General features: G+C 38.8%; 3 protein-coding genes and 1 pseudogene across 8 annotated transcripts in view; 1 reads left to right on the top strand and 3 right to left on the bottom strand.

The window, feature by feature from the left end:
* The window catches only part of ADGRG7 (adhesion G protein-coupled receptor G7), a gene marked incomplete at both ends in the record, with an annotated part of 70664 nt that extends 45283 nt beyond the window's left edge, over positions 1 to 25381 (bottom strand). Inside the window, 4 exons of the mRNA XM_080828869.1 lie at positions 1179 to 1291; positions 3507 to 3611; positions 5436 to 5549; positions 25267 to 25381. Of these exons, the coding sequence (XP_080684995.1) occupies positions 1179 to 1291; positions 3507 to 3611; positions 5436 to 5549; positions 25267 to 25381 (447 nt within the window). The remainder of the gene's footprint in view (positions 1 to 1178; positions 1292 to 3506; positions 3612 to 5435; positions 5550 to 25266) is intronic.
* Positions 25382 to 25549: 168 nt separating this feature from the next.
* On the top strand, positions 25550 to 36526 carry LOC308339472 (tubulin epsilon chain-like; annotated as a pseudogene). Its single transcript has 2 exons — positions 25550 to 25575; positions 35301 to 36526. The product of its transcript is annotated as a tubulin epsilon chain-like (transcript).
* Positions 36527 to 42187: 5661 nt separating this feature from the next.
* Positions 42188 to 113460, bottom strand: TMEM45A (transmembrane protein 45A). Of its 5 annotated transcripts, none has more exons than XM_080821859.1 (6): positions 67725 to 67898; positions 59276 to 59467; positions 57822 to 58034; positions 55667 to 55851; positions 48090 to 48235; positions 42188 to 43309 (listed from the first exon to the last, which is right to left on the bottom strand). In XM_080821859.1, exons 2-6 carry the CDS (start codon positions 59463 to 59465, stop codon positions 43216 to 43218), a joined length of 828 nt encoding a protein of 275 aa, XP_080677985.1. In that variant the 5' UTR covers positions 59466 to 59467; positions 67725 to 67898; the 3' UTR covers positions 42188 to 43215. The 5 variants fall into 5 exon arrangements, with proteins under 5 accessions (XP_080677985.1, XP_080677984.1, XP_080677988.1 ...); XM_080821858.1 differs by lacking the exon at positions 67725 to 67898 and adding an exon at positions 113130 to 113460 and having other exon boundaries at positions 42790 to 43309; XM_080821862.1 differs by lacking the exon at positions 67725 to 67898 and adding an exon at positions 112046 to 112185 and having other exon boundaries at positions 42790 to 43309.
* A 27032-nt stretch (positions 113461 to 140492) lies between these two features.
* The window catches only part of LNP1 (leukemia NUP98 fusion partner 1), a gene marked incomplete at its 3' end in the record, with an annotated part of 12171 nt that continues 8484 nt past the window's right edge, over positions 140493 to 144179 (bottom strand). Inside the window, exon 3 of the mRNA XM_080798041.1 lies at positions 140493 to 140642. Within this exon, the coding sequence (XP_080654167.1) occupies positions 140493 to 140642 (150 nt within the window). The remainder of the gene's footprint in view (positions 140643 to 144179) is intronic.

The raw sequence follows: 144179 nt of genomic DNA, 5'->3' as shown, positions 1-144179 counted from the left end.
ACAAAAGCTCTCCTTCAATAGCTAGGTCCCTGCTCTGTGCTAGGCACTTTGCTGGATGTTTTACGAGAGCTCTCCCATTTAATACAAAACAATACTGTGAGTGGGGCATCCTCATCCTTCTTTAAAGGTTTGGAGAAGTAAAGGAGTTCACACAGCTTAGAAGCATCAGAGCTGACAGCAAAAAACTGGCTAGTCAGACTCCAGAACAGGACGTCTTTCCCCCAGTCTGTAGAGCTGGCACAAACTAGGCAGTTGGCAGCCATCTCCACACTCCACTCCCAACCCCCGCTCTACTGCTAACCCTGCCCACCTACAACTGGGAAGCCAGAGTGATACAGTGCGGACTTTAAAATAAAAAGTAACTCCATCACTCTTTGGCTGTGGTTCACTGCATGTCTCAGAGATAGTTTCCTCATCTATATAATAGGTACATTAATATCTATCTATATAGTTATAAGAATTAAATATAATGTAGGTAAAATGTTAGCACAGTATTTGGCACACAGTATGTGGCTCAATAATTAGCATAATCACTCTAATTATCTATGAGAATAACTGAGGTTCTATAAGGACTAAATGAGGTAATATATTTAACATGCCCTGCACTTAAAAGGACTACTTTAAGATTCCTTTTCTCCCCCTTCTTGGCCTCAGATATTAGTAATTCCATGCATTTGCATTTAGGTATACACTGGGTCAAAATAATTTAATCTGCATGAAAAAATATCTAGTCATATATATTTCCCACTTCACTGGCTCATGGATACATCCCTGAGACCAGCATTAGGTTTTAGGTTTCCTTGTCTCAAAAGGTCTTCGACTGTGGTTGTTTTTTTTCTCTTTATTGTGATTCAGTTAACCAACAAAATACCTTCCTTATGGTCTCAAATATCAGTGATCTATTTTCAGTCAGGACTTCACTGCTCTAAAAAAGATGAGGCCATTTAAAATGTGTTATAGACTATCATTTGCTAAAATGTACTGAACCAAGAGGTCCAAAGGTCCTTTTTCACAAACAGATGTCAACTTCCCAAAAAAATGAAATAAATAAAATACTTGTTATTTCTAATTTGAGAGTTTTAAAAGCATTGATTTGACCATTAGGTATCCAAAGAACAGAGACTTCACACAAAATCAGAACTTCTCCAGCTGCCTAGTGCATGGGCCATATGGCATACCTGCTTTTCCAGGGTTCCCAGAGTTTGATTGCAATTTCCTATTGTCACATTTTCTAATTTTATCTCTCCATACATAGTAATATTGCACAGCCGGGTTGCTCTCGGATTGCCCTCTTTAGTAAAAAAGAAGAAAAAAGAAGATAGCATTTGCAAAGACGGCTACTAGCTCCCGTACACATCCCCTTCTCGGTGGGATTGTGCTGCTCCTCCCACCAAGAAGTGGAGTCTGTTCCTCCATTTTCTGGATCTGGGCTGGACATAAACTTGCACTGACCAACAGAATGTTCTGTGAGAGTTCCAGAATGTGGGCCTCAAGAAGACTTGAAGTTTCAGCCTTTGCCCTCTTGGAACACTGTCTTGAGACCATTGTACCAGGAGGCAGCTCTGATCTACGGGAGGATGAGAGGCTATGTGGAAGAGAACAGAGTCGGCACCAAAGTGCCAAGTGGGTGAGGATGTCTTGGACATTCCGGCAGTCCATCAACCCACTGAACTATGAAAAATCTAAATAATTATTCATTGAAGCCACAAAATTTGGGATGGTTTAATATATAGCAATGGGAAAGTGAATCAAGCAGTCATTACAGGAAAGTTTCAGGCAGATGTCCCTTGTCTTGATTTTTAATCTGAAATTCAAAAGACCATTCAACTGTTTCCGACCTTTGAAGTCTGCAAGGAAGATGTGCCTTCCAATAACTAGAGGCATAAGTCTTTGAATTAGATGTGATGAGGGCTGAAAGATCAGAAATAATATGAAAAATTGCTACTAGATATTAAATTATATGTTGATCCTTCTTTATCCAAATCTGAATAACACCTGAAAGGCAAAGAGTTCTATTTTATTGTAGCACTTATCTGATATCTGGTTGACTCTCAATAAAAACTTTTTGAATCATTGAGTTTATATCCTGTAATTATCACTGAGCCAACCTACCTCAATATCCTTCTGTGACTAATGCTTAAGAGCCAAAAACATAATATGTATCAAACAAGTGTGATGCCCCTTAATGAATATATTACTGATTTTTTTTAAACTATTCCTGATTTGGTAGCACACAGTTATTTTTGTAGCTATATCTCTTATAAATTATAATGAAATAGTTAAGATATAGAAAACATGAAAAATTAAGATGACAGGTATCCATAGACATACCATACAGTATAAGAAGTAAGTATCAATAATATGAAGCCCTGTTGCCTTTTACCTTCTGAGCTTTTAATCAAGAGGCTAGAAGGACCTATGTGAAGAACAGGATCCTGAATATTGGAGTAGGCCTGTTATTATATATGGGCCAAGGAAATTTGAATTCTACAAATGAGATACTAGTCTACATAATCTCTTAGAATAAATAAGATAAAGAAACACAATTGGAAAGACCAATACCTGTAAGTAAGTGTTTCAAAGAGCGCTTGACATACACAAAAATAAATCTCTAAATAAAAAGTGAAATTCTCCCCTGGGTTATTACTGACAGAAGGTCTATCAAACGTTCTCACGAATGATCTAGAAATAGCAGTATTATTGAGATATCCTGTTCTGCAGGAAATCATGGTATCCTGCAGGGAGATGTGAGAAATATGAGGACTGGTCAAATGAAGGTCAATGCAAACAAAGTTCAGATAAAACATTAAGGGAAAAATCATACAGCACAATGGGCTCTAAGCTGTCAGGAAAGGAATCTGTGCATTTTTAAGGACTACTCTCAGAAAGTATTACCCAGTACAGCATTGAAATAAGTCATCAAAATCCTGTATATCATCAGGGAGCATATTTGAAGTTTAAAAATGTTACTTGCTTCTTTATTCTTAGAATGTCTCTATTCAAGCAAGGTTGTCATGCCTCAAGGAAGGTATGATGAACCTGGAGAATGTTTCAAGATGGATAACTAAAATGACTAAGGAGATGAAGAATGACCAAGTGTGGACAGACTTAACTGAGCATCTCTACCTAGAAAGTTGAAGTCTGAAAGTAGATATGGTACGAATCTATAGTTAATGTTTAAAATTCAGACAAATTTTATGACTCAATGATCAAATATTAATATGCTCAAATTCTAGGACATAAATGAAACTGGGAAAATAAACCAGTGGAAGAAGAATTAAAGGGAATTTGTAACTGATCCATATTACAGTTTTTAGGGGAATTGGAATTATATGATGTTGCATCCTAAACTTTGAACATGGGCATAATGAAAGGGAGCCAAACCGTTCCACAAAACCTTCTTTGATGCCTCTTCCAGGGACTTAATACTAGTTGGAGGGATGATAGGTATGACCTTGCATAGTGATTCATATGCTTAAATAGGAGATGTTTGGAAAAACACATACCGTTTAAAGTGTCCTTATCACATCTTTGTTGGGAAGATCCATATTTTCCCGCTGGAATTCTTTCAAAAGTAAAAATCCCATAGGTACTGTTTTCACAGAAATTAGCTATCATGAAAAGAAAATAAATTTTTCATCATAAATTATACTTTTCTTTTTAAAATTTCAAACTAGATAAAAATCAAAGTTCAAAACCTATTCAGTATAATTTGAAGGCTAATAAAAGACTTTAGGACTCACTGACCCACCTGGAACTTTATACTTTTTTATCTGGTTGAGTTGATACCATTAGAAAAACTAGTGTGTTAGATAACGGGTTCTAGTATATATAACCTAGTAGAGGTGGGATGTCACCACTAACACATCAGAAAGGATAATGAAATCAGATTAGTTGAAATCTTGACAGCTAAAGGTAAAGAACCCATAGTACCAAAAGGCATCATGAGGAGGTGGGTCAAAGCAAAAGACCAAAGTCATGGAGCATTTGAGATATAGAAGCATAGGAAGTTTATAGAAGTATAGGAAATTATAGGAGGGCATTTCTAAGCATTTGAGATATAGAAGTATAGGAAGTTTATAGAAGTATAGGAAATTATAGGAGGGCATTTCTAAGGCTCTGGATCCTAAGCATCCAGCATAAAGTGTACAGAGTATTGGGAAGTATACTGCAGATTGCAGATGAAGATGCAGCTTTGAAACATTATTTACAATATCCAAGACATGAAAGCAACCTAAATGTCCATTATATATATATATAGGTATATATATATATAGAGAGAGAGGGTATTATGGGTATTAGAGGGTATTATGCTAAGTGAAATAAGTCAGACAGAAAAAAAAATACCATATTATTTCACTTATATGTGGAATCTAAAAAACAAAACAAATGAATAAACAAAAAATAGAAACATTTTCATAAATGCAGAGAACAGATAGGTGGTTGCCAGAGGGAAGAGGGTGGGGGGAATTGGTGAAATGAGTGAAGGGGTGTGGGAGATACATGCTTCCACTTATGGAATGAATATGTCATGGGAATGAAAGGTACAGCACACAGAATGGAGTCAGTGGTACTGTAACAGTGTTGTATGGTGACAGATGGTAATTACACTTGTGGTGAGCAGTTGTTGAATGACTATGTTGTACACCTGAAACTAATGGAATATTGTGTGTCAACTATACTTCAATTAAAAAAAGAAATGGCTTTGAACATTGATTCTGAGAGAGGATAGCCTGAAATCAAACCACTAATTTAATAACATCTCATCCAGAAAAAGGATGAAAAAACAAAAACTTCATCTAAATGTATACTTGGATAGGAAGATGTACCTTGATTTCAGAAAAGTTAAATATGATAGAATTGTGATATTTGAAATGGGATAATATAATGTATCACCAACTGAAAAGAGTGGAGGAGGGGCGCCTGGGTGGCTCAGAGGGTTAAGCCTCTGCCTTCGGCTCAGGTCATGATCTCAGGGTCCCGGGATCGAGCCCCACATCAGGCTCTCTGCTCAGCAGGGAGCCTGCTTCCTCCCCTCTCTCTGTCTGCCTCTCTGCCTACTTGTGATCTCTCTCTGTGTCAAATAAAAAAATTAAAAAAAAAAAAAAAAAGAAAAGAGTGGAGGAAACCATACCACCCATTGCCCTGAAGTAGACACTAGAACCAGAAGGAAAAACATCTTTCAGTTTACAGAGAAACTTGATAGCTGGGAAACATACTAGGGGTATTGAACATATAAGTAAGTAGCCCAAAAAGAACACTCCGCTTTTACTATTAAACTAACAATCACATCTTAAAGCCACCATCATTAAATCCATTGTTACTAAATCATTAACAGAAACTTCAAGAAGCTTTCCTGCTGTCCTTATTAACACAAGTCACCTAAACCTCATAGTACCAGTACCTAGTACCTAGTACCATCTCAGATAACTTACCGATTGTACATCTCCATCCTTTCCATAAGTCTGGACAAATGCACCTGCCATTTTCCCAGGTTCCACCATTCCTGCAGAACTCCATAGGGATGCTGGGTGAGGAGGTTGATAGTTCTAAAAAAACAACAAAAATAGAGTAGTACTTGAACTGGCTAATTAGTTTCTCTTCTGGGTCTGTGGCCTTTAATTTCTATATGTAAAACAATTACTTCGAGTACCACTGGAGAAATATTTTTTGTAAGATTATCATCAACAAAAATATACATTGAGAATCTACGTAGGATATATAATGCTTACGAGAAGCTATGAAGACCAAAAAACTATATTTGAAAGACACAATACTTTGATCAAGGAGATTAGGATCTACTGGGGAAAACAGATTATACAGATGACATAGATGGATGGATGGATGGATGGATGGATGGATGGATGAATAGATAGATAGACTGGCCAACTAAGTCAGCATGCAGATTTGTAAATGCTGTAAGAACACAGAAGAGAAATGTTGAGGACAGAGGTAATTTATCCAGGGAAGTCTTTCCAGAAGAGGTAGTATCTGAATCAGATTTGAAAACTAAATCTAGAAAAGCCAGATTAAAAGGGATAGCCCCAAATAGGCAGGATACAAAGTACAAAACCATAAAAATACATAAAGTTATGATATGTCCGAGGAACATGGCAAAGTTGAACAAATCAGGAACACTGGTTCTCGGTGGAGCAGCAGGACACAAACTGGTTGTGAGTGGGTTTATAGACTAAGCTAAGGAGATTTAGTCCTGTAAGAGTCTAGAGAGAGATTAAAACAAGGTAGTAACATAATAAGGTATGTGTTTTAAAATAGACCTCAAGGAAGATGGGAAGTGACTGAGGGTAGAAGGCAAGGAAGGCCACTTAAATGGGGAGCAGATCTGGAGCAATGACTCTAAGGAAGTTAGATGTCAAAGGATTCAGGAAGCATGCCTGGAACAGGATTGTAAGGATCTCGTGACCAAGTTATTTTAAGCTGGGCACACTGGGACTTTTTGTTTCTTAAAAAAAAAGAAAAGAAAAGAAAGGTGGAAAAAAGAGAGCCAAACCAGGAACAGACTTAACTATAGAGAACAAACTGATCTTCTCCTAATGATTTTCTCAACATTTTTTTTTTTTGTCTAGCTTACTTTATGGTAAGAATACAATATATAATACATATACCACATAAAATATCTGTTCACCTTTACGTTTGTTATTAGTATGTGTTCTGGCCTGCAGTAGGCTGTTAGTAGTTAAGTTTTGGGGGAGTCAAAAGTTTCACACATATTTTTTTTAAACTTTTCTCTTTTTTAAATTTTTTCTTTTTTTAAGAGAGAGAGAGCATGTGCTAAGCAGTGCAATGGGCTGGCACCTCCCACCTTCATGTGGTTCAAGGCTTAACTGTAGATACAACATATCTAGTCACCTGATTTAAAAAAAAAAAAAACAACTCTGAAGCAGGGGCGCTTGGGTGGCTCAGTCATTAAGCATCTGCCTTCAGCTCAGGTCATAATCCCAAGGGTCCTAGGACCAAGCCCTGCATTGGGTTCCCTGCTCAGTGGGGTAACTGCTTCTCCCTCTCCCTCTGCCTGCTGCTCCCCCTGCTTGTGCTCTCTCCTTCTCTCTCTCTCCTCCTCTTTTAAATAAATAAATAAGTAAAAGCTTTAAAAAAATCAAACAAAAAAACAAACAAACAAATGCCAAGGCAATTCAATTGGAAAGAAAACTAAAGATACACCTACCTGTGACACAGAAATTCTACTTCTAGATAAATATGCACAATAAATGGAAATACATGTCCACAAAAGGATTTATATGAGAATGCAGGTTCTAGAAACATTGCTATTGTGTGCCACTTGGATCCTTCCCTTCATATTTGAAGTATTCATTCCTCCAGCTTTTGTGAATTTTGGCAACTGAGAACACTTATCTGAGTCCTTTTCTAGAATTGCTCTCAACTAAAGAGAATCATTTCATCCAAGATCCTCATGATATGTGCCATGGCCGGTCAAAGCCAGAGAATAAAGCTTCATCCCCCTGACTCAAGGCCTCAAAGAGTATATTTTCCAAAGACATCTACACTACACATCTTATCTCTCATACTCTCTTATAATATGATGATGACTCTTCTCCACTGAAAGATGGAGTTTGTGTTCCCTATCCTTGACTTGAGCGGACTTTTATATCTGCCCTGACTAACAGAGTGGCAGTAATGATGTGACTTACCGGCTAGATCACAAAAGATGATTTGTCTTCTACCTAACTCTTTCTCACTCAGGATCTACCTTGGGAGATCTGAACCTGCAGGTATCACGTAAGAAATCCAGCTACTCTGAAGCCTCTAGGCTAGAGACATCAAGAGGATAAACTACAGAGAGAGAGAGAAGACGAAGGAGTTTCAGCTGTTCCAAGTTTTTGAGTCTCCCTTGTCTGGGCACCACACATGACTGGAGAAAGCTCAAGATGACCCCAGCTCCAGCAGCCTTGTGAGGGCCACTTTATGGAAGATCCTAATCCAGAACCACCCAGGCGTGCTGCTTCCAAATTCTGGGTCCAGAAAAACTATGAAAGATATTAAAATGACAATTTTCATTTTAAGTCACCAAGTTTGGGGGTAATTTGTTCTGCAGCAATAGATAACTAATATAGACATCAACACTGGAGGGCTTTCTCAACTTCAGCTGTCTTGTAGTCTCCTTCTACCCAATTCTGACTCCATAACCACTCACCCCACCCTACAAGTATTGATCCCATCAGCACTTGTTGAAACTTTGATGCAGATAAATCTTCAATTCAGAATTTGTCTTCCAGGGAATCCAATCCTGGCAGTTTTATTCATGTTAGCAACTGAGTGGCTTAGTTGGTTAAGTGTCCAACTCTTGATTTTTGGCTCGGGGTATGATCTCAGAGTCCTGGGATTGAGCCCAGTATAGGGCTCTGCACTCAGCAGGGAATCTGCTTCTCTCCCTCCCTCTCTCTCTGTCTTTGACACTCTCCCCCAAACACTCTCTCTCCCTAAAAATAAATAAATAAATAAATCTTTTTTAAAAAGTCTATCAACTGAATAAACAAATTATGTGTATTCATATAGTGGAATATGATTATTTAGCAATAAAAAGCAATAAACACAACAACATAAATGAATCTGGAAAACATTACATTAAAAAAAGTATTCAGACATACAAGAGTAAATACTATTTAATTTTGTAAATATAAGGTTCAAAAATAGCAAAACTAATCTATCGTGATAAAATCAGAACAGTGTTTGCCCAAGGGGGAGGGCCTAGGGGTGGGGTGACTGACTGGCAAAAAACACCTGCAGCTATAGCACACAGTGAACACCGCCTAAATTTTAGCCAGATAAACATAAAACTTCACAGTAAAGGCCTGTGCCTCAATTCCTTTTACAGAATACACCATGTCTGACTTTTAACCAAAAAAGTACAAAGCATGTTAAAAGGCAAAAACACAGCCTGAATAGACATACCAAGCATGAGGACAGACTTGTATGTGGCAGATATTTTGGAATTATCAGACCAGAGATTTGAAATAATGATGGTTAATATGCTGGGAGCTCCAATGAAAAGAGTAGACAACACACAAGAACAAGTGAGTAATTTATGAGATGGAAGCTCTAAGAAAGAACCAAAAGAAATGCTAGAAACCAAAAACACTGTAACAGAAGTGAAGAATGTCTTTGACAGGTTCATCAGTAGACTGGACAAGTCCAAGGAAAGAATCACTGAGCTCAAAAAAATGTCATTAGAAACTTTCTAAACTAAAAACAAAGACAAAATCAGAGAGGGAGACAAACCATAAGACACTCTTAATCACAGGAAACAAACCAAGTGTTGCTGGCGGGGAGGAGATTAGGGGGATGTGATAATTGGGTGATGGACATTAAAGAGGGCATATGATGTAATGAACACTAGGTGTTATGTAGGACTGATGAAGCATTGAACTCTACAACTGAAACTAACAATACATTATATGTTAATTAATTATATTTAAATTTCAAAATAAATAAAATTTTAAAAAGTAAAAACAAGGAGAAAACAAGAATGAAAATTATAATGGAATATCTGAGAACTATGGGACAAAGGGTGTAACATACATCTAATGGGAATATCAGAAGGACAGAAAAGGGAAGAAGGAATAGAAGAAATATTTGAAGTTTGTTTGTTTTTTTATTTGTGTATATAAGATTTTGTTTATTTATTCAAGAGAGAGTGTGTGTGCACATGACCACAAGTAGGGGGAGCAGCAGAGGGAGAGGGAGAAGCAGACTCCCTACTGAGCAGGGAACCCGATGTGGGGCTCAATATCAGGACCTTGAGATCATGACCTGAGCCAAAGGCAGCCACTTACCCAACTGAGCCACCCAGGTGCCCCAAAATATTTGAAGTTTTATCGTCTGAAAATATTCCAAAATAAATGATAGACACCAAATCACAGATGTAGGAATCTCAGAGAACACCAACAAGGATAAATGTCAAAACCAAACCAAACCAAACAAACTACACTTAAGCACATTCTATTCAAACTGCAGAAAATCAAAGACAAAGAGAAAATTTAAAAAGAAGGATTTGGGGATAGAAAACTTATCTGCAGAGAAACAAGTATAAGAATTAATTACATTGGAATTCTCCTCAGAAACCATGCAGGAAATAAAAGAGTATAGTGAAATATTCCATGTTGAAAGAAAAAAAACACCGATAAAGAATTCTATATCCAAGGAATTATCCTTTAAAAGCAAATGAGAAATAAAGACCCTCAGACAAACAAAAATTGAAGGAGTTTGCAAGAAATTTTAAAAATTCTTCAAAGAGAAGGAAATGATATAGGCCAGAAACTTAAATCCATGTAAGAAAAGAAGAACATTAGAGAAGGAATAAATGAAAGTAAATAAAATCTTTTTCATTCTTAATGATAAGTTTATTCAAAATAATAATAGCAATGATAGATGAGGTGATTATAGCTTATGGAAAAATGAAATAAATGGCAAAAAGATGTTATAAGGAAGAGAAGGAGGAATTGGGAACACCATATAATGAGGGCCTGGTACTATTCATTAGACCATATATTGTTACTAGAAAGTGGACTTAGATTAGTTGGGTTTTTTTTTTTTTTAAGATTTATTTATTTATTTATTTATTTATAGAGAGAGAACACGAAAGTGAGGGGAGAAACAGAGGGAGAGAAAGAATCTCAAGCAGACTCTATGCTGAGTGCAGGGCCAGTGCAGGGCTCTATCTCACAACCCTGAGATCATGACCTGAACTGAAATCAAGAGTTGGGTGCTTAAGCAACTGAGCCATCCAGGCACCCTAGGCTTAGATTAGTTGTAAATGTATATTACAAACTCTAGATTAACCACCCAAAATTTTTTTAAATATAAAGGATATGCTAAGAGAGGAGAGAAAGCAGAATTATATAAAATGCTCAATTAAAATCAGATAAGGCAGAAAAAGACAATAGCAATGGAACAAACAAAGAAAAGAACATTAAAAACACTTACAAATATTATAAGACTAATACTATAGAGTGAATAAAGAACAAGACACAACTATATGTTGTCTATAACAAACCCACTTTAAATTAAAGGACACAGATAGTTTAAAAGAAAAGTGATAGAGAAAGATATACCATGACAATACTAATTAAGAGAAAGTTAGAGAAGCTATATTAACTTCACACAAAGCAGATTTCAGAGCAAGGAAAGTCATTAAGAGATAAAGGACATTTCTTTCTTAATGATAAATGGGCTAACTCTCCAAGAACTAACAATCTTTGATATGTGTGTACCAAACAATATAGTGTCAAAATAAGTGAACCAAATCTGACAGAAAGAAAAATAGATAAGTTTGCCATGATAGTCAGAGACTTAAACATCCATTCTTAGTAATGGACAGATCCAGCAAACAGAAAATCAGTAAAGATAAAGTTGAACTGAAAGCACCATCAACTAACTAGATCTATTTGACAAAGCACCATCAACTAACTAGATCTATTTGACAATAAATTATAGTATACTTCATCCAACGATGTCAGAATACACATTCTTCTCAAGCACCCATGGAGTAGTCACTGAGATAAACTACATTCATGTACCATAAACATCTAAACAAATTTCAAGGAATAGAAATCATTCCAAATATGTTTTCAAACCAAGATGGAATTAAACTAGAAATCAATAATAGAAAGATAGCTAGAAAATACCCCAAATATTTGGAGATTAAACAACATACTTCTAAATGGTAAATGGATTAAACAAGTCTCAAGAAAGCTTTTTAAAGTATTTTTCACTAAATGAAAATGAAAGTGAGATGCAGCAAAAGCAATGCTTAGAGGGAAATTTACAGCATTGAACGTATGTATTAAAAAAAAAAGAAGAAAGATCTAGAATTATCATCTAAGTTTCTACCTTGGGAAACTAAAAAGAAGAGTCAAATAAGTTTAAAGGAAGAAAAAGAAAACAAATAATAAAAAATCAGAGCAAAAATCAATGCAGTTGAAAACCGGAAGTTAATAGAGAAAATCAATGAAACCAAAAGATGGTTACTTGGAAAGATCATTAAAATTGATAAATCTCTAGCCAGTCTAACCATTAAAAAAGAGAAGGCACGAATTACTAATATCAGATATGAAAAAGGGTCATCACTACTGGTCTCATGAACATTAAAAGAATAACAAAGGAATATTATGAATAGTTCTATGCCCACAGATTTGATAACTTAGATGAAACTGAACAATTCCTTGAAGGACAGACTCTACTTAACTCACAAAAGGAGAAATAGATCTCTGGAATAGGCCTATATTGATAAAGAAATTGAATCAATAACCTTCCAAAACAAGGCACCATGCCCCAGATGGGTTTACTGGTGAATCCTACCAAACATGTAAGGAAAAACCAATATCAATGTTTAACACTCTCTTCTAGGGAAAAAAAAAAAAAGGCAGAAAAAACACTTCCTAACTCATTCTATGAGGCCAGTGTGACTCTAATACCAAAATCAGACAAAAGCATTAAAAGAAAGAAAAATTACATATCAATATCTCACATGAATATAAAGGCAAAATTCCTCAACAAAATATTAGCAAACCAAACCCAACAATATATAGAAAGAATTAGATACCATGATAAACTGGGATTTATTCCAGGTATGCAAAGCTAGTTCAACATTCAAGAATCAATTAATGTAACAATAAGAGACTCTTAATGATAGAGAACAAACTGAGGGTTGCTGAAGGGAGATGGGTGGGGGATGGCTTGATTGGTGATATGTATTAGAGGGTCTTGTGATGAGCACTGGGTGTGGTACATAAATGATGAATCACTGAATTCTACTCCTGAAACCAATATTACACTGCATATTAACTAACTAGAACTTAAATCCATTTTTAAGTCAATTAATGTAATTTATCATAACAGGCTGAAAAGGAAAAATCACATGATCACAACAATAGATACAGAAAAGTCATTCAACAGAATCCAATTTCCATTCATGTTAAAAATTCTTAGCAAATGGGAAACACAGGGGAACTACATCAACTTGACAAAGAACATCTACAAAAAAACATAAACCCAATCTCATGCTTAATGGTGAGAAATTAGATGCTTTCCTTTAAGATGAGAACATGGCAAGGATTTCCCTTCCCACCACTCTTATTCAACGATACGCTGGAAGTCATAACTAATATAGTAAGACAAGAAAAGGAAATAAAAGGTATTTCAGATTGGGAGAAAGAAATAAAAAGTCTTTATTCAGAGATAACATAATTACCTATGTAAGAAATCTCAAAGATTCACCAAAAAAAACTTCTGGAACTGATAAACAATTACAGCAAATTTTGAGATACAAGGTTAACATGCAAAAGTAAATTAGACTTGGATTTTAAAGCACAATACTATTTAGATTAACACCAAACTTGGATTTTAAAGCACAATACTATTTAGATTAACACCAAAAAAGGAAATACATGAATATAAATCTAACCAAATATGTATAAAATCTATATGAGGAAAACTATAAACTTCTAATAAAAGAAATCAAAGAGGGCGCCTGGGTGGCTCAGTGGGTTGAGCTGCTGCCTTTGGCTCAGGTCATGATCTCAGAGTCCTGGGATCGAGTCCCGCGTCGGGCTCTCTGCTCAGCAGGGAGCCTGCTTCCCTCTCTCCCTCTCTCTCTGCCTGCCTCTCTGTTTTCTGTGATCTCTCTCTCTCTCTCTCTCTCTGTCAAATAAATAAATAAATAAATCTTAAAAAAAAAAAAGAAGAAAGAAATCAAAGAAATTCTAAATAAGTAGAGAGATATTCCATGCTCATGGATAGGAAAACTTATTACTGTTAAGATTTTCAATTTTTCACAGCTTGATTTATAGGTTTAAAACAATTCCAATCAAAATTTGAGCAAATTATTTTGTGGATATAAAAAAACTAAAGTTTATATGAAAATGTCAAAGTCCTAGAATAGCCAACACGATTAAAGAAGAACAAAGCTGAAACACAGAATATGTAACTTCAAGACATTCTGAAACCTACAATAATCAAGACACTCTTGTATTATCAAAAAAGAGACAAATAGATCATTAGAACATAACAGAGTGCCCAAAACAGACCGAGGCAGATAAAGTCAACTGATCTTTGACAAAGGAGTAAGGGCAACTCAACGGAGAAAGGAAAGTCCTTTTAATAAATGTTTCTGGGAAAATTAGATAGACACATGCGAAAAAATAAATCCAGACTCAGACTTACAGCTTTCTCAAAAAATATAACTGAAAATAAGTCATAAATCTAAATGTAAAATGCAAAACTATAAAACTTTGAGAAGAAAATACAGGAGAAAATCCAAATGACGTTCAGTTTGATGACAACTTTTTAGATATAACACGAAGAGTACAATCCATGAAGGAAAAAAGGATAAATACAATAGATAAGTGGAACTTCCTTAAAATGAAAAACTTCTGGTCTACAAGACACATTGTTAAGAGAAAGAAAGAACAAGACACAGAATGGGAAAAAATATTTCTAAATCATGTATCTGATAAAGGACTGGTATCCAAAATATGCAAAGAACTCTTGGAGCACCCGGGTGGCTCAGTGGGTTAAAGCCTCTGCCCTCAGCTCAGGTCATGATCTCAGGGTCCTGGGATCGAGCCCCACATCCAGCTCTCTGCTCAGCGGGGAGCCTGCTTCCCCCTCTATCTCTGCCTACCTCTCTGCCTACTTGTGATCTCTGTCTGTCAAATAAATAAATAAAATCTTAAAAAAAAATACACAAAGAACTCTTAAAATTCAACAGTAAGAAAGCAAACAAAAGTGGGGGAAAGATCTGAACAGACAGCTCACCAAAGAAGATATACCGACGGCAAATAAACTTATGAAAATATGCTCAACATCACATGTCATCAGGGAAGTGCAAATTAAAACAACAACAAGGTAACACTACACACCTATTGGAACGTCTAAAATCCAAAACACTGTAAACATCGAATGCCAGCCGGGTTGTGGAGCAACCAGGGCTTTCATCACTGCTGGTGGGAATGCAAAGTGGTACAGCCAGTTTGGAAGACAGGTTAGTAGTTTCTTATATAGCTACACATGGTTCTACCACACAACCCATCAACCACACTTCTAGGTATTTACTCAAATAAGCAGACACTTATGTCCACACAAAAAGCTACACATAAATGTTTACAGCACCTGAATACATAATCACCAAAATCCAGAAGCAAACAAGATGTCCTTCAATAGGTAAATGGATTAAAAAAAAGGCCGGGGGGGGGGGGGTTGGTCTATCCAAACAATGGAATATTATTTAGCCATAAAAAGAAATGAGCTACGAAACCCCTAAAGATATGGAGGAATCTTAAATACATTTAACTAAGTGAAAGAAGCTTTCAGAAGGCTGAAAAGGCTACATGCTGTATCCTTCCAAATATGACACTCTGGAAAAGGCAAAACTATAGAGACAGTAAAAAGATCAGGGGTTTGGGAGAGGGAGGAAGGAATGAATAGGTGAAGCACAGGGGATTTTCAGGGCAGTGAACTCTTCTGTAGGATACTGTAACAGTGGATACATGCCATCATGTATTGGTCAAAATCCACAAAACTCTACAACACAAGGAATGAACCTTAATGTAAAATGCATTTTAATTAATGATGTATTGATATTGGCTTACTAATTATAACAAAAGCAACCCACTAGTGTAAGATATTAAGAATAAAGAAAGATATGGAGGGGAAGGGTTGATGAGAGGGAAGAAATGGGAACTCTATACTTTCTGGTTAATTTTACTGTAGCCTGAAACTTCTCGAAAAATAAAGTCTCGGGGCGCCTGGGTGGCTCAGTGGGTTAAGCCTCTGCCTTCGGCTCGGGTCATGGTTCCAGGGTCCTGGGATCGAGCCCCGCATCGGGCTCTCCGCTCAGCGGGAAGCCTGCTTCCTCCTCTCTCTCTGCCTGCTTCTCTGCGTACTTGTGATTTCCGTCTGTCAAATAAATAAATAAATCTTTAAAAAAAAAAATAAATAAATAAAGTCTCTTAGTATTTAAAAAAAAAAAAGATATAGATCCAGACCTCAAAGAGCTTAAGTTCTACCAAGAGAGATTTAGTTGTAATTGTTATGTGACAAACTTCTCTGTGTAACCACGGGGAATACCTGAATCTTTTTAAATTGTAGAATGCTTCAAATACACAACATACAGAGTATAAAACATACCCCACTACCCAAAGCCAGTTTTAAAAGATAGTAACTTTCTCTCAGATTTGCTTCAGATTAAAAAATATATATATGTAATAAAACTTTACAGAAAGAACTGAAAATCTCTGTACTCCTTTCTGTCAACATTATTTTTCCTCCATACCCAGAGGTAATCCTATAGTGAAATCCTCATTTATCTTTTGCAACATATTTCATACTGTTATTATGTGTAACATAATCTATATACAGCATTTGCAAGCAGTTTTGTTTTGTTTTTTTACTCTTAATTCAATTACTTTAATTGTTACTATTCTACATAGGTTTTTTTCCCTTATTTTGGGAGTAAATTTGGTCTTTTATATATGTGTGTGCGTGTGTGTGTGTGTGTGTGTGTATATGTTTGGTTTTTTGGGGTTTTTTTGTTTTTCAGAAAATTTCCACCTGGCCAAAATTTTTATATTAGCTAGGGTAAGGTTTGCCATGGTACTTGCTTATTATTTTATTAGGTTTTTTTTTTTTAAAGATTTTATTTATTTATTTATTTTGACAGAGAGAAAGAGATCACAAGTAGGCAGAGAGGTGGTACGGAGGGGGAGCAGGCTCCTACCGAGCAGAGAGCCCAATGTGGGGCTTGATCCCAGGACTCTGAGATCATGACCTGGGTTGAAGGCAGAGGCTAAACCCACTAAGCCACACAGGCACCCCTTATTAGGTTTTCTTAATCACTGATTTATTATATATTATAATAGGTAATACATTCACAGAGTTGGAAAATAAACATAACATACAAAGGTATATAATCTTGCTCTCATCCCTAAATATACACAACTATTCATTTTTTCCCAATCTTTCTTTTTTCAGTACTAGCAATATGAATCTATAGTCTTATTTTCTTCCTCTCTTTTCTGTAGCTTGCTCTTGCAATTAACAATGAATGTTGAAAATCTTCCCGCAAGTTCGTAGAGAACTTCCACGTCTCCTTTTACAATTATATTATAGGCCATTGTATGGAAATACCCTAACTGATCTATTTAACTGACCCCTTATTGACGGACACTTGTGTTGTTCTCAATTGTTGTTCCAAAACTGCCCTGTACATATTCTACCTTGCAATTGTACAAATTAATCTAGAGAATACATTCCCAGAATTGGAATTCTGAGCCAAAGACTACACTTTTGTCATTCTGACAGTTATTTCCAGCTTACCCCTTAAGGGTTATACTAATCTGAATTTTCACTAGCAAGGCAACTATATGCAGAGTCTGGGACAAACACAATGAAGATCTATATACCATTATATAAAAATAAATGTAAAACTTATAAATTAAGCTAGGCTGCCAAATAAAGTCTACGTGCTTGATTCTAATGCCATGATAAACTTACCTTCATAAGGACCTGGAAGGCCAGTTTGAATTGAGGAACTGTGGATTCCTTGGAGTTCTAAGTCAGAATGTGGCAAGGAGCCCCAGCTGCATCTGCCCCCTTTCTCCCCAAGCCTGTCTCAGTCCCACTCCCAGGATGCTTTGTGCTCACACCTGCAGACACCCCAGATCACACCACCAAGCCATGAATGCCCACCCCTCAGGGAATGTGCCACTGTCCCCTGAGAGGCCAACCTTGGGGTGAGGGGGAAGCACCCACAATCCCTGGAAGCCCAGCAGAGGACCCAGATGCAAGCCGCAAAGCCTGGAAGGGGAGACGCAGGCCCCGGGTGGGGATTCCCACCTGACTTTTGCTTAAATCTTTGTCATCGTACCTGGGTTGTGACCCCCTTTATTTTTGTACATATTGCTTAATTATGCCTTTTTGTCTCGACAAATCTCACCAGATATTTACCTACTTAAATTTATCTTTTCAAAAAACTAGCTTTTGGTTTCTTTTCTTTTCTTTACTTTTTTAAAGATTTTATTTATTTGTCAGAGAGAGAGTGAGAGTGTACAAGCAGGAGGAACAGCAGGCAGAGGGAGAAGCAGGCTCCCCGCTGAGCAGGGAGCCTGATGCCGAATGCGGGGCTTGATTCCAGGACCCTGGGATCCTGACCTGAGCTGAAGGCGAATAATTAACTGACTGAGTCACCCAGGCACCCCTAGCTTTTGGTTTTGTTGATTTCTGCTCCTGTTTTGTTTTGTTTTTAATTTCCGTTCCATTACGTTGTTCTTTCATTACCGCCAAACAGCCTTCCTTAGAATTGACTTTCTTTTATATTATTTTTTTTATTTCTTTTATCTTCAGGTCTAGTTCGATGACAGATGCATAGATGGTACTCAACAAATGTTTGCTGACTGGCCTCTTTGGCATTTGCATTTTGGTTGAGGGTATCAAGCCCAGGCTGAGCTACCATTCCTCTGTCATAATCACAATTTTAACACATTTTGCTCCACAGTTCAAGACCCTAGCCACTGAAATACCTGAATTACCCACAAAATATAATAAAGGTAGTACTGGTATTTTTAAACCTCCATATTTTAAGTAAAGAAAAAATCAGACCCAGAAAGAATAAGCTTTGTTTCTTTCATTTAACTAGTTTTTAAACCTATGGACTCATAAAAATGACATTAGCTATTCATTAGCCCAACATCCCCATTTTACATAAAGCCTATCTTCTATATAAAGACTAACTTGTTCCAGACTAGTAACTAATTGATAGCTGAGTGGATTAACTCAGATCCCTTCAGCACTAACCAAGTGCTCCCACCCTCTCCTAATAGTACTGCCTTTACCACAGGGAAACACAGAGGGTAAGCATCAGCTTCAAGTTACTTGAGGATCAACACACTGAAATATGTTTAATAGTAGTATTTTTCTTTTATAACACCAGTATAATATTAATATTTCCCTACATTTTCTCAAATTATAATAAGTAATATTTCCAGAAATATTAGCCCTATTTTCAATATCTTTACCACACAACATGGACAGTTAAATGCAGAACATAATGTAAAACACTTCATGCTGCCTGAGAAAGTAGCATAAAATACTAAAACTTCCAAATGGAAAACATGAATTTCATTTCCTCTCCTAAACTAGACAAATTAGAATCTGTTGTGAAAAGTCTAGTTTAATTAAGTGCAAGATTAAAAAATATCTTTCCTTAGTCAAAGAAATTCCATCGGAAGCCTCGAGTGTCTGGCTCCAATTCTTAGGGTTTTAACATCTTGGCATCTGTCATTTGTCCCAGACCAGGAATTTGAAACATTTGGATGAGGAAGAAGATTCCTTTTAAATGAGAAGACAATATTTAGGGAAGTTATTCCATTGTGAAAAGGAACACTAAAAGTTTTAAACAAATAAAATACGTAAGATTTCGTTTTTTCCTTAAGGTAAAAGTTATTCAAAAAGAACTACATGGTTACATATTTCAATAAACTGGTTACGTATTTTTATAAAATTTTCCCCTGATGATGTAGCATAGTATAAATATTTTTTTTAAATGCAGGATGATATAGCAGTTCATAGAACTGTTTGTTTTAAACTGATCAGTTGAGGGGCACCTGAGTGGTTCACTCGGTGGAGCGGCATCTGACTCGTGGTTTCTTCTCTGGTCAGCTCAGGTCACAATCTCAAGGTGGAGAGATCCAGCCCCGCCTCAGACTCAACACCGCCTGTGCTGAAAGGGAAGTCTGTATCCCTCTCCCATTCGCTCTCCCTTTCCCCCATGTGCACGAGTTTTCCCTCTCTCTCTCTCTCAAATAAAAATAAATAAATCTTTAAAAATATTTTTTAAATAAATCAATCAGTTGAACCTTCAGTTTGAAAAGCTGAGTTTCAATCCAAAGGTCCAATCTAAGTCAACGCCATCTATTCAAGGTATAATCAGGGAATGGAGAAAACTGTGCACTAAAAAAATTTTAAAAAATTAAAAAAAAAAGTATGCACTAAATAATCTAAAAATTCATAAATTAAAAAAAGAATTTAACATTTGTTGAGTGCTTATAGTGTCCAAAAGTCATCTTAAAACTGTAATTAACTCATTAAATCATTTAATGACAGCTCTGTAAGTTAGGTATATTATTGCTCCCATAATGGGAAATCTGAAGTGCAGAAATGTTGAATAAGATTTATTCTGTTGGTAAGTGGTGACATTTCTGTTTCAACAAGGCAGTCAGGATCTAGAACTTTTTCTTTCTTTCTATTTCTGTATTTCCCCCCCACCCCGAGTCTCAATGTGCACACTCCTAACCACCATATTTTCTACCAAATGTTCTTCAAGAAATATATTATCAAAAGATCTATGGGTGGTGATTATATTCAGAATTTTAAGGAAAACTAATACCTGTAAATCAAGGAAAAATCCACTAAGGCAAGGTCCTAGCCTCTTAATTTAAGAAAGTGACTTTGAAAACAGTATCAGCAATTTAAATGTCAGTGATGTTAAAATAATTCATGTCCCTCAGCCAATTACATAACAAAATTTATTCCTTCCAAAACAACTTCCTTCCCTTTCATAGTAATTGATTTATTTGTTTTGGTTTGTTTTGGTTTGGTTTGGTTTGGTTTGGTTTAATTTAGAGAGCGGTTACATGAGGAAGTGAGAAGGGAGGCTGGTAAAGGAGCAGAATAGAGATTAAGACTAAATAACACTATAGCTGTCTAAAACCCAACTTTTTCCACCTGGACCTTTTTTTTTTTTTTAACCCCAAAATGCAAACTGTACTCCAGGAGCAGTTCCATGAGTTTGATTTATTATCAGGTTTGCCTCTTGAGGAAGTACTGTAATTGAGTAAAACAAAAGTCAAGCATCTGTGTACAAATTATTTTCTGAGAATCAATAAACTCTCCTTGACATTTCCGCACAATCCGCATTTCCTACTGTGCAAGAATTTCAATGCTATGAAGTTTGACCTTCGGGTTTGGGAATATTACAACCTACTAAAGTCTCTTGTTGGCCTGAAGCATAAGTGAATCCTGTGATAGGAAATGAAGGTCAGAGCATCTGGAGAGAGGTTGGAAAGGCACTCAGGATGGCAGAGAGGAATTTTATAATCTAGAAGAGAAACAAGATATGGTTCAATAAGGCATTGTCATCAATGCTAATATATTATGAAAAGCTATTCTCCCTAAGAGTTGAGGAAAACATCCCCTACTGTTATGATTATGGACATCTGTCTATGTTTACATCAGGCCTAGTTCAAGTTGGAAAATGTCAAGAGAAAGATGTACAATGAAACTTAGTTATACTTCATTTTACTTTCATAAAGTATGATTGGACCAAAAAGCCATGCTGCTTCTTGAATTACAAGGTTACATTGTTACTGGAAACACAAATGCAACAGAGATAGAACACCTTATTGTTGTCCTTTCTGAAAACACATTACTCAGGGTGCATATTATTTGATAAAATGCTTAATGTGAAAAGATTAGAGTTCTGGCAAAACTTTGATTTGCTCCAACATGAAAGCATCCTACAAGATTGCTGATCACACAGCCAAACAAAAGAGGCCATACACGACTGGAGAGATCTTAATGAAGCCCAAGTTCTGGAAATGGTTAGAGAGTTGCGTGGCTTGGAACAGAGGAAGAAAACTAAAATGGTGGTTGCTTAACTGCTGAAAACAAATCCATAATAACATTTATCTTAATATTTTGACACAAATTACAGGGAATTGGTAGCAATATTCTTTCACTTCTGAAGGCAACTATTTGGCAATGTTTAGTCCAGTTTCTTGTTTTCATGTGATTCTTTCATTTGCTCATCAGCTATGTATTGGCAACTATATTCCAAGTACTCTGCTTGGTGCAGGGAATGCAGATTAATAAATCAGTTCACTGCTTTCTTGGGGCTTTTATTCTAGGAATGGGGAGACATTGAGCAAACAAGTAGAATTAAGTGAGAGATTATCAGATGATAAAAGCCATGAACAAAGTACACATGAAAGGGAGCAAATAGAATGACAACCTTAGACTGAGTGGATAGAAAAGGTCTCTCTGAGGAGGTGACATTTTACCTGAGACCTATATCATCAAAGAGACAGCCATGCGAAACTCTGGATGAAGAGTGTTCCAGTAAACTGACATCATCATACAAGAACTCCAAGTCTAGAGCTCCTTTTGGAAATTGCAAGAGTCATCAATAGTTTTGAAAAATTTCTTTACCAAACAAAACTTCAGAAGCCTAGAAAGCCTAGATGGAGAAAGTGTTATACCTGACAATGTATCTCATTGTGATGCTTTGGTGGAAAAAAAAAAAAAGATCATTATTATTTAATGTTTTCATCAGTGGTATAAAAATGCCAAATATTATTCTGGCAATTCTGAAAGAAGTCCTGTCTGCTTCCATGAAATGCTATCAACTTCATCTGGACTAGGGCTTTAAACCATGACCTTTCACCAGAGGCCTTATTAAGCAGGAGGAGGAGAATAAAAATCTTTTCTATACTACACAAAAGATCACTGGCATTCTAGAGGTTATGTCTTGAAGCACTTGTTTGATATTTAAATGAATGATTCATTTTAAAAAATGAATAATTATACTTAGGATAATTAAAGATAAGCTCATTCATGGCTTGTTTGATGGCCAGTAGATATTGGGGCTTATGTGAATGTGAGAAATCTTTCCATTAAAGGCAGTCACCAGGAGGAAAGCTGTTAGAACATGAGCAGTTTTCCAGGCAATGCAGTCTGAATGTAGTCTCTTTTCGCTGTTCTAGACTAGAAGTTCAACAGCAGATAATCATATAATTTTGCGAAGCTGAGGGAAGTATTTTGGCAAGACCTAGAAGAATGTGGCAAATTTATAGCAGTTACTCCAAAAGTCTATAAACACCATTTAAAGACTCAGAAAACCTGTAAAGTGAACATATTAATCTACATTTTATAAACAGCATTAATAATGTAGATTTTATTGACTTGAAGACAAACAACGTGACTTACCAAAGTGCCTAACCTTGCCTAGCAAAACATTCTACTGGTTATTGCTTATCTTTATGAATTAGGGTTTTGGGGCAAAGTTGCCTCAAAAAAAAAAAAAAAAAGGAGAGAGAGACAAATTCATTGATTGAGTTACCCTTGTCATCCCTCTAGGAAGACAGAATATGCGGGAGTGAAAAGGAAGGAACTAAAGTCAGAATAATCCAGATTTAAATCCAGACCCAACATTCTCTAGCTAAGTAAGTTTGACAACATTTTCTGAGCCTTTTCCCCATCAATTTCGTGGATATAATAATAACTGCCTCAAAGGTAGTTGTTAGGATTAAATGAGATAAGCATAAATCATAAACTTGTCAAATCATTTGTACACCTGAAGCTAATGTAATAATGTAACATTGTATGTCAACTGCAATCAAATAAAACATTTTTTAAGAAAAATTCAAAGCAAGAACACATTTATCTCTTTTTTGAGGAGCTGATATGATTTTACTGTTAAACAAAAGGGTTAAACAAGGGGTTTTTTGTTGCTTATTATGCTTCATTTGAAGTCTTAGCCCTCAGGAAGTTCAGGGATATGTCTCAGGGATTGTGTTTTGTACTTGTTTTTAGCAACTCCCTCTGTTTTCTTCCTTATAATGTCTTATATGTTGGTCCTTATTTTAATGGTTCTATTGTACCTGTGTCCTTTATTACTCACCACAAATTTCCCTTTTAAAGTAGATGTCATATAATGGAAAGGTAGGAGAGAGGAAGGAAAGAAAGATTCCTTGAAAGTATACTCTTTAAATAAAGTCTTACAAATTTAGCAGCCTTAATAGGGTGAAACCTCTAGTTCATAATTTTTTTTAACTGTAAACAAAACTTAAACCAACAAAGAAATAAGCAAAACAAAAACACATTTTTTCAAGTTTAAAATTTTGGGGGGGGGGGATTAAAATAACAGAAGTTTATTCATTCATGGTTCTGGAGGCTACAAGTCTTTTTTTTTTTTTAATTTTTTATTTCTTTTCAGCATAACAGTATTCATTGTTTTTGCACCACACCCAGTGCTCCCTGCAATCCATGCCCTCCCTAATACCCACCACCTGGTTCCCCCAACCTCACCCCCACCCCTTCAAAACCCTCAGGTTGTTTCTCAAGTTTAAATTTTATTGTTTTTGTTCTGGCAAATTTTCTCATGCTAATTATCCAAATCCTGTTAGTACAATATTTTGTAAATGATGTTCTGAGGGGTGGGGAGAGAGAAGGACAATCAGATCCCTTCTCAGCTACCACTCCATCAACAACTAATATAAATGCCTTCTTTTGTCCCCAAGAGTGGATCTTTGCAGCTATCCGTTGGACTTCTGCCTGCTCTCCCAACCTTCCGTCCTCCTCAGTTACCTTCTCAGAGGGCAGATCACCCCTCTTTCTGCTCTGTGGATGGGTTTTATTTACCCATATTTATTCAGTTTTATTAGAGCCTGTCTCTGTTTGTTTCAGAAGGGAATGCTCAGCACACCCAGCTTTGAATCCCTTTATGGAGAACCTGTGCAGCCCAAGGGAACCAGCTCCCGGGTCATAAAAAGTCTTTGTTGTGAGTTTCTGGGGGGGTTTCCGCTAACATCATTGTTTTACACACCACTGCTCCCCCTCCCACCTTCCAGGGTCAGCTTTAGCACATAGCCGTTTACTAACAAATATTTGCTGAACAACCAGAAAAAATCATTTTCTAAGTAATCTTCATTTTCGAGTCATTTTTCACACTTGGAAAGTGAGAACTTTGTGCACAAACCATAGGATTTTATTTACAATCCTAGTGAGAACATTCCTAAACTTTCTTCTTGAGATGAAATTCCATTCTGCACATGTTTGACTGACTATGTGCGTCCTTCTGTGTGTGTCCATAATTATTTATCTTTCTTGGATTTAGCTAAACAAACCCAAACATGTGTTCTTAATGATTTTAATTAAGCTGGTATCCAGTCAGGAGTTAAAAGAGCAAGAAGAGGCTAATTAAAGTAGGTAATTCCTCACCCTGCCCACTCACACACACATATTCATAGTCATGTGTGCGCCACTATGTACTAGCCAACCATGGACCCTTGCCTGGTATAGTTCACACCTTGGTGGGCAGCCTCAGCCCAGACATGGCTATTTGTAGTACTGGTGCGTTAGGTGTCAGGGACAGAGGCTCAGTACCTTCTCTTGACTTGAGTTCAACATAACAAGTTAAAGATAAACATAACATAGTTAACCATAAACAATTATTACCTTTCTGGATTCTAATCACAGTCGTCCAGATGCCCAGTCCCAAAACAATGGTCGTCAGCAGTCCACACACAATGGCCACGAGCACCTTGAGGTCACAAGCCCGGCAGGAAGCCATGGAAGCCACAAATCTACCCCTGGTAAAAAAAACAACTAGTGTCTTTCTTCTTGAGCCAAGAAGGTGAATCAGAAATGATTCTAAAACATAAAAAAAATAATTCCTCCTTTCAGTGATCTATCAGGCAGAATTCCTCATTTCCTAGGACTTTTTGGTTAATCAGGCAGGATGCAGTTTGAATCATCTAATGAAAGGTAAGTGCTCTCGCTGCTATTTCCTCATCCTTCACTGAATGAGAATGTGAAAAAAGAGATTGGAATCATGGGAAGAGAAGATAACTGAGCGTCATAAACAAGAAGGGGAGGGTATAGTTAACAGGGTCAAAGTATAAATGTTCAGATAAGCAAGAAGGCAGGGAAGGGAGCAAAAAAATAAAAAAAGAAACCAAGTCACCTTCTTACACTTTGGTTTTAGGGGGATCTAGCAGAAGTAGACTAACAAGTGCTTAAGGCCACACAGAACCCTCTTCTCAACAAGGGGTTTAAGCAGGGCCACACACACACACACATTTGTAGTCCTTGCACCTTTTTAAAGGAGCCCACATTTTGAAAGCTGCAGTTGGTGACTGGGCTTTACTAGCTCAGGTGAGTTTTGAAAAGCACGAAATCCCAGTACTGCAATCCACCTGTTAAGGGCTGAATTGCAGCTCCCTAAAAATTCCTATATTGAAGTTCTAATCCCTGTAACTCAGGATGTGACCTTATTTGGAGATAGAGTCATCACAGACGTGAGCAAGTTTAAATGAGGGCATGAGAGCAGGCTCTACACCAGTGAAACTGGAGTCCTAAGAAGAGGAAATTTGCACAGAGATATGCAGAGGAAAGAATTTAGGAAGACACACAGGGAGAAGATGGCTGTCAACAAGCCAAGGAAAGAGGCCTGGGACAGAGCCTTCCCTCCAAACCCTCAGAAGGAACCAACACTGCTGGCACCTTGATTTTGGACTTCTAGCCTCCACAACTGTGAGACAATAAATTTTTGTTGCTTAAGCCACTCAGTTGGGTTTGTTGCAACTGCCCTAGCAGCCTAGTTCACCATCTAGATCAATGTAAGCGGGTATCTTGGCAGCTGCCACTCTGACCCTCTCCTGCCCAGGCTCTCATGTTCTCTCCCCCAACCCCTACTCCAGCATTAACTGAAAGAACGGAAGAATGAATATTCGCTTCAATCAGAGCCCTATTCCTGGTGGATTAAGAAATATTTTACAAAAGAGGACACATTTAAGCTGACTTTTTCAACCCCCAAAACAACTATATATTTCCCCTATTCTCTCTAATACTTCCTTTATCAAAATACAGCTTTAGGGGACATGAACGTAGGTTCTAATCTTTGCCCGACCCAAGGAGTTTAGAAAAACACATCGATTTACCCCAACATGGAAGAACTTAGAGGTACTGCTGCAGCTGCACAACATAAATGAATTCAAATCGTTTCACTTGCTCTGAAGGGATTTTTAGAAATCTGTTTCTGGGATGTCTGCATGTATATGCACTGAAAACATTGGGAAGGGTACATTAAAAATAATTCCTCTTGGCGGTCTGAGAGGAGTCTGAAACTCATTTTTCATTTTATACCCTTTATGACTCAAAGTTTTTAATTTTTGCATTTACTATTTTTTCAATTATAATAACAAATATATCTATTATTCTTTCAACAATAAAATGGATCATTTTAAATAAATAATGTCTAAGAAAAGGAAGTAGCACTTACAAAGTACCTAGAATATACCAAACACTGTGCTATGCACTTTTTGTATCTTTATCTCATTTATCCTGTAACAGGTATTTTTGCCCATTGTATGAATGAGGAAATGAAACTTGGGCGGGTATTACTCTAAGCAGGAGCTCTCCGGTTATGGAAATTTGAATAACATTGGGTTACATAAAGGTTATAGTTTTCTTCAACTCTAGAATTTCCTAGAGCCTTTATTTATTTTTTTTTAAGATTTTGTTTATTTATTTCAGAGAGAGAGAGAGAGAATGAACACAAGCATGAGCAGGGGGTGGGTAGGGAGAAGCAAACTCCTCACTGAGCCGGGAGCCCGACACAGGACTCGATTCCAGGACCCTAGAACTATGACCTGAGCTGAAGGCAGACTCCCAACTGACTGAGCCATCCAGGAGCCCTTGTGAGAGCCTGTAATATGCTCACATACATTGTGAATTGTTGAGATCCCAGTGTTGACCACAGAATCCCCTTCTCAAGAATTTTGCAGAGATAGCGATTTTTCAGAATGTGCTTTGGAGACCCTGCCATGCATGATTATCGGCAGAAAGGTCTTACTTAGTTGAGCAGAGTGACTAAAGGAACTGATCATGGTGCCCATGTCTGCCATATGGTGATGGTATTTTTCACTTGTTGTATTTCAAATATTTTGAAGGGCCTGTAGTCTGGTGACTGAAAAACTGACTCTGGTGGTTCTCAGACATTTTCTCTTCCATACTCGATGGAAGTGCTGGAATCCTGAGGTGTTATAATGGCTGTAGCTTCTTAGTGCTTTTATATTTTCATTTATATGCCAACTATCCAGCTAGGAACTCGAGAAATTTATGGAATAGAAGAAATTCCTAGGAACTGATATTTAGATGTTGACATTCATATAAGGGCATGAATTTCTATTGCTTATAAACAAATATATAGACATCAATTTTATACCCACACACATATATCAAGATCACAAAAAGGAACAGGAAAAGGAAAAGATCTAAACAGGGAATAATTCATTTGTCATTTGTTCTACTCCATGCAGACACTGTGCTAGGTGCTGAGGATGACAGAGTGAACAGGAGAGGCAAGTCCTGGCCCTCACACAGCTTATGCTCAGGAATAGCTGAATTTGTACTGACGATGTCTCATTTGCTCAGTGACCCTGGACAAGCCACATAAGCATCTGAACTTCCATTTCTTCATATTTTAAACAACCTAGCTAAGGCCTTCCCTTCCTGAAAATTTCAGCCTAAAGTCATTAGTTGAAGAGGAACAAGGCAGTGTCTATAGTCGGGGTAGAGATGAGCAATAGACCAGAGCAGATGTCACAGCCCAATAGGGGAGGGCAAAGGGTCTTAGAGAGCCTGGCATGAGATGTCAGATTCCAAGAAGAGTGAATGAGGCATCTATGTGATGGGGAGGGACAGCCTCACAACCAAGGGGTGAGGAAGACCTTCCAGCAAGAGAGAGCCAATTGTGGGAAATCAAAGCCAGAGCAGGGAGAGGAGGGTATTCCTTTAGAGACCAAGAAGGGTCCCAGGGCATCTGCATGCATGGGCTGGTTGGTGTGGGAATTCAGAGCCACAGTTAAGTGAGGAGGGTATCCACATGGAGTTGCAACCTATAATAAGAAGTAGACCCCAAGCAAAGAAAGAAGAGTGTCCACATATAGGTAGGGTGGGGCTGAAGATCAGAGATTAGTTACATACAGGATGATAAATCAAATAGGTAAACATATAAGAATAATGAGAGCCAAGTTTCTTACTCTAAGAGAAGGGAGTTACTAATCTGGAAAGAAACAAAACTTGAATTCCATAAGAATTTCAAAACAGGGGGCACCTGGGTGGCTCAGTCATTAAGTGTCTGCCTTCGGCTCAGGTCATGATCCCAGGGTCCTGGGATTGAGACATACATCGGGCTCCCTTCTCGGGGGAAGCCTGCTTCTCCTTCTCCCACTCCCCCTGCTTGTGTTTCTTCTCTCATGGTCTCTCTCTCTGTCAATTAAATAAATAAAATCTTTTAAAAAAAAGAATTTCAAAACAGGTCATCAGAAACATGGAGAAAGAAAAGCTACAGAGAGCTAATTCTGAAGGAAGCAATATCTTTTAAGGGAAATGGCTATCAGATAAATGCATGAATATATATAGTCATGAACTTCTTATCTAAAAGAGGAAAACTGATGACAGCAACAAAGTCATTGTTTCAAGGGAAAGAAGGGGTGTGATATTACTTCTTATTTCTGATTTTGAGGTGAATAACTTCATTGTGACTTAAAAAAATAGAAACTTACAGTGTTGGCTTGGAAATGGATATATGTATCAATACAAACTCTTGGTTTTCTATATATATATTAATAATAGTATCTATTTCAATATATATTTAATAAATACATTTTACATAAAAATAAATAGATGCAAAACTGTGTATATACACAAATGTATATGTGTGCCTGTTTGATATATATCATACATTAACATACATATATTCTCTAGTTCTGGCTTTCATAGGCCCTGAAACAGTGACATCCCATTAATCTTACGCACACATATTGTACACCTGAAAAAAATATGATATTGTGTGTTAACCATAGTAGAATTAAAATTTTTGAAAACAGGGAACAAAAGAAGCTAGAATTCTTCCTTTAGAAAGAGAACAAAAGCTGCTGGTTTGGTCTGGTTTTCCTTCCTTTCCCATCAGTGGATAGAAGCAGCAGTGAGTGTTTCAGATGTATATAGCTGATACATGCTCACGGCTAGTGCTCAAGTGTTTGGAACAGGGCGGTTGTGCAGTAGTCTTTGGATCTAGGCCAGCTCCTGGGGCATATTACACATGTGTGAGCAGTCTGCTCTTTGGAATGAAGGTATCTCAGTCAGCCAGGGGAGGGAGGCATGTTAGCCAACCATTACAGCACTTACTCCAGCAAGCCAAGCACCAAGCCCTCAGTGGCAGAACTGCAGTCTTTCCCTTGGTATATCAGAACCTGTTGGTTCTAGGTTAACACATCATGAGAGCTCCCCACCTCTACTTGGGTACTCTCTGTGTGAGTGATAGCCCCATCTCCCCTTTCTGGGACTCTGGAAATAATTAGAAATACAGCAAGGGGATGGGAATGCCAACACTGAAGGCCTAAGTTTTTCATTCCATGTGAGAATTGGATAAAACTGAATATCAAGGAAACAGTCAACAAAACTAAAAGGCAACTTATGAAATTGGAGAAGATATTTGCAAATGACACTACAGATAAAGGGCTAGTATCAAAGGTCTATAAAGAAATTCTCAAATTCAACACCCAAAAAACAAATAATCCAGTCAAGAAATGGGCAGAAGACATGAACAGACATTTCTCTGAAGAGTTCATACAAATGGCCAATAGACGCATGAAAAAAATGCTCCACATCACTTGCCATCAGGGAAATACAAATCAAAACAACAATGAGATACCACCTCACACCAGTTCGAATGGCTAAAATTAACAAAACAGGGAACAACAAATATTGATGAGGATGTGGAGAAAGGGGAACCCTCTTACACTGTTGGTGGGAGCACAAGCTGGTGCAGCCACTCTGGAAAACAGTATAAAGATTCCTCAAGATGTTAAGAATAGAGCTACCCTATGCCCCTGAAATTGAACTACTATACCAAAGATACAGATGTAGTAAAAAGGAGGGGCACATGCACCCCAATGCTCATAGCAGCAATGTCCACAAGAGCCAAATGTGGAAGAAGCCGAGATGCCCTTCAACAGATGAATGGATAAGGAAGATGTGGTTCAGGTATACAATGGAATATCGCTCAGCCATCAGAAAGGATGAATACTTAACGATTTACATCAACATGGATGGAACTGGAGCATATTATACTGAGTGAAATAAGTAAGTCAATCAGAGAAAGACAATTATCATATGGTTTCACTTATACGCGGAATATAAGGAATAGTGCAGAGGATCATATGGGAAGGGAGGGAAAACTGAATGAGGAGAAATCAGAGGCGGAGACAAACCGTGAGAGACTCTTGACTCTGGGAAACAAACTGAGGGTTGCGGAAAGGGAGGTGGTTGAGGGGAAGGGGTAACCAGGTGATGGGCATTAAGAAGGGCACACGATGTGATGGGCACTGGGTGTTACACACAACTAATGAATCACTGAACACTACATCAAAAACTAATGATGTATCACTATATGTCAGGTAAACTGAATTCAAATTTTTAAAAAAACACACACACTAGAATCAAGTGTCTAGGTCCATTTTCTCTTGCCCCCAAAGTGAGGCAGCTTTCTTCCAATACCTCTGGCAATTTGAACATCAAAATAATGTTCTAAGATTATAACCTACTAAATAAGATAGGAAATTACTGAATCTGAAAGTCTGGGAGTGGGGCTAGCAAACTGCTTTAATTAGTCCTCCAACTCGATGCGCTTAACTTTATAATCACTGCTCAGTGGTAATTTTCCCAAAGAAAGAGAATCAAGTTTGCAGTAAACCAGCAAATGACTGGAGATTAAATGGCCTGTTTGTGTCCTAGAACATTCCTTTGTTAATGTTTATGGAAATCTTGCCAGATTTTCAGATAAGCTTGCCCAAATTCACAAGGAGCCTATTATTTCTGTCATCTGAAATTCTTCATTTTATGAAAATGAAATTCTTCATTTTATCTCATTTATTTAACAAATTCTTAATGACTTTATACGCAGAAGCACCAAGAAATTCTGAAATCTCTTTTCTTTCCCTACCGTCTGGACTATGACCCCAACAGAGAGTTAATTACACAGAAACCTGCTTACCTTACCTCCCGTGACACTAATGACAAAGGCCAATCTCAACTTCCCCACCTTCCTTAGAGAGGAGCCTGAGTTTCTCCACTGGAAAACCTCCCAATGACATTTGTCACCCCTTCATCAGTGAAAACTCTGAGCCACCGCTAACAGAGAAACCCTTGAGCTCACCTGTTTGTTTATCTATATACCACCTTACCCACCTCTGTTTCTACGTGGTGGGTCAATGGAGGGCGGGAGAAAGTTATCGAAAAAGCTTTCCTGGGCCAAGGGGAAGTCACCAGCTCACCGACCTTTCTTTGTGCCTTTCCACTCTCCTCTAGATGCCTTTGTTCTTCAGGTGCCTCCTATGCTCTCCAGACCCAGGTGTTCTAGATCTTGAGGCTCTACAAGGTCTTGAGGGCTGATTGCTCCATAGAGGAAAAATCAGCAATCATTTTGTGGAAGTAATTCACTTAACACTAGCTGAAGTTTGGTGCCTTTGAAACTAAAATATGTATCCATAGAAGATTCTGGACTCCAATTAATGTAACTCTGAATTAACCTTTCTGTGCTCCAGAAGATGAAAGAAAAGGAACCCTCAAATTCTTTTTTAATTTGAAGTATACTTCTGCATCTTTCTCCAAAGAATTTCAATTCCCCTCTTTATCTCTTCTTTTTTTTTTAGATTTATTTTTTTTAATTTTTAATTTTTTATTTTTTGACAGAGAGAGACACAGCGAGAGAGGGAATACAAGCAGGGGGAGTGGGAGAGGAGAAGCAGGCTTCCCGCCAAGTGAGCGGAGAGCCTGATATGGGGCTCGATCCTAGGACGCTGGGATCATGACCTGAGCAGAGGGCAGAGGCTTAACCCACTGAGCCACCCAGGTGCCCCCTCTTCATCTCTTCTGACTAGTTTCCTTGTCCTTCTTCTCCCATTTTCTCCTCTTTTATTCCTTACCTTCCATATCCCCCAAATCTGAGCTGATAGTCACAGGTGTGTGTTTAAGATTGAAAGTGGAGAGAATCGGACAATTATGGGTCGGTTGAGAGGCATAGTGTAGGAAATAGTTTAATTTTCTTCTTTCCTTTCCAAAAAGCCTCATTCAGATGAAAGGCAGACCCAAAATTTACAGTAAATAAAAAAGAGCCTCGGCCAAAAAACACTAGTCCCATGTGAACAGTGGTCCTTCTGTAAATAGTAATATGAGATCATAAGATTATCTGAGGTAAGATGACTTGGTATTTTCGATGTCCTGCATTAAAATCCCACTATTTTTTTTCAAGATTTTATTTACTTATTTGAGAGTGAGAGGGAGAGGCAGAAGGGAGGGGGCAGAGGGAGAAAGTGAAGTGGACTCCCTGCTGAGCAAGGAGGCGGAGACATGGGACTCAATCCCAGGACCTTGGGATCATGACCTAAGCCAAAGGCAAACACTTAACTGACAGAGACCCTCAGGTCCCCACATCCCACTATTTTTATCTTGACAAGAGAGTATTCTGGATCCTAAAGCTCTCCATTTAGTATAATTATTTTTATTATTAATATTTAATTAACGATTATTAATTATTAAATTATATGGCCTATATATCCTTTTTTTTCTGGAGAAACAGGACCACGCATTTTCCAGATAAGAGCGATAATCCCCAGAAAGCTTAATAATAGTATTTGATACTCAAGGAGTTTGTGATCTAGTTAAAGAACAGGCATAAAATATGTTAAAGCACATCAAAGATAATAATGCAGAAGTCACTACTTCATAAATGATTTACTCCACGAGTGTTTACTCTACATTCCACCTGAGGAATATTAGAATGAATGACAAAAAGACCAGTTAAGGAAACTTGCCAAACTGTGTGGGGCCATAAAACAGCATAAAGGTATTAACCAAGCCAAGTTATCAGCAGGTTTCTCAATAAGGTGACTATATTTTATAGCTCGTGATACAACTTGGGAGAGATAATATTTTCATCCCTGGCATTTGCCGTGTTATGTTCAGCATACATTTTCCAGTTCAAATATATGCCTTATTTTGAAGTCTAAAACATTACACTTAAAACTGATGTTAAGCTTAAGCACAAGTTAAGGGCATAGTTTTTTTAATTTTAAAGTTTTGAAAAATTAAGATTTTAGGGGCACCTGGGTGGCTCAGTGGGTTAAAGCCTCTGCCTTCAGCTCAGGTCATGATCCCAGAGTCCTGGGATCAAGCCCCGCATCGGGCTCTCTGCTCCGCAGGGAGCCTGCTTCCTCCTCTCTCTATGCCCGCATGTCTACTTGTGATCTCTGTCAAATAAATAAAAAAAAAATATTTAAAAAAAGTTACCCAAACTCTACCTCTAACAATGTTTGTGGTCTGACTTGTTCTTTTAGGATGTGAACCCGGTACTTCGTCTTATGCATTGTGTTGCCATGCTCTGCCACTAGAGGGTAGCATCCTTGTTAGTGTCTTCTGCTGTTTATTTTACAGTATATTCCGTATTTAGCTGTTCATCCAGTCTAATCCCCAGTGTGATTCTCTTTGGAAGTGAGACCTTTGGAAGGTAATCAGATAATCAGAGAGGGGGCCTCATGCTGGTATTAATTCCCTTTTAAAGAAGGTACCAGAGGGAGACAATCTCTCTCTCCACATGAGAAAACGAGACAGTCTGCAAACCAGGAAGGCCTTTACCAATTTTCAGAAGGACTAGTGTTCACATGGGACTCATGTTTTTTTGACTAAGGCTCTTTTTTACTTACTGTAAATTTTGGGTCTGCATTTCACTTGAGTGAGGCTTTTTGGAAAGGAAAGAAGACAAACTATTTCCTACACTATCCCTCTCAACCGACCCATAATTGACCAGTTCTCTCCTCTTTCGATCTTAACCACATACCTGTTGGTACCTTGATCTTGGACTTCCCACCCTCTAGAACTGTAAGAAATAAATGTTTGTTGTTCACACCACACAGTCTATGGTGCCCTGTGACAGCAGCCTACACTGACTAAGACGATGTCTGACCAGATATTTGAACAGAAGCAGTGTGGGGAGCAGAGATGGGGGAAGATGGTCTTTAAAATGAAGCGGGTCCTTCCAAGAAGGAACCGAGTTATTCACTATGCAGTAGTATCCCCTTTAAAGTGGAAAGATCTCCAATTTTTGGTGTCAGAAGACTTATATTCCATCATGGGCTCAGCAACGAATCGACTGCACGATCTTGGACAAATCACTAACTCTCTGGTCTCTGATTCTTCACATATAGGCAAACTTTTAAGACATATTTTCTCTAAATAATATCTTCCTTTGATTTTTCTCTCTTTATTTTGTTCCTATAGCTCACTTTCCAAAGCTACAAGTTAAACAGGATTCCTTAGGAGTTACAGTAGAGACAAAAGAAATATGGTTGCTGCTGGTGGGCGGGGCCAGGCTGGGAGTAGGAGAGCAGGCACGGGCTCCCAGGTGCCCTGATCCCACCGCGCCACAGCGCGACCCAGTCAGTGGTGGTCATACTGGTTGCCCAGTGTGGATACCAGATGGGCTGCTGCTTCTGGGGTCTGGCACTAAGGGAGGATGCCAAGGTCAACCAGAAAGGAATTTATAATGAGGCAATAACCAACTTCTTTAGAAATGTGGATGCAGAGTGGCTGGTAATGGTGACAGTGTTTCCAAGGGGAAACTTTGTTCTTTGAAAGCGCCAGCTGTCTTGATTGACGTGGAGGAAGGAGTAGTAAATGAAATTCTGCAGGGCCCATTGAGAGATGTGTTTGACAGCAAGCAGCTCAAGATATTTCTGGCTCACGGAATAACAAGGCTGTGGGTCACAAAGTTTTTGGCAGTCTTTATGAAGAACGGATTTTAGAGAAACTCAAAAGTTGGTGGAATTCTGTGATTGTTTGCAGTGTGTTTTACTAGACAGTCCATGGGAGGAAGAACAGCATCTGGATTTGGTACATTTCTCTTAAAGGTGCTTGAGGGTGAATTCCCAGAACTACAGTTTCATGACTTCAGTTTATCCTTCTGGAGAGGATGATGTCATAACCTTCCCTTATAATGGGATCTTGGCAATGAAGGGACCTAATGAGCATGCAGCCTATGTGTTGCCCACTGACAACTAATGTTTATTTGACATCATTAGCAAGATTGACCTCATGGTGAATTCTGGAAAGCTGGGTGCAATAAAGCCAAAGAGTCTGGTTACTTCAAGTGCCAGGACTTTTTGAAAAGTGGAACCAGAAGTGCTTAGATGCAATGAACACCACTGTGGCAAATTTGCTGCTGAACTTAAGTTCTGCAAGGTTTGAAGGGTCCCTTAATATGGACCTTAAAGAAATCAGCAGGAACTTAGTACCTTTTCCTTAAGTGCCTTATCTTGTGTCAAGCCTAACCTCTATATACACTGGCAGATATTAACATTCCCACCAGAAGGCTCAATCAGATCTTTTCAGATACCTTTAGTAAAGATCACCAACTCATCAGTCTAACTCCATAGTCTCTGTCTTGCCCGTGCCTTTATGGTGAGAGGAAATGGACCGGCTTCAGATCTTCACAGACATGTGGACCATTAAAACCTTCTGTATGGTTTGTCTCCTGGAATCAAGAAGGCTGGAAAGCCAGACTGTGTTTGGGACCTTCTGTGAGCCATTCCCATTATTAGCTCCAGCAAATAACCCATGCATGAAGCTTACCTTTGTGGAACTGAGAAATTCATGAGGTTCCACAAGAGCGAGGCTCATCCCCACCCAATGGAAAGGATGGAGGAAAGCTGTTTTGTGGAAGCTGTTCATCTTTATCAGGGCTCACACAGGACTAGAACCAACTGTATGCCACAAAACGCATGCCTGTGGAAGGCTTACCTAGACTAAGCATAGCTGTGTGAAAAAGAATCCCCAGAAATACAACTTTCACTTTTCTTAATTTCACATTGGGATTTTTTTTTGGCCACCTTACCTTTCTGTTTCAGAACTCTTGTGATTCAGAAAGCCCAATTTGTACTTTTCCTGTTAGAAAGCATTTTTGTCTTAAAAAGAGTAGTAGTTTCCATTTCATCACAATCTGTTGATGATACCAGTGTGTGAAATTAGTGAAGTCCTTGTGCTTGAACTTCAAACATTTGTCTTCAGAAAATTCCCCTTTTCTCAAATTGAGAAAACCAAGTCCTTCAACGTGTTACTTTATTTATAGTCTCCCAGTCAGGCATTTATGCAATGGTAATCATGTCTTCAATAAAAACCTTAGACAGGTATATTTTTTATATTTATTTATAATCGCTTTTTTCTTTTTTCTCTTTTAAGAGTCTATTTATTTGACAGAGAGAGACAAGCAAGAGAGGGAACACAAGTAGGGGGAGTGGGAGAGGGACAAGCAAGCTTCCCATCGAGCGGGGAGCCCAATGCAGGGCTTGATCCCAGGACCCTGAGATCATGACCTGAGCCGAAGGCAGACACTTAACGACTGAGCCACCCAGGGACCCCATTGATTTTTTTCATAATCTGTTTAAATTCTGATTCTTTAAAAGCAAGCATGAGCAGTAGAACACAATATAAATACTTCTGTGTAATACCTTCTAACTTTTCAGGGATAGGTTTTATTACAACTATTAAGGAGATCTTGTTTCTCCTTTGGGTAACCACTTGTTTGCTCTCAAAAGAATCACAATTTATATTTATTTTAACAGGCAGGCATATTAAATTATCTTTAAATATAATGCTTTTTTATTAAACCAGTTGATTTTATAATAATAAATGTCCATGTTTTTAAACACGCACAAAAAAGAAGTATGATTGTCTTCAGAGATTGTAAAATACTAGGAAGGAAGAATTTATGTATAAAGATAACTACAGCTGGGGCACCTGAGTGGTTTGGTCAGCTAAGTGTCTGCCTTCAGCTCAGGTCATGATCCCAGGAACCTGAGATGGAGTCCCACATCAGGAATGCTGCCAGCGGAGAGCCGACTTCTCCAGACTCTGCTGCTCCCCCTGTTTGTGAGCTCGCTCGCTCTCTTGCTCTCTCTCTATCAAATAAATAAATAAAATCTTTTTTTAAAAAGGTAACTACAGGACTGGATGGAATATGATCTGAAGTCACTCTGGACTTAGTACTGTGGGAGTTCACAGGCAGAGAAGAGTAGGATGAAGCAGTCGAAAAGAAAAGTTTTGAACTGAGCCTTAAAGAATCTCCAGAAGTCAGCTGCAAGGAGCCAGGAAGGTAGGGTAGTTAATAAAACATAGATACGGAAATTAAACATATTTGGGGGAACAGAAAACAAGTCAGCCTGACGGGTACAAGGGTTTTGTTGGATAGTATGAGAGCATAACTGCATAGTGAATTAAGCTCAAGAGAAATGATTTTATTTGAACATGATGCTAATTAACTTGGACCTGATCTGAGAGGCAAAGGAACCCGGGGAAGTTTCTCATCAGAGGAGAGAGCTCCATTTTAAATTGCTAAGCAACTTGTGTACTCGGGCGAGCTTATGTCTATATGTTTTGGAAACTGTATGTATTTTAGCTTAAGACAGAAATCCTCAAGTAGGGACTATTTGCATTCCATCCCAAGCTTCTTACTTAAACTTCTTAAATCCTCCCCTAGGACATCTGAAAACAGGCAGAACAGCCCGTGTTCATAAGGGTAACCAGGAAAAAGGTGTTTTCTCAACTATTTAACATTTCATGTTAGTCATAGTAATTCCTCCCACAACACATACACACACTGCTCTAAAGCAGTGAAGGTTAAGATCCACTGACATCTAATCTCAGAGCTGTTCGTTGGAATTGCCCTTAAAAGAAAGTGGCCTAGGGGCGCCTGGGTGGCTCAGTGGGTTAAAGCCTCTGCCTTTGGCTCAGGTCATGATCTCAGGGTCCTGGGATCGAGCCCCACATCAGGCTTTCTGCTTGGCAGGGAGCCTGCTTCCTCCTCTCTCTCTCTGCTTGCCTCTCTGCCTACTTGTGATCTGTCTGTCAAATAAATAAATAAAATCTTTAAAAAAAAAAAAAGAAAGTGGCCTAGAATTCATTAGACTATCACCTTAATATGTGTAAAAATTGGGGAGTCATATCCAGCAGGAAATAAATATTTTTTTAAAGTGCAGGATAACATCAAGTTCAGAAAGTCTTTATACTTAGAAGGAAATATATTTAAATATCTTTAGAGCTAAAGAATAATGAAATTCCATCAAGTGGCATGACAGCCTGGGCGAGGGTGGCAGATTTTCATGAGTAGGTGGAAAAGATGGATAATTTTAAGTATGACTCCAGCTCAGGATGGCGCCTTCCCTGTGCTTTAAAAGGCCGGGAGACAGCTTGTGTGGAGAGTCTGGTAGAATGACCACAAATAACATGATTCAGCATGTGCTGTTTGGGCCACTGTCAAGAATCCTATTCCATTCAGTATCCAGGTTCAAGAGCTCAAGGAGTGGACTAGGTATTTCCCAACATTGCCTATCATAAATACATCAATTCCTTGGGGCACCTGGTGGCTCAGTGGGTTAAAGCCTCTGCCTTCAGCTCAGGTCATGATCCAAGGTCCTCCTCTCTTTCTGCCTGCCTCTCTGCCTACTTGTGATCTGTCAAATAAATAAATAAAATCTTAAAAAAAAAATACATCACTTCCTTAACAGTAAGCTTATCTTATCATGGAAAGTCTTAGCATTAAAGTACAATAATTTAAGAGAATCAAACTCATAAAGATATTTGTGTTAAGAAATTGTACATGTGTAGCATTTTAGGTATTTATAATTTTGAAAATAGTTTTATCTACGCTAATTAGTCTTGCAGGTCTAATTTATAAATGTTTAATTAACAGATTTAGGCTTGTGATTTTCACTAAGTTTACACACTGTAGCAGAACATTTAAGAGAACTTGTGTTTTGGGGCACCTGAGTGGCTCAGCCAGTTGGGCATTCAAGTCTTGATTTCAACTGAGGTCATGATCTCAGGGTCCTGAGACTGAACCCTGAATCAGGCTCCGCACTGGGTGTGGGATCTGCTTAAGATTCTCTCTCCCTCTCCCTTTGCCTCTCCCCTCCCCCCCCCAATTTTTTTTTAAAAGACACTTATGTTTTACCACATTTATAAGCTTAACACATTAGATTTGCAAGAATAACTTAACAATTTGGGAAGATTTGTCAGTTAGTTGAAATTTCCTCCTTAAGAATAATATAAAAAATATTTAATTCATAGATACAATTTAAGATGCTTAAAGGGAAATCTAATTATCTAAATGTAAAATTGTGCCCTAACATCAAAATCTCCTTAAAATCAATTGTTTAAATTTACAAGGCTCAAAAATAGAATAATATTTATAAATTGAACTCAATTGAGTTGAACTCAATAAACTGAACTCATATAAAAAGAATTAAGTTTTCCCACTTTCACTGGGTTAGTCCAGAAACCCAGTCACTCTTATCACTGCACATCTCTTGAAGTACCTCCTTAAGCTTAAAACAAAAATCTCTCCTCATTGTCATTTACATGGGGAAAATTCTTTTATTCTATGCTTGTCCTCAATTCTCTCAATCTTCTCTAGACTTCATTCACATTCAACAGAATATAGAATTTCTGGATCTGTTCTCCATGTGTACAAACTTTTCTTTCATGGCTTTTTTAATCTATTGACTCCTTGAATTTTAGGAGAATTCATCACTTCTCAGCTTTTATTTCCATTATCCCTTAGTCCCCAAGTGACTCCTGCACCACCTTATGAATCCACATCCCAAATACAAACAATATAGCCTCAGTTAATGAGCCCCTAGTGACAAAATGATGAGGAGTATACCGCAATGGTCATGACCCAACCTCCCCTTTCAACAATGAACTGGAAGGTAATGCAATCAGAATTTGCACTGCACATTCCCCAAGCAAAGGAGCCTGGAAGTTATGGAAATCACTGAGGAGATGGTGTCACATCAACAGCCAATGTTGATATTGGACTGGATTATGTAAGAGTTTCTTTACTTTGTTTATGGCAAACGAAGCATGAGATACCCATAAAGGAAGTTTGACAAAGGCTTAGGAATTGAGATTCCAGGGTTTTAGAGGAGTTAAGATAAAATACAAACAGAAATAAGGAAGGGCACCCTCTCCCATTCCTTCCTTGGTGAAGGCTTCCTTAAAGTTACAACAATGGTGTTCAAATGTATTGTTCATATCAAGGACCAGAGGCAGATAGCCTCAGGCTGTGGCCTTGCACTGGAACCAAATGTTCCTCCACAGAGAACTCACCGAGTTGCATCTCACTTGCATTCTTTCCGTCCAGAGACTGGAGGAACGGATATTTCTGCTCTCTCATAAAGACTGCTAGAATATTTGCTCTTATATCAGTTTTCAAAATTGTAGCCTTAATATGGTTTTGGCTCATTATTCTTAGAGTCCCTTACTCAGACCTATACCCCAGCAATGCCATTTTCATGAACTGCAGCTGACAGCTCACTCTTTTGAAACACAAACTTGCCAAAGTTCTAAAAGCTTGCTGGACTAGAGAAGATAGAGGATGACATGGGGCAGAATGCCATAATCACATGCTGCCATCACATTCTTATGGGCAATTCATATGCCAGAATCGGCTTTATCGTAGGATTCAAAATAAGTCTTCGGGAACCCACATCAGTTCTTTCCAACCCTTATGTATAAAAACAATGAATGTGTCCAGTTCTTTGGCCTGAAGAATCTACTCACCTCTCTCTCCAGTATCACTGTGATAATACCAGACAGGAACAGGCTTCTGGATTTGTCAGTGTTCCTAGAATGCCACGGAACTGCAGGATTTATTGCCCACATTTCTCCTCCAGCTTCCCATGAGGCTGCTTCCTTTCTTCTATATTCAATCAGCCCTCAAGGATTCCTGAAACCCTCCTTACCTTTGCTGTTATGGCAGAGACTGGCCTTTCTGACTAACATGGTACTAAATCAGCTGTCGGCTTCACTTTGCCTCACAGATTCTAGATCCATAAAATGTGATAGCCAGGAAGTGCCTCATCCAGCTCAATTCCCTTACTTTTAGAGAGGACATGGTGATTGCTAAAGTCCTAGAGGCTGGTTAATTGTAGAGCCAGAATTAGAAATAAGATTTCTTAACTCTCCACTAAGGGCTACTTAGTGCAGGATGAGGTAAGAGCTCTGACTTTTTACCCAGGTAATCTGTAAAATATCTTTCCTTATTTTAACCCTCCATTATTTCAGCAGAGTGGATAGTATGGTGGCCACGCTATGCTGTGGTGATGACTTTTAGTTCTATAGATAACATCATAACTCCCCTTTCCAATCTCTCATAGCTTTGCATCCATGCTAGGGATCACTTCTCTCATCTTCTCTAAAAGACTTTTCTCAGGGCACAAGTCAGGCGCTACAAAAGGAGATGTCTCACAAAAAGGAATTTGTCACACTGCTCCTTATTCATGATGCAAGGGTGAGGTACAGTTGAATTTAAGAAACACATGAGTGAAATAATATGATAATTATCTTTCTCTGATTGACTTGTTTCACTTAGCATAATACCCTCCATTTCCATCCATGTCAACATAAATGGTAAGTATTCATCCTTTCTGATGGCTGAGTAATATTCCACTGTAGATATATACCGTATTTTCTTTATCCACTCATCTGTTGATGGACACCTCAGCTCCTTCCACAGTTTGGCTGTTGTGGGCTGCTGCTTAAAAAAGTGCAGAAGATCATAGGAAAGGGGAGCAGGAAAACTGAATGGGAAGTAACCAGAGAGGAAGACAAACTATGAGAGATTCTTAACTATAGGAAGCAAACTGAGGGTTCCTGGAGGGGAGTTAGTTGGGGGGATGGGGTAACTGGGTGATGGGCATTAAGGAGGACACCTGATGTGATGAGCAGTGGGTGTTATATGCAACTGATGAATTATTGAACTCTACATCTGAAACTAATGATGTGCTATATATTGGCTAATTGAATTTAAATAAAAAAGAAAGAAAGAAATGAGAATGTACAAAAAAAAAAAAAAAAAGACTTGAGATGTCTCTACCAAGCTTCCTGCATTCATTTATTTCTCATTGTAGCAACAAGATAGACAGGTGTAATTCCATGTTTAATGAGTTACAAATGGTAGTAAGCCAGGAACCTTGAGCATATCTATAATGCAAATAAAACATTTTTCTTAGCGTGGATTTTAACTTTAGATGATCCGAGAATAGCCACTCCAGGCCCCAAATACCATGACTGATGTGCAAAATGCATTTTTATCACCCAAAGTACTTACAAACCTAAAAATAAAATATTTGAATTCATATACTTTAACCAAATTGGAAATACAAACAATATACCAAGAATCACCTTCAGCTGTCTGTTCTCCAAGCAAAAGGTCAAAAAACAAAACCATGAACAAAATTAATCTAGGAAAGAGAAGTTCATCCAGAAAAACTAAAACGCCCATCAAAATCACATCTCTTCTTCTGATTCTTGTTCTCGTTCAGCATTTTTCAGGAGTCCAACTTCTGAGGGGCAGAACCTCTGAAGTCGAGATTTAAACAACCTGAGGAGAATGAAAGGTATCTCATGTTATGCTGTTTAAGAAAAACCCAGAACAACATCTATCCATAATACAACAAACTCCAAATTATCTGTGCAAATGGGAGAGGCAATCAAAAAAGAAAATCACTTTTATTTGGCTTTGGAGCTACCTGAAAACTTTTTGTGGATTGAAGCAGGGTATTAGTAAATAGGTACAATCAGTTTTTAAATGTACAACATGATTGTTCAGGTTTCAGAAAATGCCTAATCATTCATAGCTTTGATCATTTCTAAAACAAACAAGAGAATCTCTGGGCGGCAGCAAGCCAAGATGAAACCAAGTTCAGCCAAGAGCTTTTCCATCAAGTCTGTAGCTAGGGATGTATTGCAAAAAGGAGCCCTCTCTTGGAAAGTGTATAGAGGCATATCCTTCCCCGTGTCAAGCCTCATGTCCAGTCCCTCCCAACGTGTGCCTTCAGAGGAGTGATTCAGTGCAGGCCACGGACTGCTCAACTGCATGTGGTCGATGGTCCATGTGTGATCCATGGTGAAGTAGGAAATTGGAAGAAGTGCCCTCCCCCTATGTGATTGTTTTCATAGACTAAGAGATCTCTAGGTCTGGGGGAAATCAGATTATCATTTTTGACGCTGGAAGATACGAAGTTTCTTATTCCCAGAAACTCAGCAGACTCTCCACTTCTCCGATGTAATAAAATCTAAGCAAAGCTTTCCTGTGCATAATTATTCATAAAGACACTGTTCTACGACCATATTGATAGAACACATTAAATTCCAGAAGTACATAGGAATGCACAAACAAATTTGATACACCAAGTCATCACAATCATTCTCATTTTGTGGAAAATTTCACCAGCCTATCTGCATCCCTTATCTTCTGCCTCCCTTTTTCCAGTGAAGGTCTGGCCTTCCCCCATAAATATGCAGTGACTTTATTGTGCTCTGGATCCTACGGGAATATAAGCTTTATAAGAGCAAAGACTATCTTATTTAGTGCCCTACCGCTAGCCAGAGCCTAGACCAACTGGGGCATAACAGTGGCTCAACACACATCTGACGAATCAATGGCCTTCGGAGCAATCTGCCAGGAGTCCACATCACTCACTTATCCATAGAGGTTAATTCTTCAGTCACTTTCAACTCAGCATTAACTCCTCCAATATACAACAACTGAGTAGTACCAATAACGACTATTGACTCATCAAGATCAAGAAAACCAATTGAAATAATTTGCCTTGATTATTAATTGACTACTGATATTGCTTCCGATGTCCTCAGCTCTTCAAGGCACTGTTCTCATGAAAGACTAATAGACTTAAACAATTTAAAGGCAGTAACAGTGTTTGTGTCATATCTCAGATCCACATGGTTATCTCTACATTGCACAACCTCAATACATGCTCAATGAAATGGATTAACTGCTAATTCAGTAATTAGATACATTCCTGATGGCTCATGTGGAAATTAAAACAAACATATGGCTACTTATTACAAATTAATTGTTAACACAGGCCCTTCCTGTTTCCCACTCCTCCTTCATGGGTGACTCTTTCTGTTTCCCACGTCTCCTTCCTGGGTTGTGTCTGCTGTTACTATAAGCTCCCAAGCTGAGACATGTTCAGGCTCTGTCTGCACCCTGTAGACCTGGGTATTGGCACCTACATAAATGGGCGCTGGAGACAGATTAAAGGCTGGAATGATAAAGAGGAAGTGCAAATAATTGCTAGTTCCTGGAATGATGTTAGTCCAGGATACTGAGGTTAGCATGAGTGAGTCTGAGGTTGTGCTCCCATGGGTTTTCTTCAATTAATAAGAGAAAGAGCAGAACTGAGACTCTGGGCGTACTTCCAGAGTCCATGTGGAAATCAAAGTTCCAGAAGGCAAACTGTCACATTCCTGGGATTTGGACATCTCTATTTTGTTCTTCAAAATGAGTCACCTGGATTATTGCTTAGGAAACCAACCTGAACATGGGCATATGTCTCTACCCATAGAGAGGGGCTTTTGAAAAATTTCTATGAATAGTGGTGTTTAAATATGAAATACAGTAGAATGTCTAACAAAATTTCCAAACAGGTAAGTCTCTCTTACGAATTGTTATTTCAGAACTGCAGGTATGGGGCTGAATGAGGCAATCTTTGAACCATTATTCTGGAAAGCGGGGAAGTACAACTTCATTTTTCTGAGATTTGGGGGGTTGTGGTTCCATAACCCAGTTTTGTTTCCATCATGATCTTTGCACTTTATCAAACAAATTCTGATATAATGTCCTAAAAATCCATCACCTGTGACTGACTTAGAAACTACTCCGGTCAAATCCTGAAAAATAGATTGTCAAAACTCCTTATGATTATACAACTGAATTAGCCTGCCATGTGACCTCACTGAAAGTCAGTACTGAATCTTCATTATATTTTTTAGGTTATTGCTTAAGTTTATATCAACATACCTCACAACATGAACTCTTGTTTTTATATTTCCAAGAGCATTATGAGAGCAATGCTGAAAAGCATCTGAAACATGATTTCCAAACAAACAAAGCCCATATTCATGTAACTCTGAAGCAGATCTATTGAAACAGTAAATAAATGTTTATTGAGTACCTACTCAATAAATGGAATGCCATTGGACAGCATGCCAAGATCTGTGCAAAACATGAAAAGGGTATTTTCCTCAAGGTGCTACAATCTAGCTAGCAGGTAAGGCTGACATGAGTTAACAGTAAAGATAGATTGCAATTGCAAAAAAGGGTAGTAGTGACTAAAGTACTAGAAAACTCATGAAGGGAGATGAGTCTAGAACAGTCACAAAGTTTTCATAGAAGAGATAAGCATTTAATTTGGATATGCCGGGTAGAGGGGACTAAGTGGTCAAAAAGGTAAAGGCTGAGGAAGTCAACATGGACTTTCTGGTTTCTAGAAAACTGTAAGTGGACAAGATAGGTCTGAAGCTTTCTGAAACAGAAAGAGACAGTAGTCTTCTTTTGACTCTGGAAGGGAGCGAACATGAGCTAGAGAGGCTCCTTGAATGTTGCCATTAGTCTTGGAGGCTTCCCAGTCCCTAATGAGATGAGGCCCAGATGTCAGCCTAGAACAACAGAGGAAGAAGCCAAGTTTCACTCAGTGGCAGAGCCAGTCTTACCAACCATGTGCATGCTTTGGAGGAATGAAATAGGACTAATAGAAATCAGTCAATGAGAAGCTAGAATCTCCTAGTACCCAAAGCACTTAGACCTCTAGAAGGAAGTATCTACAGGTCAAAGTAAGCTGACCCAAAGCCTAGCAGAGACATCTGGAGCTAAACAAGGAAATGGTTCTCTTACTTAGAGACCCAGCACCAAAGCTGCTTCAGCAGTGAAGCTCAAAGAAGCACAAGGCAAGAGAGGTGACCTGGGAGAGAAGAGTAGAAAGCTAGTTTTTGAAGAGGCTGAGACCCCACTGAGCCTAGAAGCAGTTACCACATTTTAGGAATCCAGAGAACCTACTAGACATATACTCCCCAATATGCTAGACACTATGCATTTACAGATATTTGAGTTAATTAATATTAATGTGACATTAGGCACATGTCAAGTGCTCAGAAACCACAGTCAAGTAGCTCATGGTCACCAAAATGAAGACTGCAGATATAGAACATTTAGGTCAGTGCTGAAGTCTGAAGAATTAAGTGTGGATCCTGCATGCCTAGTAGTTGGAACTAGCCAGACCCACTGTGGCTTGGTATTAGCTACCTTAAAGACAGGAACCATGTTCAGCTCCTTCTATTTCTTTTCATCCTTCAAGCTAAGGCTTAATTCTCAACGGTGAGGAAGCCTCCTCTGGGCTCCAATAGTACTTTCTTCTACTATTTCCAGCTACTGCACTGTATTTAAATTGTCTATCTCTGGTGATTAACATAATAAAAAATAATAATAAAAAAATCAAAATAAATTGTCTATCTCTCTTCCTTAGGGTCTATACATTATGTCTTTTGTGATACAGGAGGAGGGGAGGAGAACAAGAAAAGTAACAAAAAGAACAAGATCAACGAGAAGAAGAATAACCTCCATTGTGCCCGTGTTATGTCCTAAGCAGTGTAAATACTTACCTCATTTAGGTACTATTATTATTCCCATTTTGTAAACAATAAAACTGAGCCTTAATGTGGTTGCATAATTTGTCCAAAGTCATATAGCTGATAGGTGGCAGACCTAGGAATATGTATTTTATCAATCTGTTCTATTGTTCTTCATCCACTGAGAGACCTTGTATTGGGGTCTAAAAATATGATTTTTCTTTTTTTATTATAATAAATTTTCTTTTTAAAAAATATGAATTTTCAACTGACTCTTACTTTTAGAAATATTAGAGCAAATGTCAAATTAATCATATACTCAAATTTAATGAGAGACATAAACGTTGGTCAAAAAATGACACCAAGCTTGTGAATTGCTATGATTAATGTACATGTGAGCAAGTGGAGGGCTCCCTGCAGATATGGAGAGGACCATCTGGAAAAGGAGGCAGCATATGCAAAGAGACAAAGGCACAGAAAAGTGTGTTGAAAGGTGGCACACAGGTCAAAGACACAGCTGAGACACAGTTGAATGAGTCTAACTTTAAACCAGCATTTATTCTTTCAAGGGGGACTTCTTGGGTTTGCAGATAATTTTCTGCTGCATTACCCTGTCTTGTGGAATACTAAGGAATGGAGTCCCCCTTCAAATCTAAAGTTCAATACTTTTGAGTCTTGACGATCATATGCCAAGAAATAGAACTTCCATGAACAAAAAATCACTAACTTACCAAGTGACAAAGGCATAAATCATTCCAACAACAACAATGTTTAATGCATAATGCCAACAAAAGCATATGGTAAGAAACATGATGTTGTCATGATCCATTGCATCCCATGCAGGAGCTCCACTGGGGGGATAAAGGACAAAACCAATCTGTAATTTAAAACAAAAAACACATATTAAAATAATCAGCCACATTCCCAAAGAGAGTACATTTCAAAATGTTTGGTTCTAAGATTAATCTTAACTAAGGTATCTCCAATTATCTGAGATGTTACAGATAAGACATTAGGTCTTACTGCCTCCTTTAGTAATACAGATAGCATCTACCAGGTCACAATTTTGAAAAAAAAATGTTAAGGACATTTGAAGAGCAATTTTCAAAATATAAATAGTAATCATCTCTGTGTGTTAGTGGACTTTCAGAGAATGTGCCAGGTTTCTAAGCTGTGCAGTTTCACTCAGTTATTTCAAAATTAGAGTACAAAAAGGTTTGTAAATAAATAAATGCTCACAGCTAACATTATATTCAGTGATCAAAGATTGAAAGCTCTTCTCCTAAGATCAGCAACAAAAGGAGAGTGTTGGATTCACCACTTCTATTTGACATTGTCCTAAAAATTTCTAGCCAAAAATTAGTCAAGTAAAATAAAGGGCATCCAGATTCTAAAGGAAGAAGTGAAACTATCTATATTCACAGATGATATGATCTTATATATAGAAAACCCTAAAGAATCCACACACACAAAAAAATCTATTGGAGCTAATAAATGAACTCAGCTTACTTGCAGAACACAAAATCAACACACAAATTCAGTTGTATTTCTATACACGTCTAATTAACAACACAAAAATTAAATTAAGAAAACAGTGTTACCTACAATAGCACTGAAAAAAAATACTTAGGAATAAATTTAATCAAGGAGGTTTAAGACTTGTACACTGAAAAACTACAAAACATTGTTGAAAATTTCGAGACCTAAATAAATGGAAATACATTTCATGTTCATGGACTGGATGATTTAATATTGTTAAGACGGCAATAACACCCAAAGCAATCTACAAATTCAGTGCAATCTCCATCAAAATCCCCATGGTCTCCTTAATGCCCATCCCCCCAGTCACCTCCCCTTCCGCGATCCTCAGAGGGCACATGATGTGACGAGCACTGGGTGTTACATGCAACTGATGAATCACTAAACACTACATCAAACACTAATGATGTACTATACACTGGCTAATTGAATTCAAATTTTTAAAAAATCCCAATGGTCTTTTTTTACAGAAATGGAAAGCTGATCTTAAAAATCATATGTAATTACCATGAACCCAGAATAGCCAAAACAACCTCAAAAAATAAAAACAAAGTTGTAAGACCCATGCTTTCGGATTTCAAAACTTATTATAAAAACTGTAGTAATCAAAATAGTGTGGTATAGACATCATGAAATACAGATTGATGAGATAGAATTGAGACTCCCGAAATAAATCTATATGTCCGTGGAAAATTCATTTTGACAAGAGTTCCAAGGCCATTCGGTGGGTAAATCAGTAGTCTCTTCAACGGTGCTGGAACAACTGGATATCCACATGCAAAAGAATGGATTTGGACCCTTGTCTCACACTCCATATAAAAATTAACTCAAAACAGATCAAAGACCAAATATAAAACTAGGGGTGCCTGGGTGGCTCAGTGGGTTAGAGCTTCTGCCTTCGGGTCGGGTCATGATTCCAGCATCCTGGGATCGAGTCCCACATCGGGCTTTCTGCTCAGCGGGGAGACTGCTTCCCCCTCTGTCTCTCTGCCTGCCTCTCTGCCTACTTGTGATCTCTGTCTGTCAAATAAACAAATAAAATCTTTAAAATAAATAAATAAATAAATAAATAAATAAATAATACTCTCAGGAGAAAACATAAGAGGAAAGCTTCATGCCCTGGGATTGGGGATTTCTTCTTAGACCCTACACCAAAAATACAAGCAACCAAACAACAAGTAGATAAATTGGACTTCACAAAAATTAAATAACTTTTGTACATCAAAGGACACTATCAAGAAAATGAAAAGAGAGCCCACAGCATGGGATAAAATACTGCTGTGTCATATATCTGATAAGGAATTAATATCTACAATGTATAAAGACCTCCTACAACTCAACAGCTAAAAGACAAAAAACAAATATTTTTAAGTGAACAAAGGAGTTGAAGAGACATTCCTCCAAAGAGGGTATGCAAGTGGTAAATAAACTCATGAAAAGATGATGAACATTGTCACTTATTATAGATATGCAAATCAAAACCATAAGGAAATACCACTTCACACTCACCAGGATGGTAAAAATAATAAATAACAAGTTTTAGTAAGAATATGGAGAAATTGGAATACTTATAAATCACTGGTAGGAATATAAAATGGTGCATTCACTGTGGAAAACAATTGGACAGTTTCTCAAAAAGTTAAATACAGCATTAATTATCATATCACCTGGCGATACCATTCCCAAGCATATACTCAAAAGAACTGAAAACAAATATTCAAAGAAAAATTTATAAACAAATGTTCATAACAGCATTATTCACAGCAGTCAAAAGTTGAAAACAGCCCAAATGTCTGTCAACTAATGATGAATAAAAAAAATGTGGTATATCAATATCAAGGAATATTGAACCATAAAGTCATGACACACTAATATGTGATATAACATGGATGAATCTTGTAAACATTATGTTAAGGGAAAGAAGGCAGACATAAAGGTCACATACTGTATGATTCTATTTACATGAAATATCCAGAATACGTAAATTCATAGAAACAAAAAGCAAATTAGTGGTTATCAGGTGTTGGGAGGAGAGCGAAAGAGAATGATTGCTTCAGGGTTCCAGGGCTTTCTTCTGGGGAGATGAAAATGTTTCAGAACTGAATAGCAGTGATACTTGTACAATATTGTGAATGTCCTTAAATGGCACTGAATTATATACTCTAAAACAGTTAATTCTGTTATGTAAATTTTATCCTAACCAAAAGCAAAATAAGAGAGAGAGAGGGAAGAATGATGGACAGATGCCAGGATGGGGAATGGACATAGGTCAGGTCTCTAGAACTAAATGAAATATAATACCAAGATATACAAGGATAATTGTATGAATGTCCACTGGCTAACTAGAACTATAACTGTCAGTTACAGTGGTTGGGAGTTTTCCTGACAATGGCCTTTAAATGACGTATTATTACCCCCACTTTAATGTACTATTGTCTTCATCATCCAGATAAGAAAATTGGGTGGTTTTATAATTTGCCTAGGATCGCACATCTAATTAATGAAATTTTACAGGAACAACAAAAAAAAGCATTTAGTCCATACTTTTGAGTGAAACTTTAATTCTATTTCTGTTTGAAATTTCACATAACCTGAGTAAATTAGGAAAAAATAAGACTTGGGTCTTAATCACTTTTTCCTATTTTCCATTCTAAAGAATTCTCTTTGTACCACCCAATACATATATCACTAGGTGTGGGGCACCTTAACCTCATTCATGCACATAAACTTCACAATAATTCTCAGTCCTCATCATAACTCCAAGAATAAGATATCATTATCCTCATTCCCCTCATGCCCTCCTTTTGAAGCAACTTATGAAAGGTAACAAAGAAATTGTGTCAAGTAAGTATCTTTTAGGGAGAGTTGAGTGTAATGAACCATGGACCAGCTCCCCAGTTCTTACCTATTGGTCCCACCAATGTCCTTCCAATGCCATCCACCCATCTATCCCTGCTTAGAAAGTGATTTGCTACAGCTCCCAGAGGTAGAGTTGTTGCGAGTTATGTTGTGTGCCTCCAAAAGGATATGTTGATGTCCTAACACCTGGTGCCTGTGAATGTGACATTATTTGGAAATAAAGTCTCTGCAGATGTCATCAACTTGAGATGAGGTCGTAGTGGATTAGAATTGGCCCTAAATCCAATGACCGGTATCCTTATTATGAAAGGCCATGTGAAGACACAGGTACACAGAAACACACAGGTGTGACTCTGGAGGCAGAGGTTGAAGTTACGCAACCATAAGCCAAGGTATGTCAAGGATTGCTGGCAGCTCTCAAGGAGAAAGGCATAGCACAGATTCTGCCTTTGAACCTCCAACATACTGACACCTTGATTTCTAGACTTCTGGCCTTCAGAAGAGTAAAAGAATAAATTTCCACTTGAAATACAGAATCAGCCACTACTCTCTCACTGGGTATTCTAATTTGCTTCCTAATGTAAAATTCTAAACAACAACAACAAAAAAAGTCTGAAAAGATTTTTTTTCTTGCTGTATCTTCTATGACATTCCCGAATATCTGGTTTTGCCTAGTTTAATATCACATTTAAAATGTAAATAATTATCTTCCCTAATATACAACAAGCCAGGGGCCCATTTCCCATAGGTGAAGGTTTGAATTTCCTAGTGTTTTATGTCTTATGCTCCAATCACTTATTTTAACACTATTAGTCTTAAACAAGTGTTTGATCTACCATACCAGACTTCAGAACATTACTGCTTAGTTGGGTCTTTTTGACATCTCTGAATGAACTTTTATCTTTTCTTTTTTTTTTTTTTTTCCAGTGTTCCAAGATTCAGAACTTTTATCTTTCTTTTTTTTTTTTTTAAAGATTTTATTTATTTATTTGTCAGAGAGAGAGAGGGAGAGTGAGCGAGCACAGGCAGAGGCAGAGGGAGAAGCAGGCTCCCTGACAAGCAAGGAGCCCGATGTGGGACTTGATCCCAAGACGCTGGGATCATGACCTGAGCCGAAGGCAGCTGCTTAACCAACTGAGCCACCTAGGCGTCCCAAGAACTTTTATCTTTCTTAAAGGCAAAACAAAGCTGCATTTACTTTAGGCTCAGGATCTGGGAAGTCATGGGAGGAGTCCCCGGGGCATTAATGAGGGGTGGGTGATGCATCAGGTACAGTTCAAAGTAATGGGAAGTAAAGACAACAGAAGTATCTTCCTCCTCCACGAGGGTCTCTGCCTCAACTCTGACAGTGATGGGGAGGAACTTGGAAATGACGAAGTGCAAACATGAGCTTTAAAAATACTCTCCCACAGGGGTGTCTGCGTGACTCAGTTGGTTAAGCATCCAACTTCTGATTTTGGCTCAGATCGTGATCTCGAAGTTGTGAGATTGAGTCTTCCATCCCGCCAGTACCCCTGGTATGGGCTCGGTGCTCAGTGGGGAATCTGCCTGAGATTTTCTCTCTCTCTCCCTCTCCATTGGCCCCTCCCCCCACTCTCTCTCTCTCCCTCTCTCTCTTGCTCTCTCAAATAAATAAATAAGTCTTAAAAAAAAAAGTATTTTCCCACAAAGAGTCTCAGATAAACCATGTTTCATGGAATGAATGGGCCTGAAGGATATCTTTTTCTTTTTTAAATTGCATGATATGGATAGGTTTTCGAAGAGAGCAAAATGGAGTCCCTCCTGTCAAGCAGGAGCTAGGCAGTATGGCGGGGACCCCAGAACTGATAGCGAGTGGAACCAGAGGAGGTCTGCAGGGACCCAAAACCAATTAAATCCCTTTAAGAAGGGAAAGGTTTTGGCAGCAAACTGTCAGACTCTTCAGATTATGAATCCCTCTCTCTCTCACCATTTTAAAAAGGCAGCTGCCGTGGAAGGCTCTGCCCAGTGGATCTCCAAACAGAACCGAGATCCTTCACTGTTTGAACATAAGCAGTTAAGTGTGGAGAGCTAACACAGACCAAACTGAGGTCGACAGAGGTCTGATCTCAACTGCGTGCCCACAGATTGACCTCTAGTTTGGTTCGTTAACCTCCTACACCCTTTTGTTATCTTGCTTGTTGTGTGATTTGTCTTCTGTCCTGCTTTGCGTGCTGTGTAAAAAGCCAAGTTTAATCACATGGTGAAATGTCATCGAGTTTGGAATCCCGAACCTGCTTTATCATTGTGATTTAACTTTGCTTCATGATTGAATAAAGCTGACATTGTGGAAAGACACAACTCCTGTGTGCGCCTTCATAGTGTGCTCATGACAGTCTCTGAGAAAACATATCTGACTGTAATGAGCTTTGGGAAAGAAACCATTCTTAAAGAGTCGGAGCATAGTTCTCTTGAAGTTTGCCTATTACCCCATCATTTATGTATGAGTTATAAAAAAATGGCCAATCTGAACATTTGCCTCACTCATTTCCCAACTCCTTTATAGTTCCAAGAATCTAGGTGTGCTAATCTGTCTACATATTGTTTATGCACTAGTATTAACCACCTATGGACAAGTAGAGAGAAAAAAAATATGGTGAAAAGCAATTCACAATGTCCTATTATTAGCTTATGACAATGTTTATTGGCCATAAACATTCATCTACCACACATAACATCAAAATAAAAGCAGAATAAATTTACCTACGTCTCCAGACATTTTTGTTTCAGAGGAATCTGAGGGTGGAGAGAGGTACTACAGCTAAACCTTCATTTCCTGCCAGTGTGTGTGTTTGTACTGGTATTAAATGTTCATTTTTCTTTAAGCCTCCAAACGTTATTTAGTCTAGCCACCAGGTAAAAAAGGAAACTAGTCTAGACATACTCATAGATGGAAAAGGTTTTTAAATAGTCACAGATTTATGCCCAAAGATTTTTAACCCCATAGCGCTTTACTAGAAAAGCTTTTGGTAAAATGTGAAAACATTATTTCTCTGCCAGAAGGGACATTAGGTCAGCCTATTCTCAATTGTGACAGCCCATGCTTCTTCCCTCAGATTCTTAATTAATCATTAATTATTAATGGAAATAATAGCTTGCAAATCCCTGCGATAACCTCATCCCAAGTTTCTGCTTTCTGATGATGAAATATCTCCTCTAAGAAATCATCCCCTATTAAACCACATTTACCTTTCATCTCAGGATTTCCTTACATCTATATGTGCATATTAGAGTATGATTTACCAGTGTCTATAAAATATAAGTTCACTAATTGGAATACATGTTTTTGACAACACGCCAAGCTTAGGTAGTCAACAGAGTAAAATGGAAAGAGCCTGGGACTTGGGGTCAACCAGACCCACATTTAGATGCTAGTTCCATTACTGTCTGAGTCTGGGATAGTCACATCGTCTCCTGGAGTCCTATCCATAAATTTGGAATGATAATCCCTAACTTCCAAGTCACTGTGAGGACAAATTGAAACAACATGATAGTCCTGTAGAGTGGTCGGCACATCATTGTTTCTCAATAATTAGTCACTTCCTCTCCTTGCTGCTTTTCATATATTTCTCAAGCTCATTACTCATTAGGCTGTAAATTGCGTTAGCATTAGCACCTGCTGCCCACAACAAGCAATGGCCCAGAATGCCTGCATTTGGATATCCAGGTGGTGAGGAAGATGGCCACACCACACTTACTTTCCAGCCACTCTGTCAGCACCCCCACTAGGGCCTCTGGGCTACTCAAAGAAACATCACCTCTCAAAGACCCACATTCTCACTACAGGTGGCACATCAGAAGGAAGTCCCTGATTCTGGATCAAAATGCCCCATCAAAGAGAGAAGAGTATGGACGGAAACACCGGATCCCTTCACTGGAGGACCCGACTCACCTGCCAAAACCAGCTCCCCTGAAGCAGGATAAAGCTTGTCCGAAGAAGTTCCACAGTGATATTGGTCCGTATGAAGAGCTCCAAGAAGGCAATCAGGCCTGCCACAAAGACGGCCAAGACCAGCAGCTGGTGCACAAAGATGTCCAGCATTTCCCGGCCATGGGTGTGATTGTACAAGACAAAAGCTGATAGAGAGGGAAGAAACAGTTTCTCTTATTCAGCGAAACCAAGAGACATCTACCATTTCTCTCCCTCTCTCTCTCCCTCTGTCTCTCCCCCACCCCACAGAATTTTACACACACACATGCACACACACACCAATTTGTCCAAAATACCAAATACTCTCTGCTTCCCACAATAATGGAAACCTCTAGCATTTTTTTGGAGTCCTCACTCCCTCTTTTTTTAAAGAGATGTTATTTATTTGTCAGAGAGTGAGTGAGCACAACCAGGAGAAGAAGCAGTCTCCCTGCTGAGCAAGGAGCCTGATGGCAGGACTCAATCCCAGCACCCTGGAATCATGACCTGAGCTGAAGGCAGATGCTTAACCCACTGAGTCACCGAGGCCTCCCAACATCACTACCTCTTAAGAATAAGGATCTATCACTCCTTTTCCCTTTCCTTGTCTTACATATCATGACTTTTTTAACTAACTATATTTCAAAGCATCTTCTATGCAGGAGGATGAATAGTAAGGGTTATGGGGCAGAGGAGCAACAGTTAGGGTGAACACACAGATGAATGAAACAAACCCTCGCCTGAAGGAATTTGGTCCATTGGCGTAAGCAAATACATATATATACAAATCATAAGAGACGACATTGCTGGGTATGAAAAGATGCTCTGGAAGCTCCCAAGAAGTAGTAACTACCTATATTTTTTAATCCCATGAACAGATTCCAGCTTTATCTTCAACCTTTTCATGTAGACAAGGAGGAAAAGATGTTCACTCAAAATATGGTAACACCCTGAAATACTGAGACTCTTGCTGTTGGTTTTTGATGCCCATCTTTTAGTTAGCCTTTGTTCTCGGAGAGGGGTTGGCAAAAGTCCTTATCTTCAGATATGGGAGGGAAGGTGGTCTGTTAGGAAATGGCCCCTCCTGATAATCTAGGGGTTTTTTAGTTCTTTTTTTTTTAAGATTTTATTTATTTATTTGACAGACAGTGAGAAGGAACACAAGCAGGGGGAGTGGGAGAGAGAGAGAAACAGGCTTCTTGCTGAGCAGGGAGCCCAACGAGGGGCTCGATCCCAGGACCCTGAGATCATGACCTGAGTTGAAGGCAGATGTTTAACGACTGAGCCACCCAGGTACCCCATGGGCTTTTTTAGTTCCATAATCAATCTATTCCTTACAAATGCAATAAATGAAAACAAGTTACTAAACACCTGTTTTCCCTACACAGTAAGAGGGACATCAACTGAACAAGAAGTATTTTTCATTAACCTTTCAAAAATAGGACCTCCTATTTTTAGTGACTGATTTATGACTCCACTTATCATGTAATGGTGAAGCTTCATCATATCAATATGAAAATAGTTAGTTAGCAAGTTAGTAGGCTGCTGTGAGTGGTCTCGTTGTTTCAAGATACTCATGCTACAGGGTGCCTGGGTGGCTCAGTGGGTTAAAGCCTCTGCCTTCAGCTCAGGTCATGATCCCAGGGTCCTGGGATCGAGCTTTGCATGGGGGTCTCTGCTTAGTGGGGAGCCTGCTTCCTCCTCTCTCTCTCTCTCTCTGCCTGCCTCTCTGCCTACTTGTGATCTCTGTCTGTCAAATAAATAGATAAAATCTTTAAAAAAAAAAAAAGATACTCATGCTTCACTGCCCTGAACTCAGTTTCACTTGTTAAAACAGAAATAATGATTCTCTCCAGGATAACCTGGAGATAAATAACCACGGCAGCTGGTTCTTTAAGAATGATTTGAAATGTGAATAAAGCGCATCAAATGATGGTGCTTGTCTTGTTTTACTGTATGAGTCAGTAGGGAGGGAAAATCCTTGGCATCCTATGCAGGACATCTGACGATCTCCCCACGGCCCAAACAGATGGCCCAACTGATCAAGGCGGCACCAAGACACTAAAGGAATATTATTGTACAGGCCTAGACAAGTGTCCTAGGATAGTGAAACAGGAACATACTCACTTATACTTACCCTCCACGAATAAGCCATTCGACAACATTAACTTGGTTAAGGAGGTGGGAAGTGAACTGATGATAAAACATAAGATGTTCGCCACACCCAGCAGCCCAAAGAAGAAATACATGGTGAAATGATGCCAGCTCAACAGCTCGACCCACTGGCCCTCTTTATAGTCATATAAGGCTAAGTGGGGCCCACCAGTAATAAACTGCTCCCCGAGCATGCCTGCAAAGGAAGATATCACAGTTTTAGCAATCCTTTCCATGACTTCACAAAGAAAGCAGGAAGATACAGGATGAACCCATGGCTTGTTCAAATCTAATGTCCTTCTATGATGCTGATTCTTCTTTCTGGGCTGTTCCTTAACAGCTAAGTACTGGTGCCTTCAGCTGGTTTTAGAGGTTCAAACACTGGTTTGGATGATCAACTTTTAGTCAAAGATAACCAATTTAGTCAGACAGCTAGTTATTTCAGATATTCAAAGTTGATCATTTCAGTTCTTCATAGTTCCATGACCAGTTCCACTGATGGTCTTAGTTCCCATTTTCATGTAATGACTAGGTAAATTGTACAAAGGCTGATTACTTCCTTCTGACACATCCTACATCTTTGGGTAGCATCTTTGGGTAGCTACCATGAAATGGAGAGTTGTGCTTGATTCAGAATCAAAAGACTAGAGTTCAGTTTTTCCTCATTTAAGGATAACTGAGAAAACACAGATTATAGCACATGGTCTGGTCAGGTACAGAAACAGTAAAACGTTCTTTAAAATACTGCTGTATGTGTCAATCTATGGAATCTGGCAAGGCAATTCCTCTCTTTGGAAATGGTTGCTCTGTAATTTCATGTCCATAGCAAAGAGCTATTGCCATGAATAAAGCATGAAGAAATCCGAAGGGAAATGAGAACGTTCTGCTTTTCACAAAGGAGAGGCTACCACAGAAAATTTTCTCAGAACCTTATAGTCAGTGAAAAGTCCTTAGAAGTCATCTGGCCTAACTTCCCTTTTCAATTATGAATAACATAAAAAAGGATGGTCTTCTTCAGCCTGACCCCTCTGTACAGTCCATCAGCAACAACTTACGACTAAGGCTTTCCCAAAATAACTTGATTATTTTGGCATCATTTTGAAAAATGGTTTCTGATAGAGTTTACTCTTTCAGGCATCAGAATAAATATTATAAAACTAGTTCAAGGTTCCAACTAATTCAATAAAGGAAAGTCACCTTGAGTGGTCAGGCAAGTTAATATCTATGACTGACTCATTAAGGAATAGGCTTCTGTATAAACATGAAGTGTCACCTTCTAACAAATTATAATAAGACAGAAATTACAATTAGAATATATGCTCAGAGATTTTTTAATAAAAATTCATTTTAGCAATTTCTTGATTTGATATTTAATTTTCTCTTTGCATGTAGAAATACCCAAAAGGAGAAAACAGAACACAGAAATGGTGCACTCACCAGTGATGGCCATGCCAATTAATACGATTCCCTCAAAAATTTCTATTCGATGGAATAATGCTTTGGAGCCAAGGTAGGAAGTCCTTTTGTGCTTTTTGAAGGCATACTTCAGAATGCACTTGATGGTCCACCAAATACCCATGATAATGAAGAAGGTTCCAGGGAGGGCGTGACCTTTGAAACTCCCCATGTCTACCAAGATAAGAACATATAGAAGATGAAGACATTTTGTTTCCAGAACTTAGCCAAAACATCACTCATTCTCATAAAATATGCTATTTTCTGATGATAGTAGATACACCGTTGATTTAAGAGGAGTTGATATTACTGTAAATCACTGCAATGTCAACAATACCAACAAGAAAAACATTCATATTCATTGAACGCTTACCTTGTGCTAGGCACTATGTCAAATGTTTTGCACACAATCTCTACAACACACAATCTCTCCATTTTCAATTGGGACACAGGTTTAGACAGGTAAGTGAATTGCCCAAATCTCACACTATTAAGCAAGAGTTATGTTGTTTTTAAGAGGGAGTTCAAGGATTTCTTAAAGTGATAGCATGTGCAACACCATATATTTACACTTTAAGCATATTTGGAGGAAAGAAATATGAAAATTTTACCTGTATGCTTAAAACTTGAAATGATATAAAATTGCCTACAATTTTTTAAGTAAGTAATTTCAAAGTATTAAGCATCGAGTATACAAAAGAGACCATTAGTGCTCACCAAATATTCAAGCATTTCTCCAAAGACTTTTCCTAGCCTCTTCTCCAGGTGAATCAAAACCATGTTTCTAAACAGTATGGAGGTGCCTCAAAAAGTTAAAAATAGAGCTACCCTATGACCCAGCAATTGCACCACTAGGTATTTACCAAAAGGATGCAAAAATACACTCAAAGGGGTTCATGCACCCTAATATTTATAGCAGCATTATCAACATTAACCAAACTATAGAAAGAGCACAAGTGCCCATCAACTGGTGAATTGCTAACAAAGGTGTGGTATTTTTTTTTTACAATGGAATATTACTCAGACATCAAAGAGAACAAAATCTTGCTCTTTGCAACCATGTGGATGGAACTAGAAGAGGGAATTGGGCTAAGCGAAATAAGTCAGTCAGAGAGAGACAAATACCAATGATTTCACTCATATGTGGAATTTGAGAAACAAAACAGATAAACATAGGGGAAGGGAAGGAAAAATAAAATGAGATAAAAATACAGAGAGAGGCAAACCATAAGAGACTCAACTATAGAGAACAAACTGAGGGTTGCTGGAGGGAAGGTGGATAGTGGAATTGGATAAATGGGTGATGGGCATTAAGGAGGGCAGTTGTTGTGATGAGCACGGGGTGTTGTGTGTAGGTGATGAATCACTGGATTCTACTCCTGAAACCAATCCACACGGTATGTTAACTAACTGCAATTTAAATAGAAACATGAGAAAACGATTTTATCCTACCTAAAGAAACAAACAAAAACCATGTTTCTAGCTCTGGTCAATGGACAATGGCACTTGTCATTTCCAGGCTGAGTGAGTTAAGGGCCTACATGACTCCTTTAACTCACCTGTCCCCTGCCATGGCAACCTTTGCATGGCTTATCCAGAACATAGTGGATGGCCAACCAGTCTGCTTCAGATTAATGTGTTAAATTAAGCTGGCTTAAAGAGCTTAACCCAGCCTATCCAGATGAATACCAAGCCACATCAAACTGCAAATGGTTTACACAACTGTTACGTTTACATGGTGCAGCAAATAATAAAAAGAAGTATCCTCCATTTTTGGTCAGCACTATAGAAAATCAGTCTTGAATTATGTGAGCAGCGCTTTGTTCACAAGTACTGTACCATCAACAGAATAACGAAGAAAGAATGCAGAATCCTCTTAATGAATCTCACAGTAGGCCAGACATAGGAGAACTGATAAAAGGAGACTTCAGGTTTCCTCTGGCCCAGCAGAGGGCTTTATCTCCTTGAGTGGGTACCGGGCATTTCAGCTCAGGGAAGACCCCTTTGGGTGACTTCCACATCCTTTACAAGTGTGAAGTTTCAAGGGGGAACTGTGAAGTTCACTCAAACAGTATGAGTCTCTTAAATTTCTAGTCGAGCCCCCTGGCAGACATTTTGGCATGCCTCTGAATCATCCAAACCTTCTAAGAGACTCTGACTCAATATAGTTGACTCTTGAACAACATAGGGTTGAACGGCTTGGGTCTACTTAGATGCAGATTTTTTTTACACATCCTGGAAATGTGTTTTCTCTTCCTTATGATTTTCTTCATAACATTTTCTTTCCTCTAGCTTACTTTATCATAATAATATCATAATAATATTATCATAATAAAGTACATAATATATATAGCATACAAAATATGTGTTAATTGATTGTTTATATTATCAATAAGGCTTTCAGTCAAACATAAGCTGGTAGTTCAGCTTTGGGGTAGCCAAGGGTAATACATGGATTTTTGACTGTGCAGGGGGTTGGCACCCATGTTATTTAACGGTCAGTTATATATCACATAATGCCTTAGTTCTTAATAAAAGAAGGTGGTGGCCTAGGTGACACCTGATGTTCCTTTGTGCTTGAACATTCTGTGATTCTTCATCCTAACCACCATATTTAGCAGTGTCACTGAGTTCTCCTCTTTGCCTTGGCTTATGAAGCCACATGGTGTTAAAAAATGCTTTTATGTGGGATTGAAAAATACTTCCAGACTGTAAATTATTTGTACTTTTCTGGAGAAGAATTTGATATGTCTTAAGAAGCCTTAAAGGTTTATATTTGTTGGTATGGGAAACTCATTTCCAGGAAACTACCCTAAACTTATTAACCAGAAATACAGGCACCAAATTAAAAATATACATTGTCTAAAATCAGAAGAATGATTTAGAAAATTTTACAGCCACTTAACCCACTGAGCCACCCAGGCACCCCTACAGCCACTTAAAATAAAGTTTTCAAATAACTTAAGTGATAGGGGCTATATTTAGTGAAAAGAATAGCATTTTTCAAACCTGAGAAGGGGCTTTGGATTCAGACTGACTAGAACTGAATCTCAACTTTATTATTTACTAGCTAAGTGACTTGGGCAAATTATTTAACTTCTCAGTGCCTCTGTTTCCTCTCCTGTGAAACAGGACAAAGAACAATAGCTAACTCCTAAAATTAAAATGAGTTCCTCTAAAGCAAATAACCCATAGTAATAAGCAAGCTCATGTTATCCTCAACTCACCTCAAACTACCAAAGTAGAATAAAAGTAAAATCAAATGAGGAATTCTACTTGGACAAAACTGCTGAAAAACAACAAGTATCTATATATTTCTTTTGGCAGTCATTCATGTACTGCTTGTAACATTTCTCCAACTATTGTCTTAGAAGTTTACTGGAATCTTCTGTAGTTATTTAATTCCTTGACTGCATTTAAAGAATGAGCTTCTTGAAAGCAAGAAGAAAGACCATAAATCTATTCTTTCTACCCACCCCCACATTGAACCTGGATAGCATCTTATACACTATGAAATTCTAAATTAACAATAGTAACCAAGTCCTTCTTAGAAGGATCATATATTTATAAAACATCTCTACTCTGATGTCTCAAAACTTGCTCATACTCAACATACCCACAAATTGAACTAATCATCTTATCTACCCACCCACTACCAGAAATAATTTTCTCCTAGTCACTGATTTTGTAACACCACCACTACCATTCACTTACTTGCCCAAACTCAAATTATGAAAATCGTCATAGAGACCACCTGTGTCTCTGAAAACTAATTGATTATTAAGAACTATTGCTTCTACTGTCTTATATCAACACTCCCTTGCCCCAAATCTTGCTGACTCCCTTGTTCTTTCAATTTCATCTGCCTAGGGAAATCCTTCCTGATGGCCCAAAGAGAAGACTTCCTTAATACCTTCTCAAGGTACCCAGTTCTTATTTTAATGAATTCTTTGTGTGATTAGTTATTCAAGGTCTGTCCTCTTCATTAGTCTTTATGTCTGTCACTATTGAAAGCCAGTGTAGCACTCCACTGGGGCCTCAGAGGAGGCCCAGGAGCCTGGGATATCCTCCATTTTTAATGCCCTGATAAATTTTTAAAAGGTATAAGATGCCAAAACAGAGTTGCATAAACCACGATTGCTTTTCAGTGTTTAGATTTACCTAATAAATACCTTCTTTTTAAATTTTTTTTATTTTTTAAATTTTTTTATTTAAATTCAATTTAGTTAACATATACTATTATTAGTTTCAGGGGTAGAATTTAGTGATCCATCAGTTGTATATAATGCCCAGTGCTCATTACATCAAGTGCCCTCCTTAATTCCATCACCCAATTATCCCTTCCCCTAACCCACCTCCCCTCCAGCAACCCTCAGTTTGTTTCCTAGAATTGCCTAGATTTCAGTATCTCTTACGGTTTGCCTCCTCTGTTTTTATTTTATTTTTCCTTCCCTTTCCCTATATTCAGCTGTTTTGTTTCTTAAATTCTACAGATGAGGGGCACCTGGGTGGCTCAGTGGGTTGAGCCTCTGCCTTTGGCTCAGGTCATGATCTCAGGGTCCTGGGATCAAGCCCCGCATTGGGCTCTCTGCTCAGCGGGAAGCCTGCTTCCCCCTCTCTCTCTGCCTGCCTCTCTGCCTACTTGTGATCTCTCTCTCTGTGTCAAATAAATGAATAAAATCTTTAAAAAAAAAATTCCACAGATGAGTGAAATCATATGCTATTTGTCTTTCTCTGACTAACTCTGCTCAGCATAATTCCCTCTAGTTCCATCTATGTTGTGATAAATACCTTCAACACACATGCAAAACATATTGCCTATGTTGGAGCTAACATGAAAATTTAAATTTGGGGCCCTTCTTACATGTGTGGCTCTGGCCAAATAATCTTCTCGATCCACTTCCATGACCAGCATTATAAGAGGTTCCCGCTGCCTCAAAAGCTGAGTGAACCAATATATCTCAGCACAGCCAGTGGGACATGACAGGGAGGCAATGGGGAGTAGATCAAGGTTTTTGAAGAGGGATATGAGGTGATCAGGGTAGGGAAAGAAATGAGGCATTGCTCCTAGCTCAGTTATAGAACTTCTGCATTTTAGCTATTTAATCTGAAACAATGTGATGGCTCAGTTGTCCCTGTTTTAAAAAACTCAAACAAAATGAAGTCAAAGCAATGGGGTGCCTGGGTGGCTCAGTGAGTTAAAGCCTCTGCCTTTGGCTCAGGTCATGATCCCAGGGTCCTGGGATGGAGCCCCACATCGGGCTCTCTGCTCAGCAGGGAGTCTGCTTCCTCCTCTTTCTCTGCCTGCCTCTCTGCCTCCTGTGATCTCTGTCTGTCAAATAAATAAATAAAATCTTAAAAAAAAAAAAATGAAGTCAAAGCAGGCTTGCTATATTTGCCTGGCTAAGGGACCCAACAGACCCAGTTGCTCCGGGCAATGAAAATGGTATTCTTTTTTTTTTTTTTTTCACTTTCATTGTGGGAAGAAAAAACCGCTCAGATTCTCAAATATCACTTCACTGTGATCTCCTAGAACACCATTATACATAAATTTATCTTTTGTTCCTTGCTTTACTATTGCCTGAGATTGTAATTTACTGCTCATAAAAGCCAAGTAGTCCAGAGTTTGATTCAATCTAAATCCAAAAAGAAGACACATTTCCCTTGGAAGAAAGCTTTTCTCACCCACAAAGCAAATCATACTTGCCAGAAAACCTCGGGAAGATCACCAAAATAGGAAACAAGAAGGTCCTTCCTCAATATATTTCTTGCCTGATCTTGCCACTTAAAATAATCTCATGGGGAAAGTGGTTCATCCAGGCCTGAAATGGTGGGTTGCAATTCAACACCAGCTTCCAGCTACAATTTATCCTAAAAATTCATACTCCTCCCCCATCAAAAACAAAACAAAACCCTCTACACTTAATGACACCAAACACCATCCTCTGGGCTAATGACAAGCAATGAGTCCTAATATACTGGTTGGCCTCTTTTTTTCTCACTGTCCTCCAAATTTACACATTCACTCACCATCCTAAAGGGAAATATTTTAAAACTATAATACTTAGAGATAACACTGGACAAATCCCAAGATCTAACTTAGGTGTCAAGTGTTAATGCCCAGTGTTACAGACACATAAACCATAGACCAGGCCTGCGCACAGAAAGAGGAGAGAACTCAAAATAGTTCATGGAAAGAGATCCTACGGTTTTCTTGGTGGAATCTCAACCAAATACTAACTTCAACATAAAATGAATGCCATGGAGAAAACTTAAATTAAAATTTCATCTTGAGCCACCACCAAAATAAAGTATACCTAAATCTTAGTGACTCGTTTCAAAGCACATTTATAAATCCCAATACACTAAAAAAATTTTAACTATTTCTTGAACTTCATTTTACCATTTGCTTGGCACTCAAAGCAAAGAATATACAAGCATTTGTAGCTTTAAAGTTCTCCATCATTCCATCATTCCGTACCAGTACATTCTCTCCCAAATTTCAACTATTTCAAGTTTCCTTAGTAAAATTACCCTTACCTTCACACTTTCCTCAATGTCAAATCCAACTCAATTCTCTTCTCCCAAGAACTTATAATGGTTCCTGCTTCAAGAAGAAAAAGCAGATACTGACTGGTCTAAATCTAATTACTCTCCTTCTTAGAGACGAAACCAAAGTGCTTATGTTTTTCCAGCATGAAGGCAGCAGATAAATCTTCAGAATATGTCACAATGCCTTCATAAATGTAAATATTGGGGCCACACCCTTTTGAAATCCTACTTCATATCCAAACATTGTGCCATAGAGTAAGTCTCAAGAACTCACTTTGCCACCCACCCACATGACCACTAGCCTCAGCATGTGTTCCCTGTTGTGAGAAGCCCAATAGAGCTTGTGTGATCTTTGCTATCTCTTCCAGGTCATCAAGATGGACAGAAGACAAGCAGAATGGTATGGCAGCAATAACATACAGAGCAGATCCAATAAGTCCTATGAAGACAAACCATTCCCTAATATGCATTGCCTCAAAGAGAGATTGTCACAGGGGCTAGGGTTGGAGTCATAGCCAAAACCAAAGTTATAAGAATAAGAAAGGATGAATAAAATTGCTGTAGGTCATCAGTGAAGCTCAGTTGCCCTCAAGGAATACACAAACTAGTAGACAAGTGCATTCTAAAACAACATGAGGTTCACACAGAGTGAAACGGGAAGAAGCAGCAGCAGTTTGACTCTAACATGAAGAGCTAGCAACTGTTATCCTGTCTGTAGACAAGTCTTACTTCCCCTCTCAATGATAAACCCATGGTGAGTGAGGGCCATATCCTCTATCATGCTTTGCACCTAATTAGCACTCAATAAATCACAATGAATGATGGGCTTCTGCCTGGAACCCCATCACCCTGAATCACTGACCTGGGTGGCAACCAGTTTCCGAAGCAGGTGATGTGGTTAATTAAATGCAGATTCTTGGAACCCACTTTAGATCTACTGAATCAATCTGGGGGAGGCCCATGAATCTGCATTTAAAATAAGCACACATCAGTTATTTTTTTATATTCTTAAATTTTGAGAACCAATGGTTTAGACCATGTGGAGACAAGCAGAATGACACCAAGACACTGAAATTTAAATGTGACTTCCCTATCACCATACCCTAGAGGCCCTCTGTCTCCCATCAGTGTCATAAACTCTGCTGGGCTTGTTCACATCAGCTTCATACTGGGCAGAGGTGGGTGGCTCAACAACTGTTCCTGAGGCCAGAATGATAATCTGGCTCCAGAAGAAGACAATAACCATTCTACACTGCTGCCATTCTGTTCTATTTTATTTTATCATACATTATTAAGATATTTTATTTTATTTTGATCTCTTTTACACCCCAGCCTCTTACACCCATACCCCTATCAATCTTTAAATACTAAAACCACCCATCACATGGGCTAGTCTTAACCAAACACCCAGAATGACAAACAGAAATCTACATTAAAAAAAAAAATGACACAGGATGAGCCAATCCAAAGACATACGTATTGAAAAATAAAACCAACAAACAGAAAACAAGAACAAATGTTATGTTGAATCACCTGCCTGTGATGAACTCTTCAAAGTAAATAGTGGCCTGGACTGTTTCTGTTAGTAGTGGTGCATCTGAGATGGGAAGGGAAGGAAGTTAGCATTCATGGAACATCTACTTCATGTTAATAACTTCTCATGTATCTGTTTATTCTATTTTTGAAAGAACTCAAGGAAGTATTATTATTTCCACCATAGGTCTGAAGAAACTGAGACTCCAAGAGATCTTCTGACCTACTCTAAGTCACAGAGTTAGTTAAGATCAGAGCCAGGATTTCAAGGTCCTTATATCAGACTAATCCCCTAGATAAGGGCAAAGACCAGAAAAAGTTTGCGAATAAACCCAACAGTACTCACCAAGTTCCTTTGACTAGGTTAAACACCAGAAGGAAAAAGGCTTCTTCTTCTGGGAGTTTCTACCATTGAGGAATCTCTGCATGTAAAGGAAGTGAAGATCTGCATGTAGCTTGAATATTTATTTGCCACTAATATAGTCAGAGTCAGAGTGCACAGGGATGCCAACCAAAAGGAAAGCTGGTCTGAGTAATCTGCAATGACTTCACTTGACAAAATGAAGATGCTAGAGATATGATTGGTGCTGTGATAAGAACCTAAAGAAATCATTCTATGGTTCCCAGCTTCATGCCGCTTCACAATTCAAGACAATGAACAATTTCTGAGCACTACATACACACCCAACAATCTCCTTCAGGTAATAGGGAACTCCATGGTAAACAAACGTATCTACAGCTTAGCTGGCAAATGTTCTCTAATTTTAAAGACCCAGATGATTAGACTGGGCCTGACAAAATAATCTCTTCATTTCAAGGTCATTAATTTTATCACCTCTGAGAAATCCTTTTTTGCCACATAAAGTAATATAGCCACATGTTCCAGGAATCAGAATGTGGTGGGATGAGGACATTATTCTGTTTATAACAACAACATATACATGTTTACAGTTTGGCGGAACAGAGAAGGCAAAAACATATGACTATGATACCAAGGAGACGAGCCAAGATTTATGGTAAAGGAATAAACTACTTAAGGTATGCTGAGCCCCTCCATTTGAGTAAGGAGTAAGAAAGGTATACGGCAGGATCCTATAAGACTATAAGGGCCATTTGAGCTGGACTTTGAAGAATGATTGGGATTTTGAAAGGTGGAGCTGAAAGGGAAGAGCACTCTAGACATAAGAAACAGCATGAATAAACTCTTGGTGGCAGAAACTTATTGGAGATATTGAAGTCACTTCTACCACAGGAGTAGAACACAACAGAAAATGCATCTGGAACTGCTACAGATATGGGAAGTTGGTAAAAGGCAAAAATAACAATATAAACTACCTATCAGTAAAAAAAATTACTAGTGTTTATAAAATTGAGTTGTTAGTAATGAATAAAAATCAAACTAGATCCCCACCTCACACCAGATTCAAAAATAAATTCCAGGTGGATTAAAGACCTAATTGTGAAAATAAAACTTCAAAATTTTTAGTAGAAAATATCTGAAAATGTCCCTATGACCTTGGGATAAGAAAGAATTTTTTAAACAAAATACAAAAAAGTAAAGTAATGAAAGAGAGGACTGATAAATTTGATCTCTTTAAAAAGTAAAGTTTTTAGGGATGCCTGGGTGGTTAAGCATCTCTCTTTAGCTCAGGTCAGGATCCCAGGGTCCTAGGATTGAGTCCTGCCTTGACCTCTTTGCTCAGTTGGGGAGAGGGGATGGTGGTGCTGTTTCTCCTTCTGCCTGCCACTCCCCCTGCTTGTGCTCCTCTTACTCTCTGACAAATAAATAAATAAAATCTTTTTTTAAAAAAAGTATTTTTATATGCAAAAGGCAAAGAAGCATAGGAAAAGATGCTCAATATCATTAGTCTATTAGAAAATGTTAATTAAAATTACAAATACCCATACTCATCCACCAGAATGGCTAAATTTAAAAAGACTGACAATACTGATATTTGCAAGGCTGTGGACCATCTGGACCTCTTATGCACTCTAAGTGGGAACACAAAGTTGTACAGCCCATCCAAAAGCAGTTTGTCACTTTTTAATAAAGTTAAACATGCACTTACCATTTGACCCAGCAATTCCACTCCTAGGTATTTATCCAAGAGAAAATGAAATTATGTCCACACAAAGACATTTAAATGGCTGCTCACAGTAGCTCTATTCATAATAACCAAAAACCCAGAAACAGCCCAAATGCCCTTCAACTAGTGAGTGCATGAACAAACTGATACATCTCTAAATAAATTTCTTCATCTGTAAAATCAGTGATAAAAGTATTTATTTCAGAGGTTTCTTGTGCAGATTAAACAAGTATAATGCAAAGTACTTAAATGGAAACTGGTAAACAAAAAGCAACCAATAAATATTAGCTATTATTTTGACATCTGAAGTTTTAAGATTTTTCTGTTGTCACACAAAATAGATTTAAATATTTTTTGCTGACAGCTTTGTGGATTTACTGTTCTATCCCTGAATATTCCAATTTCATAACGATTTTAATGTGATATGGAAATGAAATTCTATCATGTGTAAAAGCCCCTTTCAGTTTCCCTGCTCCTCCCTCCCCTTCAATATGGGGTTTATCCTCATAATCTAAGATAGCTGTCAAAGCCCCAGCCATCACAATCATGTTCCGGGCTGCAAGGGAGAAAAAAGGGCACAAGGAGACTCTGTGTCTGCTTTTAAATGAGTTTTATTGAAGTATAACTTACATGCAGCAAAATTCACCCTTAAATTTTACAGAGGACGAAACTGAGACAAAGTTAGAGATGAACTAAAATGCCCAAGGTCATGGAGATGATAAGTAATGGAACTGGGACTGATATTCAGCCCTGGGTCTATAGCACCTCTACAACAATTGTACCATAAATAAAGTTGAACGACACATGGCAGACATAGAAGATATTTGTAATAAAGTTAACTGATAAACACTGAGTAGTCACAATTCATTTGAGTAAATACCTAGGAGCATAATCTCGGCTTATATGGTAAGACTATGTTTAGTTTTGTAAGAAACTGCCAAATTGTCTTTTTATTTTTATTTATTTATTTATTTATTTATTTATTTATTTATTTAGAGGGGGAGAGAATCTTAAACAGGCTCCACATCCAGTGCAGAGCTCTATGCAGGGCTTGATCCCATGACCCTGAAATAATGACCTGAGCCAAAATCAAGTCAGATGCTTAACCAACTGAGTCACCCAGGTGCCCCTGCCAAATTGTCTTCTAAATTGTCTGCACCATTTTGCATCCTACCAGCAATGAATGAGAGTTCTTTTTTTTTTTTCCCCCATATTGTCTCTAGCATTTGTTATTGTCAGTGTTCTGGATTTTGACCATTCTAATAGTTATGTAGTATGTAATGTTATTGTTGTTTTAATTTGCAGTTCCCTAATGATATATGATATTGAGGTGCTTTTCATATGATAATGTGTCATCTGGATATCTTACTTGGTAAGTAAACTGCTCAGATCTTTTCTCACTTCTTTTTTTTAAAGATTTTATTTATTTATTTGACAGACAGAGATCACAAGTGAGAGAGGCAGACAGAGATAGAGAGGGGGAAGCAGGCTCCCCAGTGAGCAGAGAGCCCGAAGCAGGGCTCGATCCCAGAACCCTGGGATCATGACCTGAGCTGAAAGCAGAGGCGCAACACACTGAGCCACCCAGGCGCTCCTTTTTCTCACTTTTTAATTGAGTTATTTATTCATTGTTGACTTTTAAGGGTTCTTTGTATATTTCAGATGTTAGTTCTTCACCAGACGTATGGTTTGAAAATATTTTCTCCCAGTCTGTGACTTGTCTTTTCCTTTTTTCTAAAGGGCCTTTCAGGGGTGCCTGGGTGGCTTAGTCATTTAAGCACTGGACTCTTGATCTCAGCTCAGGTCTTGGTCTCAGTGTCATGAGATCCACCCCCACACTGGGCTCTATGGTCAGCACAGAGTACACTTGAGTTTCTCTCTCCTTCTACCTCTGCCTCTCATGCTTGTGCTTCTCTATCTTTCTCTCTTTCTCTAAAATAAATAAATCTTTTTTTAAAGTGCCTTTCACAGAGTGGAAATTTGAATTTTCGTGTGATCTAACTTACACATATTTTCTTCCATTTTAAAAAAAGTGTTTTTCATGAGTGGAAATTTTTAATTTTCATGTGATCTAACACATACTTTCTTTCAAGAACTGTGTACTTGACATTGCACTTAAAAACTGACCATCCTACCCAAGGTCTCACCATTAAGCATGATGTTAACTGTAAGGTTTGTGTAGCTATTCTGTATCAAGTTGAGGATGTTCCCCTATATTCCTACTTTGCTGCTTTCCATATTTAAATTTTTTTCTTAAAAATACAATGACAACAAAAAAAACCTGAGAAGGTGGTTGAGAGCCAGATAATAGAAGACTTTAAATGCCAGGTTAAAAAGTTTAACCTTTATTCTATGGGCAATAAGAAGCAACTGAATGTTTTAGCATCAGAGCGTTTAAACTTTTACATGTTTTGAGCATCAGAACTTAAAACTTTTAAACAGCTTAAAAGTTTTATTCAAAGATGTAAAGATGTGGGGTGCCTGGGTGGCTCAGTGAGTTGAGCCTCTGCCTTTGGCCCAGTTCATGGTCTCAGGGGCCTGGGATGGAGCCCTGCATCAGGCTCTCTGCTCAGTGGGGAGCCTGCTTCCCCCTCTCTCTCTGCCTGCCTCTCTGCCTACTTGTGATCTCTCTCTGTCTGTCAAATAAATAAATAAAATCTTTGAAATATATATATATAAATATGTAAAGATGCCCAGAAAAGGTGATTCCTCCAACTCCTTCACTAACCCACTCTGGTGAAATACAAACCTCGGTCTCCATTAAGCCTGCTTCATAATAAACTTGAATCTCTTGGAGTCCGGAGGAGGATGCAGAACACTCATCAATCTTAATGACTGTTTCAGCAAAGACATGACTCCCACCCCAGTATTCAGCTACCCATCCCCCACCCACAAAAGAAAGCTATGTCACTGTGGTTCAAGGCAGAGGCTCAGGCACCCAGTGGCCCAGACTCAGTATTAAGCAAACACAGACAAAATGCAATAACCACACCTGAATCAACAATGTTGACATATTCCTTTGCATCACATTTTCTACCAGGGTAGCTGGCTATTGTCAAGGGCTCTACTGATAAGGCCATCTGGATGAATCCTTGGCCTCTCTACAGAGAACACCTTGAGGCCAATTCTCATGACCTTGGCTGCCTCACATCTTCTTTACCCACCTTTGGGCATCCTGCTCTTCCCTTCCTTTCCCCGCTTCTGCCTATCACAACCAGTTCTCAGAAGGGCAGCAGAGACGTGTCTGGATTCTAAGCCAATTAACGTAACGTAACGTAAACAAGTATAATGTTTAATGTATGGTTTGAAAATATTTTCTCCCAGTCTGTGACTTGTCTTTTCCTTTTTTCTAAAGGGCCTTTCAGGGGTGCCTGGGTGGCTTAGTCATTTAAGCACTGGACTCTTGATCTCAGCTCAGGTCTTGGTCTCAGTGTCATGAGATCCACCCCCACACTGGGCTCTATGGTCAGCACAGAGTACACTTGAGTTTCTCTCTCCTTCTACCTCTGCCTCTCATGCTTGTGCTTCTCTATCTTTCTCTCTTTCTCTAAAATAAATAAATCTTTTTTTAAAGTGCCTTTCACAGAGTGGAAATTTGAATTTTCGTGTGATCTAACTTACACATATTTTCTTCCATTTTAAAAAAAGTGTTTTTCATGAGTGGAAATTTTTAATTTTCATGTGATCTAACACATACTTTCTTTCAAGAACTGTGTACTTGACATTGCACTTAAAAACTGACCATCCTACCCAAGGTCTCACCATTAAGCATGATGTTAACTGTAAGGTTTGTGTAGCTATTCTGTATCAAGTTGAGGATGTTCCCCTATATTCCTACTTTGCTGCTTTCCATATTTAAATTTTTTTCTTAAAAATACAATGACAACAAAAAAAACCTGAGAAGGTGGTTGAGAGCCAGATAATAGAAGACTTTAAATGCCAGGTTAAAAAGTTTAACCTTTATTCTATGGGCAATAAGAAGCAACTGAATGTTTTAGCATCAGAGCGTTTAAACTTTTACATGTTTTGAGCATCAGAACTTAAAACTTTTAAACAGCTTAAAAGTTTTATTCAAAGATGTAAAGATGTGGGGTGCCTGGGTGGCTCAGTGAGTTGAGCCTCTGCCTTTGGCCCAGTTCATGGTCTCAGGGGCCTGGGATGGAGCCCTGCATCAGGCTCTCTGCTCAGTGGGGAGCCTGCTTCCCCCTCTCTCTCTGCCTGCCTCTCTGCCTACTTGTGATCTCTCTCTGTCTGTCAAATAAATAAATAAAATCTTTGAAATATATATATATATAAATATGTAAAGATGCCCAGAAAAGGTGATTCCTTCAACTCCTTCACTAACCCACTCTGGTGAAATACAAACCTCAGTCTCCATTAAGCCTGCTTCATAATAAACTTGAATCTCTTGGAGTCCGGAGGAGGATGCAGAACACTCATCAATCTTAATGACTGTTTCAGCAAAGACATGACACCCACCCCAGTATTCAGCTACCCATCCCCCACCCACAAAAGAAAGCTATGTCACTGTGGTTCAAGGCAGAGGCTCAGGCACCCAGTGGCCCAGACTCAGTATTAAGCAAACACAGACAAAATGCAATAACCACACCTGAATCAACAATGTTGACATATTCCTTTGCATCACATTTTCTACCAGGGTAGCTGGCTATTGTCAAGGGCTCTACTGATAAGGCCATCTGGATGAATCCTTGGCCTCTCTACAGAGAACACCTTGAGGCCAATTCTCATGACCTTGGCTGCCTCACATCTTCTTTACCCACCTTTGGGCATCCTGCTCTTCCCTTCCTTTCCCCCCTTCTGCCTATCACAACCAGTTCTCAGAAGGGCAGCAGAGACGTGTCTGGATTCTAAGCCAATTAACGTCCAGGGCATAGGAACCATCCTGGTTCCTGATCCAGGATCAGATTCCAAATTTTGTTTGGTTTGGATTTCTGTGTGTGGAGGAGTGGCAGACAGAAGGTAATCAATAGGAGACCAGTGAGCCAAGAGCATGTAAAAAGGAAATGATTTGCCAGCTAGAGCTAATGAATTTCTGAGTTCCTGAGGCTCACAGGCTTACAAACTACACAATCATCCCATTCTCCATACTGCATCCACGAGTTCCCCCCTGGTGGATGTCCATCCTTCACCAGGCAATTGTGTGAAGTTCATTCTAACCTGGTTTTCCTCTAAAAATCTATTTTAGTTATCCACTTCCTCCTTTCTCCCTGCTGTCAGCACACACATAAATATAATTTGATCTGGATCCTCTTCCCATGGGACAGGTTCAGGTGTGGGGCCAGGGCTGGGGCCTCCAGTTTTTTTCCACTGTATCCAACACACATTCAGCCTTGGCTACCAGACAAATAACTAACCTTCACCCTGTGTCAGAAGGGACAGTATAAGACTCAGAGAAAAGGAGTTGTTTTTAATTTGAGGAAATCTGTCATGCCCTGGACGTTTGGTGAACTGCTGGCTTTGTGGAAAAGAATTTGGAATAAGTGTCTCTAAGGATACTCAGACATATGTATAGGAATGACCACTTGTGCTCTTGGTTGCCTCCTTATCCATCCATTCCCTTGGTTCTCCATCTTTCCATTCATGCTTTCAACAACTATTAAACAACTACAGTGTGCAGGGTCCAGCTCACTGGGGACATGTGATGGAATCAGAACCCTCATGTTAATCAGATCCCCAGGTGATTCACATGCACATTAAAGTTTGATAAACACTGGTCTAGGGCAGTATTTCTTAACAGCAGCACTAACTTACATTCCAGGTCAGATAATTTTCTTTGTGTGGGGAGCCATCTTGTGCTGTGTAGGATGTTTATTTAGCAACATTCCTGGCCTCTGCCCATGAGATCCTGGCAGTACTTTTCCCCCAGTTGTGAGTCAAAAATATCTGCAAGTATTGATAAAGGTCCTCTGAGGGGCAAAATCATATCCCCTTCCCTAATTAAGAAGTACTGGTTTAGATGACCCTAGGTCAAATCCCTGTAAACATAAAAAGGATTTTTTTTTCTTTTCTTTTAGGAAAAAGAGAAATATAACAGATTTAACTGTTAACTATTGTATCAAAATAAGTCCAATCAAGATTATGTACACCTTTCTCAGAAAGATAAAGTACACATTACTGTAACTAATAAAACAAAAAAACCATCATTTGGAAAAATAGTGTTTGCAAGATTCCATGACCTTTTTGACAAAAATCTTTCAAGCTTGCTGTTTAATATTATTATTAAGGAGAAAGAGGAGCCTGGCATTGAATATGACACACATGAACGTAGCACTGGATGTCATCATTGCCAATTATATGTGGATCAGGTACAAATAAAGGTCTATATAGAACAACTTCCCATCTTGAAAAAGATGGTTATTGTGGTCATGTGTCCATCCTCAAATAATGGAAGTGGTGGCAAGGCAGGAGAAGTTATGTTCAAATCCAGTTTATGGGAAAATAAATGAATAAAATAAACACAAGTTGAAACCAGTATGGTGATATCTGAACATTGTACAGTTTTAGTAGGCGTAGGGGAGGAAATGTCAGCAAAATCATTCTGTGGTCTTTCTGCCTCTTGGTATCAGGAAATTTATGTCTCACTGTTTATCTTAATTTTTTTAAAAGATTTTATTTATTTATTGGTTAGAGAGAGAGAGAGAGAGCGAGCACGCACAGGCAGACAGAGTGGCAGGCAGAAACACAGGGAGAAGCAGGCTCCCCACCAAGCAGGGAGCCGGATGTGGGACCCGATCCCAGGACGCTGGAATCATGACCTGAGCCGAAGGCAGCCGCTTAACCAACTGAGCCACCCAGGCGTCCCTATCTTAATTTTTTAATTAAAAAAATAGGCTCAATCTTAGAAATAATGACTCCTGATTTTGGCAAGAGCCTCTGACAAGCAAAGAAAGAAACAAGATCCTTTCAGCTAGCGATAAAATAACGCAGAGCCATGAGAGAACGCTCAGGTTCAGCGTGGGATGATGGGGACGGGGTTCCACTTCTGAAGTTCTGAGCTAGGCTGGGCTGAGCTGAACAAGCAAGGCTACAGCAGGGAATGCACGTGAAGGGCATGAGGCCATTGGCCCAGTCCTGCCGACAAACACATGCATTTTTACTGGTTCCGCTTCACAGAAGAGGCGTTAGATATTTGACAGCTTGACGGAATGTCTACAGCCAGTAAGTGGTAGAAGACAGAAAAAGAACCCAGCTCTCTGGGATACATGTTGGCGATTTTCTCTCTGCAACACCAAATACCCCTGTTTTCATTTCCTGTTGGTGCTTTAACAGCCTAACGCAAGTTACAATCAAATTTAACACCTTAGAGTTCTGGAGGTCAGAAGTCTGAAAGCGGTCTTCCTCAGATCTCATTCTCTCTTGCTGACGCTGACCCCATTCTTCCGTTGCCACTCATCCTTCCGTTTCGTATTCCCCTGACTCACTCTTATAAGGACCTTTGTGATTACACGGGGCCAGCCTGGATAATTCATAGCTGTCACCTCATCCCTAAATCTTTAACTTAATCAAATCTTGCAAGTGTCTTTTGCCATGGGAAAGAAACCAGAATATGTCACCTCAAAATACATCTGTTTGACATAAAAATTATTTTGAACTGAAGGCAATTAGGAATGCAGGAAAAGCTCTCTTTAACCTCCTGTTTACTGACTAAACACAGGATATAAGTTCTCCTTTCCCAGAGATGGCACCAGAAAATCGGCAAACCAACCTTACTCCAATAGTGCCCTTCCATATGTTTATCTTCCTAAAGTTTGTTGTCCTTGGAAGCTTAAAACTGCTTGACTTTGTCCTGTCCTTTCTCTACAAATTTCTCGTTCTTTGCTAAAAATGTTTTAGAAGTCAGAATTCTAAGGTGATGCTTGGAGTTGCTTTTGGTTAAGGTTTCTCCCGAGTGATGTGCACTGCACTTGTTAAAAAACTTTCTTCTCTTGTTGTTTATCTTTCTGTTAAAGAGTTCCGCTAAAAGAGGCACCTGGGTGGCTCAGTGGGTTAAAGCCTCTGCCTTCGGCTCAGGTCATGATCCCCGGGTCTTTGGATGGAGCCCTGCATCGCATCGCATCGCATCGGGCTCTCTGCTCAGTGGGGAGCCTGCTTCCTCCTCTTTCTGCCTGCTTCTCTGCCTACTTGTGATCTCTGTCTGTCAAATAAATAAATAAATAATCTTTTAAAAAGAAAAAAAAAGAGTCCCGCTAAAAACCTACCATGGGTAGAGGTCAACTTCTGCTACCCTGACACACATAAGGTAACATCTTCCAGGTTTCTGGAAATTAGGCCATGGACATCTTTGGGCAGCCAAAGCTTACCACACCCCCTTAGGAATGCCAGTCACAAGAAGGGCCTCTGACAATCATAAAAATAAATCTTCAAAAAAAAAAATCATTGACAGTGGGGAAGAAGAAAACAGGAATAGAAGGAGCCTTCAACAGACTCTGGAGTTCCATGTCATGAGGGAGACTCAAGAGCGTAGTGTTACCTACTTCTGATCCTGGCTGTGCATAGAATCCCTTGAAAAAACAACCAGCGCCTAGGCTGCAGCTCCTAGAGATTCTGCTTCAGTTAGTCTGGGTAAACCCAGGCATCAGCATCTTAAATTTCCACATAAGGCAGAGCACCTGGCAGGCACAGTGGGTTGAGGGTCGACTCCTGGTTTCATTTGATCTTGGGGTCATGAAGCTCCTTACACTTCCTGCATGGGTTTCTCTCTCCCTCTCCCTCTGCCCTTCCCCCACCTCTAAAATAAATAAATACATCTTTAAAAAATAAATAAGTAAAAATAAAATTTCCCCTAAGGGATTAAGAACCCAGATTCTAGAATCAGACTGCTTTCGTCCAAAGGCCCGATCCACAGTGTGTGTTTGACTTGAGGCATATTATTTAATTTTGCCTATTAACATAAAATGGCTATGATGCTATTAATAGAGCCACCTTGTAAAGCTGAAGATAAATTAATATTATACTAGTAAAGCCACATAGTAGGTACTGCATAAATATCTCAAAGCTCTCCAGAGGGCCATCTGGGAACTCCTCAGGCTGGCACCTGTGTGATTTCTGTGTGTGTCTAGGATGTGAAGAGTGGGATTGCAAGGCTCTGCAGGCACCATCTCCCCTGCCCTACCTGATTGTAATGGGCTCTGGACCGATATGCTAACCCCAGTGTGCCAAGGGAGGGGCCCCAGTGGGAGCAGAGTTGCAGGAATGCATGCAAATTAGACAAGTGAATAAGAAGAAACAACTAGCAAGGCTGGTGCATGGGTGGAAGAGGTGTGGTGGGCCATGAAAAATAAGAGAAATGCTGAGGGCTGTGTGATAGTGATCGAGGTTTCACTGTCTGCTAGGCAGTGTTTCTCTGTGGGGCTAACACTGCAAAAAATCTGGGAGCCAAAAAACCACTGAGTGTATAGTTTCCACCCAGACCAATTTAATCAGAATCTCTAGGAGTGCAGCCTGAAAATCTACTTTTCTCTCTCTCTCTTTCTTTCTCTCTTTCTCTTGCTTGCTTGCTTTCCTTCTTTTTTCCTTTTCTAAGCTCTCCAGAGGATTTCAGTTAGCCAGAGTTGAAAGCACTGTGACTTTTGTGACTTTCTCTTATGCTGACTGTCCTAGGTTAGTCAGCCTCACCAACTGCAACGTGAAGTGAAGGGAGGGGAGAGAAAGGCTCACAGTGACTGGGTTCCGATTACGTGCCAACACCACTGACACACACCAATTAATTTCACCCCCGTAATTACTATCCCCATGTTAGAGATAATAATAAAGAGGTGCATTTCAAAAGAATTGTAATGCGACTTACAACAGAGTCTTGACCCGACCCAAGACTCAACCCAGTGTCTCTGTCCAAAAGGGACAAAGGAAGAAAAATAACCATTTAGAGCATCCACATCTCTCAGAGCCATTTAACGTCCTCTCAATTCCATGAGGTAGCATTTTCCTCCCCATTTCACATTTAATAGGACAGAAACTTGAAAAGCTAACTAATGTGCCCAAGTCAAAAGTCTTATAAACAGAAGAACTGGAATCTTGACTCAAGCCTGTCCACCGCTAATCTCCGTCCTCTTTCCCACCGTTTCTGCCCTCCATGCCTCAAAAGCTATCATTTACTGAATGCTGACTCTGTCTCAAATACTGTACTCAGAACTTCATATGCATTGCCCATGGAAAAATCAAGTAAAATGACTGTGACATAGAAACAAAATCATTAATGTACAGGGTAAATGTTAGCAGCACCGCCTGGGAGGGTTAGAACTGGAGCTTCTCCAGCCCCACCCCTGACCTGTTGAGTCAGAATCTGCATTTTAACAAAATCCCCAGGCAATTCATCGGCACAGTAAAGTCGGTAAAGTTGGAGAAGACGGAGAAGACAGCTGCAGATGGTTTGGGTTCTGCTTTTTATCTCTCCAGAGTTGTTTTGGTAATGTGTAGGCTTTGCCTAAGAGTCTCCTCTTACCAGACCTTGCAAGGCTCCATTGAACCATATTCAAGGAAGCTTGTATTTCTCAGCTTTCATTGAGAGGAAAGTGCAGAGTTAGATTATTATAATACAAAGTTTACGACTTCTTTCCCTGCTCAGAAGAACATGTCAGCAGATGTCTAGGAATTAGCAACTTCAATTTGGGAAATGCTGGGATAAAGAATTAGGAAGAACTATACCTCAGTAGTTAATGAGGGGCAATTCCTCTTTATATAATTATTTCAGCAAGTAAATGCTGAAGAAATGATAGAATTTCGAATTTCACAAACCCCAGTGAATTACTAAATTCAGCCAATAATAAAAAAAGACAGCTGACACCCAAGAGAGATAACCTGACAATATGTGCCTAAAGTATTCTTGCAAAAAGAAAAGAAAAAATTCAACTTGGGTGTGATTCAACCTCTCTATATAATTACCAACCAACAGGAAATTCAGAGGCACAAGAGCATCGTTAAATGACATCATGGGGATACAACAAGTAAAATCCAGATGATGCAAAATTCTACAGGACAAACTAGTTTCTTTAAAAGATAAATTTAAGAAAAACAGAGATAAAGGGAGAACCTGTATACCAATAGAGAACTCTGAGTAGTGTCTACAATTGTAATGTATAGACTTTATTTGGATCCTAATTCGAACAATAATAATTCAGGATTTTAAAATTTATAGGGGTCATAATAGCATTGTGTCTAAGTGTTTTTTTTTTGAGAATCTTTATTTTTTAGATAAATATACTGAAATATTATGGACCAAATAATATGACTTAGATTCGTTTCAAAATCATGATGGTTGATTTTATGTCAAACTAGCTAAGTCCACGGTACCCAGTTTCTGGTCAAACATCAACTAGATGTTGCTGTGAAGGTATTTTTTAGACCCAATCAACATTCAATATTTAAATCATAAACATTTGAGAAAAGTAGTTACCCTCTACACTGGTGGGGGGAGTGGAGGAGAGCTCACTGAATCATTTGAAGGCCCTAAAAGAAAAGAAGTAATTCTGCCTCCAGATTGCTTTCCCAATAGGAACTGTAACATCAACTCCTCCCTGGGTCTCTGACCTGCTGGCTTGCCTTACAGATTACAGACTAGTGGGCCTCCATAATTGCAAGAGTCAGTTCCTTCAACCTCCTCCTCTCAATCTCTCCCTCTCTCTCTCTGTCCCCTCCCTGTATAGTTATATACACATACACACACAACTGTCTGGTTCTATTTATCTGGAGAATTCTCACACAAAAATGATCTGGGGGAAGAAAATGTGGATGAGGAAATAGATCAAAGAAGATTGGCCCTGAGTTAGTAATTGTTGAAACTGGCTAACAGGTACATTAATACTCTTCTCTCTACTTTTGGATGTTCTTGAAATTTTCCATTTGAAAACTTGGGAAGGATGAAAACAAATGCAAGAGTCGGACAGAGACCCAGATTTTTGTCACTGGGTCTGATGACAGAACAACATATTAGAAATCAAGACTGTCCTGAGAAATCCAAGGCTATGACTCTGATACTCACAAGGGAGAAATTAGAGCTGCAAGGGGCTGGCCTCAGAGGTGACTCCTCTTGATCTTGAACCTCCAGGCTCGCTTACATTGCACCCTCTCTTCACCGGCATATCCCTTTACCACAGCACTTTCTCACACTTCTACTCTCAGTCTCTTCTCTCTAATCAAGAGCTCCTTCCTCATCCAAGCACCAAGCTTACCCTCAACAATGTTGGATGAAGGAATGTAAGCAATGCCTACTCTTAAGGCAACTCACGCTACTCCTTTCTAGTTCATATTTTCTTCTCATTCTTAGAGCCTACCACTAAGTGCTCCTTTTTTAATTACTGCATAAGCTCTGCTTCTAAATATTCCTCCCTCACAACCAAACATTTGAAGTCTCACTTTGAGGTGGTGGTGGGGCAGTGGGCTTTGGCATTCTCCATCAGAGAATTTCATAAAATGAACTTCAAAATCCCAGTTCCTGGGCAGGAAACAAAACCCTGTGCAACAAGTAGCCTAATTTGAAGTGCTTTCTTTCCAACCTCTTTTTGTTGTTGTTGTTGTTTAAAGATTTTATTTATTTATTTATGTGACAGAGAGAGAGAGAGAGAGAGAGGGAGAGCATGCACAAGCAGGGGGAGTTGGGGATGGAGAAGCAGGCTCCCCACTGAGCCCGATGCAATGAAGGCTCCATCCCAGGACCCTGGGATCAAGACCGGAGCAGACCCAAGGCAGACATTTAACTGACTGAGCCACCCAGGCACCCCTCTGTCCAACCTCTTTAAAGAAAAAACTCTCTGACTCAGGAAAGAAAGACATTCTTTTACACAGGTCTGTCGTGATGTGGCAGAATTTTTGATGTGAATATTCACTCAGATGGGCTGTTTTTTTACTTTGTCATTGTAGTCTGCATGGTTTTGGAATACAATAATTGATTCTACAATTGGAGTGGACACAAACCCCAGGATATTCCATTTTACAAATTCAATATGTGAAAACAATTGGTCCAATGCCAGGTTTTAGTTTGAATCTAATGTACAGGAGACAGAAACTAATAAAAAAGAGAGACAGAAATAAGCATTTCTTCTTTTTTTCAGCAAAGTGGATATTTTAATTTGAAAATTTCATCAGAATGTTTTTCACATTTCTAAAAATTCAATTTGCCAACACGTTTGGTAATAGGATAAAATGATCAAAAATTTAATACACTTCTTTTTTTTTAAGTAACATATAATGTTATTATTGGTTTCAGAGGTAGAGGTCAGTGATTCATCAGTCTTATATAACACCCTGTGTTCATTATAACACCTACATTCCCCAATGTCCCTCATCCCATCGCCTCAACACCCCCACCACCTTCCCCTCCAGCAACCCCCAGTTTGTTTCCTAAGATTAAGAGTCTCTTATGGTTTGTCTCCCTCTCTGATTTCATCTTGTTTCATTTTTTCCTCTCTTCCGCTATGATCCTCTGCCTTGTTTCTTAAATTCCACATAGGCATCTAAACTCTAGCCTCCTCTAAATTCACATTCAGACAAAAAAAAAAAAAAAGTGGAGAGTTTGATACCTCGCTATGCTTCATGGAAAATGCTCTGACTCCTGTACAGAAACAACAGGAGGGGTCAGAGGGAGTTGAAGTCTCCTTCCCTCCTGCCCCTTCTCCTGCCCCCGGATTTGATGTTTAAAGTCATTACTTTAACTCAAAGAAATATCCACCGTTGCTTTTGACCTCACCTTACAGAGGGGCAGGGCCCAAGTTCATGACAAAACCTCAAGGTAAATGAGAATGAATGAAGAGAATAGAGCGGAATGAGTCAGCGCTGCCTGGGCTGCCAGCATCACAGTTGGGCTGCATGACCATGAAGAACAGCAAGGCTTCTGGGAAAAGTACATACAAGCATCATAGCCTTTGACAGAGATCTGAAAGGTCCTCAGAAAACGTATCAGTAATTGTTGACAATGTTGACAGCTGTGCAGGAACATCACCCATATTTTCAGTTCCTGCCCTTCAACATTTGGTACTTTGGACGTGTGGAGGTAGATATGCCATATTCAGCAGCAACAACAAAAGTACAGGATACCAAGTGACGTTGGAATCCCAGATAAGCAGAAAATAATATTTTTGGCATAAGTATGTCCCATATATTTCATGTGTTAATTGACATTCAAATTTCACTGGACACCTGTGTTTTATCTGGCAACCCATGAAAGGATTTCCATTGGGTAAAGAACATTGCAACAGCTCAGGGTAGAGGTTTCTCAGGCAATACCCATGAAGCTGGGAAAGAAACTGACACTGCAGTGCCCCATGAAAATAACAGGAAAGAACCCAAGACAATTTGTTTCCCCAAGCATGAAATCCATTAGAAGAGACTGCCACGTTTCCCTGATTAAGAAATCTCGAGTTGATTTGGCTGTGACTTCTAGAGTCAGATGTACTACCATTGCACCACAAGGTCACAGGCTGTAATTTTGAATATTTCCAAATCTGTATTTAAACATCCTATGGTGGGACACCTGCATGGCTCAGTCAGTTAAGCATCTGCTTTCAGCACGGATCATGATTTCAGGGCACTGGGCTGGAGTCCCTTATCCGGCTCCCTGCTCAGTGTGTAGCCTGCTTCTCCCTCTGCCTGCCACTCCCCCTGCTTGTGCTCTCTCTCTTTCTCTATCTCTCTGACAAATAAATAAATAAAATCTTAAAAAATAAAAATCCTGTGCTTTCCTGAATAATCTCCTGAGTATCTCTTAACCAAAATTGCCCCTGTGCCTCATTAATGCAATGAGAAATCTGGTCTGAAACAGTGCTCATCAGGTAAGCTGAGGACCCCTGGGCCAAGATTCCATTGTAAGAGGCCACCTGAGGTGGTATGAATATGTCTTTTTTTCCTCAATCAATAGATAGTAAAAGCACAGCCATAATCAAATTGTTGGATGGGGTAGGAAGGGATCCGAAAAGTCCTCTGATGTTAAAATTGGGTCAATTTCATTTTGACAAGCTTAGAAGCATTGGTCAATGATGATTTTCAATGTTTCTTCCAACCTCTTCATGATTCCTAGCATCAGAGCCACTGAATCATTGGTTCTTTGCTGGTTCTTCTGAAAATCAGTTCTGAACAACTAGCATAAGAATCCTGGGGCTCAAAGTTGGAAGGAGTGGTCATATAGGTGGTCAAGTATGATAGGCACTATATTAACCTTGTTATTCCCTTCAATGGATTTAACAAATACAAGATATCTTCTGAATTCCTGCTGGTATTTTATCTCTTTCCCTATAAGCACATACCACAATAATTTAGATGGGGTAATTTGTAGACATTTTGGTGTCCATAAAGGAATTGGTTAAAAACTTACTTTTATTAACTTTCCTTTATTCTCACTTCACAAATACTTACACTGCACTAGATCTAGACCAGGTATTATAGTCTATTCTTGACAACAAACTACTACATACTGCATTTTCCAAAGAAATAAATGCAAAGAAAGATGAAGTCTCTTGTTCAGTGATTCTTGATGTGGATGATACTCCCAAAATCATAGATGCCATAAACTATATTTATGTATTTTAAATACCTTATTTTAAAATACTAATAGATGATATGAGATTTTTATGGCTTGGTCTAAAAAATTTGAGAAATATTATTGGAGCCATACTTACTCATTTCTGTCTTTGACTGTAAATATAAAAGTCAATATTGAACCAAAGATTTCCTTCCACTTAAAGCTTCCTACTTTTAAAAAGACTCCTTAATTACTCTGAAGCACAATGTGTTCTTTGTAACCCAATTTGTTCGAATTGTGACCTATCCTGTTGTAACGTAAAACTAATATTTTTTTTTAAGTCAGAATTGTTTTGGTGATTTTGTTGTTGTTGTTTTTTATTTAAAATGAGAAGAATTCTGGGGCACTTGGGTGGCTCAGTTGGTTAAGCGTCTGCCTGCGGCTCAGAGCTCTGTGCTCAGCAGGGAGTCTGTTTGTCCCTATCCCTCTCCCTCTGTGCTTTTTTTCTTTCTCTCTCAAATAAATAAAATCTTTTTAAAAAGTGGGAAAAATAAAATAAAATGAAATGAGAAGAATTCTTAATGGTTAGTTTCTCTTAAGTCTACCTGCAATGTTGTCTAAATGTTTCCTGTGAGACTTCAATTTGCCTCATTTTAACAATGAGTCTTATACCAAGTCCAGAAATAATAAAATGTCTGAGGCAAGACTGGCTAATAATGGCACCTTAAATTTGTGTGAAATTTGTAATACCTCCAAGTCCATGATCAGGCTAATTCCATAAAGGACCTTATAAAATATGATCAGGAAGAAGAGAGATTGGCCTGAAGGTTCGCAGCTGAGGCGTAACTAAACCACCAGTCTCTTATATTCCCAGCTTCAAGCCCTTTTTTCACTGTTGCTCATTGACAGATGTCAAAAAAGACATCTAATTAAAAGTGGCCACAAGCGAGTGATACACCAGCAATAACAGGACTTTGGGGAAGAAAAGCCAACTAGAGACTGCTGTGCAAGAAAAATAGTAAGCCCCAGGAGGGCTGATGGTATTTTTTGAGTAACTCCTTAGAATCTTCTTGAACACAGTGAGTGGCCTCAGGGTCCTACACGGGATGGTCTCTTGAGGTCCCATCTAGCTCCTTGACCCAACTATTCAGTGTCCCGCTGGCGCCACAGCTACACAGACCTTAGAGCACAGCCCATCACCCGCTTTGAGGAGGCTGCAAAATAGTGTTAGGGATGCAAAAAGAAAGCAAGTTCAGAGTGGAAGCAGCACTGTTAATCAGCACATAAATGGCTTATCATTCCCTTAATGGTAGATTAAGGGCTTTAAATCAAGTAGACAACAGACCCACAGAATGCCCTACCTACAGTGTCTTATCTTATCCACCCTTGTTTCTCTAAGAGATACAAATTACTATTAGCCTCCTGGTATTAACAGAGGAAGAAACTAAGGCTTAAAAAAGGTTAAGTAAGGATTCTCACAGTAGTTAAATGGCAGGACTGGGACTGGACCCTGGTGTGACTGACTCTAGAACCCAGGCTCTTACTATGTTCTTGCTCCTCCCTAAGATGCAGAGCAACTGAGTGCTGCGAGGACAATTAGGGCTCCAGCATGCCTGGCCCAAAGGGCAATGTAGGGCAGAAGAGGAAATACAGGAAGCTAAAGGTGAGGCTTCAAAGGCTGCTCAGTGTCAGCTGAAGAGATGGGCCTCCCTGTTATAAGCTGCACTGCCCTGGGAACTGTCATTATCCATGGCAGGAAAAGGTTAAGCGTGCAAAGTGAGGGAAGGGCAGAGCACCGGGTCTACTGCCCCTCTGCCAGTATCAGGAAGCTAGTAAAAGCCTTGAAGAAAAGCAATTAGGTGGTGTAAATGATATTTCAGGAAGATTCATTTGCCAGCCATCACAGAAGATATTAAAGGGAGCAAGAGGCTGGAGGCAAGGAAGCTGGTTAAGAGGCTATTGCTGGCACTCATCTCTGAGATGACGAGTCTGAGTCAGAACAGGGCAATGAGAACAGGGGGTAAAAAGGACACATGTGAGAGTTACCCATGGTGAAGGAAGGACTGCAGGAGAGCTGCAGAGCCAAGGTTGTGGTCTGTGATGTCAGAGGCAGCCAGAAAAGAAAGACACTACCAGAGCCAGCAGTGGCTTCAACCCTGCACACTCTCAGGAACCTGCCTCTTGTGTCTCCTCACCAGGCCACAAGCTCTGAGGACCCAAGGAATCTTCCTGTGCCTGACAGCCCCACAGCTCATCCCTGATGGCTACCAGAGGCCAGGCGTTGGGTAGACTTCGTAAATATTGACTGGCAGTCTGTTTCCCCTGCTTGGAACTCTATTCCCACTTCTGCCTGGAAACTACACGTGGGAAGGCCTTCCTGAAGGCCAGCAAAACGTCTTCCTCAAAGAGGCCTCCATGATGAGTTCTTCTCAATTAGGTCCTCCAGTTTTCCTCCCCACAGAAACTTTTCTTCACAGAACTTATTACAATGTAGAATTTTATACTTGTTTTAAAATTTATTTTTGTATTTCCTTTTGTTGCTTTTGTTCTTGGTGGTAGTTTTCCACCTTTCTCCACTACAAAATCAGTATTTCTTTTCACCATTGAGTCCCCAACATCCAGCTCAGTGGTATCCCATAGAGATAAAATGCAAGCCACAAATGTAATTTTAAATTTCCAGCAGTCACATTTTTTTAAACAATAAGATGAAAAAGAAACAGGTGATATTAATTTTAAGAATATATTTGATTTTATTTAACCAAATATATCCAAAATGTTATCATTTAATGTGTGATCTATTGAAAAAAAGTGATGAGATAGTTCACATTTCTTTCTTTTTTTTTTTTTTTTGTACTAAGTCTTTATCTTCTGTATTTTACACTCATAGCACATCTCAGTTGGGACTAGCCACACATCAAGTCACATGTGGCTAGTGGCTACCATAATGCTTAACACAGATCCTTGCAGGATGCTTGACATAGATCACTTAATAAAAAGTTGATTCATGAGAAAGGGAAGGTGGGATGGAAACAAGAAGAAAAAAATGGAGAGAAAAAAATACAGAAAAACTGACATTTCTTGGGTATTTTAAGTTAAGTTCTTTCATATTTGAATAAATTAAGTGATTTAATTCTAACATCAACCCTGGTGAGGTAGGCGAGAACCATCTTTATAAACGGGACACTGGTTTGGAGAAGAGATGTAACTTGCCCAAGATCACATTGCCTTATGAGTGAAAGAACCAAGATTCAAGTTGCAATTTCCCTTACCCAACTGTGCTGCCAGCACTGGCAGAAGCCATACGTAACAATAACAAGTCCGGTCAGGCCCAGACTGCTATCTAAATCTCTCTGTCTGTTGAGTTTGAGGAGTTCTTTATAGATCCTGGATATCAACCTTTTATCTGTACTGTCATTTGCAAATATCTTCTCCCATTCCGTGGGTTGCCTCTTTGTTTTGATGACTGTTTCTTTTGCTGTGCAGAAGCTTTTTATCTTGATGAAGTCCCAGAAGTTCATCTTTGCCTTTATTTCCTTCGCCTTTGGAGACATATCTTGAAAGAAGTTGCTATGGCTGATATCAAAGAGGTTACTCCCTATGTTCTCCTCGAGGATTCTGATGGATTCCTGTCTCACGTTGAGGTCTTTTATCCATTTCGAGTTTATCTTTGTGTACGGTGTAAGAGAATGGTCAAGTTTCATTCTTCTACATATAGCTGTCCAGTTTTCCCAGCACCATTTATTGAAGAGACTGTCTTTTTTCCACTGGATATTTTTTCCTGTTTTGTCAAAGATTATTTGACCATAGAGTTGAGGGTCCATATCTGGGCTCTCTACTCTGTTCCACTGGTCCATGTGTCTGTTTTTATGCCAGTACCATGCTGTCTTGGTGATCACAGCTTTGTAGTAAAGCTTGAAATCAGGTAACGTGATGCCACCAGTTTTATTTTTGTTTTTCAACATTTCCTTAGCAATTCGGGGTCTCTTCTGATTCCATACAAATTTTAGGATTATTTGCTCCAGCTCTTTGAAAAATACTGGTGGAATTTTGATTGGAATGGCATTAAAAGTATAGATTGCTCTGGGCAGTATAGACATTTTAACGATGTTTATTCTTCCCATCCAAGAGCATGGAATGGTCTTCCATCTTTTTGTGTCTTCTTCAATTTCTTTTAGGAGTGTTCTGTAGTTCCTCGAGTACAGATCTTTAACCTCTTTGGTTAGGTTTATTCCGAGGTATCTTATGGTTTTTGGTGCTATAGTAAATGGAATCGATTCTCTAATTTGCCTTTCTGTATTTTCATTGTTAGTGTATAAGAAAGCCACTGATTTCTGGACATTGACTTTGTATCCTGCTACATTACTGAATTGCTGTATGAGTTCTAGTAGTTTGGAGGTGGAGTCTTTCGGGTTTTCCATATAAAGAATCATGTCATCTGCGAAGAGAGAGAGTTTGACTTCTTCCTTACCAATTTGGATACCTTTTATTTCTCTTTGTTGTCTGATTGCTGTTGCTAGGACTTCTAATACTATGTTGAACAAGAGTGGTGAGAGTGGGCATCCTTGTCGTGTTCCTGATCTCAATGGGAAGGCTGCAAGCTTTTTCCCATTGAGGATGATATTTGCTGTGGGTTTTTCATAGATAGATTTGATGAAGTTCAGGAATGTTCCCTCTATCCCTATACTTTGAAGCGTTTTAATCAGGAACGGATGCTGGATTTTGTCAAAAGCTTTTTCTGCATCAATGGAGAGGATCATGTGGTTCTTCTCTCTTCTCTTATTGATTTGTTCTATCACATTGATTGATTTGCGAATGTTGAACCATCCTTGTAACCCAGGGATGAATCCTACCTGGTCATGGTGGATAATCTTTTTAATGTGCTGTTGGATCCTGTTTGCTAGGATCTTGTTGAGAATCTTAGCATCCATATTCATCAGTGACAGTACAGATAAAAGGTTGATATCCAGGATCTATAAAGAACTCCTCAAACTCAACACACACAAAACAGATAATCATATCAAAAAATGGGCAGAAGATATGAACAGACACTTCTCCAATGAAGACATACAAATGGCTACCAGACACATGAAAAAATGTTCATCATCACTAGCCATCAGGGAGATTCAAATCAAAACCACATTGAGATACCACCTTACACCAGTTAGAATGGCCAAAATTAGCAAGACAGGAAACAACGTGTGTTGGAGAGGATGTGGAGAAAGGGGACCCCTCTTACACTGTTGGTGGGAATGCAAACTGGTGCAGCCACTTTGGAGAACAGTGTGGAGATTCCTCAGGAAATTAAAAATAGATCTTCCCTATGACCCTGCAATTGCACTGCTGGGGATTTACCCCAAAGATACAGATGTAGTGAAAAGAAGGGCCATCTGTACCCCAATGTTTATAGCAGCAATGGCCACGGTCGCCAAACTGTGGAAAGAACCAAGATGCCCTTCAACGGATGAATGGATAAGGAAGATGTGGTCCATATACACTATGGAGTATTATGCCTCCATCAGAAAGGACGAATACCCAACTTTTGTAGCAACATGGACAGGACTGGAAGAGATTATGTTGAGTGAAATAAGTCAAGCAGAGAAAGTCAAGTATCATATGGTTTCACTTATTGGTGGAGCATGACAAATAATATAGAGGACAAGGGTAGATGGAGAGGAGAAGGGAGTTGAGGGAAATTGGAAGGGGAGGTGAACCATGAGAGACTATGGACTCTGAAAAACAACCTGAGGGTTTTGAAGGGGCGGGGTGGGAGGGTGGGGGAACCAGGTGGTGGGTATTAGGGAGGGCACAGATTGCATGGAGCACTGGGTGTGGTGAAAAAACAATGAATACTGTTACGCTGAAAATAAATAAAAAATTTAAAAAAAAAAATAAATAAATAAATAAATCTCTCTGTCATCCAGATAAAACATCCCAGGGCTCTTATTATGTATTGTTTTGAATCCCACAGACATTCATTTCAAAAGTAAGATATGATTATTGCAGGTTAACATGGGAGTCTCCCCTTCCTCCTCCAGAAATGTTTTAGAGGGATCCTTATCGCATTTGCCGCTGTCCATTGGGACACTACTATGGCCAGACAAAATGGAGACACTTTAAGTACCCCAAATATGCCAAGCTTGCTAACATTTGCCTCCTAGCTCTATATAATTTCCCTGCTACCTAGAACCCTCCCCACCATCACCTGATTAACATGTATCCTAGATGACTCAGTTCAAGGAAAAAAGAAATAACAAAGAAGTGAAAAAAAACTCATCAGTCATCTCATCTCAGCCAAGGAATCTCCCTGACCCACTCTCCAAGTGGGAGGGCCCCCTTTACTGTGTTCATAAGATACTCATGTGGAATTTTTCATGCAAACCATCATTATATACCTAGGGTCTCCCTCACAATACTGTGAGCTTCTGGAAAGCAAGAACCATATCTTTTATCTTTATATGCCCACTGGACAACATTTATTGAATGGGTTGTTAAACAAGTTGATAAAGGAATCAATGTATCAGTGAGCATGCTCATAACCCTGTTTAAGTATAAGAAGCAATACCTGATGCCACACAGTCCAAAGAGTTAAAAGAGGACTAAAGTACTCTTGCAATATCTGCATTGCACTCAGGCTAGTGGTCAAGGTGTGGGTCACAATTATATGAGTAGAAGGCATCAGTAGAGCACCCTGTGATGCTTCCAACTATATCATAAGAAGCATTGTTTTCAGCTGTGCAGAAGATCTAGAAAAATTGGGACTTATCCCATTGTTAGCTCCTGGGAGGTTAGGGACACGTGGAAGTCATGAAATAGGAATATGGTGGGTAGGAAGAAGCATGCTAAGCATCAGAATGTGGGCCACAGAGCCAAATACCCAAGGCATGCTGACCTGGAGGAGACAAGGAACATGCAGTGTTGGTATCATCAGAAGGATAGATGGTGGCAGACTGCACTGAGCAAAGGCCAAACCTCAGGAACTTTATTCTCCCTAACTCACACCACTCTTGACAAGTGTGTTCACCCTCTGGGAATATCTTGAAAGATATTTATAGCTTGGAACTCTTGGCTGCACCTGAGATTGTGGTCTGTAGTGTTAGGTCAGAGATTCAAATCTTTGATGCACCACACTGGTGTGCTCCTGGTGGATACAGTAGTGTCAGAGGAAATTATAAATTCCCTCAGTCCTAGGAACAGCCAGGTGAGTGTAAGGAGGGCCAAAGCTTCTGGAAGCCAGAACCTACTGCCAATCCCTGGCTTACTGCCTAGAAATGAGCCTTCTTATCTACATGGTCTCAAGTTCTAAACTCTGCCATCAAAAATGTTGGAAAGTATTGAGTTAGACTATATGAGGTGAATAAGCAAGTTTCAGAGACTTAGGACTTCCAAAAAGTATTTCATTTTGACAGGGCAAAAAGGGTAGAGGATAATAGATATGATAGTAATCAGGATCTGGCCCAATAGCCTTGCGGATTATGAGCTCTCAAGTCTAAGTACAAACTAAGACCAGCCTTTTTGTGTGGGTGTTTCTGAGAATTCAGGTGGAAGGTAGGACGCTAGCACACAGCACCACTGAAAGTAAATTAATAATAATAACCCACAAGAATAAGGCCCAGGTCCTCAACAAAGGCACACTCCTAAAAAACATATCAAGGTGAGTGACACTTCATCCCCCAATAGCCCATATTTCCTAATTGAGAGAGGCAGGTCAGGGACCAGAGTCAGCCCTACAGCCACTGCCTGGCACCTCACCACCTCTCCTCCTAGCAGGGTATGGCCCAGGGAAAATTGGCCTTTAGAAATTAGTAACGCTCAAAGAATTTGTCATGCATACCATCATTAAACCCTCAAAAGCAAGCTGGAAGATGAGGAGGAAGAGGGCATGATTGTCAGTGAGGCTGAGCTCAGTACCCCCATGCCCCAAATTTATTCTCCTGCCCCTCTTTGCTTGTCTTTTCAAGCATAGATCTGAACCTGAACTCAGGGTTGGGTAGAGATGGGAAGGCACATAATCAGAGAACCCCAATAATACCTAAAGACAATTAAAGGTATCAGGAAAGCATGGCTTCCACTGAACTCTTACTTAACCAGAAACCACAAACAAGCAAGAACAAACACCTCTCCCCACACTACTAAGTTGCTCGGAAGTATACTTCACAGTCACAGCAAATGGGCCTAGAGTTGTAATAGGACCAGGGTACAGGAGAAAGGCAGGAGCTGAATGTGGCGAGGAGGCCATCTTCACTCTGAACACGTGGCAGACCAGCCCCACTTCTCAACATGACTCTGGTTGGTATCATGCACCTGTGGATCTGAGTGGGCAGGAGAAGGCCAGACCCATCGGCACAAACATGGAGTAAATGGCCTCAAGGGTGTGTGTGCGTAAGTGCTAAAGCTACCGTGGCACCTCAGCAGCCGGAGCCAAGGAGAAGCTAACATCTGACATCTAAATAAGAGGAAACTAAAGTTAATCCCCACCACACCCAGTCTCCACCAGAGATGCAAATATCACCTCGACTCCATCTGTTCAACTCTTGTCAGTGGGGAGCTGAGCACATGCCAGAGGAATTTAAGCTCAACTAAATACTAAATTAAAAAGCATCCAAAAAAAAAAGAAAAAAAGCATCCAAGGCATTTACAGAGCTCCACTCTCTAAATTTTGCTCCCAGTTTCTAAAGGGGTTCTTCAACAATTAGAAATGACTAGAAAGCATTCTTCCTTCTTGAAGGCTAAAAAAATGTTCATTCACTTATCATGTACCATGGGCCAAAGAAGAATAAAGGAGTCTCCTTGATGTGAATCCCACCTTGTCACTTCAAAGTAGTATCCAGGTCCCAGCCTGACAGTAACATCATGATAATCTCAACTTTTTTACTTCCCCTTACTCCCCCACTTCCTAGAGCAAGACAGGAAAAATGACAGGTCTTTCTTCATGATGAGATACTCTTGCTCCCATTGACTTAGGGACAGGAAATGATGAAGGCAGAGGCTGCTGTTGTCCAAAGGGTTGAAGCCAAGTTGGCAGCTGTTGTCTGCTTATTTCTCCAAGGGATATAAGAAGAAGCACTAGAACCAGAAGTCCAGCCCCACCATGGTTCACTTCAAGCTGCACAGAGTTGGATGTTCCTGTGGAGTGAGTGTGTCTTGGGGTGGGGTCAGGGACGAACAAGATAATATAAAAAGGCATTGCAGGTAAAATCTCACACAAACACACACAAACTGTAAAGAGCAGAAGACAAAAATAGGAACAAAGAGCAAGGACAATGAATAGAAAACATTAACAAATATGGTAGGTATTAAACTATACCAATAATTAAACAGTAATGGTCTAAATGCACCAATTAAAAAACAAGATTGGGGGTGCCTGGGTGCCTCGGTCGGTTAAGCGGCTGCCTTCAGTTCAGGTCATAATCCCATGGTCCTGGGATCCAGCCCTGCCTCAGGCTCCTTGCTCAGCAGGAACCCTGCTTCTCCCCTGCCTGTTGTTCCCTCTGCATGTGCTTGCTCTCCATCTCTCTCTCTCTCACTTGCTCTCTCTGTGTCAAATATATAAATAAACTCTTAAAAAAATAAAAAACAAGATTGTCAGAGTGGATAAAAAAAAAAAAGACCAAACAGTATGTTATCTACAAGAAACCCACCTTAAATATCAAGACACATATAGATTAAAGGGATAGAGAAAGTTTTATTATGCTAACACTAATCAAAAGAGAACAAGAGTAGATATATTAATTTCAGACAGAGTAGACTTCAGAACAAGGAAAGTTGTCAAGAATAAGGAGGGGCATTGCATAATCATAAAGGGGTCAATTCCCCAGAAAACATATCGTGTATGGGCTTTGACACCAGAGCATCAAAACACCCAGGGCAAAAACCAATAAAATTGCACAGAGAAATTGATGAAAACAGTATTCTGGTTGGAGGCTTTAACACTCTTTATCAGAAATTGACAGATCTCGGGCACCTCAATGGCTCAATTGGTTAAACACCTGCCATCGGCTCAGGTCACAATCTCGGGATCCTGGGATCAAAGATGCTGGGATCAAGCCCCACATGAGGTTCTCTTCTTTGTAGGGAATCTGCTTCTCCCTCTCACTCTCCTTCTGTGCTCTCCCTCTATCTCAAATAAATAAAGCCTTTAAAAAAAAGAAGAAGAATCGGAGAGATCCAACAAGCAGAAAGTAGGGATATAACTGAACTCAAAAGCACCATTAATCGAATGGATATAACTAACCTCAATAAACTACTTCATCCAACGACAGCAGAATACATATCCTTCTCACTCAAATGAACCAGTCACTAGGGTACATCACATTCTAGGCCATAAAACACACCCTAACATAGTTAAAAGAATAGAAATCATACAACATATCATCTTATACCACAGTTCAATTTAATTATAAATCAATAACAGAAAGATAGCTAGAAAACACCAAAATACATGGAGATTAAACAACACATTTTTCATTAACACATGAGAAAAGAAAAATATCAAGAGAGATTTTTTTAATATTTTGTGTTAAATGAAAATGGAAAAACCAACTTATCCAAACCTGTATGGGATACAGCAAAAGTAGTGCTCAGTGGGAAATTTATAACATCGAATGCATATATTAAAAAAGAAGAAAAGATCTAAAATGAATAATCCAAACTTCTACCTTAGAAAACTAGAAGAAGAAGAACAAATTAAGATCAAAATAAGCATAAGAAAAAAATAATAAGAACTAGGACAGAAATCAATGACATCGAAACCAGGAAATCAATGGAGAATAACAACAAAACCAAAAGCTAGTTCTTTGAGAAGATCAATAAAAGTGATAGGCCTCTAGCCAGGCTAAGATAAAAAAAGAAAAAGAAAAGAAAGAAAGACACACATTACTAACATCAGAAATGAAAGAGGGGACATCATTATAGATCCTATGAACATAATAATGATAATAAAGGAAAACTATAAATAACTCTATACTGACAAATTGGATAACCTAGATGAAATGGACCAACTCCCTGAAAGATACAATTTACCAAACTCACGTAAGAAAAGATATAGACAATCTAAATATGCCTATGTATATTAAAGAAATTGAATAAGTAATTAATGACCTTCCAAAAGACAAAGAACAGGCCCAGATGGGCTCACTGGTGAATTCTACCAAACATTTAAGGAAAAAATTGTATTGATTCTGTATTCTACTTCCAGAAGACAGAAGTAAAGGGAATAGTTCTTAACTTATTCTATGAGGCCAGTGTTACCCTAACACTAAAACCAGACAAAGACATTACAGGAAAACAAAACTACAGACCAATATATCTCATAAACATAGAAGCAAAACTCCTCAGCAAAACATTAGCAAATAAAATCACAAAAATGTATTAAAAAATTATACATTACAACCAAGTGAGACTTATCCCAGCATGGTTTCTGAATGTTGACAATATTTTGAATGTTGGTTCAACATTCAAAAATTAACTAAATTAACAAATCACAACAATAAGCTAAAAAAGAAAAATCACATAATCATACCAATAGATGCAGAAAAAGCATTTGACAAAATCCCATTCATGATTAATTAATTACTTAATTTCTTAAAAAGAAAAAACCCCTCAGCAAACTGGAGTGAAGGGGAAGCTTCTTTAACTTAATAAAGAATATCTACAAAAATCTACAGCTAACATCATACTTGATGGTGAGAAACTAGAAGTTTTCTTGCTAAAATCAGGAATAGACACCATTGTAGTAGAAGTCCTAGCTAAAGCAATAAGAGAAGAAAGGGAAATAAGATGTACACATTGGGAAGGAAGAAATAAAACTGTCTTTGTTCACAGATGACCTGGCAATCTGTATAGAAAATCCAAAAGAATTGACAAGAAACTAGAACTAATGAGCAACTGTAGCACAGTTTTGAGATACAAGGTTAAAATGCAAAAGTAAGTGGGACTGCTTTTCTAAGGCAAAGGAAACCATCAGCAGAATGAAAAGGCAACCTATAGAATGGGAGAAAATATTGGCAAATCATATCCAAAATATATAAAGAACTCATACAACACAATAATAAAAAAATTAAAAATCTAATTTAAAAATAGGCAAAGAAATTGAATAAACATTTTTCTAAGAAAGACATACAAATGGTCAATGGGTATGCAAAAAGATGTTTAACACCACTAATCATCAGGGAAGTGCAAATCAAAACCACAGTGAGATATCACCTCACACCTGTTAGAATGACTATTGTCAAAAAGGAAAAATAACAAGTACTGTGAAGGATGTAGAGAAAAGAACACTACTGGTGGTAATGGAAACTGGTACAGCCACTATGAAAAATAATATGAAGGTTCCTCAAGAAACTGAAAATGGAAATACCATATGATGCAACAATTTTACTACTTGGCATTTACCTAAAGAAAGAAAAAATCACTATCTCAAAAAGATATCTGTATCCCCACATTTATTGCAGCATTATTTGCAAGCCACGATGTGGAAACAACCTAATTGTCCATCAACAGATGAATGGATAAGGAAAATGTAGTGTACGTGTACATATATACACACATATAAAAGAAAGAAATCCTGCCACTTGGGACAACAGGGACGGAACTTGAGAGCATTATGCTAAGCAAAATAAGTCAGACAGAGAAAGATAGGGAGTGTATGATCCCACTTATATGTGGAATCTAAAAATAAAAAAATAAAATAAAAAACAACAAAACTTGTAGATATAGAGAACAGAGTAGTGGTTGCCAGACGTGGGGGAAGAAATGGTGATAAAATGGGTAGAAGCAGTCAAAAGGTATAAATTTCCAGTTATAAGATAAACAAGTCCTGGGGGTAAAATGCTCAACACGGTTACTGTAATTAGTAATACTGTATTGAATATTTGAAAGTTGCTAAGAAAGTAGATCATAAAAGTTCTCATCACGCACACAAAAAATTGTAAGTGTGTGTGGTAATGCGTGTTAACTAGTAATCATTATGTTATATATACACATACCAAATCATTCTGTTGTATACCTAAAATTAATACAATGCTATCTGTCTATTATATCTCAACAGAAAGGAAAAGAAAACAACAAATGGGCCCAATTAAAAAGTGGGCTAAAGACCTGAAAAGACACCTCACCAAGGAAGATATGCAGATTGCAAATAAGCATGTGAGAAGATGCTCAGTAAATATGTCGTTAGGGAATTATAAATTTAAAAGCAGTGAGATACTGGGGCGCCTGGGTGGCTCAGTGGTTTAGGCCTCTGCCTTCGGCTCGGGTCATGATCTCAGGGTCCTGGGATCGAGCCCCGCATCGGGCTCTCTGCTCAGCGGGAGCCTGCTTCCCCCTCTCTCTGTCTGCCTCTCTGCCTAGCTCTGATTTCTCTCTGTCAAATAAATAAAATTAAAAATAAAATAAAATAAAATAAAAGCAGTGAGATACTACTACACACATATCAAAATGACTAAAATCCATAACACTGACAGTACCAAATGTTGGTGACAATGTGGAGCAACAGGAACTCTCATTGCTTGCTGGTGGGAATGCAATATCGCCACTTTGGAAGACAGGCAGCTTCTCACAAAACTACTCGTATTCTTACCATATGCTCCAGCGATCAAACTTTGATATTTAGCCATAGTTGAAAGTGCATATGTACACAAATACCTGCATGTGGATGTTCATACCAGCTTTATTTACAACTGCCAAAACTTGGAAGCAACCAAGATGTCCTTCAGTAGATAAATGGATAAATAAAATGTAACACATCCATAAAATGGGATATTATTCAGTGGTAGAAGGAAATGAGCTATCAAGCTACAAAAAGACATGGAATAAACTTAAATGCATATGACTAAGTGAAAGAAACCAATCTGAAAAGGCTACAATACTACATGATTCCAATTACATGACATCCTAGGAAAGGCAATAACCACGGAGACAGTAGAAAGATCAGTAGTTGCCAGGGGTTAGGAAGGAGTGAGATGAATGGGCAAAACACTAAGGATTTTTAAGGCATTGAAACTATTCTATATTATGCTATAATGGTGGATATGTGCCATTATACATTTGTCAACCCATAGAATGTGCAACACTAAAAGTAAACCATAACATAGACTAACTTTGAGTGATATTAATGTGTCAATAAAGGTTCATCAAAATGTATCTCTTCACTGAGAGATACAGATTGTGGGGAAGGCTGTATACTTGCAGAGATAGGGGATATATGGGAATTCTATAATTCTACTGAATCTTGCTGTGAATGCAAAACTCTTCTGAAAAATAAACATTATTTTCCAAAAAAGGCACTGCAGGTAGATGCCCAACCTATAAAGTCACATGAACAATGAAATGAATATTATCACTTTCCAGAACTCAGCAAAAAGGGAGAACTCACAAATTTATTCTGTATCTGGCATCTAATGAGCATCTTAACACAGCCCCAAAAGAAAAGCCAAAAGTCATATTCTGTGCTTCCAAACAATTTTTGTTTTCATGACCCAAAGCTGGTGAGGACTCCTTGAATCAACAGGAGGGAGCGGAGGAGTCAGCAAGCACTGCTACTGACTGGAGATTGTGTCTAGTACGCTGCAGGGGAGCTCTCTTGGTACCTTCACAGAAGCCAACTATGTCCCAGCCAGCCAAGTCACCCTCTGGCCTTGGCCCAGGAAAGAGCCTCCCAGAAATAACTGCCAAATTCCACAGTCACTTTCAGCTTCTGCAGGACTATTGGTATGATCAGAGCCCTAAAGAACCACAGTCACAGCTGGAGAAGCTTCTTTGTGCGTGCCAGTTTTTTCCTCTTTCACTACCATGTTGCTCAATTCTGTTTCCTTCCTCCGAAATCCCTCTAGTTTATCCTAATTTCAAAAGCTCTATTTTCCCTGTTCTATACCTATAATAAGACAAGTGCTAAAACATAGTTATTGCTTGGGCCTCACCAATAGGAGATAAGAACAAGCATCAACCAGCTCCTCATGATCATACCCCCAGTGCATCCTCCTAGAAGGGCCTGAGTTTCATGTGAAGGCAATGTGCACAGCTGTTCTGAGAGCACCCCAGCTCAGGATGCAGCCACATCTCTACCACCAGATGTGAAAGAGGTAATAACAGGCTCTGTGGGTATAATGGTACCCCAACAGAAGCCGAAGAGAACCTACCTGGGGGAGTATCCCATAGTATTTGTTTGCCAGTCCATTCCAAAAGAATTTAAGATTGCTTACAAAGATTGGGAACATAAAATAAAAAGGAATGAGGAAAATGGGAAGTTGAGGGGCTTGCAATTTCTGGATTGGTATTGAGAAAAGATTAGCTACAATTGAGTGACCTCTAACTTCACAGTTACCCACCTCATTCTGTCTCTTCTTTACCAGTCTTGCATGATTCTAGCTTTCTTGTCAAGGTCACCAAAGACCTCCATATTGCTAAATTCAATGGCCAATTCTGTCTCAGCTTACTTGAGCCACTAGCAGAATTTCACAAAGCTGATCACTGCCTGCTCCTTGGAATATATTCTTCCTGTTATTTTTCCTCTTCACTAGCCCCTCCTCCCTTTCTGTTTTCTCCTAATTCCTAGCTTCTTAGAATTAGAACGTCCTAGGGCTCAGTTTTTAGCGTTCTGCTCTATCTACTCAATACTGCAGAATCTCATCCCTTTTCACATTCAACAGTATGCCACATGCCCACGACTCCCTGATTTTTATTCACAGCCCAGACTTCTCCCCAGGACCCTAGACTCCTTATATCCACCGGCCTACTTGGCTGTCCAACATACATCTCAAACTCAAAAGCATCCAAAGCAGATCTCTCGACACCCCAACCAGATCTGCCTACTCATGGTTTTCCTCCACTCAATGACAACTACATTCTCCCAGGGTCACCAAAAATTTTACAGTCATCCTTGACTCCTCTCTTTCTCTCATTTCCCACATCCAATCTGTTGGAAAATCCTGTCAGCTCTATCTCCAAAATATGCTCGGGATCTGACCTCTGCTCACCACCTCCCCTGAGGCCACTCTGGCACAGGCCTGGGTTATTAAAATGATCTCCGAACTGGATTCTGCTTCCACCTTTGCTCCTTTCAGACTATTCTTAACACAGAAGTCAGTGTTATCCTGTTGAGATGCAAGTCATGCACAACTCCTCGCAATGGCCTAAATTGCTCCATATGATTTAGCCCCCAACACTTCTCCAGGCCCCTCTCCTCTCATCTACTCCCTATCAGCCACCCTGGTCTCCCTGCATCTTCTTGAACACACCAGGCTCTCCTTTAGCTTCAGGTCTTTGTATTTGCTGTTCCTCCTGCTTGAAATACCCTACCCCTCATCTCATCTAAGCCTTTGTTCAAAGACCCTCTCAATGAGGCCTTCCCTGATGACTCTACTTACAACTTCCCCATCCCCTTTTCCTGCTTTATTTTCCCCATAATACAACCTCTTCTAACATACTACATAACTTACTCACTTGTTTTGTTTATTGCAATTAGAAGAAAAGCTCCATGAATGTTAAGATTCTTTTCTATTTTACTTTGCTGTTTAGAACTGTTCCTGGCATATAGTAAGTGGTTCGGTATGTAAGTGTTGAATAGATGAACAGAAGCATAAATAGATGAATAAGTGAATGGATGGATGGATGGATGGATGGATGAATTGGTGGATGGAAAGAGTGGATAGCAGGACTTGTGCTTTGGCTGCCAGATTCCTGAATATCCCGGAGGGGGGAAATGTCACAAATCAAGCAGAAATCATCATGTAAGGCACAGATCTCCCCACATCTACTCTGCCTATGTAACTGCAATGCTAGATTCTAACACAAAATGAAATGAAATGTCCATTCAATCATTAGAATTAGACTAGGCTTAGCTTTGTCTCAATCAGCCATAGCCCACAATAAGCTGGCTGAGAAAACACTCATGAGTACAGGAGTTGAGAATGGTAAGCTAAGACTCCAATGCTAGGGAAGGTGGGTAGAGGAGGTGTTGATAACACTAAAGGTACCAGTTTCTACTGAGTTTCTAACGTGTGAAAGTACAACACAAGGCTCTTGGCTAACTTTATCTCATTAACTCTTTGCCACACTGGGAAGAAGGTATTATTACCCCTATTTTACAAATCAGCAAACTGAAGTTCAGAGAGGTAACTTATTTTCACAATATCCCAAATACACAGTAAAAGTTGGGATTCAAACTAGATCTATATAACTCAAAAGTTCTTATTCTTTACATACTAAAGGTTACTCTTGAAATGGTGAACCAACCTTTGACTGTTTCAGATCAATTCTCCCTTCCTAGTCCCTCACTGTACTTAGTCTCAGTATAGCAAACATCTTAGAATTGGAGCAGAAAGAATAAGAAAGAAGAAGTTAAAACTGAGTCTTTGTTTCTTAATTAATGCTGAAAATTTACCAACAGAATAAAAAAAATCAATATGCTGAAAGAGGACAACTTTCAGTCAGTTTTATGCACTTTCACACACCCACGTGCACACCAAAGGCGACTAATAGGAAAACACAACAGTTAAACTTACCACACTACCCTCATCCAAATCTCTCATGGGTTGTAAGAACCAAAGATGTGCCGGTTTGTAGCTAACAATCCTGGCAGATGCTGCTTAATACTCAAAAAAGAAAAGCATATTTCACCAGCATCAGCCTTGCAACAGCCCCAGAGAAATCTCTTTTTCTCCTCCCACTCATGTTTCTCCCTAAGCATTGTATACACTGTCAGTGGCCTCCACCTCCACCCAACTTACAGAAACCTGGCCCATTACACCCTGCAATTAATATCATCAGACTTGTGAGTCTGATTGTCAACCTCTCATGTTCTCATTTACCAGAAGACACTGTCCTTCACAGTCAGGGAGGCACCACTGACTTACTGTCAAAGTATTTCTCTAAAACCTGCAAGGTATTTACTTTCATTTATTCCCACTGCCACCAAGTCTGCCTCTGGATTAATCATTTCTATAAAGTTGTTCAACCAGCCAACTTAGGTGTTCAGTGTATAAAAACAGCAAATGTAGAAGGTTCCCACAGGGATTAGGCCCACCCATGACTTTGTTTCCCTTACATGGCCCAACCCACCAACTAGCTCACACCCACCCCTACCCAAGGGCATCTATGAAGACTCGGAAAAAAAACAGGAATGAATACTCACAATCATGCTGCTGGTTTTAGCATTTGGACCCACCAACCAATAACAATATTTCTTGGTTCTTGCTTTAGAAATAAGACCCATTAGAGTGTGTGTAGAATGTACCTGTGAAATTCAAGTTGTGCTATCAAGAGCCCATGAAACAAAGTAAAACAAGGGGATTTAGAAAATACTTCTTTTCAAAGGATGGAAGTAACCACATGTTGCCAACACCTGACTCATCCTTTTAACTCCAGTCTCTAAATTAGTACAGAAATTGTTCCAGAAAAACAGAAGATCCTCTGAAGACCTCCTATTAAAGGAGATTTAACATCCAATCAATAAAAACAAGAGAATGAGTAACAGTTTCATTAGGTGCTCATCTGGATACATAAACTTGGAAGAAAGCGATGAAACAGGCCTCTGATTTTATTTTCTCACCTTTGTTACACCTGAGTGACCCTAAAAACTGAGGGAGAGAACCAGCTATATGATTTGTAGGGCCCAGAGCAAAAAGAAAATGTGGAGTCCCTTGTTTATAAATTGTTGAAAATTTCAAGATAGTGACAGCAGAGCATTAAAACAAGCATGGGGCCCCTCTAAAACTGGAACCCTGTACAACTACAGAGGTTGCACATCCACAAAGTGGACACTGCAGAAAAAGAACTTGTCCTCTGAGTGCTGGAAAGAGACCTGAGAGGAACTGTGGCTGAATTACATGCTCTCAGGCATCATTACTTCTGGGTGGAATGTTCTAGAAAGCTCAAAGTCCCACAAAGTATTATTCCATTCTGACTGGATTGATCTGGAAAGATAAATCTTGCAGGAGTGGACTCAGTAAGAAATCTGAGTGCTTGCTGGTAGAAAATTTCCTATAATTTTGTTTAGAGAAGAGGTTACTTTATCAAGTTGGAAGAGTCCTCTTTGGTCACCGGCTTAGTGATGGCTGAATTTCATAAGAACTGATCACAAAAAAGTGTAAGACTCAACTTTATGGCTAAGGGAGTAAGTCTTCAAGCAAACTTTCAACAAAATTTTTGAGAAGACTGGTTCAGTCATTTCTTTTTTTCTCTTTCTGCTTCTTAACTAGTCTTAAGTTCACTTTTATTCTTGATTTTTTAGTCAATATGGACTCAGAACTGCCCTTAATGAATTCCTTCTCAAATCATACCCACAGGAAAAAGACAAAAAGACAAACTTTGATTTGGGGATAATGGAGGAGAGGATATTTCTAAGCATCATTTGTTAACTGAAACATGGAAAAGTAAAGTGATGATGTGCCAAACAATAAGGAAAGAAGATACCCTTTGAGCCCACAGCCTTTCCTGAAAATTTACTTTTTCAGGCCTTAACAAGTTCCTCATTAACAATAGTCCATTTCCAAATCTGGAAATATGCTTTATGATTCAGCACAAGCAGTGATCGATAATGTACCAAAAGGAAAATTCAGAAGCATAAGTGGGCTCAGTAAGAGTCAAAGCTGTTTTTCATAAAATGTAGGACTGTGCTCTCTGAAGGTAGTAGTGGATGCTTTTTCAGTGATAGCCCCAATCTCTTTTTAAATTATTTTTATTTGAGGGGCACCTGGGTGGCTCAGTGGGTTAAAGCCTCTGCCTTCAGCTCGGGTCATGATCCCAGGGTCCTGGGATCGAGCCCCACATCGGGCTCTCTGCTCTGCAGGGAGCCTGCTTCCCCCCCTCTCTCTGCCTGCCTCTCTGCCTACTTGTGATTTCTGTCTGTCAAATAAATAAGTAAAATCTTTAAAAAAAATTATTTTTATTTGAATGTAGTTAACACACAATGCTATATCAGCTTCAGGTGATACATTTATACATTATGCTATGTTCACCACAAGTGTAGCCACCATCTGTCACCATACAATACTATTACAATACCATTACAATACCATTGACTATATTCCCAATACTGTGCCTTTTAGGCCCATGATTTATTCATTCCATAACTGGAACCCTGTATCACACTCCCTTTCACTCATTTTGCCCACTCACCCCCCCACCCAATAGGGAACCATCAGTTTGTTCTCTGTATTTACAGGTCTGACTATGCTTTTTGTGTGTTTATTCTCTTCTGAAAAACTCAACTCCCATCCAAGAGACAAACAGAATGTTACCACCTATCAGGGTGCAGAACCAGTTTCATCCACTCACCCCACCCTCTCTTACTCATTACCACCATGAAACATAAATAATTTAACATAATGCCAAAAGCCAAACCAACAACACTTAATACAACTAATAAGACAACAATTAGATAATATCAAGCTTTTTACACATTTATCTCCAGGAACCCAAGTCTTCATCCTGAATTCCATCTTCCTGGCAGACTAATGGCCTCTGATATACACGGGAGTACAGAAGGTGCTGTAGAGTCCTGAGCTCATCAGATAGAGGCAGAAGGCTCTCACCCATGATCTCTTAATCTTTTCTGAATCTCTCTCTCTTTCTCAATGGAAAACATGAGAGGAACAGAATCTCCTTCAAACAATGCTGATTTGGTGGAAATTAAAGTGGAAAATGGACTTGATCTATCATCTACTGTGGCTGTTCTTACTGCTGTTATTATTGTTAAATACTGCAAATGAATCATTTCTGCTATGAGAACCATCACAGTGACATGGGAATACTGACCATCATCCATCCCTATATCCCAATCATTAGTATGGTCATCACTAAAATTAAAGTTTTCTAAGACTTCCTTTCTAGATGAAAAAGTGACGTTGGTACCTCTCATTTAAAAGACAAACTGACTTCCAGTTTTCCCAAATACTGAGCTTTTAGTCCCTATCCTCCAAAGAAAGTAAGAACTCTACCACATGATAGTAATAATATCCTGTTGTCATCTTAAGTAGGAGCTTTCCCAATAAATGATCTGGGCTACAACAAACTGAAAAACAGAGTTTTCCAGCATCTGAGGATATGTGTAAGTTGTATGAAGCAACAATATATCTGCATAGACAAAGTGGGAAGGAATGGTAAGGTGCTCAGCACCAGCCAAACTGAAGAAAACTCATGTTATTCTATAAACCTGTCAAGTCACTAAGTTGTACACCTGAAACTAATGTAACATTTCATATCAACTACGGTCAAATTATTTTTTGTTCACCATTTCTTTGTCTTTTTCTTAACTTTATTTTATTTTTTCAGTGTTCCAAGATTCATTGTTTATGCATCACATTCAGTGCTCCATGCAATACATGTCCAAGTTTCTTAAAAAAGGAAAATTTGCTTGTTCTAGCAGCAAAGCATCTATGCAGAGATATCCAGATGGGGTGTTAGACTGGACTTCAAGGAAGAAGTGGAGCAGAGAAACAGAGAAAATGTCCAATTCTCAGAGGGAGAAGAGACAGCCCAGGCTCAAAGCCCGGACCTAAGGTATGAACCTCTAGAGCTTTAAGCCCATGCCTGACTCCAGGGCATCCTTCCCTGACCCAGCCTCCTATCTCTAGTAATGAAATCAAGCCCTGCCCTTTCAACTTCAGTCACAGTTCCAACTGGACTTTGTGAATTCATTCCCCATGTGCCTCTGTTGGGTTTCAAAGGCTTCTGGTTCCAGACTCTGGCTTAGTCAAACCCCTTAGACCTATCAGCAGATCTTGGCAGCCCTGTTTTGGCCCTTGCTTCTCTCCATGAGGCCTTCAATTCTGAGTCACCCATTAGCCTCAACAAATTAGCTTTATCTCATCCCCCACCCATTACCCTCTACTCCTAGCTCCAGCCCTTAGGATGCATGATGCATTTGGCCAGTATTACTCTTAACTGAGTTCACCTCACCATAATCCAATGTGGAGGCACAGAAAAAGAATCTTAAAAAACAATAATAGTCATTGAGGAAGAACTTCTATCTCAGAAGCCAAGGTAAAATCAACACAGACCATGGTTTGGCAAACTCTGGCTTATTACATACAAAATGTTACCATAGTGAAGACCTCAAATGTTTGACTTTTTAATAGTACAAATATGTGTGTGTAAGTACACCTCCAGGACAGTCAGGGAGAGTGTATTTATTCCCATTTTAAACACAACTGCTTCACTATTTTAGGGTGCTAGACATTGTGAATTTTACTTTGTTTGGCACTGAGCATTTTTTTTATTCCTATAAGAATTACTTTTTTTATCCTACAATCCCACTTCTAGGTTTATACCCAAAAGAACTGAAAGCAGGAATTCCAACAGATAACTGTACACCAATGTTCAGAGCAGCACTATTTGTAATAATTAAAAGATGGCGTATTGGTTAAGGTTCTTCAAAGAAATAGAATCAATAGGATATCTGTCTATATCTGCACAACTACATGTCTATATCTACTCTCTATATAAAGCTAAATCTATAGCTATATGATATAGAGAGAGGGACTTATTTTAGGAATTGGCTAACATGATTACAGAGGCTGGCAAGTCTAAAATCTTCAGGATAAGCCAGCAGGCTAGAAACTCAAGGAAGAGATGATGTTGCTGTTTAAAACCAAAAAGGCTGTGTGCCGACAAAACTCTCTGTTGTCAAAAGGAGGTCAGTCTTTTTCTATAAGGGCCTTCAATTGATTAGACTAGCCCCATCCACATGATGGAGACCTATCTACTTTACTCAAGTCTACTAATCTAAATGTTAATCTCATCTAAAAAACACCTTCTCAGAAACATCTAGAGTAAGTTTTGCTTTATTTGGTTAGTGTGGCCTAACCAAGCTGATGCAAAAAATTAGCTATCACAGATGGAAACAACCCAAATGTCTTTCAACCAATGAATGGATAAACAAATTGTGATATACATAAAATGGAATATTATTCAACCTTAAAAATACCTTCTATAACATGGATGAACCTTGAAGACATTATGCTAAGTGAAATAAGCCATTCATCAAAGGACAAACATTGTATAATTCCATTTATATGAGGCACATAGGGTAATCAAATTCCTAAAGACAGTACAATGGTGGTTGCCAATCAGGGAAGGTAACAGTCATTGTTTAATGACTATGGAGTTTCATTTTGGTAAGAAAGTTCTGGAGATAGATGTGATTCTGCACAACAATGTGAATGTATTTAATGGCATTGAACTACACATTTAAAAATGGTTAAAATGGCCTATTTTATGCTTTTTACCACAATAAACAATGAATTGCTTATATGCTTAGGCTTTATTATGATCCAGATACTATGCTAAATTCTTTATATGGATTTTTCTCATTTAATGTCTATTGTTATCTCCCACTTTATAATAATAAATGCAACATAATAAATCCTCCTAGAGAAAGTGACTTATTCAAGGCATACTAGTAAGAAGCAGATCTGGGATTGAAACCCTCACAGTCTGACTCCAAAGTTTATGTGCTCAGTCAGAGTGCTATACTGAAAAGTCTGTCTCCATTAACATAATGAAGTAAAAAACAAATTAAAATGTTTTTCTTTTTTTTTTAAGATTTTATTTATTTATTTGACAGACAGAGATCACAAGTAGGCAGAGAGGCAGGCAGAGAGAGAGAGGGGGAAGCGGGCTTCCTGCTGAGCAGAGAGCCTGATGCGGGACTTGATCCCAGGACCCTGAGATCATGACCTGAGCCGAAGGCAGAGGCCCTAACCCACTGAGCCACCCAGGTGCCCCTAAAATGTTTTTCAAATACTAGTTTAGAGTTGATACAAGACTTAAAGAATATAAAAGACTTAAAAAATGAAGTACCAAAAAGATGTCAAATCCAGGCTAGGTATAATGGGACACCTAAAATAATCCTTTATCAATCTTCATCATGAGAAGTTCTTATCCCAAAACCATAGCATCTCCAGGAATAAGAGAATAAACTTTGATGCCCAAGAAATAGAAGTAGAATATTTACCTGACACCTACCTGATACCATTTTCCCACAAGCCTTAAAACATTTCAGTTTCTCTATTTGTTTTTTAATAAATATGTTGTGGTTCTAAACCACAATATTTTCACTGATGAAAAACAGAGCTTTTCCACCATTTTCATGAATAAAATAAGGTTGTCCACTCCTGGGATTTTTTAAAGATTTTATTTATCTATTTGACAGAGAGAGAGACAGCGAGTGAGGGAACACAAGCAAGGGGAATGGGAAAGGAAGAAGCAGGCTTCCCCCTGAGCAGGGAGCCTGATGTGAGGCTCATTCCCAGGACCCCGGGATCATGACCTGAGCCAAAGGCAGACACTTAACAATTCAGCCACCCCAGTGCCCCACTCTTGGTACTTTAATTCAACATAGTACCAGAAGCCCCAGCCACAGCAATCAGACAAGAAAAAGAAATAAAAGGCACCCAATTTGGCAAGGAAGAAGTAAAACTTTCACTATTTATAGATGACATGATACTCTATATAGAAAACCCTAAAGACTCCACCAAAAACCACTAGAATTTACAAAGAAATTCAGTAAAATTGCAGGACACAAAATTAATACACAGAAACCTGTTGCATTTCTATATACTAATAATGAAGCAGCAGAAAGAGAAATTAAGAAAACAACTCCACTTACAATTGCATTAAAAAGAATAAAATACCTAGGAATAAACTTAACCAAAGAGGTGAAACATCTGTACTACAAAATATCAAATACTGCTGAAAGAAATTGAAGAAGACACAAACAAGTGGGAAACTATTCCATGCTCATGGATTGGAGGAACCAATATTGTTACAAATACTATGTCATTTCACTCATATGTAGAATTTAAGAAACCAAACAAATGAACAAAATATAAGGAGTCAAAGAAAAGAATAGACTCTTAAATACAGAAAAAAAATTGGTAGTTGCCTGAATGGACATGGATGGGGGAGGGGTGAAGTAGATAAAGAAGACTAAGAGTACACTTACTGTGATTAGCACTGACTAATGTATAGAACTGTTCAATTATTTTACACTTGAAATTAACATTAACATTGTATGTGAATTATATTTCAATTAAAAAATTGTGGTCCCATTTTTATTTTCAAATTATGTTTAGATCTATACCTGTGAGTAGACCCTTACAGAAGGACTGAAAGGATATAGACCAAACCAGTAACAAAGGCACCCTCTGAGGAGAGTAGTAAAATGAGAAGAAACCAAGTAAATAAAGGGGAAACCATTACTTCCGACTCTTAAACACTTTGTTTTCAAAAAGGATAATCATTCGGCTGATATTTACTGGATATCTGCCATACATTTGGGTATTAAGGTGGGTTTTGTTCAAACAAGATGAAAAGACAGATCGCTGGCCTGCAATGCACCCCATCTAATGAACAAGAAAAATGTCTTCTGTCTCCAAACACAGCACATCCCATAGACATGATTCATGTTGATATTCTGGACCCTCCAGGGAAATTTTACCAGCTCAATTCTTCAAATGTGCCCTTCCCTTCCCATGATCCTACTCCCATGGACTTCGACTATCATCATAACCAGCAAGAGTAGAGTATAGCCTAGTGGTTAAGGCTTGGGCTCTAGAGTTAGACTGGCTGTGTATCTGCCATTTGTTCACTGTGTGACCTTGGGCAAGTCTCTTAAGATGCCTCTGCCTCTGTCCCCTCAGTCAACAGGTAAGAGGATTACATGAGCTAAATTACATTAAGCCCTCAGAATAACATTTGCCATGTACTAAGTGGTCAAGAAATGTTAGCCACAGATGTCTTAAAGAGCCATCTGCAAACAACAGACTGTCCCAGAAATGAGGAGAGAAGAAAAAAAGATCATCCAAGAGAGCTAGAACCTTAGAGATAATTTTAAAAATGACAGCACAAAGAAGGGCATAATGGCTCCATGTCTTGCCCGAGGTCACACAGGTGGTCAGCAGCAGCACCAGGGCCAGAACTCAGGTTCTCTCTGCCCCAGCACAATGCCCTCAAGGAAGAGAAAGCAGGAGAGCGCCAACCTGATGCATGTAGGTTTACCTGACAGGTCTTACCTACTTCCATAACTGTGAACTACAAAGTTACAAGTATTAACGCGTGAAGAGATGATTCTCTCAGCAGGGGGAGAAAGAGCTGCTCTGCAGACATAGTGTGTATGAGAGAACGGGAGAGTTGGAACAATCACATCCATACCAAAGACTTTAGGGCAAGGCCTATCTCTAAAAAGTGTCAGGAATAATAGCCCGGAATAGCAGACTACATCAGCAGAGCTCCCAGACAGACACCACGGAGTCTAAAAGGAACGGCCCAGGCTCATTGCTCAGTCCTAACCACACAGCCTGCTGGCCCTGAAGAGAGGTCACAGAAGTAGTGGAGTGAACAAGGAGCACATGCTGGGCAAGAGGTGGAGACAGGACCCCAGAAAGATTGTTCCAGAAACACCTCCACCATATAACTACTGCCATTTCAGCTTACCATCCCCCACCCATCTACGTCCCAAGCCTCCCCTTCCCCACCAGCCTCACCATACTGTCCTCTCCTGCTTCTCCCACCTGTCCAACCCTTCCATCCATGCACCTTTCACAGATTATCCTGCATCACAACCCATTGTCCCCAAGGATAGACCCATATTTTCCAGCCTTGGTGCTTTGCCCATGTTTCCCCTTTCTCCTAGAATGTGGGCCACCTACTGTTCCATGAACCCTTTACTCTCAACCAAACCTGTTTGACAAAATCCTTTCCCAGAAAACCAATCTTCTATGAATCCATCCTACAACAAGAAGTCCTCTTTCCATTCTTTGCACTCCCAGAATCTTCTAGCTCTCTCTCTGGCACCTGATAAATTCTACTCTCCTCTCAAGACTCTCTCTCCTTTACAGCCCTATACAGTGCATTATTAATAAGAAGTCAACACTCAGTAAGTGCTAGTTGCTAATCTGGGGGGTCAGCATGGTAGCTGAGAACCTGACATGAAGCTGAGGAAGCCGAGAAGGAAGGAAAGGAGAGTACAACAGAAAAGACTTACAATGTGCCAGAACAATTGTTTAACCCATGTTAACTCACTTAGTCCTTGAAACAACCCATGAGGTAGGTAGGTAATAATATCTCCACATTACAGAGGAGGAAACTGAGGCACAGATGGTCTGAGTAACTTACCCAAGGTTCAAACAGTGGGGTTGTGAGTTGAACCAAGCCAACGGGCTCTTTCTATTGTTTCTCTGTAACTCTGTTCCTTCTAACCCTGCATCCCTGAAAACCACTTCAACTGTTCCATCCACTGTTTGCACCACCGTTCTGATTCAAAAACACTCTGCAACTTGGCAATTATGGCACTAAATCTCCACCCATTGCTTTCTGAACCAGAAATTACACATCAGTTCTGGTTAGATCTGCCATGACAATAAATAATATATGACAAAGTCTCAAATCCAGAACATTGTTTAAACAAATTATAGATATTTTTAATGGAATGGACCTCAGGCCATTCACCTAGCTCAACATTTGCCATCATTTCCCTTTCTAAATTCTGAAATATGTGTCACAATTATCTGCAAGTATACACATCTAATTATCACTCTAAATATTACTTTGATAGAATTAAGGGATTAACATACAATTATAAGGTTATCGACGCACACAATTGTCTGTCACATATTTAATCAGCTTTTGACCAATCGTAAAGGATTTTGGCCCCCTACTATGGATAAGAGAACCTAGAAAAGATGTATTTCGTTACAACCACATTCACATGTATGTGAAACAGCAGTTACCTATAGAATTCAGAATGTAAGTTAATATTAAACATCCTATTAACAGAAGCAAAAGTTTTGTTAATTCAGAATAAGTCTGGTAACTTTCTCAATCTTGTATCCAAACAGGGAAGTTGGGGGTGGATAAAGATTTCAGCTTTACAAATATATATTCTGTTCCCACAGAAAGAAATAGGAAAATAAATTTTTCAGTAGATTCCACTTTGAGATTTGGAGAGGCTTACAACGGGATGCCAGTTAAATTTCTGTTCCCAGGAAATTTTTTTAAAAAACACACACGTAACCAAAAAAATGAAATTAAATTGTTAGCAAAGCAGAAGGAAAGGAAGCCGGGGGTCTGCGCAGTTTGTGGCAGCAAGCGATCTTCTCATCTCCCTGATAAAGAGTAGATAATGAGAACAGCAAAAAGATGCAGGGGAGAGAGATCACAGCGGGAGAAATAAGATACCCAGCACGTCTCCAGAACTTACCCAACTTGGTCTGTTTACTCAACACTACTTTTCTCACTTTGCCAGTTTTAAATCAGACAGCGGCTGGGCTTTTGTTGTTGCTGTTTCTGTTCTTTTGATCCCAGAGCCCCATGAAAATTAAACTGTGTGCTGGATGGGATCTGGCCCCGTCTCAGTTAGCGGAGGAGAAAAGTTTAAGCTTGGATCCTCGGTTGCTTCTTTGGGAATATGAATAATAATAAGTGGCTAGCAGGAGAGAACGTGGGGGACGTGCCCAGCTGACGTCGGGCCAGCAAAGGGGCCGCACAGTTCCCCAGCGCAGCTGTCCAGATGTGCTTCATCTGGTTCCCCCGCGGGGCACGAACCTCGGCGGGCCGACTACCCGAAGCTCCGGCTCATTGGTGGCCGCGACTCCTCGCTGGCCTCCTATTGGTCAGGCAGCCCGCCACTCTCGAGTGTTTCGGCCCGCCCCCGCCCGCTGGGCTAGTTCGCTCCATCCTCGAAAGGAACCTGGAAGTGCAGCGCGGGCGCTGATGTGGCACTCAGCAGCGGCAGCGGGCCCGGGAGGGGCCCGGGAGGGCCCCGGGATCGAGAGGGGCTCCTGCGCACCCCGACTTTACCCCTGACCTGGCCCCCATTATACCCATGCTTTTAGGCCGTTAGGCTGGTCTGTTTAAACATGACGATTGCAGTCTGTTCTTGGGATGAAATTAAGGCACGCCAGAGTTGGCTTAAAGCCCCTGCATTTCCGAGTGGAAGGGACTGGGGCCCCGGGATGCCCACGCCCCCAAAAGGCGTTCAGGCCACGCCTGAGGACTTCACTCTTGCCGCTTTCTCTGGGGAGCCAATAATATAATTCAAGAGACTGTTTCTTGGGGACAGTATTCTTTTGTTGGGGAAAAAATTTTTAATGAATCCTTCATTGAAGTAATTATTAGCCGGGAAGGTGGCTGTTTCTGCGGGGAAGCCCAGTGTTGGTTACAGGAGTGCTTTGGAAGACGTGATTGGCTTGGAGTTTTTTGATGGGTGTTGGTAGTTGTGGAAAAATGGGAAATATTGCTTTATTTGTGAGAATTTAGACAGAACTGCACAAAAGGATACTTTGATCATGGGAAAATCATTGACTGGTTGATTAGCTGGGGTGGAGAAGGGTGGTCTGCAAATCAATTGCAATTATAATGTAAGGACATGATAGAAATGTGACCTCTCTAAGTCATTAAGATACCAAGAGCATCATTCATTTGGGCCACACACCATGAAACGTCCCAGACCTTGTACTAAACTGCTTTACCCACATTATGATATACAATTCTTATAACCATCTTATGAAGTCAATGCTATAATTATCTCCATTTTCAGATGAGACTACCAAGATGCAGAGAAGCCTATTCTAGCATGCTACCAAGGTCTCCAAATTATGTTTGTGGTACTGCATCACGGGGAATTACCATTATGATCTTACCTGCCATTTGTCAGGGAGGAGTGGATCAGAATTTATTGAGTGCATGCCTCTACCTTCTGATGTCCAAAGATTTCACTACACAGATAAAGTTCTCATGGTTGTTAAATTTGTTACCTATTGCTGTGTAACAGATTACCACAAATTTAGTAACCTGAAACACCACACATTTATTATTGCACGTTTTCTAAGGGTTGGGAGCCCAGGCATTGCTTAATTGGATCTTCTGCTTAGAGTCTCACAAGGTTGCAATCAAGATGTCTGACAGGCTGCATTCTCATCTGAAGGTTCAACTGGAAAAGTATCTGCTTCTGAGCTCCCTTAGGCTGTTAGAAGCAATCATTTCTTTGCAGTTACAGGGCTGAGTTTTCCTTTTCTTTTGGGATGTCACCTAACAGCTACCCTTACTTTCTAGAGTCTAGCTCTGCAGTTCCTAAAAGCCAGGAGGTGAAGATCATGGGGGGGGTGGGGGGGGAACCACCTTAAAGTCAGTCTGAGACCGTGGATTAATCAGACACGGTTGTCAAGGTACTTGATTACTATGTAATCACACCTCCACAAACTCTCCAAAAATTTAGGACCCTGCTCACCAAGTAAAAAAAATATTTGAGTGGATTAACAATATTCTATCCATCTGGGAGTCATGGAAATCCACAAAGGAGAGTTGGCCAATGAAATTAGTCATGAGTTTGGCTTTCTGGAACATTTGTAATCTGATGATAGTGTACTTTTTAATCTAAAAAGCCACTCAACAGTGGACTGATGGTCAAGGTATATATGATCAACCTTCCACACTCATTACCACTGACAAGAATCTGATATTAACCATTGGAACAGTTTCCTCAAAAGTCTACTGAAAAAAAAGATTCCTGAGAAATTCTACTTGTAAGAAAATGGAGTAGACATAATTTTCCATATTTCCCCTACTAGTACAACTAAAAATCCTGACTTAATATCTGGAACACCTTGTTTTATTGTGCTTTGCTTTGTTGTGCTTCTCAGATATTGTGGGTTTTGGTGTTTGTTTGTTTGTTTGTTTGTTTTTCAAAGTGAAGTTGTGGCAACCCTGTGTTGAGCAAGCCTAGTGGTGCCATTTTTTCAAACAGCATTTGTTCACTCTTTGTCTCCAGGTCACATTTTGGTAACTCTCAAAATATTTCAAACTTTTTCATTATTATATTTGTTATGGTGATCTGGTATCAGTGGTTATGACTTGCTGAAAGCTCAGATGGTAGCATTTTTTAGCAACAAAGAACTTTTAAATTAAGGTATGTACATCATTTTTTAGACATAATGTTATTTCATAGTTAATAGACTATAGTATAGTGTAAATATAACTTTTATTGCACTGGGAAACCAAAAGATTCATTTGACTCACTTTATTGCAATATTCACTTTATTACAGTGGTCTGGAACTGAACCAGCAATATCTCCAAGGTATGCTTGTATATATAAGCATATGAAGATTTTGAAAATTTGCAAAAAGCAGGTAGACAAGCTAATAATCTAGGGACCCAAGGAATGACATGATGGTGAGTTCCCTGGGTTTTCTTTTTGTCTTATAGTCTCAGACTTGGAAAACTACAAGCAAATTTCCCTCATGAACATAGATACAAAAATCCTTAAAATGTTAGCAAATAGAATGCAGCAATATATAAACATAACTAACTGTACACCAGGACCAAGTGGGTTTTTTCTGCAATGATGGAAGGCTTGTTTAATATTCAATCAGTGTAATCCATGATATTAACAGCCTAAAGAAGAAGCCTAAAAATCACACAGATGTATCAGTGAATACAGAACAAACATGTCACAAAATTCAGTACCATAAAAATGCTCAGAGACAGAGAAATAGAGAGGAATGTCCACAATTTGTCCCACAAAAAAACCTTTTGCTAGTATTACACTTAATGTAAAAGGCTAGGTGTTTTCCATATATATGTTGTGACTTTATTTCTATAACATCCTTTACAATGACAAAATTATAGAAAGGGAGAACAGCTTCATGATTGTCAGGGGTTAAGGAGGTGGGAAGTGGGGTTGGGGATGGAAATGAGTATGGCTATTAAAAGACAACTCGAGGGATCCTGTGGTAATGGATATGTTCTGTGGCTTGACTGTATCCATGGCATATTGTGCAGTAATTTTGCAAAATGTTACCATTGAGGAAAACTGCAAATGGTACATGAGCTTTCTCTGTAGTATTCTTATAACTGTATGTGCATCTACAATGATCACAAAATAAAAAGCTTAATTAAAAAAATATTTTTGACTTTACCTCCCTCACCTCCTTCTGGTCAACCTAGTGAAGCAGTTGGGTCACTGAGCAAAAATGCAGCTCTCTCCAGTAAGGGATAATATCCTCTCAACCATTTCCTGGTCATGTTTGGGATGTTTGGGATGGAAGGGGTGATACAGAAGTATTTTGAAAATTCAGAAGTCTGGGGCGCCTGGGTGGCTCAGTGGGTTAAGCCTCTGCCTTCAGCTCAGGTCATAATCTCAGGGTCCTGGGATCAAGCCCCGCATCGGGCTCTCTGCTCGGCAGGGAGCCTGCTTCCTCCTCTCTCTCTCTCTCTGTCTGCCTCTCTGCCTACTTGTGATCTCTGTCTGTCAAATAAATAAGGAAAATCTTAAAAAAAAAAAAAAAGAAAGAAAAGAAAAGAAAATTCAGAAGTCTGCCCTGGCCATTCTTGGGCAAGAATGTTTCACTCTTTCCCCTACTGGCAACACTAGGCCGTCTAGGTTGGTACAGCTTCCAGGTGCAGACTGGCCAAAAGAGGGCCTGGAGGATTCAAATTTCATTCTGGTTCAGCCACCTGCCTTCTCTTTTTGGATTGACATGGTCCTAGATCATAAGAATAATGAACACTTGGTTGAGTACAGTGCTCACTGAGTCTCCCATGAAGGCCCAGCTGGAGGACATAAGGGATCTCTCTGTAAGTTTCATTAAGATGTGTTTTTCCTTCTTGCACCTGACCATCTGGACAAAAGATGTGGGTATGAAGAGGGTATGATTAGGAAAGAGGTGAGGTTATGGCTACTGGAAGGGACACACTGATTTGGTAGAGACAAAGGGACAGCAACAACCTTAGGGAAGGACACCATAAACCCTGGGGCATAGGGAGGAGTGGATGGGAACATTAATCATACATTGTCTTTCAGAACTGCCACTGGGGGTTGTCTCCTCAAGGAAAATGCCCTGTCGCAACTCTCCTAAACTGTTGCAAGCATCTTAGATGACACAGTGGATACGTCATTTGCTGTCAAACAGCCCTGACCACAATTTAATAACTGTTCCCCTTAACCTCACCATAAAGTTTATTGGAAACAAAGGGTGACTCCAGCTCCTACACATTCCCTGATAATACCTGTCTACACTTTTGAATATTTTCTTCATTCCCATTCTCAGTCATCCCATGAGCTAGTGACATAGACAAATAGGACAGGGTGGACTGACTACCCTCAGGTAGTCTTTCCAAAATAGGGACTAGCTTCAACTATCCCTAAGGCCTAGCAGCTCCTGGCTAGGAGGCCACGTTGGAGGCACTGTCAATCTATGCCTCCTACCCCACACTGATGCAGACTCCCCTGAGTTGATACTCTCCAGAAATTATCAACAACCCTGGTCTTTCCAGAGACACTGTGTGCATCTCCAAGAGTGTATTTCTTGAAGTGAAGGCCAGGCACTAACTTACCTCCCTCCCCAAAACACAGTGAGTTGCACCTTAGGAATTGTGACAAGAGACCTGTAAGTGTTTAAACAAACACCACCAGCAGATCATGTAACTCTTGGACCAAGAAGAAGATCTCTCAGAACTGAGACGATCCTTAATTACTTGAAGATGCTTCCTGGAGGGATAAATGACTCATTACCTATGTGGAACTTGCTGGAAACTTCTCCTATGATGGGAGTCATCCAATTGGAAAAAATGGCCCCAAATTACTCTAGCTAAAATGATCTTGTTCCTCAAAGGCATTCATATCAGGATTATTAAGGATAATAGACTGTCTCCTCATGGGCCAAGGCAGTCTATACCATCATAAATATATCCTCGGATACTCACTTCTCAGTCAGGGCTCTGGTTTTAGCACAGGATCCATATCAAGGCTACTTATTCAGTTTCCCTCACAGGTCTATTAAGTCTTCTACTAAATCTATTAAGTCTTCTACTAAATCCTGGCCTTTTGATTTTCATCACCATGTATGGATCCCTGCAAGTGGTGACTGTCCCTTTAAACACCGCCTTTGAGGCCTCCCTGCTTCTACAGCCTAAATCAAGTTTATAGCCAGTTGAACTGAGCCTGTCATTCTCTTCATTGAGTTTTTCAAGGCAACCAACAAGAGCCTGTCAATTCTATAATTCATATAATCTAATCTAATATTGTTCAAGTGTTGACCCTATGGTGTAATCCAGTGTTTCCTCCTCCACTTAAACTTTATCCCAATGCATGAAAAGAAAGAATCTGGTTTTTTTGTTTGTTTGTTTGTTTGTTTGTTTTAAGATTTTATTTATTTATTTGACAGATGGAGATCACAAGTAGGCAGAGAAGCAGGCAGAGAGAGAGGAGGAAGCAGGCTTCCTGCCGAGCAGAGAGCCCGATGTGGGGCTCGATCCCAGGACTCTGGGATCATGACCCGAGGCGAAGGCAGAGGCTTTAACCCACTGAGCCACCCAGGCGCCCCGAAAAGAAAGAATCTGTTTAACTGTGATGCTACACCAGGCCAGAGATTATCCTTGTTTTCATCTCACCAGTAAGCGATCCACTTCTAGAGGCCCCTCCTAATTATCAGGGTTCCAATACTATTTCCAGTAATGTCTTAGTTTGGGTCCCCTCCCAAAAAAATCAGAACCTGGGATGAGAATTTGGTGCAGGTAGTTTAGTTGCTAGGTGATCTCATGAAGCAGAAGCCAGGGAGAAGAGAGAATAAGACAAAGAAGGAGGAAGAGCCATTAATAGGGTGTGTTATCAAGGTCACTATTATGGCTAATAGAGATTAGCACAAGAAACGCCTGAGAATCCTACAGAATGTTTCTCATAATTGTCCTCCTGAAGAATGGGAACCTGGAGCATTTATTCACCAGTTCCTGTTATCCACTGGTTGAGAGTTAGCCCTGAAGGTGTTAATTCTTCTGCTTTTCCAGATCATACTTGCTCTCCTCTTCCCTCAGAGAAGTCTGAGACCAAAAGCGAAAAGATCCACATTCAGTACTTGATGTGAGATGCTGTTCACCTGAGGTAAGATTGTGCTCACAAGAAATTACCTGCTATAGTTGCCTTAGAAATCTGAAGTGGCCTCAAGGGACGTGACATGAGGCACCAGAGGCATCGGCTATGACTACCAAGCTAACAAAAGAGGGAAATGGAACACCAATAAATACTAAACATTTTTGCAAGTCAATAAAGGGGAGAAAAGAAGACATAGAACAGGTGGGATGGATGGAAAGCACATAGCAATATGGTAGATTTCCATTACGTATGGACTATATCAGTCGTTACATTACATGTAGATGAACCAAACAAAAGATGTATTGTCTAAGTAAACAATACACACACACACACACACACACACACAACTATATGCTGTTTACCAAAAAAATCTAAAATAAATGTGAACACTAACCAAAAGAAAGCTAATACAATTATATTAATAACCAAACAAGATAGACTTAACTGCCAAAAACATTAAAAATAACAAAGATATTTCATAATGATAAAACATTCAATGCACCAGGAAGATACAGCCATTCTATCATACAAACCCAATAACACAGCTTTGAACTATACAAAGCAAAAATTGGCAGAACTATAAAATAGAGGGACAAATCCATAATAATATGGGATATTTTAATAACCTCTCTCTGTGACTTATAACACAAATAGACAAATCAAAATTCTAAAAGTGCAGAAAATTTTAAAATACACAATTAATGATTTGACATTCATAGACTACACCAAACCATACTAAACATCTGCATAATACATATTCTTTTCAAACACACATGAATCATTTACAAAAGTTGATTGCAAACTAGTCCATAAAATAAGAATCAACAAATTACAAAGATACTGAAATCAAACAAGTTATGTTTCCTGACCACAATGAAATAAATCTAGAAATCAATAGCTGAAAGTAAATATAATATATACACGATTTAGAAAATTTGAAAAATATACTTGGGCCAAAAATGCAATCACAATGGGAACAAGAAAGTGTTTCAGCTTATTGATAGCATATAAAAACTTTTGGAATGTAGGGAAGTTGAAAACTGATAGTATTAAATACATATTTAAAATATTAGAATGGATGGAAGATCAATGATTGAAGCATCTGCCTCAGGAATATAGCAAAAGAAGAGCAAATTTAACCCAAAGAAAGTAGAAAAAGGGAAATGATAAAAGCAGAAATACATGGGATAAAAAAATGAACAGGCAGTCTGCTTGAAGATTCTCTCCCTCTGCCCCTCCCCCTCTCCCTTTCTCTAAAATAAGTAAGTCTTTGAAAAGAAAAATTAAGTAAATGCCAAAAGTTCAGAAACAGACAAAGTAAAACCAATGAATTGCCAAAGGAGTAATTAGTAAAAAGCTTATCGTGCACACACCAAAAAGATAATTTGCAAAACAGGACATTCAAACATGGAATGAGGCTCACAGGCATGTTGTTATAAGGCAGCTTATATAGAGCGAAAGCAGTTTATTCTTCACAGTGATTGTCTACATCAGAATTTTCCTATCTGGTGCTCGCTTTGGCAGCACCTACACTAGAATTTTCCTATCTGATAGGGAATTGGTCCATGGTTGCTTCATACCAACCTTGAGTAACAGTTTAAGTTTTGCATATTGTTTTCAGAGGCATAAGCAAGAAAAGACTCAGGTCAAGTTGGTCTTACAAAAGAAGCTAAACTAATTTTTGTATGACTAAAACTGGTTTTGTCTGCTCAGGGGATTTTCAAGGCTGGTCTCTTTTTGTTTTTTATTTTAACAATGTATATATAATGATATGAAAAGATGTTCACAATATATTGTTAAATAAGAAAAAGAGTAGAATATCAGTTATTTTAACTGTGTTTATAAATGTATAGAGATGTTTTGTCAGGAGATTGGTACTAGGTATGACTTTTACTATCTACTACATATACTAGAATGTTATTAAGATTTGTTTTTACAACGAGTATTCTTACATTATGCATTTTCAACTTTTAATTTTTAAATAATTTCAAAATGACAGAAAGATATCAAGATCAGTACGAAGAACTCCTGCACATTCTTTATGCAGATTTTGTAGTTATTAACATTTTACTACCAAATTTGAGCTCACTATCTCTATTTCATATATATATGAACATAGTATGAACATAATTAACATACATATGAACAGAAATATATATACATGTTTTTCCTGAACCATTTGAGTAAGCTGATATAATGTTCCATTACCCATTGATACTTTAATGTATAGTTTCTTAAAACAAAGTCAATCTCTGTATAATCTCTGTGTAACCTCAGTATAATCATTGAAATCAGAAAATTAACACAAATAAAATGTTACCATCTATTCCAAACATTCAAGTTTCAACAACTCTTCCAACAATGTACTTTATAGGTCAGGGTCCAATACAAGATTTTGTGTGCATTTGTCACATTTCTTTGCTCTTCTTCCATCTTAAACAGTCCTTCAGTGTTTCCTTGTCTTTTATTACCTAGATTTTTTTTTTTTTTTGAAGAATACAGGTCAGTTAGTTTGTAGGATCTCTTCCATTTGAAATTATTTACACATTTCTAGCAGCAATACCACAGAAATATTATGTATGCCTTTTCTCAGGGTGTCAGATCAGGAGGCACACGGTATTGATTTGCCTTATTACTGGTGATGTTAATTTTATCCCTTGGTAAGATGATGTCTTCCAGGTTTTCTATTGTAAAGTTAATTTTATATATATATAAAAATATATATATCTACATAATATATATTACATAAATTATATATTATATTATATATTATGTAAGAAGTAATATGTATATTACTTCTTACATAAGTAAGAAGTACTTATGTACTTCTTACATACATAAGAAGTAATATGTATATTACTTCTTACATAAGTAATAAGGCTTTGTGGGAAAATACTTTGAAGCTATGTGGTTAGCATTCTACTATAAAATACGTTTTCCCTTCTTTCCCATTTATTTGCTTATTTATTAATCTGTATGGATTAATTCATTCCTATTTTATAATGGGTAATATTGTGATTTTTTTTTATTTTGAGTCTTAAATTGACCCAGACTTGGCAAGTAAAATTCCCTTCAGTGTGACTCATGTGTCCTTTTGACATGTATCCATTAGTGTTTGTGCATTTCTTTACTTTCTGATACATGATGTTCCCAGATCAACTGGCATTTTTATCTGCTTTAACCCTGGAGTCAACTATTTCTCTAAGTATCTCTGGTTCCCTGTTGTGGAACATGGTATTTAGAAACCAAGACAGGAGCTAGACGTGCTCACTGCTTCTAGGCCCTCTTACTGGAGTAAGTATGTGTGTGGATGTTTGTGTAAGAATATCATCATTATATATGGTAATATTTTCTATTATATGTATGGTAATATTTAAATAATGTTAATTTCCTTATTTTAATGGTTACATTATGATTATACAGGGGAATTTTTTTTTTTGAGATTTTTTTATTTATTTAAGAAAGAGAGAGAGGGAGAAAACACACAGGCAGAGTGAGAGGAAGAAGCAGACTCCCTGTTGAACAGGGAGCCTGATGAAGAGCTCCATCCCAGGACCCTGAGATCATGACCTGAGCCAAAGGCAGAGGCTTAACCCACTGAGCCAACCAGGCACCTTTTTCCTTTTTTAAAAATACACATTGAGGGGCACCTGGGTGGCTCAGGTCAAGACCTCAGGGTCCTGGGATCGAGCCCCGCATTGGGCTCTCTGCTCAGCAGGGAGCCTGCTTCCCCCTCTCTCTCTGCCTGCCTCTCTGCCTACTTGTGATCTCTGTCTGTCAAGTAAATAAATAAAATCTTTAAAAATAAATAAATAAATAATAAAATACACATTGAATTACCCAGAGGTAACAGGGCATCATGTCTGTCATTTGCTCTCAAATGGTTCTGGAAATAATAGCAACATGTGAATTATCTAGAAAGAGAAATTTATGTATATATGCGTGCATATATATGCATTTATCCATATATATATATGCACATGTATATACACACGGAGAGACTTACATACATATTTGCTTCAGTTTCAGTCCAACATCACAGGGCTTACTCAACACCTTCTCCCACTTTCCATATTTTAACCTCGTTCCTCTAACAGTAAGACAGCTGGTTGTCATGAACCTCAATATATTTACTTATTAACTCAATCCTCCTTAATGTAACTAATCTTCCGGCTACACCCAGCAGATTCCTTAGTCCTAAGACTTGCCAGGCAGAACACATACACACCCTACACGTACCTACCCATGCACGTGAACCAACTACCATAGCTCTAACCCTTAGCCCTGAGGAAGGGAGAAAGAAGAGGAAGGAAGGAAGAGCGAAGAGAAGAGAGGAGAAAGCGGAGAGGAGGAGGAAGGACTACCAAATGACCTTTTGACTAAATTATTTACGTGTTATAGAAGAAGAAAAAGGAAGGAAGAAAGGAAGGATGGCAGGAAAGAAGGAAATAAGACCATTTGTTATATAATTTCATAAAAGATTGAAGGTTTTTCCTAACATAAATATGAAAAAATACCTACAAAAGACTGGAAAATATTGCTAAAATATTAATCACACATGTCTAGGTAGTTGGGTTTTGAATTGTTTTTGTCTGCTTGTCTTCCAGTGTTCAATAATCAACATGTAGTATATTATACTATTAAAACTGGTGTTTTAAAATAAAACAATGGAATACATCAATGTAACAAAACAGAAAGTCAGGAAATGGGTTCACATGTATATACTTAATTGATGTTTGAAAAAGATACAAAGAAAATTCGATGGAGAAAGGATAGAGTTTTCAACAAATTGTTGGAACAATGGGGTGAATTCATGTGCAAAAAAAAACAAATTTTTTTTTCCAAAACCTATCTTTGTCCATACTTTGCAATATGTACAAAAATTAACTCAAAATTGATCACAGAATTAAATGTAAAACTTAAAACTATGTAACTTCTAAAATACATAGGAGAAAATCTTTTGTGACCTTGGATTAGGTAAAGATTTCTGAAATATACCAAAAGCACAACACACACACACACAAAAAAATTGAGAATTTGGACTTCGTTAAAATAAAGAAATTCTGCTCTTTGAAAAGCGCTATTAAAAGAATGAAAAGGGGGCGCCTGGGTGGCTCAGTGGGTTAAAGCCGCTGCCTTCAGTTCAGGTCATGATCCCAGCGTCCTGGGATCGAGCCCCGCATGGGGCTCTCTGCTCAGCAGGGAGCCTGCTTCCTGCTTCCTCCCTTCTCTCTCTGCTTGCCTCTCCACCTACTTGTGATCTGTCTGTCAAGTAAATAAATAAAATCTTTAAAAAATAAATAAGTAAATAAATAATAAAAGAATGAAAAGGCAAGCCATCTATTGGGAGAAGATATTTGCAAATTACATACCTGACAAGGACTTGTATCCAGAATATATAAGAAATGGTTAAAACTTAAAACAATTTTTTAAACCACCCAGATATCTTTAATGGGCAAATATTTGAACAGAATTTATTTTAAAAAATTCCGATAGCAAATAAACACCTGCAAAGATGTTCAATATCATTCATTAGTCATTGGAGAAATGGGAAACTAGCACCACAGTGACCTTCCATTACGTACCTGCTGGTGTTGTAAGAGCATTCCAATGGCTCTTGAGGGTTAACCTGCTTCAAGCTGACACATTCTGCTTGCTGACTAAACCCCCAGGGTTTGCAGCAGAACTAGCCTACTTCCCTTGACATCTTGCAGACTGCTGGCCTTAGGAAAAAGGACCAGACTTTCCGGAAGGTAAGGCCTGACCACACTCAAAAACAGCCACCACTGACCATGGTATCCTCAATAAGAGATTCTGGGTACAGGGTGGCCGTCGTGACTGCCTTGCCAGGGCATGGCTTGTTGGACTACAGGGACAGCCTTCACTGAGAGACACCTGGGAGTTTTGATTACTGGCAGAGGGGAGGAATCTGAAAGGACAAATGATCCACTGCTCAGTACCAGCTTCTCCTGCATGTAGCCCTGTCACCATTTCCCATGCTTCCCTCCTTGAGAAGCCTCCTGCTACTCCTAGACTGGGGAGATGGTTTTGGGTATGTTAGTCCACCATCTTCCCAGGTTTCCAGCTTCCTGAATAAAGCAACCTTCCTTTTCCCACCAACGTGCATCTCTCCAGTGTTATCCTTCAAGCAGCAAGCTGCAGAACCTGAATTCAGAACTGGTCCTCTATCCAGTAACATTAGAATGGCTAAAATTAAAAAGATTGGCCCCATCAAGAGTTGGTAAGGATGTGGGACAACTAGAATTCCCATGCACAGTTAGTGGGGATATAAAATAGTACAACCGCTTTGGAAAACAGTTTGACAGGTTCTTAAAAAGTTAAACTACACTTACCCTGTGGCCCAGGAATTCCATCCCTAAAAAAATGAAAGCATATCTCCACAGAAAGACTGGTACACAAATACTTACCAACCTTATTTGTAATCGTCAAAAATTAGATACAATGCAAACGTCCATCAACAAGTAAATGGATAGGGGTGCCTGGGTGGCTTAGTTGGTTAATGCCCCATTCTTTGTATCAGCTCAGCTCATGATCTCAGGGTGGTGAGATTGAGCCCTACCTTGGGCTCATGCTTAGCGTGAAGTCTGCTTGGGATTCTTTCTCTCCCGCTGCTCTGCTTCCTCTCTCTCTTTCCCTAAAATAAAATAAATAAACTTAAAAAAAAAAAAAGGAAATGGATAAACATTGTGGTACCTCCATAGAATGGAATACTACTCAGCAATAATCAACATGGATGAATCTCAAAATAATTGGGCAGAGTGAAAGAAGTCAGACCAAAAAAATTCTTTCTGTATAATTCCACTAACATAAATTTCTAGAAAATGCAAGTTAATCTTTAGTGACAGAAAATAAATAGATATGGGGCAGGGTGGGAGGGTTATGGGGAAAAGAAAGGGAGAATTTATGAAAGGCCACAAGTGTGTACATGTGTCGATATTTATCAAATTGGTCAATTTTATGTGTACTTAACAATAAAAAAGAAAAAAGTATTAAATTGTACAGTTTAAATATGTACAGTTTATTAGATGTCAATTACACCTTTATAAGGTTGTCTTAAAATGGTATTTTTAAATAAAATGATGCTGTACAAAATAGCATTATGCAAAAGTATTTTATCCCATGTTATTATTCTTTAAGAATAGATTCTTATGAGGAAATTTAGTAGGTCAAATAGTGATGATATTTTAATGTTCTTCAGACAAAAATTACTTTTAAGAAAGGTTAAACAAATTGTTACTTTTAATATCACATCTCACCTTCCCCAACCTCTGAGAATTAATTTTTTAAAACTTCTGTGAATTTGATTTTTAAATAACCTCTTGTTTTCATTTACATTTTTATTACTATGGAAGCCACATTTTAAGCAGAAAATTGACAAAGTAGAGAGGTTCGAGAGAAGGCACTTAGGGTGAGGGGGCTGTGGAAATCAGGTTTTCTGTGAGGGATATTGTATGCACAGGAATGTTTGCCTGAGGAAACCCCAAGGGACCAGAGAGACAAAGAAAGGCATGAGCTCTCCCCTCTCAAAACTGTAGTGGTAGCTTTCAGGAAAAGAACTAGACCCATGATGAAGGATCCTAGAAGAAAAGAAGAAGATGGAGTCCTATGTGTCTGGAGCTCTTCCCAAAGGGAGATTGTAGGTTGGGATGAGAAAAGACTTTTTCGTTCCCTTTTTTTTTTTTTTTTTTTTTTGCGGGGAGAAGACAGTGGCTGATAACAACAATGTCAACCCTGTGACCTTTAACACAAGGAAATAGGCTGCCTTCCCTGCCCTAGCAATCATTGAGAAAATCCTTGAACACACCTGGCAGACCCACTGCAAAGAGGGTTCTTGACTCAAGTAGGAACTTGGAGGAGACAGTCAGATCAGACAATCTTTATTTTTCCCCACTGTTATTGACATGCAAGTGGCCTACGTCACCAGATAAATTTCAGATGTACAGCATAAAGGTGTGACTTACATATATTACAAGATGATTACAAGTTTAGCTAATATCCACCGTCTCATGTAGATAAAATTAAAAAGAAATGGAAAAAAGTTTTTTCTCCTTGTAAGGAGTACTTTTAGGATTTATTCCCTTAGCATCTTTCATGTATATCATACAGCAGTGGTAACTAGAACCATCACGTGTACCTTACATCCCTAGTACTTATTTATTATCTGACCTTTAAAAGTTCTCTGACTTTTTTAATTATTTATTTTAATAAACATAGAATGTATTTTTATCCCCAGGGGTACAGGTCTGTGAATCGCCAGGTTTACACATTTCACAGCACTCATCATAGCACATACCCTCCCCAATGTCCATATCCCCACCACCCTCTCCCGTCCCCCCTCCCCCCAGCAACCCTCAGTCTGTTTTTTGAGATTGAGTCTTTTATGGTTTGTCTCCCTCCCGATCCCATCTTCTTTCATTTTTTCTTTTCCTACCCCCCAACCCCCCCACATCGCATCTCCACTTCCTCATATCAGGGAGATCTTATGATAGTTGTCTTTCTCCAATTGACTTATTTCGCTAAGCATAATACCCTCTAGTTCCATCCCCGTCGTCGCAAATGGCAAGGTTTCATTTCTTTTGATGGCTGCATAGTCTTCCATTGTGTATATATACCACCTCTTCTTTATCCATTCATCTGTTGATGGACATCTAGGTTCTTTCCATAGTTTGGCCATTGTGGACATTGCTGCTATAAACATTCGGGTGCACATGCCCCTTCGGAGCACCACGTTTGTATCTTTAGGATATATACCCAGTAGTGCAATCGCTGGGTCATAGGGAAGCTCTATTTTCAGTTTTTTGAGGAACCTCCACACTGTTTTCCAGAGTGGTTGCACCAGCTTGCATTCCCACCAACAGTGTAGGAGGGTTCCCTTCTCTCCGCATCCTCGCCAGCATCTGTCATTTCTTGACTTGTTAATTTTAGCCATTCTGACTGGTGTGAGGTGGTATCTCATTGTGGTTTTGATTTGTATTTCTCTGATGCCGAGTGATGTGGAGCAAGTTTTCTGATTTTAAAATAAATAAATAAATAAAAAATAAATAAAAGTCCTCTGATTCTGTTTCTCTCATTCCTCCTCTGTTTTGTTTTGTCTTTTTTTTTTTTCCTATTTGCTTCTGCACTTCCCTGGAAATAGTGACTTGTCATTATCTTACTATGGTTGCAAATTGAGGGGTGAGAAATAAAGCCACTTGTTTATAAGAGCCTAGTGAGAAGCTTTTAGATACATATTAACTAATCACAGGTGATGGATGTATTTCAGAGATGAGAAGAGATATTCCTGAGAAAGTATTTGGCTAGCTCCATAATCATATTAAAATGGCCCAGGACCAGCACAACATTATTATTACCTCTTAATGAATGGCTAACGAGTGCCCATCCCAAACGGAAAATCCAAACAAATAGACACAATAGTCATTATGAAGACTTCATTAGTTTGCACTTATCCCTCCACCAAAACACTTGAAGGCAATTTATATAATAGCAATGAAAATACGTGCTATGAAGAAAGATGTATCATGCACCGAGGAAGGAGGAAGTGGGAGGGAAGGAGGTAAGAAGAGTTGGAGACAATGTCTTCTTCATCAAGTTTGAAAGCAGGTGGATGGGGTGCTTGGTGCCATGCTAAAATGTTTTGATTTAATTCTGTAAACAATGAGGAGCCTGCCAAGTTCTTCAAAATAGAGACTGACACAATCATCTGTTTTTTAAGAGTTATCTTTGCGGAAGTGATGTGTTGATTTTTGTCTACTATCTGTCTTCCTCACTAGAATGTGAACTCCTGGAAAACAGGGTGTTCTATGTTTTGCTCACTGCTCTATCCCCAGCACAGCACCAGCAATCAAAATTTTTTTTGTTGAATGAACAAATGAATCCTGGCAATTAGTAGGCAAGGGAGACACTCAGAGATCATGAGGCAAGGGCAAGGTGCAACTATGCTTTTGGGGTTTAAGCCACTCGAGAGCTGCTGGGTATATATGCATGCATAAGCTGGGGGACAGAGGCTGAGTAAAATAAAGGGGCTTCACAGTTTACCATAGCTTTTTATTTTGGTTGGGTATTTATTGAGATACGGCTGACTTATAATATTATGTTAGTTTCAAGTGTGCAACATAATGATTCAGTATCTGCATATATTGGGAAATTATCACCATAATTAAGTCTAATTAACATCATCACCATACATAATTACAATTTTTTTCTTTTGATGAGAACATTTGAGATCTATTTTTACAAATATGCAATACAATATTGCTGACTATAGTCATCAATAGTTGGGGGGGTTTTGTTTTTTTGTTTTTTAATAGTCTATATATAAATGAGATGGCATGGTTTTTGTCTTTCTCTGTCTGAGTTATTTCACTTAGCATAACCCCTCAAGACCCACTCATGTTGTCACAAATGACAAGAGTTCCTTCTTTTTATGGCCAAACAATACTCCATTGTAGATAGATAGATAGATAGATAGATATCACATCTGTTTTAACCATTCATTCATCTATTGGTGGACATGGGTTGCTTCCATGTCTTGCTATTGCAAAATAATGTTTCAATAAATATGGGGATACAGACATCCTTTCAAGTTAGTGTTTTCATTTCCTTTGGATAAATACCCAGAAGTGGAACTACTGAATCATATAGTAGTTCTAGTTCTCATTTTTTGAGTCATCTCCATACTATTTTCCATAGTGGCTGCACCAATTTGCATTCCAATCAACAATGCACAAGGGTTCTCATTCACTATTGTTTTTTGCCTCATACCCTCTATGTGCAGATGGGGCAGAAATGCGCTCACCAATTAATGTGGTAACTGGCTGCAAAGCTATAGCAGAAGTTCAGCTCAAACAGCAATGCATAATCTAAGGTTAGAGTAGGATGTTTAAAACTCCAAAGAGAAAATTAGAATTTACAGTTGCCCCCCTTCACCAGTTTAAAAGTTCCCATTGTACCAAATGCAAATGCAAATCATCTGCACAGTATTTTAAGCCCCTTTTTTTCCTTTTGTGCCCCATAGTTACAACCAGTGTGTCACTTTCCTTCATGGACATGTAGCTTTAGATATATTCTAAATCATAAAAATTACCCACTATTTATTTTGTTTAATCCAACCTCCAAGAGTTTTGATAAGAAATGCTACAGTTCTCTGTATTTAAAAGTAAGGGTCGTGGTTTTGTCATCAGTCTGCCACAGGTTTCTCTGTGTCTCTTGTCACTTATCCCAAAGTCAGCTCAAGTCTGCCCCCTAGAGCAGAGTAGACCAGAGTGCCCTGAAAGCGATGCTGAACGATATTAAGATCCAAGTTCTGACCCTGGGCTTTCCCAGAGGACTGCCATTTTCTATGTTATATGCTTCTGCATGATTTGAAAGTGTGTCAGGTATTACTTTTATAAGTAAAAAAAAAAAAGTACCCATTTTAGGGAGGAAATACTAGCTGTAAGAGAGTAATATATGACAGCGTCTTGCCTAAAATAAGCAGAAGTCATTCAAGTTTTCGGGCCCTGGTTGTTTAGAATGATACCCTCAAACTATATACATACATAGCTGCTACTATATTAGATTAACCTACTGGATTTGGGGAGTGCAAAGAAGATGAAGACATGAAGAGTTTACAGTATAATGGAAGGACAGACATGTAATGAAATCATTACACCATATGATAAAACCTACCTGAATTATACTATATACAGAGAAGAATATGAATGGACAGAGGCATTTTTATTTGGAATGGGTAGAAGGAAAGAAGGGAGGGAGGGAAGAAGGAAGGAGGGGGAGAGAGAGATAATAAACTTCGAAATGTTGTACTAGCATTAGGCCAGTTAACCCAAAATCACACTGTGGATTAATTGAATGTTAATATTTCTTCAACTGAGTAGAACTTAAAAGCAAATCTCAAGTAATACAAAAAGAAGCTTGAGAGTTATTCTGAGTATAGGTCAGTAGAAATATGATACATATAATATATGTGAGTTTAAATTTCCTAGTAGCCACATTAGAAACAGGAAAAACCAGATAAAATTAATTTTAATAATATATTTTATTTTACCAAATATATCCAAAATATTATCATTTTTGTTGGAATGAAGATTAGTTAGAAAGAGCCTGGAATAGGGTAGTGGCAATGAGAATGAAGAGAATTGGGTAAATCCAAGTGATATTTAGAGGCAAAATAGGGACAAGTTGATGATTATCTGGGTGGAGAAGAGGAGTGCAAGATGACTTCAAACCCAACCGGGTTCTCACATGACAACTGGTAAATGATGCTATCATTCACTGAGATAGGGAACATGGAGGAGAGGCAGAATGGGGGCAGACTGTGCAAGAAATTGTTGTTTACTTTTAAAAGATGAGTTTGAGATGCCTGTGAAACTTGCAACTACTTCTATGTCCAGGAGCCAGTTGTATATGTGAGTGTGGTAGTCTGGGGAGACGTCTGCCCCACAGGATAGATTGGGGGACCTTCCACTTGTACACCGCTGATGCCAGAGGAATGCTTGAAATTCCCCAGAGGGAATAAGGAGTGAGAGAAGTGCCCAGGCAGAGCACAGAGGAAAACCAGCATTCCAAGGATAAGGATCCCTCACCAAAAACCAACCAAGAGTGATCAGAGGTCCCAAGAAACCCGAAAGAGTATAGGTCACAAGAACCAAAGAAAAAATTTCAAAAGGGACAGAGTAGACAGCAGTGTCAGATGCTGCCAGAAAGTAGGTAAATAATCAGAGGGATATTTTCATAGCATTTGACAGTCAGGAGATCATGGGTGACTTTCATGAAAACATTTTCTAGAGAAGGTAGACTGGCTCTATCTACCTTATGCCACAGACTGAAAATTGCCACAGACTCAAAACTGAGAAAGAAATGTAGATAACTCTTTAAGTTCTTTAGGAAAGGGAAGATAGCTCAAATGTTAACTACTGGATATTAAGAATGATACCTATTGGCATATTATGAGAGAAGATTTTTAAAATAGAAGGATCTTGGGCATGTTTAAAAGGTATTGGAAAGAAACCATTAAAATTATGCACTAGACTTATTGATTTGAAAGGATGCTAAGGTTATTATATTGGTAACTGAAATGAGCTCATGTCTGAAAAAAAGTTTTTTATGTACATGTGTGTATACACACGGATAATACTTTAGATGGACAAACACTAAAGTATTAACCATGTTTATCCCTGAGCATGTAGAATAAAAGTTTTTAAATTTTGGGATGCCTCGGTGGCTCAGTTGGTTAAGCAGCTGCCTTCGGCTCGGGTCATGATCCCAGGGTCCTGGGATCAAGTCCCACATCGGGCTCCTTGCTCAGCAGGGAGCCTGCTTCTCCCTCTGCCTCTGCCTGCCTCTCTGTCTGCCTGTGCTCACTCTCTCTGACAAATAAATAAATAAAATCTTTAAAAAAAAAAGTTTTTGAATTTTTATTCTTTTCCTTTATCTGTATTTTTATTATAGGAAGTGTCATTTTAGGATATAAAAAAGGCAATAAGCTTCCTTTTCAGAGTGCCCACTTTTCCACGTGCTATGGTTCTGAAAATGTGTTGAATAGACTTCCTCCCAATTTGATGAAATGTACCATAAAATTCCCTCTCATGATTTTTACAGGTATTGCTATCCTTGAAAGTAGGGAAGGGAAGAACCTCCCCAGGTAACCTGTGTCAGTCAGCCAGCCGTTCCATCTAGCTGCTTCCTGTTCCCATGGATGGGCCACCTCCACCAAGGACTTTCTATATTCTATGAGCAGACCATCCCCAAATCTGAAAATTGGTTGTCAAGACTGAAAAGCATATTAACCAAGGATAGGGAAACAACTGATTTCTTCATAACTATAGCAGAATGCAAACCCTGGTAGTAGGTCAGGCCCTATCCTTCCCCTCAGTGGTGGCAAATAACAGTCAAACAGCACCAGGTAATAGCTTGATGTCATCTTTACACGTGCAAAAAAGGATCATACTGCATTAAAAGACCACATAAATATGCCAATCAAAAATGGATGAAGGTACAAGTTGTATGAAAATTGAAAATGTTCACTCAACATCACTTAGTATCAGGAAAATGCAAATCAAAACCACAATGAAAGTGGTCCACTTTTTTACACCATACACAAAAATAAATTCAAAAGGGATGAAAGACCTAAACGTGAGACAGGAAACCATCAAAATCCTAGAGGGAAAAAGGGCAGCAACCTCTCTGACCTTGGTTGTGGCAACTTCTTACTAGACACGTCTCTGGAGGCAAGGGAATCAAAAGCAAAGAAAGAACTATTGGGACTTCATCAAGATAAAAAGCTTCTGCACTGCAAAGGAAATAATCAACAAAACTAAAAGGCAACCTTTGGAATGGGAGAAGATATTTGGAAATGACATATCTGATGAAAGGTTAGTATCCAAAAATCTATAAAGAACTTATCAAACTCTGGGGCACCTGGGTGGCTCAGTGGGTTAAAGCCTCTGCCTTCGGCTCAGGTCATGATCCCAGGGTTCTGGGATCGAGCCCCATGTCTGGCTCTCTGCTCAGCAGGGAGTCTGCTTCCTCCTCTCTCTCTGCCTACTTGCGATCTCTGTCTGTCAAATAAATAAATAAAATCTTTAAAAAAAAAAAAACTTATCAAACTCAACACACACACACACACACACACACACACACAAAATCCGGTAAAGAAATGAGCAGAAGATACAAATAGACATTTTTCCAAAAAAGACACACAGATGGTCAAAAGACACGTGAAAAATGCTCAATATCACTCATCATCAGGGAAATACAAATCAAAACTATAATGAGATACCACCTCATACCTGTCAGAATGGCTAAAATGAGTAACACAGGAAATAACAGGTGTTGACAAGGATGCAGAGAAAAAGGAACCCTCATGGACTATTGATGGGAATGCAATCTGGTACAGCCACTGCGGAAAACAGTATGTATGTTCCTCAAAAAATTAAAAATAGAACTACCATATGATCCAGTAATCGCACTATCAGGTATTTACCAAAGAACATGAAAATTCAAAAGGATATATGCACCCCAATGTTTATTGCAGCATTACTTACAATAACCAAAGTATGGAAACAGCCCAAGTGTCCATTGATAGATGAATGGATAAAGAATGAATGGGGGACATATATATACATAATTTCTATACAGCCATAGAAAAGAATGAAATATTGCCATTTGCAACAACATGGTTGGAGCTAGAGAGTATAATGCTAAGCAAAATAAGTCAGTCAGAGAAAGACAAATACCATACGACTTCACTCATATGTGGAATTTAAGAAACAAAACAAACAAAGGGAAAAAAGAGAAAAACTAAAAAATAGACTCTTAACTGAAGAGAACAGATGGTTACCAGAGGGCAGGGGGATGGCAGGAGATGGGTGAAATAGGAAAAGGGGATTAAAGTGTACACTTATCTTGATGAACACCAGACCAGAACAGAATTGTTGAATCACTCTATTAATCACTATATTAATTACCCCTGAAATTAATTTAACATTGTATATTAACTATACTGGAATAAAGCTGAAATTTTTAAAAAGGAAATTGAAAAAATACAAGCCAAATATAATTGCTACTTTACTTTTCCCTCAGTTTTCCCCTTCCTTTTTTTTTTCCCCTTTTCCTTCTTTTCACTCTCTCTGACAAAGTTACTTTGTGCCTTACATAAGCAACAAATCATAGTTTAGGACTAGAGTTTGCGGAGATATTACTTACAAAATGGAGACTCTGGCTGTCCTTGGGCATTGGAAAATGGGCAGAGGAGCTGAATAGACATTTTTCCCAAGAAGACATACAGATTCCGACAGACACATGAAAATATATTCAACATCACTAATCATCAGGGAAATAGAAATCAAACCACAATGAGATGTTACTACATATGTGTCAGAATGGCTATTATCAAAAGACAAAAAATAACAAGTGTTGGTGAGGATTTGGAGAAAAGAGAACAATTGTGCACTATTGGTGGGAATGTAAATTGGTGCAGCCACTACAGTAAACAGCATGGAGATTCCACAAAGAATTAAAAACAGAACTAGCATACGATCCAGCTGGACATCTGAAGAAAACGGAAACACTAATTCAAAAAGGAGTATGTATCCCTGTGTTCCTCGCAGCATTATTTACAATAGCCAAGATACAGAACAAACTAAGTGTTAACCAGTGGATAAGTGGGTTACAAAGATGTGGTGTATACATAAAATGGAATGTTATTCAGGCACAAAAAAATGGAAATCTTGCCATCCGCAACAATATGAATAGACCTTGAGGGCGTTATGCTAAGTGAATAGTAAGTGAAACACAGAAAGACAAATACTGTATGATTTCACTTACATGTGAAATCCAAAAAGCAAAACAAATGAACAAATAAAACAAAACTCGTAGATACAGGGAATAGATCAGTTGTTGCCTGAGAGGAGGGGAGATAAAGGAGTGAGTAAAATGAGTGAAGGGGGTCAAGAAGTACAAACTCCCAGTCATTAAATAAGTCATATGTATGTCATGTACAGCATGGTGACTATAGTCAATAACATTGTTTCATATTTGAAAGTTGCTAAAAGAATAGATCTTAAAAGTTCTCATCATATATGTCTGCAAGGAAAACTTTCTCAAACCTACTAATTTTGCCTTAAGTAATTTCAAAAAAGGATCCATACTGGGGTGCATGGGTGGATCAGTCAGTTAAGTGCCCAACTCTTGATCTCAGCTTGGGTCTTGAGCCCAGGTCTTGATCTCAGGGTCGTGAGTTCAAGCCCTACATTGGGCTCCATGCTGGGCATAGAGCCTACTCAAAAAAAAATTTTTAAAGGATCCATACTAAGAAGGAAGGACTTGTATGAATTGTGGAAGTAGTTAAGAAATGCCATGCTTCAGAGCATTGCTGAGGAGTAAAGAATAGGAATTGATGATTGGTGGTAATAGTTCCATGGGTGTACACATATGTCCAAACTCATAAAATTCTGTATATTAAATCTGTGCAGTTTGGGAATATCAACGATACCAAAATGGGAGATTGGTTTGGAGTTTTTTCTTTTGTTTTTTTTTATTTTATTTTATTTTATTTTTTCAGTGTTCCAAGATTCATTGTTTTAATCCTCCTTTAGTCCCGTCCATGTTGATACAAAAGTTGGGTATTCATCCTTTCTGATGGAGGCTTAATACCCCATGGTATGTATGGACCATATCTTTTTATCCATTCATCTGTTGAAAGGCATCTTGGCTCTTTCCACAGTTAGGCAACTGTGGCCATTGCTGCTATGAACATTGGGGTACAGATGGCCCTTCTTTTCACTATAACTGTATCTTTGGGGTAAATACCATGTAGTGCAATTGCAGGGTCATAGGGTAGCTCTATTTTGAATTTCTTAAGGAATCTCCATACTGTTTTCCAAAGTGGCTGCACCAACTTGCATTTCCACCAACAGTGTAAGAGGGTTCCCATCTCCACATCCTCTCCAACACTTGTTGTTTACTGTCTTGTTAATTTTGGCCATTCTAACTGGTGTAAGTTGGTATCTTAATGTGATTTTGATTTGAATCTCCCTGATAGCTACTGATTATGCAAACTCTCTCTCTCTTTGCAGATGACATGATACTTTATATGGAAAACCCAAAAGACTCTACCCCCAAACTACTAGAACTCATACAGCAATTCAGTAATGTGGCAGGATACAAAATCAATGTACAGAAATCAGTTGCTTTCTTATACACTAACAATGAAAATAAAGAAAGGGAAGTTAGAGAATCGATTCCATTTACTATAGCACCAAGAACCATAAGATACCTGGGAATAAACCTAACCAAAGAGGTAAAGGATCTGTACTCAAGGAACTACAGAACACTCATGAAAGAAATTGAAGAAGACACAAAAAGATGGAAAAGCATTCCATGCTCATGGATCAGAAGAATAAACATTGTTAAAATGTCTATACTGCCCAGAGAAATCAATACTTTCAATGCCATCCCAATCAAAATTCCACCAGCATTTTTCAGAATGCTTGAACAAACAATCCTAAAATTTGTATGGAGCCAGAAGAGACCCCGAATTGCTAAGGAAATGTTGAAAAAGAAAAACAAAATGGGGACATCACATTGCCTGGTTTCAAGCTTTACTACAAAGCTGTGATCACCAAGACAGCATGGTACTGGCTGAAAAACAGACACATAGACCAGTGAAACAGAGTAGAGAGTCCAGATATGGACCTGTAACTGTATTATCAAATAATCTTCAACAAAGCAGGAAAAAATATACAGTGGAAAAAAGTCTCTTCAATAAATGGTGCTGGGAAAACTGGATAGCTATGTGTAGAATAATGAAACTCAACCATTCTCTTATACCATACACAAAGATAAACTCGAAATGGATAAAAGACTTCAACGTGAGGGGCGCCTGGGTGGCTAAGTGGGTTAAAGCTTCTGCCTTCAGCTCAGGTCATGATCCCAGGGCCCTGGGATCAAGCCCCGCATCGGGCTCTCTGTACCATAGGGAGTCTGCTTCCTCCTCTCTCTCTCTGCATGCCTCTCTGCCTACTTGTGATCTCTGTCTGTCAAGTAAATAAATAAAATCTTAAAAAAAAAAAAAAAGACTTCAACATGAGGCAGGAATCTATCAAAATCCTAGAGGAGAACATAGGCAGTAACCTCTTTGACATTGGTCCAGCAACATCTTTCAAGACATGTCTCCAAAGGCAAAGGAAACAAAAGCAAAAATGAACTTTTGGGACTTCATCAAGATCAAAAGCTTCTGCACAGCAAAGGAAATAGTCAACAAATAGGCAACCCACAGAATGGGAGAAGATATTCACAAATGACACTACAGACGAAGGACTGATATCCAAGATCTATAAAGAACTCCTCAAACTCAACACTTAAAAAACAGACAATCACATCAAAAAATGGGCAGAAGACATAAACAGACACTTCTCCAAAGAAGACATACAAATGGCTAACAGACACGTCTTTTGTTTTTATTTTATTTATTTGAGAGAGACAGTGAGCAAGAGAGAGAGAGAGAGCACAAGCTGGAGTAAGGCAGAGGGAAAGAGAGATGTGGGACTCCATCCAAGGACACGGGGATTATGACCTGAGATGCTTAACCAAGTGAGCTACCCAGGTTTTTTTTAAAGGAAAAAAATGTTCTCATCAAAAAACAAACATTATAACTATGTGTGATGTTGGATGTTAATGAGACTTACTGTGGTGATCATTTCACGAAGTATACAAAAATCAAATCATTATGTTGTACACCTGAAACTAACAGGATGTTAAATGTCAGTTATACTCCAATATTAAAAAAAGAATAAATAGGGAGAGTTCTAGTATCTTTTCTTCTAGGAAAGAAAAATAGTGAAAGCATATGGCCTCGATGTATTAATTAACCTGATTGTGGTAATCATTTCACAAAGCATAATGTGTCAAATCATCATGTTTGTACAATTTAAAACACAATTTTGTCAATTATATCTCAATAAAGCTGAAAATTGGGGGAAAAAAGTACTCACTTCAGCAATACATATACTAAAATTGGAATGATACAGAGATTAGCATGGCCTCTACACAAGGATGACACATAAATTCAGGAAGCATTCCATCTTTTTAAATAAGTCATAGGATATAAGGTAAGCTTGGTAACTATAGTTAGTAATAATGTATTGTATATTTGCAGGTTACTAAAAGAGTATATCTTAAAAGTTCTGATCATAAGAAAAAATTTGTAATTGTGTGATAATGGATGTTAACTAGACTTAATGTGGTTATAATTTCATGATATATTAAAATATTAAATCATTATGTTGTACACCTGAAACTAATATAATGTTATATGTCAGTTATGTCTCAATATAAAATTTAAAATAAGAAATAAGAATATGGTCTCATAAAGTTAAAACCCAGAGCATAAAGCTGACCTCAGAGAATCAGTCTCCACCCATATAATCAAAATCATAAGCTACTCCCAGCTCCTGCTTTTCTCATTCACATCCACTCATTCCATGCACATCTCTCTCTCTCTCTCACACACACATACACACACACACACACACACAAACACACACACACACACCAAGTTAGGAGCCAGGGATAAAGGGAAATGAAGGTCCTGCCTCAAGTTAGAGGCATGAGTAGGAATGAACCGGGCTCTGGCCCTAACTCTGCCACCTCACCAATGAATTTCCAGATGGTCTAAATTTCCATTTTCTCAGCTAGCAAGTGAAGACAATAGGTCCCAACTCAGAGTAGTGAGGATTATTTTAGGTAAGAACTCAGCATACTGCTTGGCACGTTAATTACCAGTTCCCCTTAGATGACGGCCGTTAGACACACTTACATAATTCTGATAAAGAAGTAAACTTAGAGTCACTTCAATGACTTTTATTTAAACTTATTTGCAAGGTTGATGCAGAAGAAGAGTTAGTGAAGATGCGTTGGTGGCTCTTTAAATATCTTTCTTTACATTTTTAAGAATCACTTCTTCTATTAAAATACATTTTATTTTCTTTATTCCCATAAAAGGACCACATAGCAGATCACACTCTCAACTAAGACATCAGAAGCAGTGGGAGTCAGGTGCGAGTCATCTTGGGGAGCCCTGCACCAAAGGACCACTGCAGTCACTCAGCATTTTCGGACACTCCTTCACAATTGCCACCAAAACCTGGCATCTGGAGACATGATGTGGAAACAAAACACTATTTGGACTCTCTTTCAACCAAGGAGGGCATGTGTGCTTCTCCGTGTTCTTCCTTCCTAGAGTTCCTTCTTTCCTCCACTTTCTTTCGAGATTTTATCTCCATCCTCAGGCATTCCCTTTCACTCCTCTCCTTCCTGCTCTCAGGTCCCTGAAAGAGAAAGGTAGAAGTGTGCTGACAGCTGACAATGAGCCACATTTCTCCTAACTCTCAGAAATGAAGAAAGCCCTGGTCATTTAGTAGATTTCCACATCTTAGTTTCTCATAATAAATTTAGCAGAAGCCCAAGGGTGTTGCTAAAGGTTTTAGTCATAAATAAAAGGAATGGGGCCTCGGGTGTTAGCACACCCATAGACACCCATGGTCTATGGGAGAAACTCAACCTGTATACAACTCTGACCTATAGAGGGATGTGATTTCACAGTACGATATAATTAATAGTCTCCTGGTACTTTCTGAAAAGGAATATGGCAAGTGAATCATATATGGAATGATTTTAACCTTCCAGTGTCTACTTCTTTAAATTACATTGACAATAGGGTTTGCATTAAGTTCTAAGGTGAGGGTTATGTGAAGAACAAAGTGTTGAGGAAATGACATCCAGGCACACTAACATTCCCCAGCTGGTTGTTCAGGGATCCACATTCACTGATTTATTGAACACATACTACTGTTCTAAGATTAAGAGATACAGCACTAACTAAAGAAACCCTACTTCTTCAATATTACCCCTGCGTCAAGAGTGATAGACAGTAAGTCTAAAAGGAAACAAGAAAATCACAGATAGTGATAAGTGCGATGATAATGAGCAAACAGGGTGATATGTTACGGAAGTATGGGGTGGGAAGGAGGAAGGTTTCTTTCGTTTCCATAGTCCAGGAGTGTCTTTCGAAGGAATTACTGACTAAAAGATGGCATTGATAAATGTGGTGGTGGCATCTACTTACACTTCTATTTTTAAAAATAAACAAATAATTTTGGCCATTCTAACTGGTAGAAGGTGGTATCACGCCTCCATCAGAAAGAATGAATACCCAACTTTTGCATCAACATGGATGGGACTGGAAGAGATTATGTTGAGTGAAATAAGTAAAGCAGAGAGTCAATTATCATATGGTTTCACTTACTTGTGGAGCATAAGGAATATCACGGAGGACATTGGGAGATGGAGAGGAGAAGTGAGTTGGGGGAAATTGGAGAGGGAGATAAACCATGAGAGACTGTGGACTCTGAGAAACAAACTGAGGGTTTTGGAGGGGAGGGGTGGGGGTTGGGTGAGCGTGGTGGTGAATGTTAAGGAGGGCACGTATTGCATGGAGCACTGGGTGTGGTTACATAAACAATGAATCTTGGAACACTGAAAAAATAAAATTAAATTAAAAAAAAATAATAAACAGATAACATCATGACTCTCCCTCTCTTCCATTTGAAATGAAAACCCTGGGGAACACCTGAGCGTCTGTCAAATGAATATGCCCTGGGATGCGTGCCAGTCAGAGGAGCCACCTCAGGACTCAATCTCACAGGCTGAGGTAGGAGAGTGTCTGGTTCCTGTGGTCGTGTCAGCTACTCTTCAGTGCTAAATTGTTTCGATACCTAGATAGTTTCATTTCTATCTATAATGGTCTGGTGGCCAAAGTCAAAAAGCGAAACAAATGGCGAACCTGAGATGCAGGTTAAGAGAAACTTAAAAACTGTAGTTGTTCTGTAAATGTGCCTCCAGATTATTCTCATTAAACCTAGCAGTCGTATTAGATCTTGAATGCTTACAAGAGCAATATAAAAAAGAGAAACTATAATGACGATTATTTTCAAAATAAAGTGATGGCTTTTCCCTTATTGAGAAGAAAGACTATCTGAGAAATGCTTGTAAACAATGAACTGGAATCTTTTTTCTTCTCTCATTGCTTATAAACAAAATGTAAAAATTATCAAAATAAGACTGTCGAAGTTTTCAGTAACAAAATGAAAGAATTTGATGTTATTGGTCATGATCAGGTCACGAAACTAGCTTCTGGATCTTTTTGATGTTTACACATTACTCAACATTTGGTCCCCAGGCAAAATAGAAATCAGTTTTAGATTTGCTGATCAACCACACTTTTAGTGTAGTCAGCTTTAGAAAAGTATGTCAATTGTTAAATAAGAACAAGTTTTAAACTGTATGTATATTCTAAATTTTTAATTTTACATAATGATAAAATTTATAAAACTTAAAACTGTTATAAAATATTTTAAAAATTATTTATTCCATTGTTTACATAGGTAATATGAAAAAAATTAAATGATTTTGTAAATTCCTAGCAGGTTTCTGGTTATTATATGGAATTCTGAAAAGAGTTTTTGAGTCAAAAAGTTGAAAATGCTGTCTTGATTGCCTTGGTACTCAAAAGGAAGAGCTTGGGAAATGAAATACTAGCTAACATTTGATATTTTAGGGATAATATGATGAGTATCCCTTTAAATAAGAGAACTGATTTCATGTTTATACACTGTTAGGGCTTATAATATTAGCAAATGGTATCACGTAAGCAGTTACATAAGATATGTTATTATATGAAATTTTTTCTGAGGACATCAAAAGCAACAAAGAACAGTTCAGATTACAATTCTTTTCAAAAGACACTTATATCATAACTTGTTCCAGAAAAAACTTATGGCCAATATATCTCCTGATTAATATAATTAGTGACTTGATCATGTAATTTATTTTAAAACAGGAATTCTTGCACTCCTCTTAAATTCCTACTGGAAGTTCATAATCTAAATCTAATCACAAGGAAATGTCAGCTAAACCCAAATGAGGCATCACTCTAAAAGATATCTGGCCTGTATTCTTCAGATGTCAGTGTCATGAAAGACAAGAAAAGACTGTTCCAGAATAAAATCAGTTAGATTTTATTCTAACTTTTTATTTTATTCTTGTCTTTATTTAGGACAAGAAAAGACTGTTCGTGAATAAAATCAGTTAGAGGGATGTGAAAATTGATTGCAACACACGATCTGGAATTTCACTATAGAGAATATTGTTGAGGCAACTGGCAAAATATGAACAAAATCAATAAATTAGATACAAAATTATTGTATTGGTATTAATTTCCTGAGTTTCTCTTATGATCAGGTGGAGAGAACAGTCTCCTGAAGGGAAACCATATACAGTCTCACCCTCTGATAAAAGTGAGGTGCCACCTAGAAGCCAAGGATGCATGGTGACAGTCCTAACAGCCATCACTGCTAAGCAGAAAGCATTGTGTTCAGATGGGCAATGAGGTAGGAAGCAGCCACATGTCTTCCTCTGTATGTTCACAGAGCAAAGCTCAAGAACCAGGTGGCAATACTCCTGGTCACTTATTCGTTCTGCCTACTGCATGGCAGAGACACGTAATTATTTCAAAAGAAAAAAAAAAAGAAAAAAGAAAAAAGAAGTTATTTTGCTCAAGGTGACTCAGTGAACATGTGGAGTTCAAAAACTATCCCCAACTTAACTGACCTCTAGTTCATTACTTTATGTAACAAGTTTAGCATTATCAATGGAGTTTCTACTCTTCCCTCATTTCATGCCTGTCTCTCCTTTGTGCTTCAATTAAACTCCCATAGGCCACTGTGAAATGCCTGGACACCTCCTACTTTTGGATACTTACTAATGTTTAGAGAATTCCTTCTGCATATTTTTTAGAAGTACAGGGG

Source organism: Martes martes, assembly GCF_963455335.1.
Source record: "Martes martes genome assembly, chromosome: 1".
In the NCBI taxonomy this organism is placed as follows: domain Eukaryota; kingdom Metazoa; phylum Chordata; class Mammalia; order Carnivora; family Mustelidae; genus Martes; species Martes martes.
Note: the sequence above shows the minus strand (reverse complement) of the source record. Positions and strands in the feature narration are given on the sequence as shown.

What these genes read in the sequence shown, in the direction of transcription:
- TMEM45A (XM_080821858.1), bottom strand. Translation starts at nt 59,465, where the DNA reads ATGGGGAGTTTCAAAGGTCACGCCCTCCCTGGAACCTTCTTCATTATC. An exon ending in GAATGGCTTATTCGTGGAGG is followed by an intron (nt 55,852 to 57,821) that starts GTAAGTATAAGT and finishes CCTCTCTATCAG; the next exon opens with CTTTTGTCTTGTACAATCAC. An exon ending in ATTTATGCCTTTGTCACTTG is followed by an intron (nt 43,310 to 48,089) that starts GTAAGTTAGTGA and finishes CATTCTCCTCAG; the next exon opens with GTTGTTTAAATCTCGACTTC.